General features: G+C 39.2%; 1 protein-coding gene across 1 annotated transcript; it reads right to left on the reverse strand.

The window, feature by feature from the left end:
- Positions 1 to 27497: 27497 nt before the first annotated feature.
- On the reverse strand, positions 27498 to 107289 carry LOC132097349 (immunoglobulin superfamily DCC subclass member 3-like). The gene is made up of 14 exons (XM_059503004.1): positions 107002 to 107289; positions 91653 to 91958; positions 46849 to 46993; positions 46599 to 46729; positions 46378 to 46515; positions 42902 to 43060; positions 40977 to 41142; positions 32560 to 32807; positions 30831 to 30995; positions 30346 to 30534; positions 29775 to 29879; positions 29544 to 29679; positions 29137 to 29377; positions 27498 to 28924 (listed from the first exon to the last, which is right to left on the reverse strand). Exons 1-14 carry the CDS (start codon positions 107063 to 107065, stop codon positions 28787 to 28789), a joined length of 2331 nt encoding a protein of 776 aa, XP_059358987.1. The 5' UTR covers positions 107066 to 107289; the 3' UTR covers positions 27498 to 28786.
- Positions 107290 to 110368: the final 3079 nt, after the last annotated feature.

Below are 110368 nucleotides of genomic sequence, written 5' to 3' on the forward strand. Positions count from 1 at the left end.
TCCCACTGAAACTCTTTCAGAGGCTCCTGGGGCATATGGCGGCCGTGGTGGCACTTACACCGCTCAGCCTATTACATATGAGACCGCTCCAGCACTGGCTTTATGGCCGAGTCCTGAGGTGGGCGTGGAAGCGCGGCACTCACTGGGTCCAAGTTACACCGGCCTGTCGCCAAACCCTCACTCCGTGGTCAGATCTTGCATTTCTCCGGGCAGGGGTGCCCCTAGAGCAGATCTCCAGGCATGCTGTGGTTTACACGGATGCCTCCACCACCGACTGGGGGGCCACGTACAACGGGCATGCAGTCTCAGGGGTTTGGACGGGCCCGCAGCTGCAGTGGCACATCAATTGCCTAGAGTTGCTAGCAGTACACCTTGCCTTGAACCGTCTCAAAGGTCTCTTGTGAGGCAAGTATGTGCTGGTCCGAACGGACAACACTGCGACCGTTGCGTACATCAACCGACAAGGTGGTCTGCGCTTCCGTCGCATGTCGCAACTCGCTCGCCACCTCCTCCTTTGGAGTCAGAAGGTTCTGAGGTCACTTTGTGCCGTTAACATTCCAGGCCTGCTCAGTCGTACAACCGACGAGCTGTCTCGAGCAATGCTCCCGGGAGAATGGAGACTCCATCCCCTGACGGTCCAGCTGATTTGGAGATGGTTCGGAGCCGCTCAGGTAGACCTGTTTGCTTCTCCAGAGACCTCTCACTGCCAGTTGTTCTACTCCCTGACCGAGGGAACTCCCGGCACGGACGCTCTGGCACACCGCTGGCCTCGGGACCTACGCAAGTAGGCGTTTCCCCCAGTGAGCCTTCTCGCACAGACACTGTGCAGAGTCCGGGAGGACAAGGAGCAAGTCTTGGTAGTAGCGCCGTATTGGCCCATGTGGACCTCGAACTAGTGCTCCTTGCGACAGCCCCTCCTTGGCCAATTCCTCTGACGAAGGATCTACTGACTCAGAGATGGGGCACCATTTGGCATCCGCGTCCAGACCTTTGGAAACTCCATGTCTGGTCCCTGGACGGGACGCGGAGGTTCTAGGTGACCTACCCCAAGAGGTAGTGAACACCATCACTTCGGCGAGAGCACCGTCTACGAGACACGATTACACCTTGAAGTGGAACCTGTTCGTTGAGTGGTGTTCTTCTCGCCGAGAAGACCCCCGAAGATGCCCGATTGCGGTCGTGCTATCCTTTCTGCAGCAAGGGTTGGAGCGAAGGCTGTCTCCCTCCACCCTCAAAGTCCAGGTTGCCGCTATTGCTGCGTACCATGACCCCGTGAATGGGAAGTCTCTGGGTAAGCATGACCTCATCGTCAGGTTCCTTAGAGGGGCCAGGAGGTTAAATCCTTCCCGCCCCCCCTGTATACCCTCTTGGGACCTGTCTCTAGTGCTTAAATCACTACAGCAGGGCCCATTCGAGCCTTTGCATTCAGTTGAGCTAAAGTTTCTTTCATTGAAAACTCTGCTCCTGCTTGCACTGGCCTCCATCAAGAGGGTAGGGGACCTGCATGCATTTTCAGTCGACGATTCGTGCCTACCGTTTGGGCCGGCTGACTCCCAGGAAATCTTGAGGCCCCGGCCTGGCTACGTGCCCAAGGTTCCCACTACACCCTTCAAAGACCAAGTGGTGAACCTGCAAGCGCTGCCCCTGGAGGAGGCAGACCCAGCCTGGCTTTGCTTTGTCCCGTCCGAGCATTAAGGTGCTACGTAGACCGGACACAAAGCTTCAGGACCTCAGACCAGCTCTTTGTCTGTTACGGAGGCTGGCAGAAGGGGAGTGCCGTCTCTAAGCAGAGGATGGCCCACTGGATTGTGGATGCCATAACCCTGGCTTATCAGGCTCAGGATGTGCCCTGCCCGTTCAGGTTGCGAGCTCACTCAACTAGAAGTGTTGCATCCTCCTGGGTGCTGGCTCGCGGCGCCTCGCTGACAGATATTTGTAGAGCTGCGGCCCGGTTAGTGTCAGCTTGCTTAAACCGCTCCAGAGTGTCCGTATTGTAGACCCTTTTGAGATCCTCCATCACCCTAAGCAGCTGGACGCAGCGGAACGTCCGGCGCCAGACCTTCATGATGAATATGTGAGAACCATGGAAGGGTGGGTTCCATATTGAGACCTAAGCTGTACTCATATGTGTATAGTCCACGGTATAGCCTTAGAGCCCGTGTTTCCCCAGCAGACTTCTGCCTTCCCAAGAGGGTTCTAATCACCTCAAATTTCTCCTTATACTCCTAAACGGATGCTATATGTGTATTTGCCTCCGAGACCTCCTTCAGGAAGGATGGGGCTTCCGCAGCGTCCCGGCTCCAAGCGGACCGGGTACGTTTTCCCAGTGTTATCCAATCTCACCCAGTGAGGTAGTGCTTTGACAATGGTGAGTGGAGCTACTTGTTCTGAGCCCCGGCCTACACCTAATAGGGGCGCAGGCGGCTCGCACTGGGCACTGGAAGGGGCAGCACCCATGGCGCTTTGATAGGGATCCCATATTCGTCGGTCACCGACGTGGCGTCGAGAGTGACCGACTGCAAGGGAACGTCTCGGTTACGTATGGTAACCCTCGTTCCCTGAAGGAGGGAACGGAGACGTCACGTCCCGTCGCCATGGTTGCTGCACCGCCGCTGAGCTGCCGGGTCCCCGACTCGGCTCCTCAGCGAAAAACTGGTATGCATTGCACCTGCTGCCCTCTTATACTCACGCAGTGTTCAGCGGCAGCTGGATGCAATAATTGCATGCCAATGTGCATTGGCTCGTTTAGTTTACACTCGAAGTAGATTGGTCTATCGAAGCGATATCCCATATTCGTCGGTCACCGACGTGGCGTCTCCGTTCCCTCCTTCAGGGAACGAGGGTTACCATACGTAACCGAGACGTTCTTATAATTTACGCTCTGGTAATATGTACTTGTTATCTATACCTACAGTTCGTACAGAGCTTGGTAAGAAGGCTTTTAATTATGCAGCCCCTTCCACTTAGAACACATTACAGTCTGAATTGCAATTGCGAACTCTGATTTCTATTGGTGAATTTAAGCAACGCATGAAAGTCTTGGAAATAGATGGCATCAATTGTTGTCACTGTTTTTAAAATAATCAATTTGTTTTAAACCTATGGTTAGTATAAATTGTACTTTTAAGTAGTCTGATGTTGATGTTGTTTGTTTATGTATCTGAGGATATTGTTTAAATGTCTCTTGTTGTTGTGTATATGTTTGGTGATCATATCTCCAAGAAAACACTTGATGGCTGCTCTATCAAGTCTTCATCATTTATTTGAAATCCACGTTTCTAACATTTGTAAAACATAATCTTTTCCATCTTAAAAATATATAGAATTACATCATGCTCTCAATGTCAAATGCAGAAATGTTAATCTATGTGTCATTGATCTCAAGGTTAGATTATTGTAATGCTTAATAAACAAACTCTAGTCCAAAATGCAGCAGCTAGAGTTTTTACTAGAACCAGGAATTATGACCATAGTAGCCCATTTCTGTCAATACTGCAAAGGTTCCCTATTAAACATTGTGTACATTTTAAAATCTTGCTGATTACTGTAAATAGCCCTGTATGGTTTAGCTCCTCAGTACTTGAGTGAGCTCTTATTGCATTATACTGTAGTCCTCCACTTCCACTGCAATCTCAAAACTATGGCTATTCCTATTTAGCACCCAAACTATGGAACGGTCTTTCTAGCGCTGTTTGGGAGGCAGACACACTATGTCAGTTTAAATCTAGATTAAGGACCTATGTCTTTAACCTGGCATACACATATAACACATTATCGCATTTCTATCATTGAAATTTGTAAAAGGATTTTTAGGCTGCCTTAATTAGATCAACTGGAAATAGGGAAAATTTGCCATAACACCTGATGTACTTGTTATATCGTAAGAATGGCATCTACTGTACACTATATTACTCTGTCTCATTCTTATTCTGAGGTCACCATAGCCACCAGGATCCAGTCCATATCCATATAGGATGGTCACTGTAGTCACCCAGATCCAGATGTGGACCAGCACCTAGAGATGACCAACAACAGTGCTGAAAGTCAGCGGAGACCACGACACCTAGATGAGCCCCAGAGTAAGATCCCCTGTGAAGACCTTGTAGGCCATCGACATGCACAAATCCTCAGCAAAGACTATGGGAAACAAGTCTTTTGCACTGACTTGTCTGACTTGTGTTGCAACCTGAAAATAAACCGCACCATGTTGTTTTATTTAGCCAGAGGAGAACTGGTGTCCTGACTGTGCCTGGTTTCTCCCAAGGTTTTTTTCTTTCTCCATTCTGTCACCAGTGGAGTTTGGGTTCCTTGCCACTGTTGCCTTTGTTGACTTTTAGACACTTCATTTTTGCCAATATTGTCGACTTGATTCCACAGACACTATTGGAAGAGAACTGAACTGAGCTGGATGATGACTTCACTGAATCAACAAACTTTAACTGGAAAACTGACTGTTTACTATTGTCCTCTTTTTTTTTTTTGTCTAAGTTGCTCTACAGCAGAATTAAATTTCGTTTGCACTATTGACACACTGTTTTCTTGTTTAACACTGTAAAGCTGCTTTGACACAATCTGTATTGTATAAAGCACTATATATATGACTGTATGTGCCTGACTGCCAAAAGCGAGTACATATTTGTTTTGTTAGATGTTCTTTGAAATTGAACTCAGAAATCCCAGTGAAGGGTAAGGGGGTCTTTTTGATGTGCTTTGTGTCAGCTCTGAGACACTAAGCACAGTGCATTTTTGCATCCTTTCCACATTTTTGTATCTGCTTTTCATCCACTTTATGCCAGGGACAATCAGTAATGATCATCAAATGTCTTCCTGTTTTATATTCCAGTTCCAAGCATGACCTCACACACTCATGCACACAACTTTCCACATGTATGTACAAATCACACCATCCAAATGCACAAGGACAAAGCAACGTCTTTTTCATTACATGTAAAAACTGTGACAGACACAAATCAAACCACAAACACAAAAACTGACACAATTAAAGCTCACGGGGAGACAGTGTGTCAGACTTAGATGAGCTGCTACAGTGTGCAATCCAGCACAAGGACATATAGCTACATCCTCACACACATATTTCTCCCCAGGGTTGTGACAGATTAGCTGCTTATTGATCTACAGGGAGAGCTGGGTATGAAGCAAAAACATGCCCGAAATATTTAACACTGATATAACCACACACAGGGGATGCTGATATGAACACAGCAGAATTTAGTGGCATAATGCTTTATGTGTAAGTGAGAGACATAATGTACACAATGTCAACATTTATAGCAGCCAGCAACATAACAAAATGACTGTGACCATGACATTGCTTTTATACGACATAACAAGTTTATATTTATTAACTTACATTTTAGACAGTTATGTATTTTTCTCTACACTAAAGAAAATAATCTCACATGAAGCCAAGGAAGGCTGCTTGTCTACCAATGGTAATAGCTAGTGCAGCACAATTAATTGAATTTCTAATCGTGATTACAATTATGGTTTTCACAATTACGTAATCGTTCTAAACGGCAATTAATCGTTTAAAGTCCACTTATGTTCTTCTGCGTGCTTAAGATTTTTTTTCTATATTCTATATTAAGGGTTTTATCCATTATTTAAATTTTAGTATAACATTATAATACAATTCATATTTTTACTTTTTTATAATTTAAAGAAGAAACCAATCAATCTGATGTATAGTTAACATTTGAGGCTTAACACTAGAGGAAAGCACTTTTTTATAAAAGTAGTTTTTTATATATAGTTTTCATATAAAAATATGGCATGCAGTTGAATCAAACAATGGTATAAACGTCATTCAATATAAATTGTGATAATCATAATCAATGTCAATGTCAATGTCACCTTTATTTATATAGCGCTTTAAACAAAATACATTGCGTCAAAGCAACAAATGTCTATATGAACATCTATATGAACTGTGATTACTGGGAAGTCGTGGCCTAATGGTTAGAGAATCGGACTCACAATCGAAAGGTTGTGGGTTCGAGTCCCGGGCCGGCAGGAATTGTGGGTGGGGGGAGTGCATGTACAGTTCTCTCACCACTCTCAATACCACAACTTAGGTGCCCTTGAGCAAGGCACCGAACCCCCAACTGCTCCCCGGGCGCCGCAGCATAAATGGCTGCCCACTGCTCCGGGTGCGTGTTCACAGTGTGTGTGTGTGTTCACTGCTCTGTGTGTGTGCACTTCGGATGGGTTAAATGCAGAGCACAAATTCTGAGTATGGGTCACCATACATGGCTGAATGTCACTTCACTCACTAACTGAACAACATTCATTAGGAAAACAGTGTCAATAATGCAAAAATGATAGTTAAAGGCAGTTCATCATTGGATTCAGTTATGTCATCTCTGTTCAGTTAAATAGTGTCTGTGCATTTATTTGCAATCAAGTCAACGATATCGCTGTAGATGAAGTGTCCCCAACTAAGCAAGCCATAATCATCACAATTACAATCGGCAATTATGATTTTTGTCATAATCATGCAGCCCTGATAGCAATAAAATTCTACGTTACTTAACATTACTTTTAACATTATTCAAACATTTCTACAAGGTTTAACATTACATTTATGACATCTAAGTCCTCTATCAATGCTTTATATACAATTAACTCATATTCAATTATTTTCTACATTAGAAAACAACAACAGCAACAACAAAAATAATGTATACATTATTCGTGGCCTTCCATAAATTTACACCGGGGAGAAGAGGAGATTATTGAGGTGTTGTGTTGTGCAGAAGAGCACCAGGCTGTGGCTCCCTGGACAGTGAGTGACTGCTGGCTTGAATGATGTTGACAGGTTTCCAGTGCAGCCTGGAGCTCCTCTGCATGTCTAAATAAACCCAGCTCCCACTCTGGCTCAAACACACCTTTGGTACAATGGCCTGAATCTGAGATTAAAAGGGATTGAGAGGAGGTGAAAGGAATGAGACAGTGGCAAACCCATGTCAGCATGACCTGAATATGACTCATATGATTATGTATGACCTTTACGTGACATACTCCTAGATGTACCAGCACCCATAGTGGAGTTTAACATCTCAGAACCCACCTGAAAGAAAGTTCAGGAGGTGGTGATAGCAGCTAGACCCAGTTCTACTCCAGGGCCCAGTCAAGTACCCTATAAGTTGTACCTTTGGAAGGTACAAAATGTATGTCTTGTAGACTTCCTACTGAAGAACAAGTACATTGATACATCAGTACAGGAGGCAAACGAGGGAAATGGAGAAATAGCAGTGCTTTGGTTGGACCTTGCCAATGCATATGGGTTGATGCCCCACAAGCTGGTTAAGACCACCCTAGATCGACACCCTGTAGAATCAACAATCTTATTCCGAATTACTATGGGAACTTCAGGCTGAAAGTTGCATCAGGGAGCATAACGGAGCAGCTCGAGAAAGGGATCATAACTGGCTGTACAATCTCTGTGATCTTTTACACCCTCGCCATGAATATGTTGGTGAAGGCCCCTGAGGTGGAGTGCAGATGCCCCCTGTTCAAGTCTGAAACCCAGCAGCCCCCCCATCAGAGCCTTCATGACCTGACAGTCACCACTACATCAGTGCCTGGGTGCAGGTGGATCCTTCAGGGCCTGGTAAAGTGAATTTCTTGGGCTACAATGGGCTTTAAACCAACAAAATCTAGGTCAATGATGCTGAAGAGAGGGAAAGTGGTGGTTATGTTTTGTTTGGCTGTGGATGGTGTATTACAGGGGTCATATGATTTTTCCTTTCTCTTTGAGTTGTTACAAGCTCTTGGTGAATAAAATAGATCTGTAAAGTTGCAAAGTCTCAAATCTAAAGAGATATTCTTTAAAAAAGTTAAGACTTGTCCATTTGCTTTATTGTAACAAGTTATTTTTTGGCCAATGAAGCTTTTAGCAATAATTTAAAATGCATCTGATCACTCTACACAACAATCTAGGAACAATGTGAATGAAAACCGCATCAGCTTAAGTAGCAAATCACAAAATGTATGTCTCTGCCAAAACTTTTGGCCCCTTACTGTAGGCTCCAGGTTTGTGTTTTTCGCCAGCAGGTGGCAGTACGATTAAGCTAACTATTTTGAATGGTTTGATTTCTTTAAGAATGATTCTGATGTGACTTTGTTTAGCAAAAGCTTAAAAAACTACTCATTGACCAGACAAGTTAAAATGATTACAACTACAAGAAATGCATAAACAAATAAATAAACAACTTGACATGAAGAACATGAGGGGCTGAACATACACTGACTAGGGGTCAGAACACTGAATGCTATAATGCTAAAAACAAAGAATTTTCATAATCTATTGAGGAGCCATGCTCCAATATGACTCATTGATCAAAGCAAACATCCAATAAACCTTTATTTTCCTCTGTCAAGATCTAGTTATTTAAAGACTTAATATTGATTCAGTGATTAGCAGCCAAACCTGATCTTCTTCCTCCAGCTTTTTACAACCACCTCACCCACCATGAGTCCTGTAAGAGGTAATCACTATTGACGTGCATGTAAATATAAAGTCAGAATCATTGACAGAAGGAACCAGGTCACATGTTTGCGCATACTAAATGATTACATCTTGAACCTCAGTAGAGAATAGATAATTCTACAAGAGATCCTTTTTGAGACATTTTTTACATTATTTCAGCAAAAAAGCAGCAGCCATGATAAAACTACCATGGAGGATGATGCAATGTGATGCAACACATCCTGCCTAGATTCATACAGAAATCCAAGAATTGACTGCCCGCAAGTCTCTTTGTGCCGGACTTATAAACACCTCACTCTTGGTCTCTCTATCCTTGCGCCTGACAATGTTTTTGCAGCATCAAACTCTATCCACTGAAAGATATTGAATTTTGCTTCAAATACACACAGATCAATATAATCAGACTCTTTATTTATAAGTGTCTTCAATTTTTTGTTCCTTCAGGTTTCCGGGGGCTGGATGGGTTTCATTAAAGATACATGAGTCACATCCTTTTAACGAAAGCATTAAGTAAGTTCATTACATATAAGTGCTTGTGAGTTTGCTAACATATTTTTGAGTGAGTGACAAAGTGAGGTGCTTCAGTAGTACATGTAAGAAGATGTAATGTGTACAGATGTTTATTCTAGAGATGCTGGTTAAAATGCAAATAAAAAAGGCAGTAGGGATTTGCAGGCAAAGATGGACATGGAAAAAGGCCGTTCCTGTGGGATGGCAAGGATTTAAGAAGATTAGTTTGTCTTTGGATGAGGATGACATTAGGAGACAGTGACTGAGGACATGTATAAGTAGAGAGGATGAGAAGAGAGTTGGAGACCTGCTGTGAAAACAATACCATACCACCCCATCTCATCCTCTATGAGGGAGGCTGACAGTATCCCCCTCTCTTTTTCACCCACACACAAACCCCGTCCAATGTATGATGTAAGAGGAATCCTTTGTTCAGTCTTCGTTTTTCTTTATGAAGGAGGTCACAGCTACTCCTATCAAATACACCACCCATAGCCTGTCCTTCTCAAATTCAGCAGACAGCTGGGCAAACAATCATATCCCTCTCTTCTTCAGCATGATCTCTGGAGTCTGTATCCAGGCCTCAGCTCTTAAAACTAGTGACTGGGCCCTTTAGAGTGATACCCACCCAATATTAGCACTCAGTCTGCTTATATACGACACAGGGTCAATCTAGAGATAACAGTCTGTTAGTATTGCAGACATTTGAGTATCAGCAAAAAGTCTGATCCACATTGCAAGGTTTTGTATGTTATAGCAAGAGTTTTCAGCTTGTTGAAAGTATTCTTATATATATAAAAAAAAATAAATAAACTCTTGTAAACAAAATAGACAACAATGAATAAAACCTCTTGTAGAGAAAGCATCACTATATATGTATGTATATATATAAACTAAAACCAGACTGGCAGAAAATAATCCTTAAGCTTATTAAAGAGCAGGTCATGTAGCATTTTAAACTGTCCTAATTTTGTGTTGGAGTCCCCTACAACAGGTTTAAATTAATCTAAAGTCAGAAAACATTGTAATTTTCTCATAATATACATTTAATTTTAGAGAAATTGATGTTCCTGTGGTACTTGTAACAGTGATTCCAGGAATCCTGAAAGGACAGACAATGTAATTTATTTTATTCTATTTCTTAAACCCAAACAAAACTGAGCAAAATGTCCCAAAGCATTCACCCCCAATAGCAAATTAAGACAAAAACGTTCATTTTCTGGTTGTCACACTCTCATTAAGTTAAAATTTTCATCTGCTCTAGCAGAACGTTAAAGGAACACTCCACCGTTTTTTGAAATAGGGCTTATTCACATTATTTCCTACATTTAGATAGGTGGGCAAATGCATTTTTGTGTCAGTGCATGCATTGTTTTAGTTTGACTGGGTCGGCGTTAGCTTAGCTTAGCACAATGAATGGAATCCTTTGTTGCCAGCTAGCATGGCCTGAGTAAAAGTGATCAAAAAAAAAAAAAAAAAACCAACTAATTACTTCATTTGGCCTGCGTATTCACAACGAGTACAAATAGCGATCCAGATTAACACTAGGCGATTTCCTAGGCAGATATTGACTTGGGACTATATTATGGGGAAGCGCAGGCGAAGCACTGCTGCTTAGGCGAAGCACTGCTACTTCGGAGCAGAGATATCACGCAACACATGAAATCCCACGAATTCCGTCAACATAGCGGCATGCAACTCGTCAAAAAAACAGAAGAAGAAGAAAATACCGGCGTGACCTGCACCGAGTGTCTTCGCTTTTGGATGATTTATTTTGAGAAGTTACAGCAAACATGGTTATTACCTGCATAGCAAAAGGTTGTGAGAACAAGCAAAGGACATACACGAATGTAATGTTTCACAGAATTCCATCTAATGTGGAACTGAGAAATAAATGGCTAGCAGCTCTGGAGATCTGTAGTTCAACGCCTCTCAACAAAATAAAGCAGTATCGTGTTTGCGAAGAACATTTTGCACCAGAGGACTACTTTGAAAAAATGGAATATGGGTCCAGAAAGACGGTACTACGTCTGAAAGATACTGCCGTCCCATCTATTTTCAAAGCACAGGAAGAACAAAGTGCACATGTAAGTTGTCTTTTATTTCTCTTCCTATATAACCTATATTACCTGTGAAAACATCAACTCTATGTGAATACAGGTATAATATGGGTCGATCTATACATGCGTCATGATTAAAATAATCACTTACTCTGTGTACAGCTGTCCATTTGGTCCAATCGGCGTGGGGCGTTTTTTCCAGTTCACTGTGTCACACCGGAAAAAAAAATCGAGTACTGCAGAATGGATCAGCGCCGTGAAATCCTCTGTAGATGTGACACAACTTCGGGCACGCTCATCTTGATCTGACGTGTTGAGCCTGGTCATCAATGGCAAAAACATGTCCCACTCTCTACAGCACAGACACTCTATTTCCGTCGGCATAGATTGGCATATTCCCCCACATTCACACCAGTTCATGTTGGCTCTCATCCTCACGTCCTCAGGCTGTTGAGCGATTGCAACCTCCTCCTCCTGTCGTTCTATTTCCAAAGCAAGCAGCTCGTCTTCTGTAAACTCTGGTTCAAATAGGTATGGTTCTGGTTCTTGACTGTCTGAGAAGTCACCCTCTTCGTCTCTCTCAAAATCAGCCATGTTTATCGCCATTCGTGTACTGTAAGGAAAATAGCCAGGCAGCTACTATTCACGCTGGTATGTTGACGGAAGTCGTGGGATTTCATGTGTTGCGTGATATCTCTGCGCCGAAGTAGCAGTGCTTCGCCTAAGCAGCAGTGCTTCGCCTGTGCTTCCCCATAATATAGTCCCAAGTCAATATCTGCCTAGGAAATCGCCTAGTGTTAATCTGGATCGCTATTTGTACTCGTTGTGAATACTCAGGCCACAAGAAGTAATTAGGTAGGGTTTTTTAATTTTTTTGATCACTTTTACTCAGGCCATGCTAGCTGGCAACAAAGGATTCCATTCATTGTGCTAAGCTAAGCTAACGCCGACCCAGTCAAACTAAAACAATGCATGCACTGACACAAAAATGCATTTGCCCACCTATCTAAATGTAGGAAATAATGTGAATAAGCCCTATTTCAAAAAACGGTGGAGTGTTCCTTTAATGTGTCATCTTGTGCTTCAGCAAGGTATCTCTGACTAAAAGTAGGTAACGTTAAAGTTATTTCACTTCATATTAAACATTAAATTAATTTAATTGTACCCTGTGATACAGGAACAGTGTTGATCCGGGATATTGTTATCTGTGATCATGACGAACGTAACATGAGGCTTCTCCCGCTTGCTTGCTTGTAAACTGTAAACCCTCGCTTCCAAATTAATACCCACACTATTTATTTTTTTAATCTTTTATATGTCCCTCCATGGCATATTTAAGTCCCACTTGAATGGTGGTCCTCCTGTGTCCAAAATGTATCAAAAAGATATAGGGACCGGACAAGCTTTTCACACTGACAGCTGTCATTGTCATTGAAGAGAGCAATTCTGTTTGTTTGTCCGAGTTTGCAACCTTAGCTAAGGTGGGCGGGGCTTACCGATAGGTCAACTGAATGGTCTGTGTCCCCGTCTGAGGCAGGCACTAGGTAAATGCATTGGCCAGAGAAATGGGACATAACACACACAGTTTCACTGAATCTCGTGTTGATCTAGGGCTGGGAAGTATATTGAGTTTGAACGATATATCAATATTTTCTTTATAAGCGATATGATATTGGGCAATACCGTTTATATATGAGCGAATCTAAAAATATAGCGGAGACTGAGCTGCTGCGGAGAAAATGCATAATCCAATCTGTTCTAAACATGTGACAAGCTTCATATTAAGACCTTTAAAAAGACAGTTTCGTTTCGTTTCGTATATTAATATAAGCGGCTTGGCCCATTATATGCTCTGACAGAAAGGCTGTCTCTCCAAAAACCACTGAGCAAGCACCATGGGCAGTGGTAAAGAGTGACAAGCCAAACCTGGTTCTACGGGGGTTCTAGAGGGTGCTAAGCACCCTCAAACGAAATCAAAAGCACCCTCAGTTAAAGCTGTATCAGTTGCATTTTATTGCAGATATTGCAAACTATCCAGTGCATTATGGTTTGTGCCTAGGAGATCGATTTCGGTTTCAACGTGTTTGTGCAGCGTTGAGCAATGTAGCCAATCACAGACATATAGACTATCTGTTGATTTCTTGAATCAGAAGTGTTTAAGTTAGAAACCACTCACCGCTCAAATCGCTGGAGGATTTTTTTCAGGTATTGTAATACTCGGAGGACATGTCCCCACCTTTAAATTTTTTTTTTATCACGTATATTTGTCTCCCACACTTTTTTGGGCAAATGTGTTCACATTGAGGTTTTCAAAAGCCTGTGTGAATAAATATAGATTTAAATTCAAAGAGACATGATAGTCTGTGAATGACCTGATGTTTTATTTAGACCCAGAATAAGGCGAGATTAACATAACACGCAAAGTGTGTTTCATTCATACTTGAAGCCGGAGAGTGCTCTCATGCAGAAAGTCATACCAGGTAATTCCTAACATGGGCAACAGCAACCAGCTAGCACTGTATGAAAACTTTGGAAAAGTTTGTAAACATGAAGACATTAAACATACGATTGCGACAATATATGGTTTATTTGTGTTTTTCCAAGTCATTTCCAGCAGGTAATAGATAAAGTATATGAACAATGCAGTGCTAACTGACATAGCATTTATTACAGTATAGAAACTATTCTGCCTTATGTGATAAAAAAAGTGTTTGTAGTATATAAACATTAACAAATCATTATTATTAAATAGTGAATAGAGTTACAAAGAACAGTATTTACATGAAATAAAAAAATATTTTGTAACATTACAAATGTCTTTATCATCACTTTTGATCAATTTAAAGCATCCTTCCTAAATAACGTTATTAATTTCTATAATTTATTTTCCAAAAATAAAAATTGTACTGACTGAATAATAATAATAATAAGTAAGAAAAAAAAAGGTTTCCTGAGCAGCAAATCAGCACATTAGAATGATTTCTGTAGGATCATGTGACACTGAAGACTGGAGTAATACTACTGAAAATTCAGCTTTGATCACAGAAATAAATTAGGTTTTAAAATATATTCAAATAGAAAGCAGTTATTTTAAATAGTACAAATTTCACAACATTATTGCTTTTGTTTTTTGTACTTTTTATAACATTAAAAATCTGTCACGGTTCATGAATGCACCGTCTCCTGCTCTATTCATGTTATGTCATGTTGATTGTTTCAGCGGCAGGTGCAGCTCATTCCAACAGCCTACTTAATGCCCTGTCTTTCGTCTCTTGTTTGTCAGATCGTTGTTTGAGGTCCTCCCTGTTGATGTCTGTTCAGTCTCTCGTGTTCCTGCCCTTGCTTTGTCTCCTGTTCGGTCGTTGCTGGATTGTATCACTCACTCACGGATTATCTTCACCTCTCAAGGATCTACCACCACCATCATCTCTACCAGCGCACTCAAACCACCTGCTCACCAGTCTGTGCTGCCGTCGAGGTCTCTGCGTCACTCTCCAACCTTCATCCATCACACCTCTTGTCAATTAACTCTGTTTACTCGCATTTGCCTCCTGTCCTCCATACGAGTCGTTACAGAACGATCTGACCATTATGGAGGCAGCGAGTAGTCAACATTCCGCCCTTGAAGAGTTTCTCAGCGCCAGTGTTCGGAGGATGGACTCCCAGGAGAGGAGTCTTAACGACACTGGTCGCGCGGTTCAAGCCTTGGTGACACAGGTGTCCGAGCTCACCCATCAGTTCCAGCTACTACGAGCTCCCACTGCGCCGCCCACACTGCCTGTTCTACCAGTACCATCGGTGACCCCCTACCATCCCGATTCCGGAGACTTACTCGGGTGAGCCCAACTTCTGTAGAGCATTTTTAACCCGCTGTGACATGCACTTTTCCCTTCAGCCCAGAACCTTCGCCAATGAAAGGGCCAAAGTGGCCTTTGCGCTAACCCTGCTTTCTGGGCGGGGGACAGCGGTGTGGGAGAACCCGGATCCAGGTTGCGCCTCGTTTCAAGCACTCTCCGCCGAGATGAGACGGGTCTACGATCAAGATCGGGAAAGCCGAGCTCCTACCTGCATGGGCTCGTGATCGTAGGAGGGGCTGGCCGCGTCCCCGCCGCTGAATCGCACGTCCGCCGGTGTTCTGGATGTGGTGCTGGGTAAGCTCAACTGAAGAGCTGCTTTGTTTCAGCCCCTATATTGATCACCCCTGACCCAACAGTTTGTGGTGGAGGTCGATGCGTCGGAGGTGGGGGTAGGAGCGGTGTTATCGCAACGTCCACCCTTGCGCGTATTTTTCATATCGTTTATCTCCTGCCGAACGAAATTACGATATTGGTAACCGAGAATTGTTGGCAGTTAAGATGGCATTGGAGGAATGGCGATACTGGTTAGAAGGATTGGGGGTTCCTTTTATTGTATGGAGAGACCACAAGAACCTAGAATACATTAGCACTGCCAAAAGGTTGAACTCCAGGCAGGCTCGTTGGGCACTTTTTTTCGGACGTTTTGACTTTACTATCTTGTACCGCCCGGGTTCCAAAAATATTAAACCCGACTCTTTGTCACGTATTTTTGACCATTCCGAACGCCCGTCCACTCCCGAGTGTATTTTTCCTGAGACATTAGTGGTCTCCACACTCACATGGGAGATCGAATCGAAGGTCAGAACGGCCTTAGAAGGGGTAACGCCTCCGCCCGGGTGCCCATCGAATCGCTTATTTGTGCCGGAGGGATTAAGGTCCAACGTTATCCAGTGGGGACATTGCTCTAATGTAGCTTGCCATCCAGGGGTTAACCGCACTAGACTTTTAGTCAAGCAACGATTCTGGTGGCCACTAATGGTTCGTGACATTCACAGTTTTGTTTTGGCTTGCTCGGTTTGTGCCACTGGTAAGACTTCCAATTGGCCCCCTGATGGGTTACTTCAACCGCTGCCGGTCCCGTCGAGACCCTGGTCCCACATCGCTCTAGATTTCATTACCGCCCTCCCAGGGCAACACGGTAGTTTTAACCGTGGTGGACCGGTTCTCGAAGGCAGCCCACTTTATTCCCTTGCCCAAATTACCCTCAGCCAAGGAGACAGCGTTGACCATCGTAGATCACGTCTTTCGTTTACATGGCCTCCCGATAGACGTGGTTTCCAACAGGGGACCCCAAGTTGTGTCCAAATTTGGGCGAGAATTCTGTAGATTGCTGGGAGCGACTGTAAGTCTGTCCTCAGGGTTTCATCCCCAGAGCAATGGTCAAACCAAGAGAGCCAACCAAGATTTGGAAAGGGTGTTGCGATGTTTGAGATGTTCTCCAAGAATCCTTCCTCCTGGAGCCAACAATTGTCTATGGGGGAGTACGCCCACAATACCTTACCAGTATCAGCTACGGGCCTATCTCCCTTTGAGTGTAGTGTAGGTTACCAGCCACCTATTTTTCCCAGTCTGGAATCCGAAGCCGCCTTAAACTCCCTCCTGCCTACAGGAGAATTCATCCCGCCTTTCATGTGTCAAAAATAAAACCCGTATTTCATTCTCCCATTAATCCGCCTACCCCTTCGTAGATGGGGAAACCACCTATTCGGTTAATCGCATTCTGGACTCTAGACGGAGGGGACGCGGATTTCAGTACTTGGTGGACTGGGAAGGTTACGGTCCAGAGGAGAGAAGTTGGGTACCTGCTAGGGACATCCTGGATCACTCCCTTATCGATGATTACAATCGACAGGTAAGAGATTCTGGGGACGCCAGGAGGCGTCCCTAGGAGGAGGGGTACTGTCACGGTTCATGAATGCACCATCTCCTGCTGTATTCATGTTACGTCATGTTGATTGTTTCATGTGGGTGTTGCCGCTGATCGTCTGATCAGCGGCAGGTGCAGCTCATTCCAACAGCCTACTTAATGCCCTGTCTTTCGTCTCTTGTTTGTCAGATCGTTGTTTGAGGACCTCCATGTTGATGTCTGTTCAGTCTCTCATGTTCCTGCCCTTGCTTTGTCTCCTGTTCGGTCGTTGCTGGATTGTATCAGTCACTCACGGATTATCTTCCCCTCTCACGGATCTACCACCACCATCATCTCTATCAGCGCACTCAAACCACCTACTCACCAGTCTGTGCTGCCGTCGAGGTCCCTGCGTCACTCTCCAACCTTCCATCACACCTCTTGTCAATAAACTCTGTTTACTCGCATTTGCCTTCTGTCCTCCATACAAGTCGGTACAAAATCTTACTGTTCAAAAACTGTTGACTGGTAGGTCATATAGATTACAGAAATGTTATATTGTAATGATATAACATTTCTGTCCCCCTCGATTCTGAAAGATGGCTACGCCCGTGATTTTAACAAAGTGTTGATGCAATGTAAATAAGAGATTCGTTGGGCAGCGTAGAGAACTGTAACGATAATAACGTATCTTTGTGAGATCATGATGAAGTGATGAAGTGATTATGAATGAAGCGCTCTTTGTGTGTGTGCATATAAATATATATATATATATATAGAAACACACATACGAGCACTTGCCTGATTGCCAACAAGTGCAGACATTTGATGCCATTTCACTTACCGTCTGCAGTTCTGAATCATGACCGGGATCCTTTATAGCTCCATCCTTCAGTATCAAACGATGTGCAAATCCAGCGCCAAACTGGGCCTTGTTTCTAAAACGTTCTTCAACAAACACACTTGCAAAACTCCTTTGCTGCCTCGGAAAAACAAACTGCATTCATTGTTCACATAACGCTGGGTTCTTTGGTAAGCTGAACAAGGTTATCTTTCCATTACATCCAAAAACACACTTTTTTGACAAAACATTCTTCTTGAGTGAGTCCCATTCCTGAATGGAGGGTGTCTTCCGGGAGAAATGCCCATATAAGGAGTTCCACCCTTCATTACATCACGAAGATCCAAGCATGAAAAAAACTCTCCGAAAACTTGTAATGAAAATTGTAATGAAATTACCAAAAAAGGCGATTAAAGCTGCAAACTGATTAAACTGATTAAAGCTTTCCCACGGCTCCTGGGAAACCCCATTCTCATCACTGTAAAGCTGTTTTTCAGGAAACAGATGCCTCTCCAGGTGATTCTTGTGTAGATTTGTGTAGTGTTGCATTCCAGTGGAGGAAACAAGGACCTGGCTACTAAAATAAAGAGAATATCTATAAATTCTGTGGATAGTTTTTCATTCTTCTTCATAATGTTCTCTCTTTTCCTTCCCATTTCAGTTCTGCTGTGCAAAGCATCATTGGATAATGTACCCAGGAAAATAATTATCTGTCTTTCACTTGAAAGAAGATCAGGTATGTCAAGTATAATGTAAAAAAAAATAAAAAAATAAAAAAAAACAATGTCTTTGAATTTGTAAAAACATCAACTTCTATTTATATCTTCCTCAAACCTGCCTGCAATGTTTTTGTTTAACTTACATGCAAACGTTTGCGTTTGACATGAGGGAAATTTGCTTCTTATCATGAAGAACAACACAGAGGACATCTCTATAACCTCTTTTAACCCTATCTAGGTCACTAGTGTTTACTGTGAACATTACCATCAGCTTCACTAAATGTTTCCAAAGCCATTTGTCACAGTTGTAAATATGACAGCTTTTTTTCGTGAGGGGGTTTGGCGTCACGCCATCTTTGTGAAACAGAAAGAGACACACACATCTCCCGGAGATCCTGTATAATTCAACCAATCCGATGATGACTTCGAAACTCCTGAAGTGTTTCCACTTTTGTTTGCTGTATGCATCAGACGGTCCATGACATCTGAGCCTGAGACTAACAACCCTGTTTCAGTCTCTTTCAATATAAAAGTGTCAAAATGAATATCAAAATGATTTGAGAAATGCACTAAAGTGACTGAGAAGTACTGTAACTGCATTAGTCTGTCATCAACGGCTCAAGTCTTCATTACTAGGTCTAGAATGGCGCTTTGGAATTAGCAATACAGGCGTGGGTTGATATGTGTAAGAAAGTAATCCTACACACAAGAGAATTTTAAATACTTTTTATTAAGTTGTGGATTTGGATATATATTTAGACACAGTGGCGGTTCTACACGGAGGCCTAGGGAGGCCCGTGCCCCTGTAGACATGTCCCTGGCCACCCCTGTGGCCACCCCCGTGCTGAAAAAAAAAAAAGTAATATGATTTTACACGCGAGCCCCAAAAGCGGAACTAATGTGACGCAACGTTCTACACGGGTAAATTAGTGCAGCGCACCCAAACACTTAGGAACTTTATCATATTCAGGGATGCAAACATCGCGCTTTTCGGCGCCTCCCGTTTTTTTCACATCAGTTTGGGTGACTTGGGTCTGATTATAATTCTCAAAGTCATCTTGAGCAATTCCATAGCTTAATGTTATGGACAGAAGACTATTTACATCATTAAATTAAAGTTTACGGAAACCTTGTTTTCCCTCCTCTGCGGCTGTCAATCATTCTCCATTCAGTATTCAAATAGTGCGCACCTCGTCCATTTACAGCAGGATACATGGTAAAACTCTCTCCAATATTATATACTCACATTATAATGCTTGATCTGTAGATAAAAAGGCTGTGGATTTGCATAAAATGACTTTATTTTGTGTATTTGTATTTTATGTTTGTAAAAGACTCGCTTGTGCCTTTTAGATCACACACGTTCTAAAAGCCGTAAACTTTTAAAATCACTTTGTGAGCTCAGTTTTGAAGCGTTTCATATTATCATGGTTTTGCGCACTGAAAGATTATTAAAAGCTTATTATATTTTTAGCCTGCACAATAAATTTAAAATAAGCATAATTTTATTGTATATTATTTCTGTGTAGTGTAGTGCAAGCATTATAAATATATACACTTCTGAATTCTTGACATTCATATATAAATATTAAATTGTGAAATGTATGATTGCCTGATTGAATTTTATAAGAGTACTAATAGTAATTTGTTTTTATTAACATGTTTAGATTGTGTAAAATTACTGTGTAGATTTTTTCAAGAATTACTTTTTGTATTTATTTGCATTACATTTAAATAAAATATGTTTCCATTTTTAATGTGCCCCTCTGGTTAAACACTGGCCCCTCCTTGGCCCCCCTAGTAAAATTTGTCTAGAGCCGCCACTGTTTAGACATTCTGAAAGAATGAAACCTATTTTTTTTTATTTTTGTTAAAAATGTTGGTTTGAAATGTCAGTTTCTGCATTATTTTTTTCTAGTCAAACCTGAACACACGGAGAAAGACATTTTGTTACACATAACATCAAAATTCACAAAAATGTAATAAAAATGAACAGGAATGCTTTTTCAGAGGTTGATCAATCTGATTTCAATTTCTTATTTGAGTCTTGTGGCTCAGTTCTGCCATGCTCATTTGAGTTTATATAATTGTGTGTTTGAGTGTGTGTTTTTTTTCTTTTTTTTTCTTGATGCTTTAGTGTATAACCCCTTCCTTGGTGTCTTGTGTTTTTACTGCATTGTGGCTGCATTATTGATTTTATATCATGCATTTAAAAAAATGCTTTGTGTTACAGTCATTAGTTCATATACATATGTGTGTCTGTTTTGCTCTCTTGATATTTTAGTTTCAACCCTTCTTTGCTGTGCACTTTTTTTGGCATTTTGAATGATTTGTAGATTGTATACACAAGTCATTCTTTGTATTTTTGTGTATTATCCATTTATTTCCAATGGACATCAATTTTTGACCATGAACAACACAAGTGTGACTTTTTTTATGACAATTTTTTTTTTTAAATCAAGTCCACTATTTATTTATTTTTTGGTCTCATAGTGACTGCCATAAAAGAAATCGAGTTTTGTACCATTCCAATGAAGTAACTATTTATATATTATATTTATTTCTTTTGGTCTAACATGACTGAACAACACCAGAGGGTTAACTAATAAAAATAACAATACAGGTTAATTTATAATATAATATAATAACTTAAAAGCGATTGTTCCTCAGGCAGCATGTGGCAGTCGTGAACTCTCAGGAAGGACTGGGGTTTTTTCTGGTATATGGAGGCCACCTCCTGCACCTCCTCTCTAGAGATATAAATAGACTGAGAATAACAGCTGGACATGGTGTGGTAGAAAGGGAAAGGAGCTGGGTAGACTCTGGGCGTTCAGAAACACCTTCATTCTCTCTCTCTCTCTCTCTCACTGTTCAGCAGGAACAGAGGCCAGGTAAAGCAAATTTGATTGCACACAAAGGAGTATGATTAGCCTCGCAGGAATAAATTGGAAAAATATTACTTACATTCCGATAAAGACTAAATAAAAAACTGCTGTATTACTGTGTGAAGGCAACTTTTTACTCCTTGGTCTTAAACTGGACCTTCTCCACAGCTAAAAGTCTCACACACATGTACACATTTCTTTGTAGACTCTGTGTTATCTGTTATGCCACAGATTGGCCTCTTTACCATGGATTTTCACATATGAATTACATTGAATTTGGCTTTATGATTTCTCTTTTTCATTGTCCTGTTTCACACAAAGCTGCTGCCAGGTGCCCAGGGGAGGGTCTTTTCCTCCCCCCACCTCATCTCTGCTCCTGAGGGGCTAACAGAGTCGAGAAGTGCATGGGCTTACAGTGTGTTTGTGTGTTGGGATTTGATCACACTCACTAGAACTGTGTGTGTGGACACGTGGATCTCTGTGGAATCAGCACTCTATATCTCTGCTCATGTGCGACACTCTCTCACAGCCACAATAAAGGTCAGTGGATTTATTTCTGGCATATATAGTATTTCTAGAGTGGCCCAAAGCAACTCCATGGACTCATTCTTTTATATTCTTGTCTCAAAATGTTTTCCTTTTTCAAATTTGTATGTGTTACAACACATCTTACTGTGCAGTTCTATTGTACAAGCACATATGACACCCAAAACAAATGTAAGCTTAGAGGTCTTTTCAACACAGAGGGCAGCAACCCTTGACTGAAATGGGGGCACACGCCACATGACATTTTCACATGGAATTTGGTACAGTGTGTCCCAAATGCACATCCTCATGTTTTCGAGTACCAACAAACACAAAGATGCCCTCACATATACAGACAGCACTCTATCAGAGCAAAGCAGCAGGAACCGCCTGACTGATTCTGATTATTAGCAACATGTTAGGAGGATGTTTTTCCTCCCCCTCACCTGGGAGCCATGTTACAGCTGAGAGATCTGGAAGCTGTACGAGGAGAGAGAAGATATACATAAATAAAGGGAAAAGAAAAGACAAAAAACTAAAGAAATGATAAAGAAAGAACGCATAAATTATGAAGGAGAAAAGATGTAAAAGAAAAAGTAAGAAAAGGCAAAATAAAGGATGAAAGAAGGGACAAAAGAAATGGTGAAAGCAAACAAGCATCAGGTGGGCATGCATATCGGTGTGACCCCGGTCTGTTCAGTCTCAGAGGGTCCCAGTGGAGGAGAGCCAGCCAGTGTCGGGTTTCACTGGTTTATATGGACACTCTGGATGTTTGCGCTTTAGGAACAGACATTCTAGTTGTAAAAACAGCTTCAGTTTTCTCTGATTTACAGCACAAATATAATGAAGAAAGCAGCACAACACAAAAACAGGAAAATACAGATGAAAGAGCAGCAAGAACATTATATCTTATGACTGGATGTTTTAGTTAGCGATATTGCATGACAACGTTGCAATTGCTGTGAGCTATAGTCTGATAAATGTTTCTGCCTGTGCATTTGGGTAAATTCATGCATTTCCACATGCAGTGTAATCAATCCACGTTCAATATACTGAACACTGCAGCTAGTCAATGAGCGGAGACTGCAGAGAGCTGACGAGGCACATTCAGATACCCACACACACACACAAATACAGGCAGACACGTGTTAGCAAACACACTAAACATATAATAATAATAATAATCTTATGGACCCCAAACTATTGAACAGTAATGTATACATGCACACAAATTCACTGAGACACTCTCTGATAAAGGGGAGCTGTGAATAAAAACAGGAAAATGTAAAACTAATTGACAAAGAAAGGAATCATTTTTAAAACTAGAACTTGTTTATTGTCATCGTTACTGACTTTAAACAGTGTTTCATAATGAACCCTAAAACAATACAAACCACTAAAAACGGTCTAGTATTCTTTCTTTATATAAATATACATATACACATATAAAATAAATATGCATATGTACATACACAACACTGACAGTCTGTGGTCAGAGGGGGTTACAGACATCAAATTTGGAGGAGACAAAAACAGTGTTTCCAATGCAGTTAAAACAGTAATTTCACCCGGATCTGAATTACAGAGTGTGAGTTTCATGAAGAACTGAATAGTGAAAACAGAACATCTCACACCTGCTCAGTTGAATGTCATCTCTTGTGCTCTCTTCATTTCCTCTAAAATGACACTTTGTCTGTGAACAGAAATGGCTGGATGGCGAAACAATTTGCTGAAGGGTCATGTGCAGCACAAAAGCCATTGCTTGCTGGAGTTTGTCCCCAGGGATTGTTGTTATGCCTGTTTTCCTGCTGAGCTCCAGACTTAAAGTTTGTATGGTGGATTACAGAGACAACTGACTGTGTTACATTTCCATAATCACATGCAGCTCTGAGGGTGGTTAAATAGCTATACACAAATACAGTTTGCGCTGACACATTGATGCATAATTTCCTTCATTTCCTTAATGAACAAAACACACTTTGACAGTGAATTGATCCGTCAAGTCTTCATAAAGTGTTACACAGGTCTTTAACAAAGAACCTTACAATGTAGATATGAATGCAAGGTGATATTCACTATTTTGTAGAAGAGGAGATAAATGCATCGAAACAGAACAAGCTGAACATGAAAATGCTAAAAGATTGACAAGAGCATCCCGTGATTTGCAGTAGTGACAAGAAATAGCACCATATTAAGGAGATTTTCAGTGTTTTAGTCATGAACACAGTTTTACAGAAGTGACGGTCATCTTCACATTCACTGTACTTTAACCAAAACCTCTATAACAGCTTTAAATTAATTAGTTGAGATGTGATTAGGAACCTAAAAGAGCATCAAATCAGACTTGATTAGTGTAATTTTTTACCCAAGAAATGCATGAACTGTCAGTGCCATCCAGTTTGTGCTTGCAAACGAGGCTTGATCTAATCTGTAAAATATTCATTTTTATCCATGTGAATTTTTCAGTTCAAACAAGTCTGTGGAAACAGTATAGGATTTATACTTCAGCATATTTATATTTGTAACAATGACAAACAGGAGTATGTTTTTTTAACTCCCTTAGTTTGTAAAAAACAAACAAACAGGAAACACCAATACAGTAATAAACATACTTTGGAAGCCTAAAAATCAAGTTAATTATTTAAAATATGTAACTGTTGCACTCTATCAAACGCATAACCATAACTTGTCTTAGCATGAGACTACTGTAATTTGCAAAGTTATAAGTAACTTCAAAACCCACTGAATGGATTTAAATTACATTGTTTCTATAAAAAAAGTAGGAATCTTAAGATCTCAATTAACATATTGATATTGTATTAAATAGATAATTAATGCTGGAAAACATTCTATTTTTAAACACCACGGGCTGCTTTTCTGCTTCCATTGTAAGAGCATCACTACAAAAATTTCCCAACAGTACAGTACGACAAGATTTTACTAACAGTAATGGACATCATCACAGGACCAGATTTTCACATGGTAACATCAGAAATCCCCAGTTGCTTCTAGAAACCTCTTGCTGTGATTGCATCAAATACACACGTTTATAGCCTCTGAGTGTGTAAAACTATAAAAGCAAGCATATACTGTAAACAGTTAGGCCGCTATGGGTCCCCTCACCAAAAGCAAGAAATGCACTCCCATCTAATCCTGCTCCTGAAAGGGGCTTAACAGATTGAAACTGGTACATATTATCCTCTACTAAAAGGTGTTTGTTTTACAAATTCAAAGTTTGAACGTCCTTCTGCTGCTGTGAATTGGTCGGTGTTGTCATAGCAGTGGCGGGAGCTGAGGCTGCTACATGTTAATGCCTCATCCCTAAGTCTCCCTGGGGAAATCTGGGACATGGGACTAATGCGGACACAAACATGACTTTCTTTACAGGGTTGTGACGCGTATGTGCGTATACTATATATATGTGAGAGGTGGGTTCTAGAGACTAGAGATTCTAGAGATTGTAGTAGCATGTTCTGTTCTTTCATGGATTTGAGCCAGAAACGATACTAAATATTGAATGGAAATAAAAAGCGAGATCAAGCACTATGAGCGGCTCAGAAAGCCTGTGGATCAAATGCTTGATCACAGATACTGACTTTACACCATGAGGATTATCATCACAGGTTCAACACATGCAAAACGGCTCCAATTACCCCTTTATTTGAAACCAGATATAGGAGCTAAAAACCTATGAATACAGCAGCTGTTCATTTGTAGTCAAAAGTCCACCCGAATTCAACCAAAACAAGACGTGCTTTCTAGAAGACATTTTGCAACATTAGAGATCGCACTGGAATCTTACAAATATTATAACATGAATCCTGATGATGCTCATTACGGTTTTTAAAAATACTTAATTGTACTGATTTGCACAATAGTATTTTACAAGCATCACAAGACCAAATCTATCTGGAAACAAGCAACAAAAGTGCACCTAACTTTTGGAGATGTAACAGCATTGAGAATTGCTTGTATCGCATTACTGTACAGATGAAACCGTTTTGTCTTATTACAGGAATGCCAAGAGCACCAAAACTGTACAATAGATATTTCTTAGAGACTTTCATTATTAGGGACAAAGTTCTAGAGCACAGCATTTCACATACCTTCTGTTGTTCAGAGTCTTTTCCATTAATTCTATTTAACACAGCCAAAGAACTGAGCACTTATCTGTATACAGACAACACAAAAGCTTCTACTGTATCCATTGACAACACTACAATTGCATTTGGTGCAATAAATATACAGCACATTGTCTTTTCTACACTGTAATACACTGTGCAATTCTGTTCCAGAACCAGTATTTGAAGGAATATACATCTATGAATAGGATTTTTGATTATCTAGGCTTACTTTGTCCATTTCTATAAAAAGATTAATTACAGAAGCTGTGGGTGTTATGAAAATATGAAATTTTGAAAAATATGAATGTTATGAAATTTTTCTTTTATGCCAAAAATCATTAGGATATTAAGTATAGATCATGTTCCATGAAGATATTTTGTAAATTTCCATAAAACTACCATAAATATATAAAAACATAATTTTGATTAGTAATATGCATTGCTAAGAATTCATTTGAAAAAAATTCAAAGGGGATTTTCTCAGTATTTAGATTTTTTTGCACCCTCAGATTCCAGATTCTCAAATAGTTGTATCTCCGCCAGATATTGTCTGATCCTAATAAACCATACATCAATGGAAAGCTTATTTGCATAAATGCATATATCTCAATTTCAATTCACACTTAAGACTGGTTTTTGGTCCAGGGTCACAAATATAACACATAAAAAACATGTGTTTTTTTAAACATATGTTTACATAAAAAAAAAAAAAAAAATCAAGGAGCATGAAAAGCTGATGCAACGCACTCATCTGCTAAAGCAGTGGTTCCCAACCTTGTTCCTATAGGCCCCCCCAACTCTGCATATTGTGCATCTCTCCTTTGTCTGACACACCCATTTCAGGTCTTGGAGTCGCTACTAATGAGCTGATGATCTGAATCAGGTGTGTTTAATAACAGAGACATGGAAAACATGCAGTGCTGGGGGGCCTCCAGGAACGTGGTTGGGAACCACTGTGCTAAAGGGCCCAAAGGAGATGTTCTCCTCTGATGTGTGTATGCATGTGTGTGTGTGTGTGTGTACTATACAAAAAATACAATCTCCCCATCAGAGTAGGAGCGACCTGAGAACATGACTGTTGTGTCGAGGTAGGTTACTAAAAATATATATATGTACCATAGCACTATGGGACACCAGAGAAGAGAAGGAACATCTTGCTGGTACTTTCAACTCTCCCTCCCCACTAAAAGAAACAGCTGGTCTTGGACTGGGTGGCTGAGCACACAGTGAAAATCATCCTCTACTCAGTATTCTGGGAGTCTAATGCCAACAGATGTCATATGTGCGAGTTATGAGCGTATGTCTGATGCACTTTGTGCTCCCTGATCAATGTGGCCCTAAAAACATGGACGAGGGGCATGGGATATAAAAAAAAATGATGGAACTCCACATAGAAGCCATGAGAATCTCCAGTGGCTTTGGCTCATAATGGAATGTTCACTTCCTGGAGAATTCTAGAATGCCCAGTCCTTCCATAGTTTGGTGTTCACATCATAACATGCAACGGAGAGTCTGAATGGTCTCAACAGTATCGAAGGGTGCTTGGGCTTCTTCAAGCAAAGTCCATCTCAATTCTTCACAAAATATCACAACACGTGATATGTGTATCTTCCTATATCACATTTTACTTCTACCAGCACCCATAGAAAGTATATGTGCTTAATTATTTAAAGAATGCTTTACATGTCCATCTCCCCAGTTCTTTTGTGTAACATGATATGGAAAACACATGAAGTCAAACTATTCAAATACCTAAACCTAAACGTGTTTATATCCAGCGTTGCGTACAGTGGCCTCTCTTCTTCCAGCGGTTCATCTGAGAGCAGTAGTTTTTTAATCCTGAAGACATTAGTAACAGTGCAGTTAAAAAGTTCCCATTTTACTGCGTCTACTACAATAAAAAATAAAAAATACTCAAAATACTCTGATCAGGAAACATACAACCAAAAAAATTCTAAGTGAATACAAGGACACTATCAAAACATCTTGACAAGCAGAATTCATAGAACAATGTCATGTCAACTGGCATGAGGTACTGACATATCAAAACACAGCAATTCATTAACATAGTGAAGCCAGGATCTCACAAACAGAGGCTATGTTTCATTATGAGATTAGAACCACAGCGACAATAACAACATTGTTATTTTGAGGTAGAACATTGACTTCAACATTTGGAAGTGCTATATGTTGGATTTTTTTCTTGTTTCGCTTCAGCGAGCAGGGGAGCGGCAGTCCTTGAAATCTGAGGTAGAGAAGCACCTTTTTCTCTTTTGACTGAACGACTGATGTGTATAAAAACAGAACAGACAACAAGATGCAGATCTCAAAGACTTCCTACAAGACATTCATTCCTGCTGAGGTAGGTTTTTTGTTGCAAATTCTAAGGTTCACATAGCTGAGTCTAAAGTCTTTATGAAGGCTGAGACCTACTAAAAAAACATTGATACCAGTGAACAAAAAAGTCCTGAGAATAATATGAAATCCCTGGAAGAAGTTCTTGGTCTCTGGTGGATTGACTTGTGAAATCATACGTAGGTTAAGAGGAGGCAGCAAGTTGCAAAATAGATGTTTTGGTATTAAATATACTTCTCTGTTGTGCAGAAGAAGCCAAATAAAATCAATTCTAGATACTAGTGACTGGAGACTTTCGATGTATGCTGCCATCTGAAACTGCAAGAGTGTATTTGTTCACCTACCAATGAGAAATAATAGATGTCCATCGCAGAACCTTGAGGCCAGAGGGACCCTCGGCATTACGGTCCAGTGATTCCCACAAAGGGAACTTAACTTACGAATAATATATTCTTTGCATGATAAAAACAGAACTGAAAAAGATGAATACTTCAGTTGACCTGAGCTGGACAGGAGTCTGAGTAGAGGATAATCTTGGCCTTTATTTCTTCATCAGTCTTCATCCTGTTGGTCATCTGCTGGATGCTGCTGGAACTGCCCCTCACACTCCTCCATCAGGCTGAAGTCATCAAGGGGAAGTGTGGACATCTGGGTTTTATTCAATGGACAAAAGACCAAAGAGCTCGCATTCTGTAAATAAACACACACAAATACATGGTAAAAAACAGCAATCTCATCAGAGCTCATAGGGTTATAATTTTGCTTTGATCCCTTTCAGTACACTCAGGCAAATGCATCTCTTTCCATTTCACTTTTATATGCATTCGTAAATTGTTCTCTGAGAAGCCCTATAACCATGCAATCCACATGTCTATAAATGAATGCATTTCCCCAAGGCTTACTGTGTGGGTGGTATCAGGTGGATGGGAGAAGTGGGATGGTCCTGAGAAGAGTCTCTCCATCTCATTGGAGTCAGTGCAGCTCTTTGCAGTGAGGGTTCCTCCATTTCTGTCTGAGCTGAACCTGTGAGGGCTGTTGAGGGCCAGAGTCCCCTGTGATGAAGAGGAGGATTCGAGCACGACTCCAGCTGCTGGATTGCGGCCCGCCTGTCGGGTGGCCTGCACGGTTTTACACATCATCAACCTGCAAGTAAAAAACTATTTAACTCTGTATCCAAAGAAACATGTTGACCTTTATTTAAAATAAGACTTTTTTTCACCTGAAGCCCATGCCCACTGTGAATGCATGATATATGCACTATAAAACGATACCAGTGGCAAGCACACATAAGGCAGCATTGATTCCTTACCTTCCCCTGTAGCTGAACACAAGGAAAAGGACACAGAAAATGATGCAAGTGACTCCAATATGGATGCCGATGATGATGCCTGTGGTGGAGCTTTTATTCTGTTCATCTTTTACACAGTCACAAGGGGTATTTAGCACTGCAGGAACAGAACACACACATATGCACAGTCAGTGTCAGTGTGTTTATTATGCTTGCATGTGTGGGAGTGAACCAGTGTGTTGCATCAGGCACCTGATTTCTCCACTGCCTCCTTGAGTGACACCAAGCGCAGAGTGGCATTGCCCTCTCCATGCTGGTTAAAAGCCAGAATCTTCATTTCATACACAAAAGAGGGATCTGCCAAAAGAGGTGTTAAAAGAAGTGAATACTCAAAAAAAAACATTTTGTAATTATATGCATTAATATATGCATTAATAATTTCTGTTAACTTGGCTATGAAGCATATACAGAATAAAGTTTTTTTATTATTAGTTATTATTACTGTTATTGTTATAGACTAAATGTTTAATAAAAATAATAACAACAAACAACAACAACAACTGACATCATGATTTTCTTTTATAAACATATGCATTAATTGGCCTATATCATGCAGACTAAATGTTAAACAAAACCAACAACAACAACAATAATAATAATACATTAATAATGGGTCTTGAAAAGACAAGCAGAAAATTGCACTGAATGCAACAAAAATACACACGAACATGAGAATGCACAAGTATTTTTAATGTGTTATTTTACACAGAAATCCATTCTTCTCATACTTTTTAAGAATAAAGCCCACTATGGCCGGACTCACCAAGCTGAGTGATGTTGTACTGGGTCACATTACGTGGGAAGGTAAGGGGTCCCGTGAAGACGGGGACGGGAACCTTACGGTAGTAGAGATTGAATCCTTCCTGCTGGCCCATCTTAGTGGAAGGCTCCCATGTGGCCTGGACCACTGTCGAATTAATCACCTTCGTGAACAAGGCTGGTGGTGCAGGGACTGTAGGCAATGCAAAAAAAAAAAAAAACACAAAACACAAAACATAAAGGTTCAGGCGTAATATATTTCATCAGCAAGAGAAAACACAACGGGTGGGAACTTTACCCTGATGACCTTGAATGAAAGACTATGCTGTGTCAAAAACACCTCTGAGGAAAAGGTTTCAAGAGGGAGAGTGTGTTTTTAGTTTATTACTGCCAGCACAATTAACAACTTAAAATAACTGGAAATTATACAATTATGCAACAGAAGAAGCTTGTGCTTGCATGATTGTTGAAATATGTTTTATACAGTACCTTCTCCCAGAGTTCTCTCCACAGCTGTCTCAGAGGGTTTGCTGGCTCCGCGAGATGTGTAAGCCTTCACATAGAAGCTGTAGCTGGTGGAAGGCTCCAGATCTCCGATTACCTGCTGCAGGGTCATTTTACTTACAGCCTCCTGGTACTCCATCTCCACTGGGTCTGAGAGTAAAGAAGGAAAGAGAGAGGCCATCGTTAAACAGCAAAAAATGGTATGAGAGAGATGAACAAATGGAGAAAAACTGAGCAAGAGAGTGAAAGCACTGGCGTGAGAACAATATTAAGGATTAACCACCACAATTGCCCGACTCATTGGAAAACGCCACTGTTTTTTCACTCCTGAAAACTCTCCCTGATGATATTACTGCGCTGAAGTCGAAGTGCTCCTCCGTCGTACATTATAGTTATCATTTTTTTATCCCCTTAGAAAATAGCCACGTTTTATTTTGTGTCAACATACTTACTATTTAACTAGGGAAAACATGGAAGTGTTTGGTGGCTTCTTAATTCATCCCTGTTTGGATCCTAAACAATGAATGGTGCTAAATGCTAGCATAGTGGCGCCGCGTGCTACATCGATTGAGTGCACGCACTGAGATGGGAGAGGTACTTATCAACTCGTCTATGTTGAGGGAAGAACATAGTGGAATATGGAAAAACAGTGGCGTTTTCCTTTAATGTCGACAACTCACTTAGTCTGCAGTAAATGTTATATTTCCTCATTATTTATTCATGCCAAATTGCTGGAGGTGATCATATACATTATAAATAGCTCAGAATCCAAAACATATCTCACAGAGCTGTAGGGCAGTGAGGCTTCCAACTGATGAGAGATGCGACAGACAGATCAGAAATCTAAATTGCAGTGACTAATAGTAATAATAACACCACAGTAAGAGCGCAGCAGAGGACACTTATAGCACTTCAGTATAGGTCTTAGATCAGCTGTTCAGATGTATTTGCTGTAGCATAGAAAAACATCAACAAGCAATTTTAAAGCTTTACAGGAGAGAGGGACTGATATCTAAATACATATTCAGCCTCATGCTGAGCTTTCAGGAAAAGGCTTCAGGCTTCTCTCTCACTCTTTGCCACCATGTAAGTTCAGATGTCTGATTTTATTTGAACTAAAACAGCAATTTGTCTTTTAAAATGTCACATATTAACTTTAGGGTTTTGTGAATTCAGATTAACAAAACATAGATAATGCCATTGTAGCTCAGCTGTTAATCAGATTGGCTTTTGGCCTTGTGCTTGTGCTCTCGCTCTGAAAGACAGGGGTGATGCGTGACATGCATTTCATCCTTTATATATTAGATTGCTCATTGTGTCATGTATACTCTGAGAGGGAGAAGACTGTTGCCTGACTACGCAAATAAACAAAAAACAGCTTAAGCTCTATTATAACGGCATACATAAATGTGTCTCTTTCTGTCAAGCTGCATAGATTTAAATTCCCACCACAGCTGATGACAACAGGAAAAAAGCAGTGATTTGCTATCGACTCTAAATCACAATGCTTTCCATTATGAGAGAGCCCGGAGTGAAGACTGAATAAAATATGAATTTCATAATGTTTGTGGAAATCTACATTTATACCCAAAATTAAATAACGTATTGATTTACTGAGGAGTGTTTTATATTCGATGCTGAGTAAATTAGATATGATTTGATTTTGCATCTTTGCGTGCATGTGTGTGATTAGGTTCATAAGCAGTTGTCCTACCAGCAGTCTTGCGGATATGCAGCACATATCCAATTATGTCCTGAGTGTTTTGGGTGGGCTCGTTCCAGGACACCTGAATGGAGGTCGGAGAAAGGACTTCTGCACGTACCCCTGTGGGCACACCCGGCAAGCCGTCAGCCCACAGCACGGTCAGACGGGCACTGGCCTGTGTGGAGCCAGCACTGTTCTCTGCAATGCACTGATATATGGCCTCATCATCCTGGGTTACTCCATAGATGGTCAGAGTACTAAGAGAAGAGATGAGAGAGTTATCAGCCATATCAGTTATCAGCTGATATTAATCGTACATGCTTATTTGGCCCATTTTTACATTTAGTTCACTTTTACCATCATCGAACACCTTACATAAAGTTAACTTAAAAACAATAATAGTTTAATAGCAATGTACAACGTACTCTTTAGCAAATCTCAAAATGAATATCTATTTTAATACTGTGATGCACTTTTATCATATAAAATGTTACACACTAAAACATTTTAGTTTACACTATACACTAGCAGTATACACTAAAATAATTTAGATTTAAGTGTTTTATTATATGTAGACAATTGTATACACTTAAATATTTTTTTATATACTTTTATTAATTATTATTATCATTTATAAATAATGATTAATTATTTACCAGTGTAAATGATGCGACTGGCATGAATAAAGCAGAGGCAAAAAAATAAAAAACAAACCATAAGCACCCACCATCTCTGGGTGCTCATTAACATGAAGCAAACCCAACCATCTGTCAAACTCCCTCCTGAATCCTCCTCTTCAATTTCTATTCTTTCTCACTAGTCCTTATTTTTACACTCTCATTCTTTCAGAGTAACACCTTCTTCTTCTTCCTTTGTGTTTCCCTTCATTGCTGGGAGATACGGTGATGGTGGAAAGGGGCAGCATTATTAGTGCTGAATATTTAATCAGATGTTTTTTCTCCCTTAATCCCGAGGCCCTGAAAAAAAATGAAGTTTTACCACTTAAAGGGACAGGATATTTAAATGAGTGCCCTGGGCCTACTGTGACTCTTTCTTTCTAGGCTCCACCTCCTTTATTATGAAAAATTTGAATGAGGCTTATGTTCTCAAACAAATGGTAGGAGTGCTATTATATTGCCCTGATATTATTCAGAGTGAATGGGAAAATATAATGGCATTCAGTGTATGCATTCATTCATTTTAAAACCCTGCAGCCTACATGCAAGGTTACATGCTAGTTATTCCCAGAGATTATGGTTCTCTCTTTTATATTCTTCATGTCTCACCACCAGCCTAAAGCAACCTGCCACATCTTTATCTCTCTTACATATACACCCCCCCCCCCCATACCCGTCTGAATTGGCGATACCTGGTGTTGCAATCAGAATGTTTCAAGTGGTCACTTTTGCTCAGTTTGATGGGATGACACCCAAACAGTGAAATCATCACACTCTTTAGAAAACAACCAAGGAGACATCTTCAACTAGGCTTTTTGTACTTAAAACCAAGGGCTTTTCAGCACTTCCGCTCTGTTACGGAAATTTGAAATGGTAGTCAAGTCAAGTCTGCTTTTATTGTCAATTCTTTCACATGTACAGTGCATACATACAAAGAATTAAAATTGTGTTACTCTCAGACCCATGGTGCATACAGATAACACTACAGTAGAGCCTAAAAGTCTAGATCAAATATAAAATATAAAATACAACTATACAATAAGGGCATGTAAAAAATAATAAAAATAAAAATAAAGTTAAATAAAGCAGTGCAAGGCACATGGCAGATATAGTGCAAAGCAGTGAAGTGAACAAACAGTGCAGATAAAAGATTTTTAGTGCAAAAAAGAAGCTTATTCAGTCTGATTAAAGTGACTGTTCTTTTATTTAAACTGACTGATGAGGTAGTAGAATGACGTCAGTTCTATGCTGAATGAGGTAGTGAGCAGACCAATGCTGCACAAAGTGACTGGTGCATGTCATCGTATGTTGTGGGGGGGTGGGGGGTGGGTGGCAGGACCTGGTGATATGGGATCTGGGGGTGGATCATAGTTCAGTGGTGCCTGGAGCAGAAGAGGGAAGGGGGGCAAGTTCAGGAGCGAGTTCAGCTTCCTGACGGTAGTGCTATTTATTAGCATATTACACTCTAGCTTGGATTTATCCCTTCTGCTTGAATAATTATCCATTGTAAGTTGCTTTTGATATAAAAAAGTCTGCTAAATTAATAAACGTAAATGCTAATTAGGAAGGGAGAGAACAATATGTGCTCTCCTCTGCCAAACTGTATTTCTAAACCACGTGCACCAGCTTGAAATATTGTATGGTGTATTAAACCACCTGTAAAACATGCTAACAGAGCTCAGACGGAGGAATTCACTGATTGTGGATGTGATTTAGCAGGGCTGGTTGGCAGCTTCAGACCATTTCCACTTGTTTTGTCCCCCCCCCCCCCGACACACACACACACACACATAGAGCTGGCAATAAAAATCAAGCTGTTTTTGAAATTCCAAACCAGCATGACATGCCTTCACAACATACCCATAAACCTTGGGCTCTATGGACCAAACTGTCAGGCAAGTTTCATAATGTCATCCCTGCTCTCTGAGGAACAGTGTGACAAACATTAGTCTCCCTACAATCATCTAAGCAGCAAAGTCAGTGTCAGTTAGGCCTAATAAACCCAAAACATAAATGACATTTTTGACTCCAAGACCTCCCATTTTCCACAACAATATTCAAAGGCCCCATTACTTTTCCATTTGTTTGTGATTCACTGGATAAATTTTTTTTTTTTACTAACAATTTCAACTCAATCAAATATTTAGGAGCTTGGCATAACTAGAAACATGCATATTCATTATAAAAATACTGATGATGTTAAAGAATAAGATTTTATTTTCAGGTCAATTGGAACCATAGTCCTTCAAAAAACAGCTGTTGAGAGGGGTGAATTATTAATGCTTGTTTATTTAATAGCTAATTTGAATGCATTTTTTTGGTATTATTTTAAATAATTTAAACTTCCTTTGGAAGTTTCCTGAGGCCCACACAAATGTAAGCTTGATTTTAAACATTCAGAAATGTGTCGGAGCGCATTTTGAAAGCAAATATGGTAAATCCGAATTTAGGAATTGCAACATTATACTGTAATGTACAGTATGAAATAATGGACAATCAGTTTAATAATTACAAAAGATTACAAAGTTATTCAATTATTAGTGCTTTTAAAGATTTACTTTATGTGAGCAAATGTATTTTAAAATGCAAAAATAGAGCAAATGATCACGCAGAAATAAATATCCAATACTGCCTGAAACCAATACATTTGAAAAACATTATTGTGCATTTCGATTTGCAACTTAGGCCTATCTGCTTGCTACAAAAGTGCTTTATTGTTGTTCAGAAAACTGATGTGTGAAGAGGAAAAGCACACAGTGTGCTGGGTCCATCTGCACCCTCTCTATCTGTCTATACATTCTGGCTTCTCCTCAGATTAACAGAGAGCATCCTGAGAGAGAAGGGCTGCTATTCAAGCGCACTGAGAGCATGTTTGCACAGTCGTCAGAGCAGTGCCTCTTGAATGGGGTGGTCACCCTTATTCACAGTCGTCTAGAGGAGAGAGAGAGAGATGGAAAGACGAGAAGGGGGTGAGAAAGGGGAGTGTTAGGTAGGGTTGAGGCATGTGAAGCAGGGGAGCTTAGTTGTCTCACCACTCAGTGAAAGCCTGTTGGAAATGACTGATTGCAGGAGAGGTCAGAGGTCAAGGCCAGAGCTTGCTCCATGTTGCATGGGTTGGAGAGAGGGTAATCACCAAGAAGTGCATAATGGAGTTTAGAAAGGGGCAAAAGAGGGAAGAAATGAGTGTGTTGTTCTTGTCTGCTGAACTGCAAAAAATTGTGAACACTGTCCACACAGTTTTTTCAAAAGATAAGGATAAATGCATGGTCATTTGTTTATGTTTTATTATTTATTATTATTATTATTTAACTTAGAGAGATTGGAAATATAGACAGACAGAAAATAGGCCAGATTCAAGTCTGCATTCATGAGCATGTGCATCTCCCAATGCACCATGTCTTCAAGTACATGGTCATTTTGCACTTCAGCAATAAAAAAACATGATGGACCAAACTTGAAACTAGGACAAAGAAAACCCTTAGTGAATAATACAGATATCAAACAAACTCAATTATTATACACATTCACACATGTATTTATGCGCTGTATGTATAATGCAGACATAATATATAACCACATTCAAAGTCCCTCTAAGAGCTGTCCGGTGCAGTGCTGTGTGATTTGACTGCGGGTCACTGTGGCATTTTGATTACTGCTGTTATAATGTTTTATGTATATGGTGCAGGCAGTGACCCCACCCTCTGCACCTGCAGCTACTGAACCTCATGACCTCCGCTCTGACTGCAGCACACTAACACATGTCTGCAAGCCTACAGACAGCACACTCACGTCTGACAGTGATTTGACTGATTCAGTATTAAATTACACCATAATATCATGAAATCAGAATCTTGTAGATTACATTATTGTGGTGTGATTTAGGGATGCACCAATATTATAATTCAAATACTGATACTGTCCAATAGTTGATATGGCCAATAACAAATAAATATCTGATTATAAGAAAACTAAAGCACACAAAAATCCTATTCTCTCATCATTGTTAACAATTGCACAACTCTCCTTTTGTCTTATGTGCACAGCAACATGAAAAAATTGGTTCGATTCCCAGGGCATGAACTTATAAAATTAAAACTTTCAATGTAAGAGATGATAAAAATATTTTTTAATAATCATTCAACTTTTATGAGAATATAGACTTTCACACTACAGCTATAACGACACAGAGAAACTATAACATCAGAATCAATCAGTGCTTTTTTCCCATCTGATGAATGATAAAAACATTGACAGACGAGCTCTAGCATTTAAAGCGACAGACGACAAAATTACAGAATATTATACTCTGTTGGTGCGTAGATGTTAATATATGTATCATTACAGTTATCATTCTTGGTGCGAAAGGGATGTTAGAATCACTCATAAACCCTATGCAACCACACATCATCGCACAACATCATGGCAACAGTCACAAAAAATATTATTATTACTCACTGATAAAATGAGTTTTGAAATTTAGTTTGGTAACACAAAAGATGCAAGCAGAAATTACACACTAAAATGTGAAATTAGATTATACATTGTGTGTAATCCTTTAAAAATACACAGAACTGATGTTGTGTGGCGACACATATGGGCCAGCAATGTATAAGAATTCATCAGTAAGAGGAACAGACTCACTCTCTGCTCTACTTTATGAGTCAATTAGCTAATGGTGCTGCTCAGACGCAGAGATTTTAACTGTGCTCACTCTGTCTACCTGCTTCTTTTCACTCCAGTCAGACTATGCCTGTCCCAGCATTCTTGTCTTTCCCAAGTGATTTCCTCTAGCAATGAACACTTTCTCTCTATCTTTGCCGTTATAAATTTTAGCCCCAATGAAATAGATTTTCTATCACGTCATAAACATGCTCTTTAACCACAACAAAATGCCAGGCAATAAAACATTTATAGCGATAGACAAGGCATCACGTTTCATTTCCAAAGACATGATCGTAGAGATAAATGAAAATGAATAGCAGAGATAAACCGATAGCTGAGTGTCTTTCACAGCAGACACAACACGCCCTAGACCAGAGGAATGGGGGACAAAGTGTCCTACTGACCTCGACAAGTGGCATCCTAAACACTGTAGCTAAAAAAGGACAACCAGCAATTTAAAAATGTCCTTCAATGACACAAACAGCGACCGCCTTCACTAAAGCTTTCTGTAAGGTGACTCCAAATGTAATAAATTACATTGTGCAAATGAGGAACTCTGGAATATAGCTATGTAAGCAAAACTTACTCCTTATACAATATGGAAACGGAAAAAATAAATTGAACCCGTATTAAAGCATGCCTTTTCCAGTGTTGGAAAAACAAAAAACACATTTAAAATAAATAATAAATGGAAAACTTTGAAAAATGGCAATTAGAAATGGTGCCTTAACAACTAACTGAAATAGGTTTGAAGTTGTACTTGACCCAGTGGTGTAGCATGTCAGATCCACGCCAATGAGGTTAAAATACGCTCCAATGTTTCCAATATTGTTGTCTTTCAGAGGTAAATAACATTACATGACTATGTTTTATTTACGTATAAATGATTGGAACTAATAATGAACATTTTCAAGTCTATTCATTATTTGTAATGCACAAGCCACCCAATAATTGCAATGAGCATGTTTTGTAACTTTTTATATAACACAAATCGTAGCCTATAAGTTGTCAATTTTATCATGAAATACAAAACATAAATTTGTTTTTCCGTTCTGTAATGTGGTGTGAGATCACTGTGTTCAGTTCAAGTGACACACAAATCAATCTTATATTTTTCTATTAGTTCCAGAACAAAATAAACATGAATCAATATAAGACATGTTGAAAAAAATCAGAACAACTTAAACAAATGTCTCATGTAGGGAAATCGATAGATCAATCAGTCAAAATATATGAATAGTCATAACACAGAAACACCAAAAATATAACTTTGCCAACATTGTTTTATTATTTTCATAAACCAGTCAGTTAACTGCCATACACCTTTTCTTTTGAGTGGGTGGAATTTTCAGATTAATTAACTTTATTAACACAACATAACACAACTTTCTCAATCTCGTAATTTTGACTTCATTCTAAAAAATATTATGGCAATAAAACACTGCAGTTAATTACAAAATTACTTAAAGGGTTAGTTCACTGAAAAATGTAAATTATGTAATTAATAACTCACCCTCATGTCGTTCCAGACCAGTAAGACCTCTGTTCATCTTCGGAACACAGTTTAAGATATTTTAGATTTAGTCCGAGAGCTCTTAGTCCCTCCATTGAAGCTGTGTGTACGGTAAACTGTCCATGTCCAGAAAGGTAAGAAAAACATCATCAAAGTAGTCCATGTGACATCAGAGGGTCAGTTAGAATTTTTTGAAGCATCGAAAATACATTTTGGTCCAAAAAGAACAAAAACTACGACTTTATTCATCATTGTCGTCTCATCCGTGTCTGTTGTGAGAGAGTTCAAAACACAACAGTGTAGTGATATCCAGTTCGCGAACGATTCATTCGATTTAACCAGATCTTTTTGAACCAGTTCACCAAATCGAACTTAATCGTTTATAACGGTTCATGTCTCCAATAAGCATTAATCCACAAATGACTTAAGCTGTTAACTTTTTTAATGTGGCTGACACTCCCTCTGAGTTCAAACAAACCAATATCCCAGAGTAATTCATGTACTCAAACAGTACACTGACTGAACTGCTGTGAAGAGAGAACTGAAGATGAACACCGAGCCGAGCCAGATAACAACTCATTCACTAGTCAAGAAGTATACCGTACACATAGTTTCAATGGAGGGACTGAGAGCTCTCGGACTAAATCTAAAATATCTTAAACTGCGTCCCGAACATGAACGGAGGTCTTATGGGTTTGGAACGATATGACGGTGAGTTATTAATGACATAATTTTCATTTTTCGGTGAACTAACCCTTTAATGTAAACATACTCTTGGCACAGCCACCCAAAACACTACAAAAGCAACAAAGGAAAAAAAACCTACTCACTCATTTTAGTTGTAACTAATTTAATTCTCTAGGCCTTTCTATTGTCAAATTCATCCACAATGTACTTGGTGTTTAATTTAAGGCTTTGTGTATTCTCAATGGAAAGAATGGCTATTTTCGATAGTCTTTCGATAAAAGAGTATATTAAAACGATATAAAGAGAATTAAAATGGTGCAGGTGTCGCTAAAGCTATTTGATACAGTTGTTATACAGCCTTTTGAACTAGCTAGCTACCAACCTCACACAGTTTTTTTTCCCAATTATTAATTATTATTTTATTTGGCCATGCCAATGTTTGCGTGTAGTTTTAAAAATGATGCAGTTATACAGCAGATATTTAACAAATGGACACAAGAACTTATCAAGCCCTGCACATGATATGCAGACAAAATATTTATTTATTTAGGCCACAAATTAAGAATTTGTTCCCTCATTTTAATAAAATGGTCCCCCTCGATGGGCCCCCAATTAGCCCGGGCCCATATGCATGTGCATACCCTGCTAACACAGATGCTACACCCCTGAGTTGACAAGACTAAAACTGGAAAAAAGGCAAAAAAAGCAACAAAAAAACAAAACAAAACAAAAACAAAGGGCAAAAGCACATAACAAAATGACACACAAAAAAAAACGGGCAAAATTAAAAATCTATTAAAAATATGAATAAATAATAATAATAATAATAATAATATAAACAGAGTAGTATAAATAATAGTACATAACACTGGTCTTTTCCAGCTCACCTGTTGTTGTTCCTGAGTTTGACATGGCCATCAGGGTCTAAGATTTGTCCATTTTTCAGCCAGGTGATTTGTGGGACTGGCTCACCCTGGGCCAGGCAAGTGAAGATGGCAGTGGTGCCCACCGGGCGAGCAATAGACTGAGGGGGCTGCACAAACTCCGCAGGGGCTGTAGACACATACAGAGGAAGAGAAAGCATGACATAATGAGGACTCAATTACTGGCAATACAAAACAAGATATAATTAAATAAAAAGGCTTGAAATTTCTAAAAGCTCTGAATCTGTTGGAAGATGTCTCAGTATATTCACTAGGTGTCTGCACTAATATTCCCATTTTCACCATTTGCATATGTCACATACATGTTAATAATGCTAATAGAAGAATTTGAAGAAGAAAATAACAGTGCACACAATGCTGAGAAAGGGAGAGAGACTGTCTATGTGGCTTTGGCTTTATCACATTTATAATGAACGTATTGTGACAGCAGTGGGTGGTAACAGGTATGAACTTGGAGAAAGCATCAGATTAACTTGATTAGAGTAGGGCAAAAACAGATTTCAGAGGGCTAGAAGAGGAAACTGACAATCCATAAATGACACAGTGTGTAAATTAAAGCAGATTAAATGCAGCAGAACAGATGTGGGGGGCTAGGAAGGGATACTTGGACCACGCACCTCTTTGAGCCCCCCAGAGCCTTCTGCCGCCCCCAACCTTACCAGATACCCTCCTCCTCCTCACTCACCACGTGGCAATACTGCCAACTGACACAGAATGCAGATAATCCAATAGTCTTTTACTGCTTAATTAGGACACATTTAATCTGGGAAAATCTGAATTTCATATTCATTCAAGGTGCAATGGCTTTAATTATTAAAGTCCTTTAATCGGCAAGTGTTGATCCTGCTCTCAGTCTCTCTCTCTTTATTTCATTGTTACCAGCGTTTCTCAATAAATAAATTATAAGAGGTTCTAGCCGCTCTCAAAGGTCCATCCAGTGCACCTCAGAGCCCTGCAAATTAGTGCGGGACAGAGAGTGGGGGATGGGTTGAGGCAGTGAGTATTGATTTATCACTGTGATATATCATCCACTGTGACACCTCTTCCTTCTTTTCTTATCTTCCCCTTACTCTCGTTTATTTCTCTCATGGGATTTAATTTTTTCCTTCTTACTACCACATTTTTAGACGACTTTCTTTTTTTTAAACATCACTTTCTCTCTCACCCTCTATCTCTTTAAGGTAAATGAAGTAAGCAAAGGGCTGCTTCACCATCTGGCTACTAAGATCATATCAATTCTCAGCTACACCTTCAGCGTTGCTCCCGCTATCATGGTTTACAGCCGTTGAGATCCAGTCACTAACTTCAAAAGCACTTCCAGTATGATCATTTGGTTGTTGTATGTATTGTTACTTAGTAGCATCACTTCTTGTAATTAGTTATTTCTAAGTGCTGTGTTTATATGTATATATGCAGGGCCGTAGCTGGGGTTTGCGGGGCCCCGGTGCAGGTTGTACCAGTGGGCCCTGTCTGAAAGTGTTTAACTTGTATGTCTGTTCTATTTATTTATTTGTGCTATTTAGATAGTGTTTAAGTTTTTTCAAGTTTGTAGGTGTCCAGGTACAAAAAGCACAACACAATTACTAGAACAAAAAAACTAAAATACAATGACTATAAAAGTATGTAAATAACACAAAAATAATGCTTTGCAATCTTTCTTGTAGTGTTGGTCAATTATACTTTTTAGTGAATTAGTTTGTGTCCAAAAATAAGTCTCAGATTTTATAGGATTTTTTTTCATGTTTATGTGATCTCTTTCAAAGCAAATATGTTTAGATACAGTTGTTTAACACACGTTGTTGAAGTGTAACTGACTAATTTGAAAGTTCTAAAAAGTTTTGGGATGTGCGTTTCAAAGAAAGAGTCACCTTGCACAACCAGGCGTCCCTGAGCAGTTCTGCGCACACGGGTTCCTGGCTTGTTGGCCGCACAGACATAAACGCCAGAATGCTGAACTCTGACATCAGAGATCATCAGGTTTCCTGTTCCTAGTACCTGGATACCCTCAACTCCTATTGGCCGACCATCTGAAAGAGAGGGATAGTGTTGACCAAGACAGACAAAAAAGACAAGAGAAAAGAGACAATAAAGATCAGTGAACAGGAAGAAGATAGAATCACATGATTATCCAGACATAAAATAATTTCCTTACCCAGAGGAGCTAAAAATAAACGTAACTGGACAACAGAAGCATGTGATGAGCCTCATAATTTAACAGCACTAGTTAAATGTGATTATTTATGGAGCACAAAGCATCATCCATCGTTTTGCCCTGGGACGAGAAACATCTTAAGAGACCAGAAGAATCATAGACAATGAGAGAGAAAAAACAACTCTCATACACACACACACACACACACACACACACACACACACACACACACACACACACACACACACAAATATTTAATATATTTTCACAGAAAGGGCGGCTTTAGACATACAAGATTACCAATGAACACCAGTGACACAGGATATACCTTGTTACCATGGACAACATACATGTGTAGAACATACACACTTTCTATGAGCACTGAATCATTTCAGGTACTATAAACCATATCAGTCTAGATTATCTCACTCACTTCAGCTGTAATTGGACACTTGGTGAGGAAAAGTGCTAGTAAAAATTAAAAATCCCAGTAATTATATATTTTACTCTTAAAAAAGTTTTTTTTTAAAAATTACATTATATACACAGTTTTAGATACTGCGGCAGGATACAGTTCACATATCACCAGATTTAAATGAAATATCACAGAGACACTGACATAAGTGTGTGTGTGTGTGTGTATGTACATGTGCTTGACAGACCCAAGTAAGGGTAGCAGCTTATTTAATTTTTGACATCAATAAAAATGAAGCTGTGTAAGAAAGAAATAATGTACAGTGCTTTTCATGGACTGTACTGTTATCTAATAACATGGCAACTTTTAAGCTGATGAGAAAATGAAATAAATTTGAAAATTACATGTGATCTAGGACCTTTTTTCAGGGTATGCCAATTATAAAAACAGTGTACCCCTAGTTTAGGTTGGTCAAACTGATTTTTGGAACATGATAAATGTTTTTTGCAGGTCTTTGAGGCCCTCACTTAGCCAAAAAAAGTTGTCCATTTGATGGTTTCCAGCTGGAAACCAGTGCTGTGAAAAGTATGCCCTCTTTCAAAATCAATATCAATTCACACTGATATTGGATAACATTAGATAGTAGCTTGGAGGAAAAAAAGAATCAGTTGAGAATGGATTATTATGCAAGTCTGGGAGTCACAGTGAAATCTTGCTTGAGAAAAAGTGGTCGGCTTGGGTCGGTGAGTAAATGTAAGTAGGATATGTTAACCTTAAAATACATAAATATGTTCCGAATTGGTTATTTAAACACAAAGAGAAAATGGTACAGGCCTAAAGATGAGATGATTCAGAAGACAAATCTATTTACTAATTATTTTAATAAAGACTCTTTTTCTTATTTCCATTAATCCTTATCAAGATAAAACAGACAGATGTGGCAGAGAGTGTTCAATGACCAAAATTGTCAGAAACAATATTCAACTGTGTGGCTTCAGAACTCTGAGCCTGCTTAAAAATAAATTAGCTATTTTTCCACACAAAAAAACTCTCTCACCGCACAGTATCAGCCAATTTGATCTTTGAAAACTATGTCTTAGCAGAACAATGATGACAGAGTTTCCTTCACCATTCCAAACCATTTGGCTTCAGTAGATTGGAGTGTAAATTACTTTAACAGCCAGCTTTTTTAAATAGGGTCCTAACATCAAAATCTGACTTTTATGGATCTTTTGAACTAAACAAGATTGATGCACTATGCCAATGATGTACAGTACCATTCAAAGGTCTCCAAAAGAGTATTTGAACAATACCTGAAACTTGGTATTACGAGCACTTGCTGTGTCTGTTTGCCTCTTTAAGATGAATCCCTTTATGTATTCCCCAATTTTATGTCACTTTGGATCAAAGTGTCTGCAAAATGACTAAATGTAAATGTATGTAAACGTAAAATCTTTGCATTGCCTTCCTTTTGATCACAACATTAGGAAAGAGTGGATAAACTTTATTTTTAATGAAGATCACGTCAATAAGAACTTGGTCCTTTGTTCACTTCATTTAACTGCTGATTAGTTTACAAACAAAGCACAATTCGACAAAAGAATTTCCATAAAGACAGAAACTAAAAGACGATGCTGTGCCAACTATATTGAATATGACAGTAATGTCGCACCTCACTAGTGTGAGTAACTGTTTTTATTACGTGGTCACTATTGCTTTATCTGTTATTACAGATAGTTTGATATGTACATAGGCGTTTTTAACCTAAATCACATCAGTGTCCATCTATGAAGGATGTAGGCTGTAAAACACACAGCAGAAAGGGCCACCACATCATAACACATCCGCCCGTTTTGATGTCATTTATTAATTTAATATTTAAGTATACAGTTTGGGGATTTTAACCAATAGGGCAACAGATTCTCCGTTAAAAAAAAAAAACCCTGCATGCAGCAGCTGTTCATTTAGTGACTCCTAGTGAGCGATACATGCTCAGAATTAATTCATCTTACGCATATCATAACTTCTGAATGACACAGAATTATCTCAAAATAATTGTCTCTGTAAGTATTCTCGTAAACACAGTCGGTTATGTTTTAAGTGAACACATACAGTGGCCTGCTGCTCAGAGAAATTCACTGTAACGGATAAATCTGTCTCTCTCTGTAAATTAGATGACGTGAAAAGGGGGCATGTTTCAAGATACGCAATGGAGTAGACCAAACTAAAAAAAAAAAAAATAATAATAATAAAATATATATATATATATATGTACCGGACGGGCCAGCCCACATTGGCCAGCGGCCCACCCGGAAAAGTCCCGGTGCTCCAGATGGCCAGTCCGTCCCTGCTTTTTACAATCCACCACACCTACTCAAGATTGTTCTGATGAGGGGAGTCAAAACAGGACAAAAAATAGCCTATTACTTCTATATTATGCTGTTTTTTATGTAAATATTGCAATGATATTATAAGTGGACCTCAGAAATCAGTACAAAATAATCAAAAGGCAGTTCATGACCCCTTCAGCTAATATCATGGACTTAAGAAAAATTTCCGGACAGAGATCCATCGGCTCATTTCTTCTCATCTCTGTCCTCCATCATGTTACATTACCTTGCTGAAGGAGATTTTCCCTTTTCTCTTTTTCAGTTGATTGGGTATTTTATAGTCAGTATGTAGTGGAGAGCATATTAAAGCTCTCTGCAGCATTCCTGCTGGGTTTTGCTCTGAAAACCACTCAAGGCAATTTGGAGAGTATCTTCAATGAGCCTTACCCAGTCTACTCCACGAAACGATTGGGCGAGGGTAACCCGTGGCAACACACTCCAAGATGGCAGTCTGGTGAACTGTGAGGGTGAGGTTTTCAGGGCCAACTAGGATCATGGGTTCTTTGTAAACAGATGACTGGGAGCCTTCAGGAAGATAGAGGTAAAGCAAGTTACACAAAGAAAAGGATGTGGAAAGACTAAAGAAATCAGAGAATTTTTGAGCATACCTGAGACTGAGAGCTGCGCTCCTGTGCTGTGTTTGACTCCAGCACTGTTGTGGGCAACACAGCAGTACATCCCGCTGTCCTCAGGGCGAACACCCGTAATCTGCAGCACACCCGTTGGCAACAGAGTATACCTGCACAGAAAAGACAGACATAGACAGGCCCACAGTGAGAGCGAGACATGCATATTTGACAATAACACTGGGTGCCCCCTTTCAAAAATCATTGTGTGTAAAAGTATTTATGGTTGTACCTGTCATCAGAGGTATCCACGGGTCGCCCATCTCTTTCCCAGCTGATGACTGGCTCAGGCAGACCATGGATTTGGCACTGAAATCGCCCAACACCTCCCAGCTCTGCACGAACTGAACGTGGCTGCACATGAAAATCTGCCATTGCTGAAGACAAAAGGGACAGAGAAAGACAGGTTACTTTAACCCTTCATACACATACTAAGGTCATCCCATAACTGCAAATCAAAGAGCCACCATCTGAACACTTAGAAAAAACAATATGCAAACCTTCACAGAAGGCAGAGTTTCCAAAGCAATGAAGTAGGAAAAATATTTTTTTTGTTGCTGTCAATGTCCCACCACTTCATACCGATCTTTTCTCTTCCTAAACTTCCCAAAATAGAGTGATATAGTACACAGAGCGCTGGTCCAGACAATTAACAACTGCAGTGTCAATACCAGATCTGATGTGCACTGATGTACTTATATATTCGGAAAAACAATGATGATCTGATGCTGCAGCAAAAAATTATGTGTTTGGCAGGTCTTTGGAAATTCCTGTTAAGTGCATGCTCAAGCATACAATATAAATCTCCAATGCCAGTTTCATCAAGCTTAATGGACTGCTTTTGGAGAACACACTACAGTAAAAAAATGTGGGGTCAGCAAAATAAATACTTTTATTCTGAAAGTATGCATTAAATTGATCAAAATGTGACAGTTAAGACATTGTCATTAAAGATTTCTATTCCAAATAAATGCTGTTCCTTTGAAAATGTTTCTTTGCACCAAATCAAATCAAATCAATTTGTTACAGATCATGTAACATTGAAGACTGGAGAAATGGCTGATAATAATTCAGCTTTGCAATTGCAAGACTAAATGGCATTTTAAAAAAAAACTTAAAGATAAAAGTTTTATAATATTACATAATACATAATATTACATAATATTTCACAATATTACAGTTTTAGTGTGCATATGATCAAATAAATGCAGCCTTGGTCAGCATATGGAACTTCTTTCAAACATTTAAAAAATCTTACCAAACCCAAACTTTTTTTTTTTAACACTGTCTTTATTGATTTTGTAACATTACCACCAAAAGCAAACAGACAACACAACACAAAACAAAACAAATAATAGTAATAACAAAGAATTCAATATAATGGTACATTAATATCATAAAACATGATGCAATTTAAGCCAGGTTACACAGGAAACAGACAATTAAGATTGGTTTCCTTCAAAAATTCCATAAACGGATTCCATACTTTGAAAAACGGTTAAGGTTTTCCCTTAACAATATATGTAAGTTTTTCCAAAGCCAAACAGCTTGACAATTCCTGCAACCATTGTTTAAAACTAGGGCTTTCTATATTTTTCCAATGACATGCTACTGTGAGTTTTGCTTGTAATAAACAGAAAATCAACATTTTCTTACCAGAACTGGATAAAGTGCAAGGTACAGGGAAAATATTTAGTATACAAAGTTTAGGACATTTAGGAACATTTTGTTTCAAAACCAGTGATAAAAAGTCTAAAACCTTTTCCCAAAAGTTTTGAACTTGAGGACACTTCCATAAGCAATGGTATAATGTCCCTATCTCTAGGTTGCATTCATACATTGATCTGGAATATTTGGATTAAATTTATGTAGTAAATTAGGATTTAAACATCTTGATTGAACCCCTTAGTCTGGCCTGTTTTACCTCTGTCCACTCAGTCCCTGCATCCACTTTGAGGTAATCTAATAGGCCTACTGTCCCATGTGTATAAAAACATAGGAACACTACATTATCCAGCTTTAAAAAAAAAAAAAAAAAACTAAAACACACACTCCAACCAGCCAACAAAAGATAAATGTACAAAATATATTTTGACACAAACGCATAGCCAGAACATAATTCTACACAGTTTACTAATTTCATAACCAATCAATTATTTCACAGCATTGGGGTCTTACTTTCATAGCTCAAAAGGCATGAAATTAAACAAAAGTGTGCATCTGCATCTGTTCTTGTCTACTGTTTGCCATAGAAAATAGCCGAGAATTTGAAAGAGCGCAAACAGGTGAATTGTTATTTCAGAAGTAAAATACCACTCAATAAGGGTCTATCGGTCTTGCAGGAGAAGAAAAGACAGAAGCAACCAGTTACAGTATAATGACCAGGATTTGGAACCTTCCAGATCCGTATAAGGGAGTGATTTTCCAAAGCCTCTCATTGGGCTTTGACTCACACAGCGTGTCCCGTAGGAGCTCACACTGGGAGAGGGCTGGAGATGAGGGGAGGAGCTGGAAACACAAACACAATTAGCGCGAGGTCTGTCTCTCCCACAGCCAACCACCGTCCTCAAGACAAGTGCTCTTTTTAAATGTTGGTCGTAATTAACTTGAACCAAGCGGGACCGTTCGGAACACTAGTAGCATAACAAGAGGGCCGGGCCCCTCCTGCGTCCTCTCTCACTTACCCTTCTGTGTTCTTTTTGTGTCCTACTGATATACTTGTTCCAGCTAATCTAGCATCATCGAGCTCAGAAGGATCTCCGGGTGGTGTTTGGCAGCTTAAACTCACACAGTGGTGCTTCTGTAACTGGTCGTTTTGTTTCGTGTGAGTCAAAGGCGGCAGGCAGAAGAGAGGGGGAAAAAAAGCATTCTCAGTGAAGGAAGCGAAAAACGGCTCCCAGAAAGGCATCTTTTCAAGGCTTTCACACATATCTCATTGATTGCCTCTGCAGGAGATGTGAGACACAGAAAGGAAGGCATAAATCGAATGAATTTCTCTGTATATCTGTTTTCACTATATATATATATATATATATATATATATATATATATATATATACTTTTTTTCTTTTTGCTTTATCTCTCCACTGTGATTTCAATCAACCTTCCCAAAAATGCATCTAAAACATTATTATATACATTATTATATAATACATTAATATTTATTATTTAACTTCTAAATTTTTAACATCATCATATCTAGGTTAATGACAATGACTCTTTTTGATGTGGAGATTGCAACACGACATCATTCTATTTAATGACAATGTTCATGTATTTGGTCTTTGTGGAATAGATCTGCTACACTGCTGCTGTGGTAAAACAAGTACGGAGTCTTTCTACTGCCAATACATCCACAACATGCTGCTGTGAGTGGGCATGTAAGAAATATTGCTGCTTCAAATATAATACACATGAAATAACTCCATAGCATACATGAATCACCTCGTAGCAGATCTATACAGGTGGAGCTGGGGAAGGCGGAAGGTTTCTGAAGCCAGCTGCACTGCTACGGTAAGCTCTAGTCATATGTTTGAATGTTAAGCTCATTGGCTACTAATACAGGAGAGAACCAATCAGCTGTGCCATTTGATGATGTCATTATGTCAGATTGAGTCAGAACTATCAGAATGCGCCATTAGAGTTTCATGCCAGAACTCTGTATTTAAATAACACGGCAATCTAACTGAAATAAAACACCGTGCACAATTCCTCTTTTTTACAACCCTGCTAGAAAAACCATGACTGGTTCAATTGGTCTGCCAAACCTAATTAAATTCACCAAGTTTGTGTTTCCTTCAATCAGGCCCAGCCAGCTGGTAGTACACTTGGTCAACCATCTAAACCAACTAAAATCAAGAAAACATGTACAAGCAACAACCATGCCACATTAAAGTCACGTTCAAACAGAAGTAGCAACATACAATTTATTCCATATTGTGACATACATCAGAGTGAAACAGATTATAAAAAGAAAATAAAAAATATAGGATGGGGACTTGCTGATTGGATAGAAGCAGATCGAAATGATTGGAGAAGTCTGGCCTTTCTGGCACTCATCAGAGACTGGAATACTGAGATATATACAGGTCAAAATTAAATCATTAACATGCATTTGTTCAGTGTTTAAAATGATGTTCTTGCTCAAACCTTATTCATTAGTGTAAGCCTAGAATAATAATTTGTAATTTTAGCAGCTGGAATGGATTAGACATTTCAGATTTACGTAATTTGTATGCACATCAAGTTTCCTATAACATTTTTCAAAAATATGCAGTGAAAGTCTTCTTACTTTAAGGGGTGTTGGAGTCACTCCAACATGGTGATCACAGGCAAAAGCATGTATAAGACAAACTATCATATTCTTAAGTCCAAAATACCACAAATAATAATAATAATAAAACAACTTTGCAATTAATTTGCAATGTCATGTTTCAACCACAGATAGTGACAGACAAGCCAAAAGAGTTTCTTTATACCAATAAAATAAAAGTTTTTTGTTATTTTTTTTTTTTAAGTGAATGCCTTATTACTTTGTCTGTTCCTAGGAATCAAACCAATGGACTTGCCATTGCTAATGCTGCTGCTCTATTAAATACAGGAACAACTGCAGAACAAATTCCCCAGCTGCAAGTACAAATTCATGAAGGTGAGTTATGAGTATTCATTTCTGTTTTGTATTTGAGGCATCAGAGTGGGTTGTTTCTACGTGAAGATTTTTTCCTCAGTTATTTTTTTTTTCAGGTCTTCTGCATTTGTGCTTTTTGCTTCTCATTAGCAAGCATCCCTGCGTTGCTTCAGACGCAGCACCCTTCCTCATTCTGGCAGCGGCACATCACTCAACTTCACACGCAAACACAAACAGTCAGGGATGAGAGTGTAGCGGCTGAACCAGTGGGGGCACTGGAGCATACTGTATCTCTCTGTGAACTCCTCCTCCCTCTCCGTCCTTCTGGTCTCCTGCACTCAGTCACTATCTCCTTGTTTTCATCTCTTTGTCTATTGGTAGTGTTTCAGCATCACTGCTTCTGGGCTGTGCCCTAATGAGAAATGTGCCATTTCCTGACATGCTCCGACCTCTGTTCCTCACAGATGCATAGCGAGCAGCAAGCCGATTAAATTTTAAACAAACATTCCTCAATGCCTCAACCATTGAGGCGTTCTGGTGCTACAGTAGAACAAAGAAAGCAAAGTATTCAAATCTCAGATTTATTTTATCGTTGTACATCTCTTGCATAAATATGTAATTTATTTACTTTGACACCTGACTGCTCCTCTTATATTTTTGTGTGAATTATGTTAAAAAACAGTAATGGAAACTTTTTCCTGGAAGTTCAAATCATAAAAGGCAGTCACACACACACAAACACACACACACACACACACACACACACACGTATATGGTTTATCTTACAGAGAGACTACAATATGATATCTGGATCCCCTCCAATGCTCTGTCCTTTGTAACTGAAGATGGGGGCTGAGTTCCACAGAGGGTCCAGCTGTAGCCATGGAGCATCATCTGCCATTAAAACAAAACCACTTGTGGTTTCTTATCAACAAAGCCCTGTCTAGAGCAGGTTCCCACCACAGCTGTATACTCTTGAGACAATTAGCAGAATAACCATCACTACTGGTGACCTGCAGCCTCCCCCAAACATTCAGTGGGCAAATTGCGGCCTAGAGACACCTGTTAAAACACACATACACCCTGTAATCAAGATCCTATTTTCAAATGCCATCCTCCCAGTTTCAACTTTTACATATACATAAGATAAGTACATACAATTGGCATTTTTGTGCAAAGCTTTTTTGTAGCATTTTTGTTTGCTTTTAATAGACCTTGATATAACTGATGTCTCATATTAGTGTTTAAACATTGTTCAGAAGGTACTATTTAAACAGATGCTATGTTAAAAAAAATTTAACTGAGGGAAAATTACTGTGTGCACCTGTTTGTTTTACATCCATACTGTGAGATTTACACGTGAAAAATATGCAGGGTCAAACTTTAATTTATCTGAAATTAACTGGTTTGTGTAAAGTGGTTGGCCTAATCAAGAATGGACCAAGGGGTCAAAATTTGTCCGTTTAGTATGGCCCAGTTAGCCATAACTACTTTTTTATTTTTTTTGCAAGCAACAAACTAACATAAAAAATATAAAACTAACATTTAAATATTATGTACTTTAATTTGAAATAGCTTAAATTTAAATGTCTATAACATTATTAAATTAGCTTGGCAGGGTGTATGACAGGTGGTTGTGGAGGACTTGAAAAATAAGAGTGGTTGATTTCATCAGCCATAAAGGAAAACAGTTTCAGAGATGGAGCAAATTGTTATATTTTTATTAAACGGCCTAGATTTCTGGAATAACATGCATCAAAGAATCCTTCAAAATAAGACCAAAATGTGTAAAAGATGTAATTCCATTAAAGCAACAAATGCAGTGTCAGTGCCAAATTCAACCAAAGTGTTTGTTGGAACCACACCCACCCACACAAAGAACCCCCTCAAGGGCCCCTGCCCTCTGCCATCATACATAAAAATAAGAAATGGTAGAGGCCCCACCACTCCTGCCACACACAGATACGTTTATTCACAAAAACACAGAAACATAAACAGACTTGAGCTTTTTTTTTAGCATAAGCTGAATCAATCCGCAGAGCACATGCAAATGTAAAGTTGAAGAATGTACATATGGGAAATCGTGGCCTAATGGTTGGAGAGTCGGACTCGCAATCGAAGGGTCTCAGGCCGGCAGGAATTGTAAGTGGGGGGAGTGCATGTACAGTGCTCTCTCCACCCTCAATACCACGACTTAGGTGCCCTTGAGCAAGGCACCAAACTCCCAACTGCTCCCCGGGCGCCGCAGCATAAATGGCTGCCCACTGCTCCGGGTGTGTGTTCACAGTGTGTGTGTGTGTGCACTGCCAGGCCGGCAGGAATTGTAAGTGGGGGGAGTGCATGTACAGTGCTCTCTCCACCCTCAATACCACGACTTAGGTGCCCTTGAGCAAGGCACCAAACTCCCAACTGCTCCCCGGGCGCCGCAGCATAAATGGCTGCCCACTGCTCCGGGTGTGTGTTCACAGTGTGTGTGTGTGTGCACTGCTCTGTGTGTGTGCACCTTGGATGGGTTAAATGCAGAGCACGAATTCTGAGTATGGGTCACCATACTTGGCTGAATGTCACGTCACACTTTATAAACACAAACAATATATGCCCGTATGGATCGCAATACTCAAACAAACACACCCAATCTAAGAGTGTGTAGCAGTAGCAGTTTGGATTCAGCAGTGCTAGAAGAGCCGTTTTATACCCCTCTCCATAATAACCCACTCCACACACACACACACATTATTACAGCTTTCCTCTTCCCAGCACGCCACACAGCGTAAATTAACCAGATCTAATTATGGGGAGAGGAGGGAGAAATTGAGAAAAGGAGTGAGTGTGTGTGCGTGAGAAAAACAGAGAGATTAATTGAAAAGGCTAAGAGGAATATGAGAGAGAGAGAGAGCGTGCGCGAGCGAGAGAGAGAGAGAAAGACAGACAGAGAGAGAGAGAGAGAGAGAGAGAGAGAGAGAGAGAGAGAGAGAGAGAGAGAGAGAGAGATCTTTCCCTCCATCCATACATTAAGAGCCTAAATGGATGGAACTTGCTGCTTGGATGCAGTTGGTTTCACCATGACAATCACTGTGGAAACGAACAGAAAATCGAAACTCCCACCTCCTCTTGATGGTGATTTAAGTAGAACAGGTAACCAAAGCCACATGTACTGTACATACTGGTCACTTCACAGAAGTCGTGTTCGTGTGATCGTGGATGGGAAGTCAGTTTAGCAAGTTGAGGTAGTTAATTAAAAATTTTACAGGGAATTTTAAACACCTCAATCTATAATGATGATTTCTCTCGCTACAACAAACTTTTTTTTTTTTTAAGAAACTTAAACTGACAAATGACAGTAAATAAATGTTACAAAATAAGTCTATTAGAATGATTTCTAAAGGATCTTGTGACACTGAAGACCATAGTAATAATGCTGAAAACTCATCACAAGAATAAATCACATTTTAAAATATTTTCAAACTGAAAACAGTTATTTTAAAATGTAATAATATTTCACAACATTACTGTTTTTACTGCATGTTTGATTAAATAAATGCAGCCTTGGTGAGCATAAAAGACTTGTTTTCAATGTATATAGACATCATATAGACAGCAATGCTCTGCACTTTTCAGACAAGGTACTCAAGTGCTCTGGACGTCAGACTGAACAGGTTATATTCAAATGCAGTAACACTGGAGAAGGCAATGGAGCAAAAGAGGCACTAAGAGAAAGTTGATTCTAAGGCAGAACCAGATTTATGTGTCAAGTGTATTGACTAAAAAGAATGAATTTTTTTTTTAAAGTAGGTGATGAGGTTCTCTAGTCCACAGTGATGGTTGTGAAATACCTGCAGTGGAAATGATGGATTCTCTCTCTGACACACAAGCACACACAAAATGCATATATGCAAACACAGATTTCCAAATTCTTTTTTTTTAAACTTATGAAACTGTTCTAAGTTCACTACATACACAAACAGTGAGCTCCACCCCTCTGGGCGGTCCATTAGACTGTATTCTCCTTCTCTCTGAGCCAAGCGCTATAATGAAGATAACATCTATAAATAATGCATATGGTATATAATGCTATTTCAGCGCAAAGTGGGATTACCTCAACAGGCTTTAAATAGTCGCACTGAAATATTATTTTCCATGCACAGAGCTCCCGGGCGGCATTTAAATGCAGATGTGCAGCTTTACAGCAACACCTTTAGGCACACACACAGTGATTCATCTGCACAGCCTCTCCGTGTACACTGAAGGAGCAACCTGTTCCACACCTCATCTTTGAGTAACACGTCTCTCTGTAAACACAGGCAAATAAATGATATGACTTCAAAAGTCATGCTTTGTTTACTTCTCTGCTCTCTGAGAGACATGTCTGTATTTTTTACCTCTTGGAAAATGGGATCATCTTGTTTAATTGTCTGCAAGATTAATTGTTTATTTGTTGAAGGTATACGGGGAGACTTAAAAGATCATTTCATCATTTAAGTACCCTCACATTGACTTTCCATCCTTTTTATGGTACCATGCACTTTAAAATTTGTTCATATGATTTTTATTCAAAGTGCACTGAAGACATGACAGCTTTTTGTTTGGAGCAAACCAAAATTATCTGAAATAAAATGGATCTTCACTTAAAAAGTAAATAAAAAAAAATATCACTCAAACTTGCAAACAATAAAGGCCTGGTGTCTCACAATCACTCACAATACACACAAGTGGAATAGAGTGCATGACTTCTGGTAGAAAGCACTTACTGTATGTCAGTTTATGCTGGCAAAAAGTTTTAAATTCCAAACAGGGTAAATGATGAAAGTTTTCATTTTACAGTGAATTATGGCTTTAAAATGCACTCATGGGTAGCAAGAATTGCTGCTTATTTCTTCATATTTTCAAGTCTTTTCATCCTGCGGTCTTCCTGTGTGTCATGTAGAGCTGCTCAGCAGTGCTTCTAAAATCAATTTCTATCAACATCATGACAATGTTCTCTTTCATTTGGGCCAGCAATCTCCTTTTTGTTTCCTGCAGAGCTCTCTGGGGTCCTGTATAGCTACTGCTGCTGACCTAAACACACTTTTATTGATTTATCCCATGAGGTGGAAGAATTATGATTAACAGTGTTGGATGGATGGATATGCTGTTTCTACGTGTATTTAACTTTGATTTGAAAGAAAACAGTGCATCCTTGTGGCGCGGCTGATACAGAAGAGCATTCGCAGCATACGGTGATATGGAGAAACACAGAGGAGACTGTTGATAAAGGAATTGTTAAATAAAGTCATTATTTTTGTTTTCTTATCTTATATTCTTTGTTATCTTCCCTTACAAAAAGTATTCTTGTAACTTCATAACTTTACGGTTGAACCACTGATGGCAGATGCACTATTCTGACTATGTCTTTCATACTTTTCTGGGCCTTGACAGTGTTATTTACTTGGCAGCCTCTGGCACGGTTTTCATCCAAAATATCTTAAATTATGTTCCGAAGATGAATAAAGCTTTTACCTGTTTGGAATGACATGGGTGATAAGTGATTAATGACAACATTTTCCTTTTGGAGTGGAGTTACCCTTTAATGCATACATACTGTTACAGCCATTTTATGAAACTGGGATTTATGAGGTCCTTGCAATATTAACAAATGTACACATACACAACTGCATTAAGATTATTATGATGATGATGATAACTGTATGTATATACTGTACTTTTGTTCTAAAACAATATTTATAACATTGATTTGCATGTCATTTACATAAATCTATATCTTTGCATGAAGTGTTGGAATTTTAAAGGACAAGCAAACACTAGTGTGTGTGGAAAGGCGCTTTAGAATTTTTTTTGACAGCATCATTTAAATAATGTTAATTTCCCAATTTTGCTTCCAAAATTTTTTATCTTTGGCTGAAACAGTCAACTAAAAGTGATGGCTTACCTATTTAAATATATATTTTTTTAAATTTTCTTTACACACACACACACACACACACACACACACACACACACACACACACACACACACACACACACACACACACACACACACACACACACACACACACACACACACACACACACACACCTGTTATTTCACTTTAGAGGATCCCAATGACTGTGTGCTTTTGGAGCGTCAATATTTGGGCAGCCATTTACTTGCATTTTATAAAATACAGACATTACATATGGATTATTTTAAATGTTTGATACGATATGTCTCTTACACAACCACCCACCCCCACCCCCCCACAAAGTCACACACATTCTGCTACCATGAATTTGGATCTTTGAAACACTGTCTAAATGCTGAGCATATTTGTCTTGTTAGAACACGGCCCCCAAACTCATTAACACATCATTGTAGTGCCTTGTCTATAAAAGGAGATGTGGGGCCTATTTTCCATCCATTTAGGCTGAAACATATTGAAAACCTACCGACACATTCATATCAGGACAAAAAAGGTCTACGTAGTGCAACTAATAGCCAAATACAAAAGACTCAGAGTAAAATGTGCAGAGAGAGGGCTGATGGGAAAGGCCTGTAACTCATTATGCCCTCAAACCATGTGCTGTCCACCTCTGCTCTCTCTAGTCTGGAAGACAACAGATTCACTTTCTCTGTCTCCTGCATCTGAATTTCTCTCCTCTCTCTCTCTCTCTCTCTCTCCCTCCATTTAGACTTGCTGCTTTAATCATAAAAAGACCCATTAAAACAGCAGATGCTGGAAATGGAGACATCATTTGAATGACTGTTGCAGTGAGAACAAGGGATAGAGGAAGAAGGAGAGAAAAATAAGAGATGCACAGACCAATAAAGAGAGGAGGGGGTTGCAAAACTAATTAGCCAGGTTTCTTCTGTGTTGTCTTTGTTGATATTTTCTCTGTCATTTCTTTTCTTTTAGCTTATTTTAGGAATGTTCATTAGTGTCTGCTGGACGCGCTGTATGTGTGTGTAAATGAGCTGGAAAGAGTTTGGGGAAACTCTTTTGTTTGTTTTAATGATCGAGTGAGCTGAGATCTTCATGCTCATTACAGCACTTCAAACACTGTTACTCATAATCAGGAGAAAGACAAAAAAAATAAAATAAGATAAAAATACAATGATCAACTGCCCAGGGAGTCTGCTGCCCTACAGAGGGAGGTCCAATACTCCTTCTCTCCCCGTCTCTGTTCCCATGCTCTTGGCTCTCAGAGTTTAAATGGGTTGGACTAAAACTAGGCCACTGCCTCTCAATTAACATCTCATTAGCTTTACATCACCCAAGCCATCACCCTCCAGCCTGCAGCCCTCTCTTTCACCACAACAAATGTTTATCATACTCAGGCAACATTCCTGACAGCAAATCTTTCAGTTATTGTTTCTGAAATGTTTGAACTCTGAGGCTGTGCCGTGTCGGTGCGTAATTATAGAACATGCAGCGGTCAGATGAAATCATTCCTTTGGTAAACATTACATTCAATCATGTTATAGCTCTGCTGTACAGGTCACACAAACTCATGTCCGACATAGAAATACAAGGTTTAATCTACCTGTATTGTATCGCATTAAACAAATAATGACGCCTGTGCTTGACCGAATAACAAAAGTGGAAATACTGTGAAATATATGTCCACCATTTAGTTCAACAATTTGTATATGTTTCATTTACCATCATAAAAATTGGTAAATTAATAACATGATAGCACTGTAACGATGCATGCCGAGCGTGGAGATTTGATGGAGATTTGTGTTCATGTTGGTTGAGATGTTAAATGAATCGTGATACATTTGGGGTGGGTGTATTTATGAATATCTCTGAGAACAACTGACTGTCTTCAGAAAAGTTTAGATAGTATTTTTCTCTGTATGATGCATACAAAAGTATTGTTTATAAGCACAGGGCCACCTACAGAATTTGCATTCGAAATCAGGCCGTTTGCTTTTATGTAGGGTCTGCACGCGTTTCTCCATACAAAGTAGGGATGTGCACGGATAGTCGAACATTCGAATATTCGTTCTGCTCTAATTATTCGATAAATAAAAATGATATTCGATTTTCGCAAAAAACAAAACAAAAAAAAAGTTCACAATAAAACCTAATTTGGTCACTTTCTGTGATTCTCCACGGCATATTTGAAGGTGTATGCAAGCAAAAATAATTAATGAATGATTAAGGGGCCATTCACATATCGCGCCTAATAAGGCGTGGAAAAGGCTATGCGCGCCGCTTTCTCCTTCTTTCCAAAGCGCTCGGGCAGAAGACGTGGAAATTTCAGCATAGGATAAAAGGATTTGCAGCACACAAAAAAAATCGCTTTCAGTAGCTCTGCTACTAAATTTATTTCAAAATGGCAATCCATATACAGCTATGATCAACTGTTCCTTCATCTTGGCTGAGCTTTCAACGTTGTTACAGGAAAGGATGAAGCTGAATGTTTACTTCTTGTCACATGACCTGCGGTGCGCTTGTGGCATTCAGAAAGTTGAGATGTTTTTAACTCGATGCGGTGCAGACGCGCCTGGAAAAAACGGGACCGCATCGCACCGCGTGCGCATCGCGACCGCGTCGCTTCCATTATGAGCGCGCATACCGCGTGCCTACATTGGAAATAATGAACTTGAGCACGCAAAAGACGCGATATGTGAACGCCCCCTAAAAGAACTGCGGTCTTCTACAGTACTTCAAATATGCCGTGGAGAAATCACAGAAAGTGATCCAAGAACATTGTTGCAGCATCTCTCAAGCAACGAATAAACACCGCTAACTTGAATGCAGTGAAAACTCCTCTTCTAGCGTCTGCCCTAGACCCTCGGCACAAACATCTCCGGTTTCTCGATGAAAACATGAGAGAAGTAAGAAAAAAAAAACTTTTTTGAACATTATCAGAACATTTTCCTTGATGCGAGTGGTGCGGATGCAGTCACCACGATGAAGCGGATGCAATGCCCACTCGTCGGAAAAGGCTGAGCCAGTTCTCCAGCGATGATTACAGAGAGTCCACCCGAGACGAGTGGGAACAGTTCTTGCTGGAGCCATGTATTCCACCAGATGAGGATCCCATTCAGTGGTGAAATGAAAACACGAAGCGCTTCACAAAACTGATTCGCTTAGCACACCGTTATTTGTGAGTCCCGCCAACGTCTGTGTCGTCAGAGCGCGTTTTCTCCACGGCCGGCCTTATTGTTAACAGACTAAGGAGCCGACTTTCCCCCAATCATGTATTTCTTAACAAGAACATTTGAAACAATAGAAAAAAAGCAAAAAAGATTTGCTGACAGTTTAAAAGTTAAGTGTAAGCTTCATTCTGTACAATAGCCTAATTGCTGCAGGCTGTTTTACGTTTTTTCTTTGTTCACTTTTTTTTTTTTTTTGCTTTTAATCTGTACTTTTGTTTGTTTGCACGCATTGTTAAAGGTTTTCAGCTACAAAACACGATGTGTAATGTTCAAGCTTATTGTAAGCTTGTTCAAAATGACGAAAACAAATGTTGCTGAAAAATAACGTCTGACTCATTAAACTTAATTTAAATAAATGAATATTCGAATATTCGTTTTTTGTGAGCTCAAATATTCGAATGTTATATTTGTGGAAAACGGCCATCCCTAATACAAAGTACGCTGATTTCGGACTTGCATCCTCGGTAGTTCAGACTTTGTGCATTCGACTTGGGAGTGTGATGTCTGCGAGGACGCAGGTCCGGTAATTAAACCCCTGTGACTTGATTGACAGGTTTCCGTGTAGACGTTGGAAATTCAAATGCTAAAGGAATTGCGATTCCATTTGAGTTTTGGCAGTTTACATGCACAGTGCAGAGAGAGTGAAAAGGTAATTAACATTGCTATTTAAATATGACAGGCTCATAGCTCGTAAGATATGGGAAACACAATTGCAAACAGACTTTGCATTTCCATTTTAAATTTGGCAGACACTGTGTGTTCGCTTAAACGAAAATGCAAATGTTAATGCGCGATTTGCATTTGCGTTTGGATTATGTCACATTTTATGTGTCCACAAATTGAAAACGCAATTGCAAATACAATTTGCAATTCCTTTTGAATAAAGTCCGGAATATAATTCCATAGAAAACCCCATATTAGTTGAAGCTAAATGCAATATCACAGTCTTTGTTCATCAGCTTTCTAATCTACAGGAGAAAAAGCCTCCTCTTTCTCGCATGGCTTCACTGCCTGAGCTCCTTTTCGATTGGTCGATAGGATTGCTACACTTAAAAGAACCTAATGTTGTCACTACTGCCTCCTCACTCTGAGGACCCCTGTGAAATGACCCCCTCATCAGAGACTTTGTACCAGCCTCTCTCCTGATGCTGAGGAGCAATCAGGCCTTTCATGCTCTCATCAGACAGTAATTTCACATCATCTTCTTCACACCACTGTACAGATTTAATGGGCTGTCCGCTGTCCAGAGAGAAACAGGGAGAGAAAGAGAGATCAGAAGAGGAGGCAGAAAGAGAAGGAAAGTGGGGGAGGGAGGAAGGTGATGAAGAGTCGCCCTCCCTCAACATGCTCAAACACTTCACGATCTCCCAAGAGGGAGAGCAACAGAGAGGGAAAGAAAGACAAGAGAGGGAGAAATGGAGGGAGAATGAATAATGAGAGCTTGGGGGGAAGGGAAGGGAAGGAAGCGGGAAAATGGCAGATAAACTAAAGAAGACCTTAACCTGGAGGAAAAAATAAAAATAAAAAATCCACACATTCCCCAAAGGATAAGCAATGAGGCGAAGGCTTTGGAAATCTCAAAACTGTCTTCACCGCTACAGTCACCTGCACATAATCATAACTTTTACTCTCTCACCTCAGTGGCCAATCACACCTGTAATTCATTCCAATAGCTACATAAAATCGTAACTAATGTGTCTTAAAATAGCTTTGTCAATCACTCGCCAGTTCAGATAATCAACGGGAAATCGTTTAGAGGCCTGAGTGTTGTCGCAGACATCATATAAAGCACCATTAACAGGTAGCCCTCGCCCCATATCCCAATTAACAGCATCATCAGCATTCAGAGCAACCGAGCGTTTCATGACTTAAGTGGCTCTTTTCTCACTCCTTCCGAGGTTCATAGAAGCGGAGATTACATGCTGTAGCTTAATCCTTCGATCAGTCGGGTCTACTGTACTGACCTGACAAAACCATGACTGAGAAACTCCTGAGGCAAAAAGAGCAATGGCTTTGTGTCTTTGGATGGATTGTGAAATATCGAAAATGCAGTGACAGCTAGGAGTGAAACAGCATTTAAATTAAAATGGAATGGTCATTACTTTCTCTCTAGCTCTCTCTGTCTTTTCTTTCTTCCTCTGTCCTTTTCACCCCGCTTAGGTTTGTCAGAGCAGAAATGAAAGGGCTGAAACTTGCCAGGGCTAAACAGGCTTAGTTTTGAATAACAAAGTGGACGGACATTTGGCATCACAACACATGACTCCGTTACTTCCCCCTCATTAGTAGCAACTGTTGAGACCCCTTTTTCTCACTCTCTCGTTCTCACACATGGACATACACACTCACAACTTAAATTGGCTGTAATTCAGCTTGTTTTTGGTCTTAAAACAAGGTGCTTTAAATCGGAGTACCGACAAACATGTTGCACTGGGCGAGAGTTATGTTTTTGGCACATATTTTTAATCAGTAAAAAGCCAGATGGCATTAATATGTGCGTCTGCAATGAGTGGCCCACACAAATCTAAGAATTTAGCCCTGAACAACCACAAACGGACAACATTCAGCATGCTGTGTGTCCCAAAGGTCTTCGGATAGGGCTTGTTGGGACAGGACAAGGACGAAACGAGAGCCATGCATCTCTGCCAGCAGAAGTGAGGATGGATAGGGGAGGTCAGACTTCTCTCACTAGTCAGCATGTAGCTGTTTATTCACTAATATTCACACTCCCCACCATCTGTCAGCCAAACAATCTGCTGAAGCAAGCCAAGAGTTGTGTAATGCTAATGCAAAGAAAAAGTAGTGCATTACATTTTGTCCAAAAATAATCGAGACAGCAAGAAATTAAGGGGGTAAAATTCAATCACTGGACTGTTAAAGGAAAAAATTAAGACGTAAAGGTGTAATTCGATGGATTAGGATTACAACAAAACTTTAATTGTAAAAGTAACACTTTAAAATAAGGTTCTATTTGTTAACTATTTAATGCATTAACTAACATTAACAATGAGCAATGCATTTGTTACAGTATTTGTTCATCTTTATTAACATTAGCTAATAAAAATACAACTGTTTATTGTTAGTCCATGTTAGCAGGTCCATTAAATAACAGTAATTGATACATTTTCAGATTTTAATAATGTAGTGGTAAATGTTGGAATCAATATTAACTATGATTAATAAATGCTTTGGGAGTATTTGTCATTGTTAATGTTAACTTATATAGCTAACTAATGTTAACAAATGGAACTGTATTTTTTGAACTGCAGTCTCTATGTATTGATATATGTTCATTTATGTGACTTTTGCAACAATAGACAAAATAATCAGACAGTTACAATAATCTGTAGTTTATTGCAATTCAGTTTTCTATACAGTCTTAATAGCATGAAACAGCATGAAATTGTAAAAAAATAAAATCTGCCATTTGTTTCAATTGCAATATTATAAAGAATCTGTATTGCAAAAGCTAATACTGGAAGAAATCACGGGGCATTTTTCCCCTATGGAGTTACCTAAATATATATAATATAAGATAGAAGTAAAGAGAGGAAAGATTAAGAAAAGTAAAGTGGGCAAAAAAACGCACACAGGAAAACAAGCAATTATTCAACTGAATGATCTGTAGCCTCCGTGAAATTAATGTTGAAAGTATGTTTAACTCGCAAATGTAGTCAGTGTCGGCCCGAGCCTCTTGGGGGCCCTAAGCAGAATTTGATTTGGGGGCCCCCCTCCCACCACGTGAAGTCACCTGTGGTTGAAGATTATTGACACAAATGTCACACTATAATGTTACATTATAAATGAATACAGTGAGGTTATGTATTAATACAAAATAAATAATAAAAAAATCGATACTTAAATAAAATACTTTACTCTTAAACTTCTGAATACAAATTGTCACAAAACATGAAATAAATAATTTGCAAATGCAAATGTGCATTAAATGTGCAATCTTTTAAATAAAACCAAATTAGACAAACATTAATATAATCAAAAATATAATGTTAGAAAAAAATAGATACATAATGAAAGCAAACATAAGAATAGCAAGGGTTCAACAATAACAATTGTACAACAATGACCTCAAAATCGTTCCTTCCTAGCTTTTCTGGAAGCAAAGTCAGTGATGACATCATTGTATGGTATTGCTTGGCATAGTTGATCGAGCAGAATGAGTTTGTTTTGCCATCATTACTTACACAACAAGCAATTCCACACCAGTGACAGCACCTAACAATTCATATTCTATTGGCAAATGAGGCATAATTGCAGTATGGTGAAAACTTAACATGGTGATCTACTGCAGCCTATAAATATGAGGATTGCACTGCTACATCACTCGCCACCATATTAATAAATAAATAATAAAGAAATAAAGAAATATGGCATCTCTTTCACTTAAAAGGTTAAGTTCCCATGTTTTCTCCAACTTAAACTAATATCTATAATCAATACGTGAAATACACCTAGATAAATGTATATTAATAATGCGAGATATTTCACTGTTGATGGCGGGGATTTAACGTTAGCTCTGGTGATGGCTTATATAAGATCATGAGTCATGACTAGCTGCTACCTCAAGTGACGTGAGCACAATTTGTGCTGCTGCTGCACAAAACATACTGTAAATAATCATGCAAACATACATTTATCTAGCTCTTTTTTATCCTCCTCTGTCCTTTTCGGCACCAGAGGGATACATCCTTTTTTGTGACATGGCTTATCATTTATATCATTTATTACAGTGACGCGCACTTGCGCGCCGGCGCGAATTGTCAATGCACGCGAGGTGTCTAGGTGCAATTGCGCATGACTCAAACGCCAACAGACACAGCAGCAGTTGTCGGCAAATCAGAATTTTCTTGTCTCGAATTATTCATTTATTCATTCATTCATTTAGATCACTTTTTTAAGTTATTTAATAGTAAAAAAAAAAAAAAAAACACGATTGGAGGGCCCCCTATTGGCCAGGGGGCCCCAAGCAGCCGCTTAATTCGCTTATGCCTCGGACCGGCCCTGAATGTAGTATAGTGACAGATAAAGATTGGAGAACTGTAGCTGAGTTGAAGAGGACCTGCTGACTATATTCATGGTAGTTTGAACGACGTGCTTTAATCAGACAACTTATTCTTCATCTTAGACTGTTCAAAGCCCACATTCATATTCATACCAGTCAAGGGAACAAACAGTAAACATTGCAGAGTTATCATACAGATACAGTACATGTCATAACCGTCAAGACAGGATTGTGGGAGGTGTTTGCCAAGAATATCACATTGTATAATTCAAACACATGCTCATGTTCTTTCAAAAGCATTGCCTTCATTTTAATTCTCTTGAATTAAATCCACAATTCAAATATTCTGCGGCTTTTGTTCACCCACCCACACACTCAAATCACTGATCATCAACCATACCTGTTCTCTGCCATCAATACCGCATTAACCAACTCATTTAAAAACAAAAAAGTTTTCAATATCTGTCAACGGACATCTTAGTGATGCAAAATGCTGCTGCTTGACTTTTATTCAATCTGTATAAACCGTCTGTGCGTAGCTCTCTACTTCAGCTTCCCGTGGTTGAAAGAATCACATTCACAGCACTGCTGCCGGTCCACGCTATGGCCAACAGTCTGGCTGACCTATCAGCCATGATTCACGCGGCGTGGCTTCTGAGTTCAGCCCTGTCTGCTGTCTGGCTGTCCACATAAAGAGAACATGTCTACATCAACTAGAATCCAATACTTTTGCATTCTGGTTTCTTACCTAAGGAACGACCAAACAAAACCTCAGCTGCACTCACTTGCACCAATTCTAGCCCAATCTCATACCTAAACCAGCTCTTTCACCTGTGCTCTATTTTCTTCACATAGTACTGTGATAAAAGCAATTATTGCATATAAGGACTTGAATACAACTATGATGACAGGTTTCCAATTTTTTTTTAATAAAATTCTATATTTTTACATATTTACATGTCTTGAGTGTCATACCTGGATTAAAAATAAATATATAATATGGTTGTGTCATCAAAAGGAAAAACAAAAAGACTCAAGTCTTAGCTGGAATAATGCAAACACCACAACAACAGCCAGCCTTATACCAGAGAAAAAAAAATCAGAAAAGAAAAGGACAGACAGAGACACAAGGGATCAAGGACAATAAACATGTACTGTAAGTGTATGCTGAGATCCTGGAAACTCTATTCACTTACATTCACTGCTCTTCCTGGTCTATTTGTCTTGTGTCTGGCTTCACATTTAGCTCTTTCTGTGAATCTTTGTATGGTTACAAAGAATCCCTACTTAAAAGACATATGAGCAATTACAGCATTGTGATGATCAACAAATCTAATCAAACACATTCAAAGGCTGACTAGAGGTAATTAACTTTAAATGCTCTTACCTAAATTAACCTTAAGGCTGCTAAAAGGTCAAATTTCATTTAAAGAGCACCATGATCTGCAAAGCAACACAAAAACAAATTCATCTTCTCTAAACATGAAAGAAAACATCCCAGACAGGAACTTCAGAGAAGCATGTGTACATGCATAGCTCCAAAAGCCATATGATTGATGTGGCCTAGTTATTCATTAAAAGCTAGTATACGAAGCTGTCTCGAGAGCAATTGTAGAAATGTGTTTTTGTCTCAGGTCTCGGAGTTCCTTTCATACCAGTAAACACATCTAGGGACTCACGTATGCACAACATCCATGCATAGCCAAACACACACACACACACACACACACACACACACACACACACCCTTGCCTGCTCTGTCAGCTGAACTGACAACAGTAATGAGTTTCTTCTCCCCTCCTCTCTGCATAAGCCAACTGGCATCCACTCAAGGGAATTTTTCTGGCTGAATTGCGACCATTAATCACAATCTAGGGCAAGGCAATGGCATGAGAGTGTATGCGGCAAGCCCGGATACTTTTAACACTGACTGGAAACAGGGAGAATAGATGAAGTGAGGTACCTTACAATTCAGCCACTGGCTGAAGCTCAACAACAGACGATATCGGAGTATGTCACTATGAGCACAATTACCGCTGTCCCATCAATCATACAAAACAAGATGGATGGACATTCACCAACTCCTTTGCATCTCAATAAATGACGGCAAAAAACAAAACAAATCTTAAGCCACAAAAACTGGAGCGCAAACACACTCATACCGTGAATCACATCAACCACCCCATAAAAAAACAATCTGGCACATTAATGAAAAAGATTGAATTCAGCAAAACATGTCATGATGGATGACAAAGCAGCGTGGATTGGAGTGGGACCCTATTGTGTCAAAGTCTCTCTAACACACTCCACTTTCTCGTGCCCATCTGGGCTGACAAAACAAGTGATAGAACGGTGTGCATTAGAGTGAGTGTGTGGGTGTGAGGAAAATGGAAAGTTAAGGTGGCCATGGGGGCATAGTGGGATGTCCCTCTTCATTCTTCTTTCTCCCACATCAGATCTTCCATCATCCTACCCTACGAAGACAGCTGGCAGTTGGGTGCCCGTTCCTCTGTCTTTTCCTTTTATATTCCTCTTTTTCTCCATAAAGGCCCCCAAACTGCCAGCTGACTACAGTCACTAGGGAAATCACCTCAGGGTTGATGCACAGGCCCCACCCCTACAGCACATGCTCTAATCCATATGAATTCATGCAAATACACACACACACTAACCCAGTGTGCAGCTAAGCCGACCCTGGTACTGTCCGCCTCGCTTCTGACAAATCACAAAGCAGTCGGGGCTGAGAACTAGAATTATGATCCCAGACCCACAGCGTTAATGCCTCCGCTCACGGCATCAATCTATGGACCATTCCACTGCCACGGACAAAGAATCAATCATCACAACCTACGATCAATCATGGAAAACAATGAAGTGCAAAGACAAAGAATCAGTCAAGCATTATAACACATCATGTATATTAAGAATACAGTACAAAAGCTGCTCGTGAAAAGAAAATAAATGATCAAGAGATATTTATATAAATACATAATAGTATATTTGCCATCTTACAGTAAAACTATTGAAAACATTTAAAATAATATATTTAGCTAAAAAACAAAATGGCATAATGTATGATGTGTTTTCAGAGAATGCATTTTGGATAACTGCATTTTCCCATTCAATACAAGAAGTGACGAGTAATACGGCCTTTTCTCAGTTGTTTAGTTTCTTTCTTTTTTTTTGCCGCACTGGCTAGCCTTGCCTACTATGAAATTTCACTGATCAAAAACTAACCAGAACTTTACATTAATCATCAAATCTTTTTAAAACAGACAAATAGCTTGTTGCAGGAAATGTGTCACATCGTGCCCATTTAGGATGCTATCTTAAGCTAAATTCAGTGGGTTGACTAACTGACAGACAGAATGACAGATAGACATGGGCGGACAGACGGATGGATAGACATTCATATAGATGAATAAATTTGTCTGTCTAGCCATCTGTCAGTCCATTTCTATCCATCCATCTTTCTGTCTTTCTAGTCTGTGATGGATTTTAGTTTTTTGTTTTAAATTTTCAAAACATCAAAATAGATGTTTTACATATTGTGCTGCTCATTGATTATAGTGCTTTGGACTAACAGGTGTAATTTCCTTCTGCAGGTCACTTCAGATCAGAGGTCAATTTGCTTGTTAAGTAGCTGAAAATGGTAAGTGGCTCAGTGTGTAATTACAGATCTAGCGGCTTGTGTGAAGGTCTGTTACTGAGAGTGACTTCCTCTGAGCTCATGATGTCCTTCTGTACCTAAACTGTCACTGAACCCAAACAAAACCACATCCCACTTGAAACGCAGTGACATTAATGAGTGTTTCTAAGTGATTACTGATGGGTCTTTTCTTTAATTTCATGGATGTTTATGAGCTAGTAACATCCTCACAGTTTTTCCTGCATTGCACATTTTTCTCAAAACAAACAAAATAATATTTGATGCAGTTCTATCATGTGCCTATCATCTCCTGTTCAGTGCTTCTGGAAGTATATAAGCAATATTGAGCCCTCCCTTACATGAAAATCTCTCAAGTTATACATCTCCACCGATGTTTCCAAGCAACCGACAGTGGTATAAGGTTAGAAGTGCAAAGACATTAATCTCTAACATGCTGAGGAAACATTTCCCCTATTGAATTACCACTGTGTACAAAATGTGCAATAGAAATAACCTTTGCATAACATTGAGTGAGGTGATACCATTCATCTGTAATTAAATAGCATAAAATAATACTAAACAATACTCATTTTAGAGGAGATGCAGAATATTAATTTCCAAAAAAGGTCTACAATTAAGTTCTCAAGTCTGCTGAGCATCATAATTTGTAACACGTTACCATAAAACTGTACGCTAATATATCCACTGCACAGCAAGTGCTGCCATTCATAACTTGGAAAAAACAACAACAACAACAACATATTTTAAAATTAGGGGATAGTTCAACCAAAAAAAAATTCTGTCATTAATATCTCCCCCTCATGTTGTCCCAAAGCTGTATGACCTTAGATCATTTTCTGAACACAAATTAAGATATTTTTTATGAAATCCTAGAGCTGACCCATTCTGACCCTGCATAAAGCAATGCAACTACTTAGTTCAAGGCTCAGAAAGATATTAAAGACATGGATAAAATAGTCCATGTGACATCGGTGGTTCAACCGTATAGTTATTAAGCTATGAGAATACTTTTTGTGTGTAAAGAAAAGAAAAATAATGACTTTATTCAACAATTAAGCAAAGCAACTGTTTTCAACTGTGATAATAAAAAATGTTTCTTGAGCACCAAATCAGAAAATTTTATTATTTCTGAAGGATCATTCTGAGTAACCACTAAATTTTCTGTGAATACTTTTCAGTGCTGAATTATATATTTTAAATCATTTCCCATGACATCTGAAATCTTGAACTGAGTTTGTTGCAGTACATTCTGGGGTCACTTTACACATGCATTGCTCCCTCGGAATATGGTTAAAACTAATTTAGTCTGGAAAACCCTTTTTAATGTCTAGTTGTGCAACTCAAACTAGGGTTTGAAACAAAACTTCCATGTCTGGAGCACAAGTTTGCTTGTGAATGTCTAGTTGAGACAGCAAACATGACAGAGTAGCCTTTTTTTTCAGAGTGACTTGACAGCATTCCATCCAGACTTCATCTAATTGGTTCCTGTGGAATTTCATCTAGGCCCCAGATGGTCTGCCCCAAATACAACAGGCTGACTACCTTTTAACCCCATCCCTTTCATGTGCACTGTCCCTATATGACAAAGAATCAAAGAAAAAAAACAGCACTCACCAACATTTGCCTGTTTTTTTTGTTTTTTTCCCTCTCTTTCCAAATAACGGCTGATGTTCAACTCTATGAATTATCTGTACACAGTACTCAAACAGATCGGTGTGTAACGTACCATAAGACACAGAGATAACGCAATCTGCCATGGAATAATACTCTTAATGAAACTGTAAAACAAGAACAATTCCCAGTGATTCAAAGAGGACAGTGATGTTATCTTGACTGAGAGTCAGGGTGTTACGCCACCAGCGCTGCCGAGCAAGCAAATGCTTTGTGCGTGAAAAGGGATTTATTTGTGCCAGCCAAGTGTTGAAGCGGCTTGGATAAACATTAAACCACTGAAACAGATCTCTTATGACAGCATGACAAATCAAAGCCTTTCTCAGGGTGTGGGAGCGTGTTAGAATGGCTGTGGTCTTTCACTGATTGTAGAACGCCGATGCTGATGTCAGGGGGAAAAGCTCAGTCCTGTGTCATTGTTCAACCTACTTAATTCATTTAAAGCCAAGGTCAATGTCACTGGCCCCGAGGACCCTGTGGGAGAGGAGGGGTTGGGCAGCACAGGGAATGGAAGAGTGAAGAGTTGAGAGGTGTCGGAGAAAAGGATGAAAACAGGGAGGGGTATTCTGCCCCAGTGCACACACAGAGGTCACTGTTCCCCGGCTGACCCCTCCCCCTCGCCATCCTACTGTGACCTATAACCCTGGCATCACGGAGTAAATGCAGAAAAAGACAGGGGGAGGGGAGACACTAAAAAAAAAGAGATGAGGCAGAGGGGAAAAATGGTCACTATGTGGAGTGAGTGATGACAAAGGGAGGCCGGAGACAGGTGAGTAATTCAGTCAGTCAATCGATGCAGAATAGAAACCTGGTCATCCACACATAACAACCTAACTCGAAGGACAGGCCTGTCTGAGAAATGACAAACTTTATGGTGAGTGACTGCAAAGCCATTAAAAAGACTGAAAAATGACATCAAAACTTTTTGGGCTAATAAAGGGATAATTCACCCAATAATGAAAACTCTGTCATCCTCATCAACAAGTTACCATTGAGTTGATATTGACAGTGTATTGACAAAACAAGGCATTTCTCAAAATAATGTTATCTTTGATAATCTATATGCTAGTTGACTCCTAAACATGTGACAACATTTTTCTTTCAAGAATATGGAACAAAAACACTGATGACCAAATCTGCACTACACAGAGTTGTTTCCAATCAAAAACTCTACAATGAGAAAGTTACTGCCTTAACATGCAACTGTCTAACAAGTAGAACAATTATTTAATCATGACTGCAAGGAGCAAGTCATGGCAACCAACTAGCACATAGCAAATCATCATTCATAGCTGTGACATAACTAAAACCTCATATCATATTTTTTACATCTATCACAAAGAAAAGAAACTGCTTAAGTCAGTGATGCGCGGGTCAACGTATTAAAAACCCGCACCCGACCAATGTCCTCAACTAACCTGCCCACAACTCGGACTGCAAAAGTAGAAAAAGAAAATTTTGTACCCGACCCGCATTTTTTAAAAGCAGTAAATGCTCATCGTAGCGTCATTGGGCCATAGACGTAGGAACTAGGCAAAAAAAAAATATTCTAATTTTGTGAAGAATTATAAAAAAAACCCGTCAATAAGCTCATAATTTGTATTAAAATAGTCTAGTCTGGCTATGTCTATTTTGATGCTTCTGCAAGTTCAGCAGACAGTGAGGCTCAGGTTTGTTCCGATCAGAGCTCGTGAGCGGAGAGCGCATATCTGAATATTCTGCTCCGCTCACTCATTCCGTGGGTTAGCTCGCTCAACCCAGAATGGCCTGCTGGTTCGAAAATATGCAAGGAGACATTTAATTGTTTAGTAATAAACTGGTGTTTTCTGTGTCGCTGCAAAGATGAAGTTGACGATGCAGACTCACCATGAACGCCAGAGAGAAATGCACAAAACAAACCTTAATGAAGTCGTCAAAATCATGTTTTACAAAAAACAGCGACGTTGCTCCTTTTCTCTTGCCGCCTCCATCTGTACCTGCAGACTGAGCTCGTGCGTCATCTTCGCGCCAGTTATTCAGGCAATAAAGTGTAGGTCTATGTATTTCAAAATTGTGTACTATATACATTTCAAATGACCCGACCGACCGCGACCCGAATATCATTAAAAATATTTTTGGATGACTTGTAACTGCGGGTAATCGCGGGTGACCGCAGGCACCCGCTCATTTTGGATCAACCCGCGCATCACTGGCTCAAGTGACATCATAGGTCTTTAAATGAACTCTGCCCTATCAATCCACTTGGGAAACATCAAGATTTAACTAAAATGCTTTACTGAATTACAAACAAGAGAGATGGATGTTTCTTTGAAGTCCAAAGCAGCCCACAACAATCCCATCTAGAATCCCCAGAGAGAACGACAGCGAGACAAGAGAGATACCGGAGAAGATTAGTAAGATGTGACAGGCCACAGCGCCTCATTGAAGTCTTCCTTTGTCTGTTCCTCATCCTGCTCTTCCTCTCGAGCTCCCACGCTTTTCTGCCAATCTTCCAACAAGACGTCTGCCGAATGGGGGCAGACAGGAAGGGGGTGTTTTTATTGACGGATGGCTAAGGGAGGGAGGTTTTTACTGGTGGATGGCTTGTGGCCTGTAAAGTGTGTTTAACAGGACTAGCTGGCTGTAAAGGTGCTTTTAAGTGCAGTGAAGCGCGGTGACAGGGCAGTGGATATAGAGGGAAGGGGACTTCTGGGAGGAGTTGGCACAGAGAGCTGGCACACACACCATAGCACATGAACACACGGGCAGACAAACACGAATGGTGAGTAGTGCTGCAACGACGCATCGACGTCATCGATTACGTCGACTACAAAAATACGTCGACGTGCGTGAAATGCGTCGACGCGTCACACTGTTTTCATCTCGCGTAATGGCATACTGGGAATGGAGAAAGTTGCATTCTATCACAAAAAAAGAGACCAATGTTATCAAAAGTATGGGAATACTTCAAACAGAGGCCAAATAAAATGGCCATTTGTTCTCTTTGAAAAACCGATATGGTGTACCGCGGCAGCACAACTGCGATGCACGAGCACCTCAGAGGAAAACATCCTGGCGCTCTCTGGTGTTACGGTGTGATCTGGTGACCAACTTCCTGGTTCAGGTCTCTGCTGCAGATGTGATGGAACGACCGCAGCAGATTCGGCGATTCTAAAAGTACAAACTGATGTGATTGCGCTTGCGGAATTATGAAAAGTTGAGATGTTTTTAACTCGATGCGGTGCAGACGTGCCTATTGCATGCGCGTCGCGACCGCGTCGCTTCCATTATGAGCGCGCATACCACGAGCCTATATTGGAAATAACGAACTTGAGTGTGCAAAAGACAAGACAAACGCAATAAAAAAAAATTAAGAGGAAAAAAAGACAACAAACAAAATCCCAATAAATAAATAAATAAACATATACATATATATATATATATATTTATATATATATATATATACGTATACATGTATGTATATATTTATATATATACATATACATGTATGTATATATATATATATACGTATACATGTATGTATGTATATATATATATATATATATATATATATATATATACACTTTCTATTCATCATACAATTCCGGAAGATAAGTTTCATTGTTCCCACAAAAATATTAAGCAGCACAAGCATTTTAAACATTGATAATAAAAATAAAACATTTTTTGCACTAAACCATCATATTAGAATGATTTGATAAAGGATCATGTGACAATGAAGACTGGAGTAATGGCTGCTGAAAATTTAGCTTTGCCATGACAGTAATGAATTACATAAAAAAAAACTAACTTTTAACTATTTTAAATAAAATAAATGCAGTGAGAGCATGAGTGACTTAAAAGAATAAATGTAAAATACTCCTAAATATATATATATATATATATATATTATAATGCTCCTAATTATCACCGTATAATTACATTCTTCTTCTTAAATTTTCTTGTTCAGTCTAGTTTAAAAAGAGTCTCTCTTCCTTAAACATGCATATACTGTACACACGGTTCAGGAGGTGCCCCCAGTGTGGAAAAGTTGTCCTTCCTCACGAGGATCTCTGACCTTTTCCTCGACCTTCCAGCCCTTGCCTTTAACCTCCATTACTGAGGAATTCTCTCAATGAGCCAAAAAGCCCACACTCTGAAACCAAGAAAGGAGTGATCACAGGACCTCTTTTCACTTGCTTGTTTGGAAAAAAGCAGGGGTGGTCCAGAGACATCCGGACAGAATTCATTTACAACCCCTGCCCCTTGCAGAGCCTCCAAATGAAGCCCCCTTCTGTTAAGTGGAAAAGTCCTCTTAACAATGGCTCTGTATCTTAAAGTGGACCTGAAGCCAGATGAGTGGAACCTATGGTCAAGGTGAAGGCCATTACTAGTTCTACAAAAATAGTTCTGATTCAAGAAACTGCATATTATACGATTGACTTCCAAGCAATCTTGACAGATTCTAATGTTGTGCTTAACATTATCATCAGTTTAGATAAAATAGGCTTATTATCAGTGAATTGCAGAATAGTAACCACTCAAAGCTGTGAAGAAATAAAAGGCAGTCTGAAGTTTGCTGTGTGAATGACAGCTATTTTTCTTTCCTGCTTCAGACCACCATTTATCATCAGCATGCCATCCGACTCACCCGCTAGAATGACAGACTTGTTAAAAGGCCCAGAATAAAGGTAGGAAACAGGAATGTGGTAACACTTTGAGGTAAGAGTAATGAAATAGGTAGAAACCACGGGAGAAAATAGAAAGAGAATAAGACAGAACGTAACAAGTACAGAGTGACAGACAGACATGAATGATACATGTGAGGACGGTTTATGTTTACGTGACAACTGCTTCTGCTCTCCCCTCTACCAGTTTTAAGAGTGTGTGAATTTCAGATTGGGTACACTTCCTTTTCTGGCTGCAAGCCATCTCTCCCCTCACCTCTCAACCCATTCAAGCCTTGATGTCCCTATAAAAGTAACACAATGTTCCTCTAAAAGTACACATTTTGCACTTTTTTCTGATTGGACCAAAAATTCAGGTTTACATTTATGTATTTTTATGCCAATTTTTGGATATTTCATAAAAATGTTGAATGGAAACACGAAGATGCAAAGATAATCCCAAAATGTGCCTAAAACATATTCAATCACCTGAGATGGAATATTGTTTTAGTCAGTAAGACATGCTTATACACTACAATGGAAACATATTTAAAGTACCAAATACATTCCAAAATGCACATCAAATAAAGTGATCCAAGTCAATCAAATGTGACCGAATAATAAAGTCAACAAAGTTAATGTGAAAACAGTTTTTTAAACATTTTTTTCTTTTCTGTGGTCTGTTCATGAACACCAAAAACAGTCAAGTACAACTACTGCACTTGCCATAGTATTAATATCTATTCTGAGGTTCAAAGAAGCCAGTACTGATAGAAAACCTTCGAACCCTCAAGCGAGAGAAAACACTCAAGCTCCCCTCGAGACTCAAGCGAGATACATCTGCTACAAGATTGCAAAAATGATGGTCCACATGATCCATTCTCATGTGTCTTTTTATTTATAGTGGCACATACAAATAACTGTTAAAACACTTTCTAAAGAGAAGGTGAGAAGAGCAAGGTGTTGAATTTCCTGATGGCTCATCTCATAATGGCAGATGCTACAGGGTCCCTGAACACATCTCATTCTATATCGACTCTTATTTTAGTTCTTTAGCTCTCTCTTATTCAATCAATCTCTGCCCCACTCTTCTATAACTCCCCTTTCCTGCATTTAAGTGCTCTGCTCATCCCACAAAGAAACTAATGTAAAACTAAGGCAGATCTTGCTCTAGTTACATAACCACCACATGCACTGAAAAAAGACATATCCCCCCAAAATTCAACCTACTGATCAGTATAAGTTTTTCCACGCTTGATATTGAATTTTTACATTTGTAACCCACAATTGTAACACCCCTAGTTTGTACAAAAATAAACAAATTGTGTGTGTGTGGGGGGGGTTGCTAAGGTGCTGTGAGTGATTGTAAATGTGTATTAATGCAGTTGCCAGGGTAGAAAAAAAGATTTAAAAAATTCACACTAATTACTGTTATTGTTACAAATTATGGTAGTGCTAAACTTAAAACAAAGTGAGAGAAGAGGATCTGGAACAAATAAGTAGTTTACTGAAGACGAAGGAGGTACAGACTATATTAACAAGACAATATAACAAATAACAGCATTAACATTCAGGTTTACACTTACATACAGCTTAGACACATTCACATAACGATATCAACATAACGATAATCACGGACAAGGGAGAACTAAACAGACCAGGTATTTAAACACACAGGTGATGAGGGAACTGGAGACAGGTGAGGATCAATCAATTAACTAGGAGCAGGTGTTGTTAGCGCAGTGGATAAGACACATGCCTTTGGTGTGAGAGACCCGGGTTCGAATCCACTGTGAGGCACCAATGTGTCCCTGAGCAAGACACTTAACCCCTAGTTGTTCCAGAGGCGTGCGACCTCTGACATATATAGCAATTGTAAGTCGCTTTGGATAAAAGCGTCAGCTAAATGAATAAATGTAAATGTAATGTAAATGTAACTAAAACAAGAAAAGGAAGATGACCAAATAAGGGAACCAAAGTTCATTAATGTGACAGTTCGCCCCCTCCCGGAACGATGCGTCCTCGCACCGCAAGAGGAATACCAGCGGAGGGAGGGTGGTGGTTCTGGAGGCGGGCGAGCAGCAGGCAAGGAACAGGTGAAGAGGGAGCATGGAGGTAGGGACCAGGGCGGAGTGGATGGAGGGAGGAGCCAGGGAGGAGCCCGGAGCAGGAGGAGCCAGATGGTCCTCCAGAGACCAGCCAGGACGGAGATCCACGGTGGAGTCGACGGCGGGAGGACCCATGGTGGAGAAGCGGCCAACGACACCAGGGGGCCGACAGGAGGAGATTGCACCGGTGGGTGAGGAGCCCAAGATGGAGCAGCGCAGCCGCAGAGCCAGGGTGACGTCGAGGATCCGGAGGGCCTAGGCGGAGGCGGGGTCCTGGAAGACTGCTGTGGAGCCGGAGCGACCGAGGATGGAGGTGGAACCAGAGGGAAGGTGGAGCCTGACAGAGCCAGAGGGATGGAGTGACGAGGAGGAACCAGAGGAGTGGAGTCCCGAGGCGGCGGATGGTCGACGACTGACCAAGGTGGAGCCGGAAGGACGAGGGAGCCCGGTGGAGCAGGTGGGATGACAGGCCACGGTAGAGAAGAGGGAGCTAAGAGCCAAGGCGGAGCCGCTGGGTCGAAGGACCGAGGAGAAGTCCAGGGCTCAGAGGCTGGAGGCGGAGACAGGGCCTTAACACGCCAAGGCGAAGCTGGAGACTGGCAGTCCAGCAGCGAACCATCGCACCCAGATGGCGCGGACTGAGGGTGAGCTGCGGGACTGACTGGCACCAGCAGAGATGACGTCGAGGAACTGGCTGGTCTAAGAGGAGGAGAGAGAGGAAGGATGGGAGGAAACACAGGAGGATCAGGGCTGGACGGGACCAGCGGAAGTGGAGCAGAGGGACTGGCAGGTCGAGGAGGAGGTGGGAGAAGGAAGCTGGGAGGGGACACAGGAAATTCAGCGGAAATGGAGCAGAGGAGCTGACATGAGGAGGTAGGAGTGGGAGACTGAGAGGGTATACAAGGGGATCAGGGCTGGATGGAACCAGCGGAAAAACAGGGGATACAGGAATTACCTCCATAGACCAGTCCATTAGATCCAGAAGTTGCTCCATATTTTCCGAGACCGGATACAGCTCACCCTCAGTCGCGGAAGTGCGTTCCTCCATGCCCTCGATCTCCACTAGGACTCCCACGATGCACGGTGTTGCCGGCTCACACACCTGGTCAGTCGCGCTCTCGAGATCCTGCTCCTTGTCACTGGATGGCTCGGGCTCTGCGGCTGCGGTGGGCTCTGGCTCCGTGTGTCAGGATGGTGGCTGGCTGGTCTCTGGGTTAGGAGTGGGGCTGGAGATATCCTCTTTGTCGGTGCTGATGGTAAATGAAGATCCATTTTTCTCCAGCACCCACTCCACAAAAGCCGGTATAGAAAAAGTTAGAGAGCGAGCGGTCGGGGAAGTGAGTAAGGCACGCCAGATCTAAAAAGTCCCTGGTGTGGTCCTCCAGCGAACGGTCCAGTTGCTCCAGGCATAGGAGACGGACTGCTGGGATGGCCATTCCGGGAGAGGGAAAAAAATATATAAAAAACCAAAAAGAAAGAAAAACGCCGCTAAATTAACTAAACTGTTTAGGTCCGTGATTCTGTTACAAATTATGGTAGTGCTAAACTTAAAACAAAGCGAGAGAAGAGGATCTGGAACAAATAAGTAGTTTACTGAAGATGAAGGAGGTACAGACTATATTAACAAGACAATATAACAAATAACAGCATTAACATTCAGGTTTACACTTACATACAGCTTAGACACATTCACATAACGATATCAACATAACGATAATCACGGGCAAGGGAGAACTAAACAGACCAGGTATTTAAACACACAGGTGATGAGGGAACTGGAGACAGGTGAGGATCAATCAATTAACTAAAACAAGAAAAGGAAGATGACCAAATAAGGGAACCAAAGTTCATTAACGTGACAGTTATATGCTGGTCCCTAAAAATATGTGGGGCCCTTTTTCAACCTGCAATACTGCTCAAAAATGTGGGGGTCGTAAAAGAAATATATGAAATAAACTAATTAATTCATCAATGAATCAATAATTTGATAAAACAATTACATTTCAAATAAAGGCTGTCCATCCATCCATCCATCCATCTTCTTCCGCTTATCCGGGGCCGGGTCGCGGGGGCAGCAGTCTAAGCAGAGAACCCCAGACTTTCCTCTCCCTAGACACTTCCTCCAGCTCTTCTGGGGGGACACCGAGGCGTTCCCAGGCCAGCCGGGAGACATAGTCTCTCCAGCGTGTCCTAGGTCTTCCCCGGGGTCTCCTCCCAGTGGGATGCGCTCGGAACACCTTCCCGGGAAGGCGTCCAGGAGGCATCCGGAACAGATGCCCGAGCCACCTCAGCTGACCCCTCTCGATGTGGAGGAGCAGCGGCTCTACTCTGAGCTCCTCCCGGGTGACTGAGCTTCTCACCCTATCTCTAAGGGATCGCCCAGCCACCCTGCGGAGAAAGCTCATTTCGGCCGCCTGTATCCGTGATCTTGTCCTTTCGGTCAAGACCATAGGTGAGAGTAGGAACGTAGATTGACCGGTAAATCGAGAGCTTCACCTTGCGGCTCAGCTCTTTCTTCACCACAACAGACCGGTACATCAACCGCATTACTGCAGAAGCTGCACCGATCCGTCTGTCAATCTCCCGTTCCATCCTTCCCTCACTCGTGAACAAGACCCCAAGATACTTAAACTCCTCCAATAAAGGCTGTTATTTTTCTATTTTCTATTCATCAAGGAATCCTAAAAAAGGCATTATTAAAATTTCCACAAAGGCATTAAGCAGCACAACTGTTTTCAACATTGATTATAATAAGAATTGTTTCTTGAGCAACAAATTAGCATATTAGAAGGATTTCTGAAGGATCATGTGACACCGAAGAGTGGAATAATCCTGCTTAAAATTCACCTTTGACATCACAGTGTGGGGGGAAAGTCTGTGTTTCATTTATGTGCGTATCACATTGTTGGCATGGGTTACAAAGTATTATTCATGGGTTTGTTGAAATCCACCACTAAAGATGTGAACAAAATCTGATTTCAGTAATATTCACCAGAACACTCAAACCACACCACACACAAAAAACAATAGGTTTAAGTGTCTCTAATTTGGTCCTGTGAATTACCCACCATCCTGTTCTCTCTTAATTAGGGCTCTCTTCCTCTCAAGCGCTTTTCCTCTTTCTCCCTTCTTCTCCATGCCCCATTGTGAGGCAGTTCTGACCTGAAAGCATGTGTCATTGGGCTCCATGTCAGTGGGGTGCGGTTGGGCTTCTGAACAGGAAAGAAGGGGGCTTGTGGGATTGCGGGGTTGGGAGGGAGGAGCTTGGTTACTGGACAAAGAGGAAGGACATGGATTGTTGAGTGATGGAGAGGAAGCCAGTGGAGAGGGAGAGAGAGGAAGGGGCGAAATCCAGAGAAAGAGCGGGCCCCCTCCCCCATTACCCTGCATGACGGCCCTGTAATCGCCTCTGCTTTGATGGCTATGTGTCAACACGTTCTCCACTCCGGTCTGACCAACAAAACAGCTCTCATTCAACACCCAGGATTAGCTGTTGACACACGATGGCCATCAAAAATGTCAAATCGAATTGTAAATATCTGAAGGGCAGCTCATAATAATGACAGCAAAAAGAGTTTTTATTGGAGCTTCCTGCTTCTTGTTCATTCTCCAATGCTCTTTACAATCTGCCTTTTTATCACTCTCACATTCATCTGTCGAGGTTACCGTACCCCGGGCGACTTATGTCTCATCATAAAGTGTGTCTATGATAAGGGAACTATGTATGTGAAGATCGGTTTGGTGTTTATTTGCAGTTTCCTCTTCAGTCGTCCATGGCCTTTTTTCTTCTTTAAGTTTAGCTTTGCCAACTTAATTCAAGAAAATCCCCTCCAGAGTTGACGGTCAATTACATCCCAAAAAGGCTGAATTGAATGGTGAGAAAACATTTATTAAAGGAAACATATTATGCTGTTTTTTACATTTGTAATATACGTCTCAGGTGTCCCCAGAATGTGTCTGTGAAGTTTCAGCTCAAAATACCATAGAGATCATTTATTATATTATTTTGAAAATGCCTATTTTGAGTGGAAGCAGAAAGATGCTGTTTTTCATGCCTGTCTCTTTTAAATGCAAATGAGCTGCTGCTCCCCACCCCCTTTTTCCAGAATAGAGCTGCTAGAATATTAGCATGCTTTGCTAAAACTTTCGCCACGGCATTAGAGCTGGTACACCGTTCTCGCTTCCGAAATCAAAATGACAGCGCCCTGGGTATAAACATATTTACATATTAAGAGGCGGTGATAATATAATGACATCCCTTTTCAAATGTCACTAGGGGAGCAAAATCAGATGCGTTTGTTTTTCAGACGCTTGCAGAAAAAGGCTTACCAAAACAACAAAGTTACTGGGTTAATCTTTTTCATGTTTCCTTGGTTGGTAGATTCACAGGGGACCAGATTATAGCACTTAAAATCTGGAAAAGTCAGATTTTCATAATATGTCAACTTTAATACTTAACAAAGCTTAAACTCTTTAACAACTGATGCTGAAGAAAGGGAACAAAGGAATGCGTTCCGATTGATCCCGGAGAACTGTTTGGTAATGAGCGGGGGCTTTTATGATCAGTTGCTTGGTGACAGGCTCAAGAGGAGGGCAGGAAGCAGGAATAAACTGTGCATCACGATCCACTGTACCGTTTCCATGATTCATTCAAAGCATGAAAAGCTTCCTGAGGCCCGGCTAATGAGGATCCACTAGCAAAAAGGAGAAATAAAGAACGAGAAAAAGGAGGAGATGGAGAAAAAGAGGCAGTGAAGCCATCAAAGACGAAACATTTACAAAAATATGTGTTTTGTGAAAGGGCAGTGTGATTGAAGGCAGCGACGGGAGCTCAGCAATCGACTGCGTGCTCACAGAGACGGACGACAAGCAAATAGAAGAAGCGTAATTTATGGAAAGAGTGACCATTTTGGGGCTGGAAGGGGTCTTTATATGAGGGGGATTGTAAAGATCCTCGCTAATCACACCCTTTTTCACGATGGCAGCATTCTCTCCTTACTCCAGTGTGCTGAAATTACCCAGAAGTGCAAATTGCGCCGGTGTCTCGAAAAATGTGCACAAAACCAGAAAACACACAAAAACACAAAGGCAAAAAAAAAGGAGGCCTTTTATCAGTTTGAGCACTAAGGAGCAGATCTATGTCACCTCACTTAGCAGGAGAAAGGGCTCTCCTAGCAGCCTGGGCAACACTGGTGGGGTCTAAAAGAATGAAAGGGCTCTGTAATGGGTGGATAGCCTCTTGTAAGCTAGAGCGGCCCGACTGGTGGTTGGACATTACACATCTCCCTCTTTTTATTAGACTCAATGTGCTGGCTACACAAACAACCTGCCTGTGGTGTCATTAAGCCCCTTGGCAGCAAAGAACCAGGTAAATTTATCTAATTTCTACTGTAAACGTCTGTGAGAGAGGGAGAAAGTCTTTTCAAATAGTATATTTGAAAAGACTTTAGCAAGTTTATATACATTACACACAGTCACATTAAATATCTTCCTTTCCATCCTGTATCACCTCTCTCCTTCCTTGCCATCTCTGACATGGAAATGAGTTTGTGCCTAAAACACACCATGAAAACAATCAGCGTTTCATGCGTCGCTATTCAATGTGCAGCACAACAGTGAAAGAGATCATATTTCAACCGAGCATGCAGTCTGAATTGAATGTGATGAGATAAAAAGACAGTACCGTGAAGAAAAAATGCCAAGACATGCTGTTAAATAGCACAGTCTTCACTGCCAGTACTCAATAACAAACATACATTGGAACAAATGATTCTTACGAGCCATATTTTATGAATCACACAAAAAGACACACATTTATCGATCTGAATCCATCTGACAAACTCTTTGTTAAATGAACTCACTGAATTATTCTACTGAAAAAAAAAAAAAAAAAGCCTGTTGCAAAAAAGCAGCTTTCTTAATCTGTAGGAAACAGTTCAGCTCATCATAGTGGCAATGTAACAGAATTTGAATTATGAGTGGGACGCGAGACCGGTAAGTGGAGCAGGTATCGCTCATTTCCAATCACTCCACCGGCCTCACTCTGTTCCCACGGCTCTCGGTCCCGCCCCACTCGTCACAGTCGCGATGATATTGCAGGTGGGCCGCCAATTACTATTCAAGATTCAAGATTTTTATTCGTCACATACACCATTATATAGAGCATATAAAACCAGAGGTGAAATGTGAGTCAGGTCCGCTCCATGGACAGTGCAATTATTAAAGAATACAACACAGATGAAAATATACATAAATATAGCTATGAAATAATGAAATAAATCTAAACAATAAAAATATTAGAATAAAATGTAAAAAAAGATGTATACTGTAGAATTAAATATAGAATGGAAAATAATGTGCATGAAAGTACACTGTAGTATTAAATATTAAGATACCCAGGGATGTACAAGAGACAATGTGCAAATGTGCATTATACTGTAGTCTTAAATATGAAGATACACAGGAATGTACAAGAGGCAAATGTGCAGGTTGACACTTTCAGTATGTCAATGTGAGGTAGTGAATGATGTATATCTTACTGATAGTGAAAGTGAATATTAAGTGGAGACATGAAGATGTTAAGAGGCTGGGGCCAGATTCAAAGTTCGTAAGAATATTATTAAGTGCAATTCTTGAAAAATTATTAATAAGTTCTCAAATATATTCTTAAGAACATCTTAATTTTTTTTCTTAAGAAGAAAATAACAGCCATTATCTGAATGAATCCGTGACGCACTGCTAAACTCACACTATTGTCTTCTTGCGCTTCTGGTAGATTACCCTAATAATCATAATAAGCACGCACCGTATACTGTATATTTTCAATTAAAGTTAAAGCTCCCTATCTGACTCTTTTTAGAGTTGCTAATGAGTTTTGAAGTCAGCAAAAAGCAGCATCACACACAGGTTAATCATGAGCGATCATTGTTTACATTAACAGTCATCACTGTCCCTTCAGAAAACTTGTGCACATCCCTAGTCCTACTATGCATATGTAGCTGTTGTTGTAATGCTTAAATATAACAATTCATTTGATATAACCCAATAAATTCATTAAATAAATAATATTGTTTGGGATCCGAGACAAGTCTGGGGCTGTCCTAAACTTAAGAAGTTATTTACGATTATTTTTAAGAAGATTCTTTTCAAGAATTTGAATTCTTCTTAGGTTTTGTCTTAAGAACAATCTTAAGGAAAAAGATAAGAATATTCTTAAGATTAATTTTTGGGAATACAAAATATTCTTAACTTTTTTCTAAAGTTAAAAAATAAGAAGAAACAGCAGTTAAGAAGAAATTTCTTCTTAAGCCTCTTGAGACCCTGCGGCCTCATATGAGGACATTACATTTTTGTGAATTTCTCTGAGACTGTTCTTTGCCACAGTTTTAATTCGTGTCATGTACAGATGTCGTGTACAGAGCACATTCAGGGCTTTTCAGAGATACCAAATGATTGGATGTTTCACATGACCACTCCCTCTCCTTGGTCATCAAAATGTCTGAAATTAATTTAGTGACACTCTTATGGAAATATGATAATATTTTGTAGTTATCATTTAAATCTGTCTAATTTTTTAATTATGTGTCATAAATCAACATCTAAGGAAAATGTTATGGTGTTTCAAATCAAAATATGGCTTTCTGGTATTAAACAGGACAGTGATTTCATACATGTCCTCACATGAGGAGACAGGGACTAAAAGCATGTTTATTATGCATTTTTGGGGACATAACAAATGAATAGAGAAAGAAATTATATTTCAATATTCTATGAAATATTATATATATTATTATGAAAATCTTGTCATTTATTACTCCCATTATTACACTTCTTTTTTCATTACATGTTGCCCCAAAAACACATTAATATGCAAATTAGATTTAGTTTATAGATACATTGTATATAATGAGAAAACCCATTAATGGTCATTTTACACACATTTTGCAGAAAGAAAAATGGTATATTGAATCATTCTGTTATAACATAATTGAGAATCATCTTTATACAAAGTTTGGTAAAAAAAATAATAAATCTTGAAAACTAAAAATTTATCTGTGATTTAAAAAATCATTAAAAACATTAAAACATTAAAAAAAATCAATTGATTTTGCATATGCATCTTCATTCATGTCTTTTCATATTTTTTTTAGAAATTGAGTCCCAATGTCCTCTACCGAGGACATAGCATAACTTATGAATGAAATGCATGAATGCAGAGCACAAGGCTGCACTGGGAAATCCCATGTGCAATGCATGACATGCAATGTGCATCTTTGCTTGCAAAGTGAACGAAACTGCTTTGCAGCATTTCACACCAGCCAATAGGGGCTATTCCAGACAGGCTGTAAAGATAGAGGCAGCTAGTTAGAAAAAAAGCCACAGTTCAAAGGATGTTTACATTTTCAAATAAACTGTGAAAATGTGTCAAATTAACTTTTTGTACCAATGCAGTCTATGTGTGTCATACAGTAAGATAGACCCACTGTATTCGTATGAGGACATATTTTTCTGCAAAAACAAAAACAAATTTTAGGTATAATACTTATTAGGTCCTACATATCCTAAATAGCAAGAACAATTATAAAATGCACACCAGGCAAACTCTCGGGTCTCAGGAGGTTAAGAATGTTTGGTGAATCTAGCCCCTGGTCTTGAGTTTAGGAGCCTGAAGTCTCTCGGTTTTAGCCATCAGGCTCCGGAAGAGCTTACCAGATAGCAGCAAACTGAAAAGATTATTACTGGGGTGGATAGAGTCCTTGATGATTTTAACAGCTCTGCTTTTGCAGCGTTTGAGGTAGATGTCCTTCAGAGAGCGGAGAGCAGACCCGGAGATGCGCTCAGCTAAGCGCACAACTTTCTGCAGGGCTTTGCAGTCTTGACTGGAGCTGTTCCCATACCACACTGAGTCAATACACTATTGTCAATACACCATTAAAAGAAATAATAATATTGTTCATATTTGTAAAAATGTCTAAGTCATAACTTAATAACATTATTATATATATATTATTAAATAAGAAAAAAATATTAAATTAAGTATTAAATATTAAACTGTAACTATGCTTCCACTATTCAAGCTTGCTGATTGGTTTGAGAATAAACCACCAATTTATCTTATATATTTTTGCTGCATATGCTACAGAACAACATCAGTTGTGCCAAGCAGTGCCAGCCCGAGTTATTTTCTGTTCATTGCCAGTTCATTCAATAAAGACAGTTAACAATCTAGCTTCTGAGTACTAAGTTATTAACCCAACAATAGCGGGGTTATTTTTTTTGCAGCGGGCCACGCAAACATATGTGTTTGGTTGTGTGGGCCGCGAGTTGAAAAAGGGTTGGGAACCACTGGCCAATGGAATCACCAATAATTGAGAAAATATACTTTCATACATACTAATAAACTACCGTTAAATATAAAAATACTGTATTTAAAACAGCTAGTTCATATATTGTCGGACGCAGCGGTCATATCGCGCATCCTGTGACAAATTTCCCGTATCTGCGCACGGAAGTTATAAGTCTAAATGTTCTGCAAAATGAGTCAATGGTGAAAATCAATAGTAGATTTCATTTTAAGTCCAACAGTTTAACACTAATATTGGACATAAACGAACACGTTAAATATAAAGTATTCAAAACAGGTAAGTTCATATAATTGGAGTAAAGTTGATGCATTAAGCCTCTGTTATACTTTCCGCGTCTGCGAGTCCGCTAGTGTCAGCTAGTGTCCACTATGGTGCACGTGACGTAAAAATCGTCATCAGAGAGTGTGCGCGGAGGCTCTGAGCGGACTTACCACGTGCCTCCCATTTTTTATGACTGCGCGCACTTTGCCCGCAATCTAAAACAAAGAACAAAAACACAAAAAGTGATGAAGATGTACTGAGTCTCAACATGATCTACTGAAATAGGATTACCCTATGCGTTTATTAGTCTCCTATATGTGTACAAACCACCACACATACACAGAGCAAGCAAGATTAAAAGTGATTGAGAACAACTTAACAACAAAAGGAAATGACAGAAGGAAGTAAGATTAGACTATGGATTTTGCCTCATGTCATAATACGAAACCCAAGGCAGTCTGTAAAAAAACCCATTTAATGACTTGAAGATCAAACTCTATCTCCAGCAGGACATCTGTAGGAACTATTAGCATTTCATTGATTGTAGTTGAAGACCTGAGGGAAGTCTGCTCACGCACATGTACTGATGTAAAATGAGAAGAACGTCATTTCAGCTGTGTGAGAGTTGCCCTGCAGATAGGAGAGTGAGACTCCAGTTGGCCATTAAGCTTGTTCTTTCTTTCTCCAGTACACTTCTAAAGATTCATGGATAAAGAGGCCATGCCCTGAGCGCTGGTACCCTGATACTGTAGACACTCATCATTCCCTTTGAAACCAAGCACACACACTCCCTCTCACCTGTAACATCACTTAATTATTTGTCACAGGTCAGAAAATAAAAAGAAAATGTACAAAGACACAAAGAGTGGTCACATGCTTCATTAAGATGGAGCCCACTGTTCAATCTCTCAGTGACCTTCATATCAGTCGTGATCCTACAGCTCTGATCAATATGAACCAAAGCTGAGTCCTCCATTACACACAAGCTGACAAACGGGAAGTGTGCTGTGCACCCAGACTATTATTACTGGAGGCTGTGCTAAGAGCACTAGTTGTATTAATGAGTTTGAACATGAAAGGAATGAACAGCCGGCATTAAGTGCTGTTATATGGTATATACCACTTACCCAACTCTACAGATATACTTTCTCAGGGTCTGTGAATGATGTACAAAATAATAATAAAAACAAAAAAAATACAATTTTCTTTTGCACACAACACAGTGGTTTTTCGCCATGTACCATGATAAAGTCATGATATTTTTCAAAATAATCTGAACGCTGTGTATATAATTTGTACACTATATTGTGCAGGTCAGAGACAAAGTGACAAGAAAATCAGCAGGAAATTTAAATCATCCCATCTATATTCTAAATGTATTGACCGTATTGTGAACAATTCATGCAGTCATATTTTTCAATATTGATCTTCCAGTGAAACTACCAGTGAGTTTTTTCCTCTATGCTGGCAGACATCTCCAATCATTTAATCCACTTAAACTCCAACACTTTCTTACAATTAACTTCAAATTCATATTAATATCTGTCTCCATTCAATCAAAAACCAATGGATTGAACAAAGCATTAACCTTTTTTAGTTTTTACTTTTTAGGTAATTCATTTCACTTAGATGTTCACCATAATGTGGAAGAAAAGATCTTCCGCTACTTCCGTTACATCACAACTCTACACATTTCTTGAGCATTACATTTCTGTGGCACCAGCACAAACTGCTCAAATAAACAGTTTTGGGCGGAAAAAAGATAAATCCTCTATCTGTGGTAAATTTTTGTTCACCCATAATTTACGCAGAACTCACATATACTCATTTCTAAGGTGCTAAAAAGTATGTGTTGATCTTTACTAATCAGCGTCCCGGAGAGCGTGTGTTTAAAGGTTCCCCTGTCCAACGAGCCGAGCTGACTGTTCCCTGTGGCGTGGCAGAGGCAGTGTAACTTCAGAGGCCAGCCAGTAACCACTGGCCCACTGGGAGCGGAGCCAGAGTATGTACCACAACACAGCAGTGCACCGTCTACACACGGTGTGTCAGTCTCACTTCACCGTGTGTGTGTGCACTCATAAGTCAACGATCTTCACATCACACTCACACCTCACTGCAAGGCCAACAAATGGACTGCTGTGTTCAGATATGGCACAGCATGGGCTGCCCATGTGTGTGTGTGTGTGACAAGACCGTGGGCAGAGATGTCTCTCTGTGTTAAACAATACAGCCACAGAGCTACATGTCTGCAGACACGGTTTTGCTCTATGAAGGCAGAATCAATTGCACATGTGATGTGGTCGATAAAAAGATGTTAAATTAGGCATGTCATCACTGACCACACTGCATTACACACAGAGCTCAACATCTCTACAAACTGTTCATTCAGACCATGTATGCTATGGATTCATGCGTTCATTTTGTTCACAAGCTAGAATTTCCTAAGCTTTGTACATTACTAAATTATTATTTCATATAACATAACAAACGATAAATAAATGTTTACAGTACATAAAATATGAAACTGACCTGGAAGAAAACCAGGAAGTATTTCCCCAAGAAAAAGATCCAGTACTACTTTGTGTTATCATAAAATAGAAGATAAATAAATATATTCACTGCTACTTTCTGTTATAATAAAATGTTTTATAAAAATATATACTTATAAATACATTTACATAAATAATTAACTCTATAAATATATGAAACTGACTTGGTAGAAAAGCAGAAAAATAGAGACATACATTTACTTACTTTATATTATATAAATTATTTATATACTGTATGTGTTTATTTTATATATTTTATTTACGTAATTATTTACACAAATCTAAATACTTATAAAGGTATAAATAAAAAAAAAATAAAAAATATATATATATATATATATTATATACAAATAAATAAATATATATATATATATATATATATATATATATATATATATATATATATATACATACAAATAAATATATTATGATAAAACTAAGTAGTGAAAAAATTATTAAGCATAGAAAAAAAAAGAAGAAAAAAAAAATTCTCATGTGTGAAATGTAATGGGTTACTAAAAGTCCTGATCGTGTGAAGTTGATGGGAAAGGACCTGATTGCTAAGAGCTTATTCTCTCTGAAGCACCATATAATAACAGCAATAGACCCTGAATTCCTCACATAATCACAAAATCAAAGTTTCACATTAACTCCGACATGTGCTTTCAAATTAACACTTGTCTGACATCCATTTAATGACCAACTCCGCTCTACCCTTGGCTACTATTTACAAGCACAACCGAGACTCAGCTACCTCCTGCTAACCACTAAAGAGAACATAAAGAACTCTCCATAAGGCCCTTCTCTGTTTTCTTTCTTCTTATGCCCTTTATATTTAGCCAGCATCTGTATGAAAAGATCAAAAACATTTTGGACGGCATGAGAGCGGACAAATGATAATAAGTCATCTTTAGTTGCCATAAACACATGCTGAGTTTATGAAAATCCAATCACAAGCACAATACTGTAACAAAGTTTCAGCACTGGACGGAAACAAGGCCCGATTCATACGGGGCCACAGTGGGTATGGACAGCTAGAAAGGCAAATTTAGCCTTGGGGCCTGCGACCAGCAAGTGGGCAAACAACAGCACTCCAGATTATTGTGACTCCGACAAAAGCGGTGCGGAAAGTGCACAGCATGGCCGGGTTTAACAGTTAAGTTCAATAGAAGAGCCAGAGATTTAGTAATATAAATCACAACACAAGCACAACCGGGAGCGCCACAGCAGCGCACAAAAGGCAGACTGGATCCTACAAGCCAATTTATCTTCAGAAACAGAAGGAGCCCATTGTCGATATATCAAATGGCCTGTCCCAGCCCCCTGTGTCCCTCATGTTCAGTTCATCTAAAGTTAATGTAGCCTGAGTCTACAACATGCCGTGCTCGAACACGGTGCGCTCAGTGAAAGACCCAAATCGCACTGCAAATGAGCTGGACAGAGGTTTCTACCAAACTCACTTTAGCTTCTCAGGACAATCTAAGAGTGGCACATCTAGACATTTTCCACTGGGGTGGCCCATTTGAGGCGGCGACTCATCCAAGGGTGAAACAACGACAACAATAATGTACTTGAAATGTTTTTTACACCAACACAACAAATGTATACTAACATAATATAATACATTGTCATGTAATATAATAACATTTTGTCCTTGGGCTTTCCTTGATGGAAAGTGTTAAGATGGTAATGTTATCACCATCTGATTTTTGATTTACAGAAAAAGGTGCAAGTTCAATTTTTTTTTTGTTTATTTATTATGAAGTTATTACAATTATTATTATATTAAGTGTTGTTATGTAACCAAGTTCTGTTTAATAAGACATTAAAGAGAAATATATAATGTAATATAATTAGCTGTAAAAGCCATTCAATTTACCATTAAAAGCCTTTGAAAAAATGAACAGGTGGGATAAGTGGAGTGTGAACTTAGCAAGGTTTTATCTCAAAATTAACACACACTGAAATGCTACTTACTAGCAGCCTGAACTCTGGCTTTGCGGCTCAAGACCAACCCAAAGAAATTTTGGGCTATGCACTCATAGTCTCCCTCATCAGACGAGCCGTCAGACTTGGTCTTCTGGAAATGACCAATTAGAAGCGAGCCATTTGCAAACATGACATAGTTTTGTTCCTCCACAATCAGAGCTCCGTTGCGCCTCCACTGTATGGTGATGGGTGGGATCCCCTCCACCTGACAGTGCAGCATCAGAGGTTGTTCCTGAACAGCAATAATGTCACTGGGCTCCAGCGTGAATGACAGCTCGCCCCCACACGCCATACCTAGTAGATAAAAACATACACACACAAAAAATACACAAAGATTAAAAACTGCACTATAGCGATGATAAAAATGAAAGGCTTTACTCAGAGTACTTTGCTCAGAGTTTTACAATTTAATGCAACTTAAACCAAAGGAATCAAATGCTGTATTGCGCTGCTTAATATTTCTGTGAATTCTTTCCCTGAGGATTCTTGAATGAACAGAAATTTAAAAATACCAACATTTATTTTTGTAACACTGTGAAAGTCTTTGCCACTTTAAAACAACTGAATGTGACCTTGATGAATAAAAGTACTACATTTCTATTTCTAATCTATTATGAGGCTGCTGTTCAGGAACATTTCTGTTACTATTAATCCCAAATTGGCCAAGTACTATATAAATCAATCAGTCCGCAAAGCAGATATCATATATCAGTATAGTTCAAGTGAATGGGAAGACTGCTAGGGACAGACTGGGACAACATTTCAGGCCGGGAAATCTCACACTCGTCCAGGTCGTGCCATACACCTAACAAATTCTGAAACAAGAACAACCTTATTTTTTTAGTACGGCCATCACATAAAAAATAAATAAAAATAAAATAATTTAAATGGGCTTTATCCCACCTATCTGTTGTCTCAGCCCCCCTTAAAACTATAATCCGCTATCTGAATGACTGGTCCTGTGCTGCTTCCTCAAGAAGGTTTATTATTCTCACACATTTTAAGTCTTGTCAGTTTAAACATTAAAGTGATTTAATATAATTAATTAGTGAAATATATATTAAAAAACAAAAACAAAACAAAAAACAGGGCAGCGGGCAAAATCGGTTGCCAGGCCACCGGTAGTCTCAGACTCAGACGTCACGCCGACAGACCATTGGCAAAATGTCTGATGCATATGGCACACAAAATTGGAAACACTTCAAGAGTTTCGAAGTCGTCATCAGTTTGGATGAATTATACAAGATTTCCATAAGATGTGTGTGACGCGTTCTTTAATGTTCCGTCAGGAAACAAAGATGCTGTGACCCCAAACCCCCTCACAAAAGAAGAAAGCCATCATGTTTATAATTGTGACGATGAGCACTTATCAGGATCAACTAAACACTGGATTTGAAAAAAACTGCGGAAAAAATAAAGTTTGTGGCATAGAATATTTAAAATCCGTCCGAGAGTTTTAAACACTGGTCTGTTATTGTGGCGACATTTCCACACCCCGAAACGTGATGATCACCAAAACGAACTGTGATTGGTTGTTTGTCATGTCGGTCAAACAGCCTCATGGGCGGGACTTGGCCAATGAAAGCTGCCATGGATTCCAGACCTTCAGCCGTCAGTTTAAAATTTATTTTTGCTTTAAGCAAATTACTGACATATGTATGCTTGTTTGTTTGTGCACTGTTAGAAAAGATCTGTGAAATTTGTCCATCCTTACAATTATTTTCCAAGCCACTTTTTATATTTGGGGTCACAGAATGCTGGAGCCTATACTACAGTTTCAGGCCGTAGTCAGGAAAACACTGGATGGATGTCCAGTCCATCTCAGTGGAAATTTTTTATTTAGTGTAAATATGAGAGAATGAAAATGAGACCTACTAGGATTATTCATTTTCATTATATCAACACCAACAGCAAAATAAACACCACCACAACTTTTGTTGACCCTTTGAAGCAAGTTCATTATTTCTGAGTTCAGCCACACTCAACCCCTGCTCAGCTACTCACCAGCATATGTTCTGTTCTGGCTGGTAAATTAGCTTACGTGACCTAGGCAACTAGCTTCTGCAGCAAGACCATGGTGGACCAACTTCACCAGCAAAGTTTTGCTAGTTCATCATAGACCAGACCAGACACAAATCAGCTGTAAGCAACATGAAGGCTCTTATATATTTCAATGTTGAGATGCTCACTAACAGAATACTGCAGCTTAGGCATTTCAAACTTCTTTTTATCCCAACTTCATGTAAGTATTAAATAGGGCTGGGTGTTAATTTGTTAACGATAATTAATGTGATATAATTTTCCTTGATAAAATGAAATGAAGAAATGTTTATGCGCCAAAAGCAGAACAAAGCAGCATGACTCATTTGAATCTAAAGCAGATGCGTTTACTCGGTCATGAGAGCATTAGGCAGCTCTGTTTGAAAATAAAAAATAAAATAAAAATACAAATAAAAACTTGGTCAGAATAAATATAACCATACAAAATGAGATTACTACAATTTTTAGAGATGTTACTGATTTTGATAATGAACTAAAATTTACCTCTGCATCCTAAATCAAGAAAGAAACTATCAAATTTTCAATTCTAAGAGACAAAAAGTGATATTATAATTATTAATATTATCAGGCAACCCAAACCGGGTTCTTGCTTTGAAACAATATCACTCATTAGAACATGCAGAAGCTAAGACATTATTTTTTCTATATAGATATTTATTTTATTAAGGAAAATGTATTTTTTCGGCAGGGGAAATACAGTATAGACAAAAACGACAACTTAAGAGACATGAAGGACATAATGGACAGAAAGTGGAAAGAAGAGAGAAGAATATACTATTTAAAGAAAATGTCGAAAAATTTTTTATGAAGTCTGCAATTACGAAATACACTAAATATGACAAAAACACTTCACGCATCACACCAGGTCTCACTAAATGTACCCTTTTAATAACAATGTCCTCCAGCAAAATCACTGACTCCCACACCAGTGACAATAAATAGCAGCCTGCCCTGACTTAACGTGATAAAAAGGAGAGCTTAGCAGACTCTCTTGTGCTCTGCACTGAAGGTATCAGGTTTCAGTCACTGGTGGGCTAAGCAGTAGCTGCCTCTGCCTGCGGCTCAGGAATCCATCTGAAGTTCGGCAGGCGGGGGGCACGAGGGTGCAGATAAAGACCAACTCTAGCATCATCGCTCAAATTGCAGCCCCAAAATACACACCCTTTATGTACAGCCATGGAATGCATTGACTCACCCGTCCCTGCAGATCACATGACAAATAAAAGAAGAGGGAGAGAAAGACAGAAAAGCAGGCTCTCATTAGATGTCACTAAAGTGGTCTTAGGGGCTTGAGTCATCTCTCCATGTTGTTCTTATCTCACTGCTGTTCCTCTCCACTTTTCAGGTCACGTCCAAGGATAAACTTTTATCATTTGTTTCTGCTCCATTTGTGAAGCAAGAATCATGCGCCTCTGTCAATTCTCGTTTTATTAACGGGAGTTTTCTTCTTTGACTTCTTACAAGGTTTTATTGTAACTGAAAAATTCTCACTAGATTCTTTGTTGTTTTAGTGTTCAAATCTTCTCTTTTCTTAGATGATAAAACACCAGGGTTGTACAGCAAAACGTTTAGTTTTTAAATTTTGATGTCAATGTCACTTATGTATAACTTACAACTAGAATACCCCAAACTACAATTATTTCTGTACATATCATATAAAAAGTGTAGGGTGCTCTGATGTCATGGTGCTTGTTTTGACTTTTTTTATATCTTGAAACTAACAAGTTTAAAAAACTGAAGTTATATAAGAAAAATTGGTCTGCGCAGTGCTGCTTCAAGCACACCTAATATGTAGAAGTATTTGAATCACTTTGACCATTCTCTGTAGACGCCACCTTCCCATGTGACATGGCTCGATTATATACAACGCCTGCATGTTATTGGTCAAACTACTTTTCGATCATTACCTTCAGAAAGTATGAAAACAGGAAAACAAAGCCAAAACATGGATCTTTTTTGCAATACAGGAATCTTGGACATGGTCACCATAGAGTAATGGTTTCTCCCAAGGTTTTTTTCTTTTTTCTCCTTTTGTCACCGATGGAGTTTTGATTCCTTCCCACTGTCACCTTTGGCTTGCTTATTTGGGGACGCTTGACTGACTGATTGCACAGACACTATTGGAAGAGAGCTGACCTGGATGATGACATCACAGAATAATCAACATTTCTTAAAATGGAAAAATATTTCACAATATTACTATTTTTTACAGAATTCTGATTTTTTTTTTTTTTAAATGCAGCCTTGCTGAGCATAAAAAAACTACACCTCAACATTTGCCATTTACAATATCTTGTGATCTGAATGATTTTTGAGATACTGACTAATCAAAAACATATAAAAATGTTTCTTTGAGATTTATCGTTACACAAAATATTTATTTATTTATTTTTTGCCAATACTACATTAACATTGTCATTCTCCAAACCTTGATGTCACTTATGTCTGTTTTTCTCTGGTTAACTTGGACCCTGTTCATTGCTGCATGCACCTCTCTCTCCATTTTATCCCTGAATGTTCATGTTTCTGTTAAGCTCAAATGTTCACTCAAGCTAAGCGAGAGAGAAAGTGAGGCCACATCAGCAGCAGTAAGACCATGCAGTTATTGATTAGAGATTTTTAAAGGAGGCTCCTTGAACTCAGATAAGGCATCAATCAAAAAAAGAGGAGAAGGAAAATACAACAGATACAAGAAAAAGCAAGGTGAAGAAGTGACAAGATAAAATAAGAAATTAACAATATTAAAAGAAAGAAAGATGAGGAAAAGAGCAAAAATACAGCAGCAGTCACACGGTCATGACAAAGGCTGATTGCAGCCCTCCTCTTTGGAGAAGTGTTTAGGGTTTAAGCGCAGCTAGAGTACCCTGGAGTTCAGGATTAGCTCAGCAGGAGTCCAGCAGCCTGCCAGGAAGATGCACACAGAGTGCCTTTGAGTGATGCTCACACATGGGTTTACCACTGACACTCAAAACAACATGCCACACCACATCAGCCTTAATCACTATTCTCTCCACCCCTCAGAGCCGGGAGGAAGATAGAAATCTTTTAAAAGGATAGTTCACGGCAGGATGACAGGATTTTCATCAACAGACCCTCTGTTCGCCTGAAACCCATATGAATTTTCTTTTTCTATGAAACACAAAAGTTGTTATTTAGTTCAGATTGTTCAAGCTGTTCTTTTTCACACAACACATGAAGTACCTGCCGCCTCTCTGCAGCATTCCAACTCCAAAATGGAAAATTAACTGGCATAAAATACCAAGAAAGTACAGTCCATAGACTTGTATTCCACATCTTCGAGTCATGTGACAGCTTGCCTTGAACAGATCATAATTTAAACCATTATTGATTTCCACATGTTCAATTATATTTTGCATTAAAAAAAAAAAGAGCAACACATTTGGAAAAGGAAAAACTTAATTTATTACTTCTTTCAACAAACTTACAAGGAAGTCACAATATGACCTAAAATTATTTAAAAGCAAGAGAAAACAAGTATTAAAATAACAAAAAATCAAGAGATTTCTCCCAAACGTGTAGAATTCAGAAATTCTTGAAATCATAATCGGTATTTTATTTTTACCACTGACTTTTAGACATCTAGACCAAGGCCAGGAAGAACAAATATTGAATGTATCTTATTCCTGTGAATGAGGCAATCAAGTCTTAAACATTTCAGCATCCTTCTCTGGATAAATGTGATTATAACTAAACACTAAATGTCAATTCTTAAGTCCTCTGTGACCTTGAGTTGTTGAAATATCACACCAGTTGCGCAGTGAATTAAAGCATGCACAGACCATGAACAGCCCAGGTTCATTAGCAAAGGATAATTGCCTTCTCAATAGACATTTGCCTCTCACTCTAAATATTAAGTTTGGCATGACCTGTACTGTAGCTGTGAATTAAACAATGTCTGGGGGCCCCGGTGCCTCCTTCTTATCAACACCCCTGTCTCTCCATCTCTTTACAGAACCTTTCTGTTAGTAAACAGGGCATCTGTATAGCCTCACCTGCTCAATTCAAATACCAAGCCCTTTTCCTCTCCTCGTTTCTGCATCTCTTCCCAGGGTTTTGGTGTGACAGCATTTTGCACACTGCAGGTCTTGTTTTGACTTCCTGTAACAAAGCACTGAAACATGCTGTCAGGGTGACGGCTGCTTTCAGCCTCTTTCTTTTGTTCAAGACTTACAGAAAGAACTCTTAGATTGAGGCCACATAGGGGAAAAAAAAGGAAAAGTCACTCTGACCTTAAAAACTGTCATCAACATTGCACCGAAACTGGAGCAGGTTGTTTTTACAGTCACAGCTTTAATACTGGATCATCTGCTTGATATAGAAGTTCTCATCACTCAGTCAGTGTACAATGAGAGTATTAAAAAAACTCCGTAAGGGACGTTTATTTCTATACTTTATTTTTTGCTCTATATAGAGATCTATATTTGTCTATATAAAATCGATCAGGCATAAAGTGTTGCTTGAAAGTTTGTGAATCTTTTAGAATTTTCTATATTTTTCCTATATTAAATATGACTCAAAACCGAATCAGATTCTCACACAAGTCCTGAAACTAAACAAACAGAACCTAATCAAACAAATGAGACAAACATTTTCTGTGTAATTTACCTTTTCGAGAAAATTATTCATTCATACATTTCTGAGAGTGGAAAAAGTATGTGAATCCCTGGGATTAGATGTTAATTTGAAGGTGAAATTAGGAGAAATAAGAGTGAAATTTGTTCAGGTGTTTTCAAGTCATTGGGATGACTATCATGTGTCATTGCCTGCTCGGTTTTATTTAAAGGACAGGGATTTATCAAAGTCGGATCATGTTTGTGGAAGTGAATCATGGCACAATCTCTGAGGACCTCAGGAAAAGAGTTGATGTTGCTCATCAGGCTGGAAAAGGTTACAAAACCATCTCTAAAGAGTTTGGACTCCACAAATCCACAGTCAGACAAATTGTGTACAAATGGAGGAAATTCAAGACCATGGTTACCCACCCCAGGAGTGGTCCACCAACAAAGATCACTCCAAAAGCAAGACGTGTAATAGTCTGCAGGGTTGCAAAGGACCCCATGGAAACTTTTAAGCAACTAAAGGCATTTCTCACATTGGGTAATGTCCAGTTGACATGTTGTGGAAGGACCTGAAGCAAGCAGTTCAAGGGAGGAAACCCACCAATATCACAGAGTTGAAGTGGTTCTGTACTGAGGAATGGGCTAAAATTCCTCCAAGTCATTGTGCAGGACTGATCTGCGGTCACAAAAAAACACATTTAGCTGCAGCTATTGCTGCAAAAAGGGTCACACCTAGAGCTGCAACTAACGATTATTTTTTCTGTCGACTAATCTAACGATTATTTTTTCGATTAGTCGACTACTCTACCGATTATTTTTATTCAAATAAATTGTTAATCTAATGTTCTTTTTTTGATTAGCTAATGAATCTTTTGGATAACTTTACAAAAAAATATAAGAACAACTTCTAATATAATATTTCAACCTTTATTCATTTTTTTCCCAAAAAGTTTTTACAGTATACAAAAATAAAGAAGCAAAGAAAATTATTTTACTATGGTAAATATGAGTTAACGATAGCGTTCATAATTAAACCACAGTAGCCACAAATTTACAGTTGTCTGTGACGTCATGAAATGTTCTTTAGCATTACAAACCATAAAATGTAGTCAGGGTTCTGCTATGGTTTATTTTCATAATGGGTAAACACAGGTCAAAAGTTAACACAATCACATTTCCTTGATTCAGCGACTGTTGTCTCGCCACACGCCGTCTTTTAACGCTTGTTCGAAACCCACGCCAACACAGACTTACTTTATTTTTTATTTTTTTGTTTATCTTAACTTTTTTCAACTTACTTCAGCCGCTACCGGTGATCATACCAATAACTTGTAATCCTTACAAGAATATCAGAATCATGCAATGAGCAAGTCTGCGTTTATTAGACACTTAATAATATCACATCAGTTTGTGCTTTTAGAATCGCCGAATCTGCTGCGGTCGTTCCAGCACATCTGCAGCGGACACCTGAACCAGGAAGTTGGTCACCAGATAACACGGTAACCAGTTAAACCGTAACACCGGAGAGTGCCAGTATGTTTTCCTATTGTTTTTGTGATAGAATGCAACTTTCTCCATTCCCAGGAGCAGAAGCTGCCATTACGCGAGATGTAAACTAGCGATGTGTCGTTCTTGAACGATTCGTTCATTTTGAACGAATCTTTAATGTGACTCGGGAAGAACGAGTCGTCTCGGGGGTTGATTCGTTCAGTCGCGCATGCGCAATATTCTATAGGTTCTGTTGCGCTAGTAGTAATTCACCTGTGTCAGTCAATACCGTCTTGAGCCGGAAAGAGAATTGATTAGTTCATAGTTCGGGTCAATCGGCTTTTTGCATAGACAGTAAAAGAAATGGACACAGCGACTCCATTGGATTCAACGGAGACAAGTGAAGTCAATTAGAAGCACACGCTTCCTGGGGGTCGGGCGTACTGCGCAGACTCAAACTGAACTTGATGATGTAGATTTCACGTGAGCAACCTGTAAGTCTTCTAATCGCTGTGCCAAGATAAATCTGAATTACCCACCGAATCTTCCAGAGAAGGCGAGCGTGAACAGGAGTACATTTTGGTAAGTATTCTGATTAATTATCTTCCTTGACTTCATGCCTCCTCGTCCCCCCGATAGCCTCATAGACAGTAAAAGATTGTCTGCGAGCTTCTTCTCCTGTCCATACAGTAATTTCTCTACTTTGCGACAGAGAGTCGCTGCTTATGACGCAAAGGTTAGCCTATTTTTTACAAAAACTGCTTCTACGGGACCATATCCTAAGATACAAGGTAATGGAGCCTTTTGTACATTTTCGTGTTTCATTAGAAATAATTAATGGACAAATGGAGTCTTTAAACGCCTCAGATGTAAAGTTATTCGCTGTCAAAGTGACGCCAAAATGAATGGGAGTCAATGGAATGCTAACAGCAGGTGGGGGTCCGCTAGCCAATGGCGATGCCCAGGGGTGCTTCAATAAAATATGAAAACCTGCCCCCCTGGGTTTTTGACTCGTTCCTTAATCACGTGACAGACCCATACGCTAAACCCAATGCAGTCTGAGCCGGAAAGAGAATTGATTAGTTCATCTCATGAGTCTTCGGGTCGAGTCGTTCCTTAATCACGTGACAGACCCATACGCTAAAACCATAGACAGTAAAAGAATGCAGTATTGAGCCGGAAAGATAATTGATTAGTTCATCTTTCGGGTCTTCGGGTTGTTCGTTCTTTTGTCACGTGATGTGACAACATTGGCTAATTAGTTAATTTACAACCTTCCTTACAAATGGGTGCATAGTTATGGAATTACATTTGTTTCAATAATAATGAACGAAACTTTATAAAACTGAAAGTAACTTTTTCAGAAACTATCAAAAATATGCCATTTCAAAAGAAGAAAAACACAATGAAAATGAAAAAAAAGGAACTCAGTCGACGTGTTGCATACAAATCACAGCAAGAGATTTTTTTTCTTTTTCTATTTTTATTAATGCAGAGAACAAAACATACAAAGGTATAAACATACATCACATAATATCCACCACACACAAAAAAACCCCATAAAGAATAAAAAGAGGGCCAAAATCTAAACAAAATTACACAAGATCAAAGGCAGAGCAAATTCTAACAGTCCTTATACATTTCTTATTAGTAGATACTGAAATTAAATTCAAATAGTTTTCCATTTCTTTTAGGAAAACAGAGAAGACAGGTTTACAGTTGGAGAATTTGCATTTGTGAATGTGAAATTTGTTTAGGAAATTTTTTTAATTCATAAAAAAACTGTTATTTTCGTTTGTGGGGTCAGAGTCATACACCCCAAATATGTTTTTCATATGTACTGAGAAGCCTGGCAAAATCGTATACACTTGACAAACACACCAATATCATCCCAGTGCAGTGACATGACCGAAATAAGTGTACAGTTTCTTCAGAACAAAAAGAGCATGTAAGATCAATGTCAGATTTAAATCTTTGTATAAACTTCTTTACATGTTAGAAGCTGTGTATGAGCTTAAAATAAATGTCTTTCACTTTGTCTGTGAAAAAGAATTCTTTGCGGTAGAGACCAGATTAAATCACCATGAGAGCTTTCAATATGTGCGCCACTGAGTGGCGTCTGTACTTCCCGGTCAGAGAGCACCTGTCCATTAAAAACGCTCACTATCCAATCAGAGTAGATCACTGTTAAGCCCGCCCCCACGAGAGGTTTGTGTCAAAACACAAAACGAAAAACTGCAAAACGTAAGCGAAATCTGTGAAAATGCATTCAGAATCCACGATTAGCGAAAATGAATCTTAGAAAAACATTAAAGAATGAAGCATATTTGAAGAGCCTGTTAAATTTGTGCATTTTTTTCATTTTCAATGTGTTTTTCTTCTTTTGAAATGGCATATTTTTGATAGTTTCTGAAAAAGTTACGTTCAGTTTTATAAAGTTTCGTTCATTATTATTGAAACAAATATAATTCCATACATAGTACTATTATTATTTTTTATAATAATTATGCTTTAAATGTTGTCCATATGATGGCGAAATCACTTTGATGAAGAGATGTTTGTTTTTTTGTTCTTTTACAGTGGTTTCTAATCTTAAAAAATGACCTTGTTGTATAATTTATTTATTTTGAGTTCACCCCCCTTCAGATTAGACTATAGAACTGTAGTGTTACTTGTTTAAGATTCAAAATGATATTTGCTTTTAATTTATGTCATTATGTTCTTTTTGAGCAATCTTCTTGTACATATATTAGACCAAAACGTCAAGTTTGCCTAGGAAAAGCAATTATTATACCAGCAAACTCAAAATTGGATTAAAAATGAACAAACTAGGCTATAGATACTTTGTATTGTAGGCTTGGATTATTATATTATTATAAAGCCTAGTTTCTATTTACTGATAGACAGTCAAAAAGACAAATTAATCAATATTTTATGTATAACAAGGCTTTATTTATTTATAAAATAATAACACACCACAGATCCTGAAGAAACAGATGAGATGAACTAATCAATTCTCTTTCCGGCTCAGACTGCAATGGTTTAGTGTATGGGTCTGTCACGTGATTAAGGAATGACTTGAACCCGAAGACTTGTCAGACAAGAGGTGAGGTGAGGTGAGCTAATCACAGACTGAAGACCCAGGTAAACAATGAATGAATCTTTTCTGTATCTTATAGCATTTTATCTATCTATACGAGCCACAATATAGCGCAGAGCAGCTGAGGCTGATGGAGGAACAGGAGGCGGCAGCTGCAGCCGAGGCCGGAGACCTGCCTGTTGCGTCCGAGGAGCCCGGGCGTGCTCGAGCTGGCGCGGACTGGTGGTGCCTGTGCTCTCGTTGTGCGCCTACGGACACAGAGCTAGAGTCCGTCTGCTGCCAAGAATTTCAAAGATGCCAATTTCTTCTCGAAGAAATGTCCGAGGCAGACAAGGACACGGATGTTTGCGTTGTGAACCATCCTAGTTTCGCCCCGCATATGGACAGAGGCGTCCTGGAGACATATTTCAGAATTCCGAAGGTAAACTGGAAACACCAGCCGAAGCCTGCAGGGACAAATGGACGTCTAACTGTAAAGTAAGTGTTTTTATTATTCATTTCGTGAAATGTACACAATTTCTTCAAGCATTATTATCACGAAATGATTCCCGGTTAATAAGTTACGTAACGTCAACTGTAAACTGTTTGTGCAGTACCTTTTTTAATGCACAAAAAGCTTACTGTGGCATTGTTTACTACTGTGGCACGTAAATACCATACATCGCTAACTGTGTCCTCAATGTCTTGGGTGTGGGAGTGGCTTGTGGAGCTGTGCAAATGTGTTGCATTGTGGGAGTTGTGGTTTTCCATACAAATGAGCCCTAAAGTTACTTTCTGTAATAACTCGGTCAAAAAGGCACCAAATTCGAAAATTTTAATTGATTTCGACTACATATATGACCCATTTTCAATGAAGATCAATGTCCCCACGGGTGAAATGCTCCTTTAAGTCATTTGTGGATTAATGCATATTACAGATGCGAACCGTTTAAAATGATTCAGTACGATTTGGTGAACTGGTTCAAAAAGATCTGGTTACATCGAATGATTTGTTCGCGAACCGGATATCACAAACTGCTTTGTTTTGAACTCTCTCACAACAGACACAGAAGAGAAGACAATGCTGAATAAAGTCGTAGTTTTTGCTATTTTTGGACCAAAATTGATTTTCGATGCTTCAAAAAATTCTAACTGACCCTCTGATGTCACATGGACTACTTTGAAGATGTTTTTCTTACCTTTCTGGACATGGACAGTAGACCGTACACACAGTTTCAATGGAGGGACTGAGAGCTGTCGGACTAAATCTAAAATATCTTAAACTGTGTTCCGAAGATAAATGGAGGTCTCACAGGTTTAGAACGACATGAGGGTGAGTTATTAATGACATAATTTTCCTTTTTGGGTGAACTAACCCTTTAATTTGTCTTGAGTTAGTCACACAAACTTTCGGTTCGGTCCTAGAAAGCAGCTGTCCTGCAGAGTTCAGCTCCAACCCTGAAAAAAACCTTTACCTGCCTGTAGCCTTAGTAATCCTGAAGACGTTGATGAGCTTGTTCAGGTGTGTTTGATTAGGGTTAAAGCTGAACTCTGCAGGATTCCTTCAACATTATCTGTCCTTCAGACATTCCTCTTTAAAAAAAAAGAAAAGAAGTAGCCTATCATCTTTATGCAAAGTGACCCACGTCTAGTTTTTGACCACTGAAAATGTGTACAATTTAACAATTTACTCCTGGAGCCATATTAAAATCTCTAGAACCTAGAACTGAAACATATAAGGCTTTAAAAATAAAGAAGCCAAAAAGAAAGTTAGTTAAGACCCAATATTTAAAAGGGCATTAACATATATTTAAAACATTGGAGAAAAAAACGTTCAAAAGGTGCTTTTTGTCCATTTTTGAACGGTTACCATTGGCAGATATGTAACAAAGATTGCTAAAGTCAACAGATTTTAATAACAGAGCTACCGATTTCTGTGTAAATATAACATTATGATGCTGCCATCTTTCTGAAGTCATTTTTACCCCCTGTAATTTGGCTCTGAATCTCAGGTGAGAAAATGTGAAGAGACTAAACTTCAAACATTAGCCCTTTTTCAACATCTTCTGATCTGAAAAATAATCTGATATTTGTTTTTAGATATTGATGTAGTAATAATATTGTCAATTTCAATTTTTAATAAATGGGTTCTGCTCTTAGATTATGCATGATTAAATTACATTAGGCTTTCAAGACAACAGTGGTATACGTCAACAGGGCTGAGGGCACTCAGCCCTGTTGAGCATTGAGTGTGCACACGCCTGTAACACACAGCTGTTTCTTTACAATGACAAACAACATGAATGGACAAAATTTGATTCACACATTCAGAAAACAGCTTTAACTTTAACAGAAAACAGAAAAGAAAAAGACGTATATTCCAAAACCCCCCTGGGAAGATGAAAAAAAAGACATGGAGTAATTTAACAACCCAATCCATGCAATTCCAACTCAATCTTTCCTTCTGTCACCACAAAGTGCTTTGCTGACTGGCAGCTCTGCAAAGGCACCTTACAATGAAGACCTGAAGGATGACTCCAGCACAAACCAATCATTCTAAAACAAGACCTCAGCATGTATGGTGCTAGCATACATTTGATGATCAAACTAGCTTGCAGTGAAATGAGATTTGTGAATACTAAACAAAATCCACATTCCCTAGATGTCATGCTCCATAAGCATGCATCCACACTGCCCTCCAGTCCAGTCCAAGCAAACAGGCTGCATGCTGACATACACAAGCTGACAATTACAGGGGGACATTTTTAGGAATGGAAATTTAAAGGAGAAGAGAATGACAGCCTTCACACACAATCTTCAAGACACCAGCAGCCTTCAGTTCTTTCCTCACTTTCCCACTACATTGGGACACAATAAAAGGAAACAACTATGATAGACCTGTGTGCTGAGAGAAGAGGAGCTCCTATGGTTTAAAAATATCCCTGCACTCAAGATATAAAAATTCACCATCTTCCCTTTAACATTAACACTTAATTTTAATTAAATTCAAGATTTTTTTTTTTTTTTTTTTTTTTTTTTACAAATCATTGCAAAGTAACTTTACAGAAGATTAAGTTTCTACAATATTTAGTAGTAGTTAGTAGCTTATCAGCAGTGACTGTCAGTTGATTTGCATATGGCAGAAATGTACGGAAAAATCAATTAAAGACGTAATCAAACAGATGATGATCACTATGAACAGGAAATTACTAAATGATGCAATCAAACTGATATCAAAATGTGGTAGTTCTGTATGTTGTTTCATCTGAGGTCCTCTGAGGGGTTGGCAATGGCATCATCTCTTCTCAGGTGTTCTGGATCCAGACTGGAGCTTGTGTAAACTTAAAGCTCTATCTACTCAAAATAAACATTGTGGAAAAACCTGAACTGTGAATGTCATGAATAGAATAGAATAGAACTACAGACATGCTTTTTTCCTGTCACTTTATGTGTTTGTGTCTGCTTTTTTATGTTTTGTACCAGTATTGCATGCAGTAATTTGACATTGAAAACTGATTGCCACAGTAGGAAATTGCTGTTCTGATAACACACACACACACACACACAACTATAACTAGTACTATTAAATGTATCAAAGTAGCCATACACAACGCTTCTCAAAGATAAAGGGCAATGTCATATCTTGATCGACTCTATAGATAACATGATTAATTAATATCAGATATTACACTCAATCTATTTCACATGTGAGGATATATAACTAGATTTTTCATATTGCACTGCTTAAGTAATGGTCTATGATTAGAATTGTACGGTCATAATCCACATCACAAATGCAAAGCACGTGGTAACAATGTCTAAGTGAAGTTCACATGTTGTTAACATAAAAACATTTTTCAATTTCCTAAAACAGCATGAACCCCTGATATAACGTCAGCAAGCGCGTGGAACTCTCCATTCACAAAATCAGTTCTTGCTTCACTATGTAACATCTACATGTAGCCAAACACACCCACCCTAGTCTCATCTCCAGCTGTAAACACAACCGCTACGACCGCTAAAGAAACGCGTCTGAAGCCGACTGCGATGTGATCAAGTTCACGGTCAATCCCGCGCAGACCAAGTGACCAAATACCGCGAGGTCCCCGGAGAGAAATCACACACTTACCGACAACAGCGAGCAGGAGTATTCCGAGTGCGCGTGGAGCCTGGCGGCGCCGTCCGGAAGCCATTTGATCACATCGAAAATTAGACGAGATGCAAAAAAAAATAAGGTTAGGCAAGAGTGAAGACAAGGATGGGAAAGCAGTGAATCAGTTCCTCTCGATCCAAACTACATCCGGTGACTCTAACATTCTTGCGCCTTTTTACTCATCTTTTAAGGAATGTGTCAGCAGCAGCATCTCGTGCTCTCTCCTCCTCGAGACCAGCTCATCAACCTTTCTGAGCTCACACACCCCGCTGCTCTCACTCTCTCTCTCTCTCTCTCTCTCTCTCTCTCTCTCTCTCTACATAACAGAACAAAAGGCACGGTCTCCAAACCGATCAAAAAAGATGTAGCCTGTATGTGTGCAGGCCATAAAAATTATCTTATAAAATTATCTCATAAATGATTTTAAAATAAAGAGGGCACAGCAGAACAAAGACTGTCAGGCACGAACTAATAAATGTAGAAAAAAGAAATACTGTTGGAAAGAAGTACAGTTAACCTAAGATGATGATGATAGTCCTAATAATAGCCTGAGCTGAGTGGAGTGTAATTAGACTTTTGTACATTTCTGGGAAAAAGAAAATTGCATACACGTCTAAATCCTTTATTTTTAAACAAATATAAATTAAACATTATTCTTCCCGACGTTAAAAAATAGCTTAATTTAGAATTTGCATGTGTTAGAATAAATAATATTTTGCATTTTAAACTTCTCGAAATTTCAGGGCAATGAAAGAGTGCCATCTATTGACTGTTCAGCATACAATAGCTATGTTGCTTGATGTAAATAAAGGTTGCCACATCTTTTGTTATATAGCCCCTCCTCCCATCAGCCTTCATTGACACCAAACCAGATATGTGTTGATTTAACTCAATTTTTTTTTAATTATAGGTACTGCATATTATTTAGTATCATTCATCATTTTAATCATGTAGCAAACAAAAGGGCCTGTGCTTGGGTTAAAAAGACTCACCAAGTCTCATCCACAAAAATTTACAAAACCTGCACTTTTCTTAAGTTTCCACGTGAAGTTATTGTATTGGATTACAAATCTCAAGAAAGGATAGCGAGTGTCTCACCTCTCCTGACGTAGATAGATACATTTACTTGGAAAAGTGAATTTGGAAATTTCAGTCTATTGAAAATATATGCACTATGGCTTTGAAGCAGCTGTATATAAAACATGAGACAAATTCTTGTTATTAGGATGTTTATTTACATAGTACAAGTTTGCAGAGACTCCTGCAAATCTCACAGAGACATTGACAGAGGAAGAACATAAACATTATATCATCACATTGTCCTCCACTGCATCCCTCCATCTGACATCAAACTCCACTCTTCACAGCTCACGTATAAGATATGATTGAGTACCAACATTTGATCAGTCATCAGATATCATTTCACCACATCAGTTATTCATAGGCCACATTTGTTCCAGTTAAAAAGATTAGATTTAATCTAAGTGAGTAAACTGACAGTTTCTTATAGATTCTGATTTTTAAAAACTGATGTCACAGCGCAGAAAACGAGAGCTACAGATCATAGCACTGTAAAGAATAACATTTCTATGGGAGGGTCAAACAATATTACCATATCTCAAAGACACCAAATGGTCAATGAATTCTTCAATCTCTTCACCTGTGTCTTAAAAGCTATTACAATCTTTAGATTTGATTTTTACAAAGAAGGCCATGAGAGCATATAAAACAAATAACAGATGGTGACATGCTGTAATCATTCTGGGTCAGTGTAGTTGTGTGTTTGTGCTGAGACTGATGTTGTCTCTCACATTCAACCGACAGACATCAGAGACCTTACTGTTGCTGGTGTTACACAAACGTGTCCAAAGTATGTGTGCTGAGAGTCTCAGAAATGCACAGGTCTGCTGGTTGAAGGGGGAAAAGTAAAAAAAAGGATGGATTCTCACATCACTAGAATAGAAAGCTCACCACGAAGCACCAGAAAAAACAGCCATTAGAATACATGATTTCTATTGAAAAATGTCTGTGCATCAGTGTTTATATTTGTTGTTGCTTTTCCCATGTCATAAAAGCCTTAATTTTTCTGGAGGACAGGTGAGGTTTTTATATTTCAGTGCACACTTGCTTTACATCAAAGTAAGCTGTTGCACTTCTCCAGAGTTTTTATGCAAAGACAGGGCACCTGAGCAATAAGCACTGATTATGCGCACAGTATAAAAATGGTCCATATGCCACCATGTGTCTGTTTTGAGAGGTATGGCTTGACATCTGAACTCTCATTTCATGCATTTTGCTATTCTCTTCTGCAATATAAATAAAGATTTATCCAGACAAATAACAACCATTCCATGCTTAATATAGTGGAGCAAAAAGCAGCCCGAAGATTCAAAATGAGGTAAAATGAGACAATCGACTCATCGACTCAAAACTCTGCCAAACACATGATGATCAGAAGAACTAAATCTTTAAACATTTGTACCATTTTGAAGATATAACTAAATAAATGAACAAGCAGCAAATGAGGTATCTGATTATTAACTTATCCTGAAGGGCTGATTCTGAACAATAAAATGCATATCTGAGAAAGACAAGACATCTGCTGACCCTGGAAAACCACAATTTCCTTCATTTTAGACAAAACAAGAGGTTTATTTCCCCCACACATTCCTAATGCTGAAGGTGGGATGTGCTAAACAATATATTCTGATGTAGAAGACTCTGCTAAGACTATGCTTGACATCAAAAATATCAGAAAAGAACAACAATTATTTTTGTGACAGCAGTTTATGAAAATTGAAATTAATATGTGCCATTTAAAGGGATCTTTAACCCAAAAATAATAATTATGCTACCATTTATCACAGAAAAGAAGATATTGAAGTTTTTTTGCCAACACCATAGGGGCCGATGTTGCTCTGGAAATTTCCTTTAGAATATCTTCCTTTTTTCAGTAGTAGTATGTCACACAAGTTTGGAATGACATGAGGATGGGTCAATAATGACAGAATTGACAATTTTTGGGTGAACAATCCTTTTCGAATTGGCGTGAAGCATATTAGAAAAAAATGTTCTAATATCAATAAAATCATTGAGTCTAAAGTTAAAGACTTGTTATTGAGTTGTTGACTGGCCACTATACATCTAGAAGTTTGTCAACCATTCGACATGCGAGTGGCTTACTGAATGTTATTATTAAACAAGCAGCCAGAGTTATTCAGACATTCATCATCTTCATTTCCAGCATGATCAGCCCTGAGTGTGGCCTGCTGCACATACAAAAACTGGAATGTTCAAAAGACCATCTTAAAAGTAACCTAGTCTTGCTCTATAGCACCAAAGC

This window comes from Carassius carassius, chromosome 2, assembly GCF_963082965.1.
Source record: "Carassius carassius chromosome 2, fCarCar2.1, whole genome shotgun sequence".
Taxonomy (NCBI): Eukaryota; Metazoa; Chordata; class Actinopteri; order Cypriniformes; family Cyprinidae; genus Carassius; species Carassius carassius.

What these genes read in the sequence shown, in the direction of transcription:
- LOC132097349 (XM_059503004.1), bottom strand. Translation starts at nt 107,065, where the DNA reads ATGGCTTCCGGACGGCGCCGCCAGGCTCCACGCGCACTCGGAATACTC. An exon ending in AGCCAGAGTTCAGGCTGCTA is followed by an intron (nt 46,994 to 91,652) that starts GTAAGTAGCATT and finishes TTTTGTCTTCAG; the next exon opens with CAATGGCAGATTTTCATGTG. An exon ending in CACCTGATACCACCCACACA is followed by an intron (nt 28,925 to 29,136) that starts GTAAGCCTTGGG and finishes GTTTATTTACAG; the next exon opens with AATGCGAGCTCTTTGGTCTT.